The following is a 144,179-nucleotide window of genomic DNA, read 5'->3' as shown; positions in this document are numbered from 1 at the left end:
GGAATATGAAGGAAATAACAGCAAGGGGTAGAGGATAGGTAAAGGTAAAGGTTTCCCCTGACATGTCTAGTCATATCCAACTCTGGGGGTTGGTGCTCATCTCCATTTCTAAGTCAAAGAGCCGGCGTTGTTCGTAGACTCCTCCAAGGTCATGTGGACGGCATGACTGCATGGAGCGCCACTAGCAGTACCTATTGATCGAATCACATTTGCATGTTTTCAAACTACTAGATTGGCAGAAGCTGGGGCTAACAGCGGGAGCTCACCCCACTCCCCAGATTTGAACAGCAAGTTCAGCAGCTCAGCGGTTTAACCCACTGTGCCACCAGGGGCTCCTAGGGGTAGGGGATAATTCTCATTAAAAATAATGACATTCTGAAACACCAAGCATGGTAACTGGAAGCAAAGAAGAAACAAGACCCAGACTTTTAAGATCAACAAATAAGAACAAGAAGGCAAATTTCTTCAGCACTACTTCTACATTAAATCTTTCACCTCAAAAAGTCCCATTCAGTACAAACAACTGAACCAGTAAAGGAGACTCCAATCCTTCTCTTTGCATCTGGCTATGCTGGAGAGGTACACCACACATTCATTTGACTGGTTTGCATAGTCAGCCATTTGTGTGCCCGGACACAACAATCCATGGCTTGAGAAAAATAAATATGACAAAATCAAGATTTTCTTTTTGGGATTACAGTAGAGTCTCACTTATCCAACGTTCTGGATTATCCAATGCATTTTTGTAGTCAATGTTTTCAATACTTCGTGATATTTTGGTGCTAAATTCATAAATACAGTAATTACTATGTAGCATTACTGCATATTGAACTACTTTTTCTGTCAAATTTGTTGTATAACATGATATTTTGGTGCTTAATTTGTAAAATCATAACCTAATTTGATGTTTAACAGGCTTCTACATAATCTCTCCTTATTATCCAATATATTCGCTTATCCAATGTTCTGCTGGCCCGTTTATGTTGGATAAGTGAGACTCTACTGTATATATAAATAATCCCAAAAAGAAAATCTTGATTCTTTCATTTTATATAAAGGGCACCATTTTACTATATTGCTGTATTATGGAACTGGATCACCCATGGGTTTTGGAATCCATGGCACGGAGATGGGGCATCAGCCCCAGAAGCAGACCTCAGCAGATATTATGTATCTATAATTAGCAATAGCTGAATGACAATTACTACCTCTTTCTCATGCCCATTCTGTTTAGCCTGCCTCACCCTGCTGCCTGATAGATATTTTAAGACGACAAAACCAATAATTTCAAATAGTACTAGGAAAATTATATGCACTCCTATGCCCCCAGCAAATAGGAGGAGGGAGGAGAGAGAAGGAGAAGAAATACTGAAGCCCCTTCCACACAGCTCTATAAAATCAACATTGAACTGGATTATATGGTAGGGTGGACTCAGATAATCTAGTTCAAAGCAGATATTGTGGATTATCTGCCTTGATATTCTGTGTTATATGGTGGTGTGAAAAGTCCCTAAGACTCCAGGAGCTTCAAAGCTACTATTTTTTTTCCTCTTGGCATAAATGCACAGTACACCTTGTAAAAAAAAAGGTAAAGGTTTTCCCCTGACGTTAAGTCCAGTCATGTCTGACTCTGGGGGTTGGTGCTCATCTCCATTTCTAAGCCGAAGAGCCGGCGTTGTCCATAGACATCTCCAGGTCATGTGGCCAGCATGACTGCATGGATCGCCGTTACCTTCCTGCCGGAGCGGTACCTATTGATCTACTCACATTTGCATGTTTTCGAACTGCTAGGTTGGCAGGAGCTGGGGCTAACAGTGGGCGCTCATTCCGCTCCCGGGATTTGAACCCGGCACCTTTCAGTCCGCAAGTTCAGCAGCTCAGTGCTTTAACACACTTTGCCACCGGGGCTCCACACCTTGTATTATATATTTATTTATTGCATTTATATACCACTTTTCTCACCCCTGGGGGGGGGGGAGACTCAAAGCGGTTTCCCACATAATAATGGCAAAATTCAATGCCAAACATACATGTGCAGATGAAAGGAAATCCCATATAGAGCATGTTGCACTAGTCTATTTGAGATGTAACAAGAGTGTGGACCACCGTGGCCAAGTCTGGCTTCTCAAGGTATGGGCACAACTGGGACACAAGTTTTAATAGTGCAAAAGCTCCCCTGGCCACCATCAAAACGTGGGGTCCCAGGCTCAGCAATGAGTCCAGGAGAACTCCCAAGCAGTGAACCTGTGTCTTCAGGGGGAGTATTACCCCATCCAGCGCAGTCTGTAACCCTATACCCAGTTCCGCCTTTTAACTGATTATGAGGACCTCTGTCTTGTCTGGATTCAATTTCAATTTTAGAAGGTGTGGCTCAATCTACCTAAACTCACTCTTTGGATCATTCACATATGTGTCAACAGCACCCTCTAGGCCTAAGAATGGGAAATCCCTGCTTTCAACCTGAGAACAATGCAGAGCTTGTCCTGGTGAAGAACTGCTTCCTGAAATGAAAGATTGCAAAGAGGTGTTGGAGGGGGGGGGGGGGGGGCAGCAAAGAGGAATGAAGAGACCAAGGAATTAATGAGTAAGCTTTGAATCACTTCTGTGTAGATGGAGGGACGAGGCTCAAGAGCTTGTGAAAGAAAGACACAAAAAGGAGAACGTAAAGCTGCATTTCAACAAATTAATACAATTGGTCTTTCAAAGTCTCTGGAGCTAAGAAGGAAAAGTTTTTTAAAAGCAAAAAAAAAAATCACCACATTTTCAATATGAGAGAACACCTTTCTAGAAATCTGTAAGTCTTCCAGCATGACCCTATGGTCAACTTCCAACAGAATTTCCATTGGGAAACAAATTGTTTTCAAGGAAGAATTTGTAGCAAGATATGTGCTGAATCAAGAAATGAGCCTCCAAATCAGGGGTCCTCAAACTTTTTAAGCAGAGGGCTGGACCACAATCCTTCACACTGTTGAGGGGCCACATGATCATTAAAAAAATACGAGCAAATTCCTATTCACACTACATATGTCTTGTTGGTAGTGCAAAAAAAAAAAACAACCAACAACAATGAAAGAATAATACAATATTTAAAAATAAAAACAATTTTAACCAACATAAATCTATCGGGATTTCAATGGGAAGTGAGGGCCTGCTTCTGGCCAATGAGATAGTCAAGTTAATTAGGATTGTTGCTGTGTGCCTTCAAGTCATTTCAGACTTTGGGTGATTCTAAGTCTAAAACTGAGGACGGGGGCCAGGTAAATGACCTTGGAGGGCTGCATTCGGCACACAGGCCTTAATTTGGGGACCCCTGCTCCAAATGTTTAACTGAAACTGCCATCAGCCCCAGGGCTCATTCACACTATAGAATTACAGAATAATTCCACTTTAACCTGCCATAGCTTCATGCTGTGGACTCCCAGGAAGTTTAGGAGGGACCTTCAGCATCTGTAGCAATTTTGACCAAACTACAAAGCCCAGGATTCCATAGAATGCCTCCATATCAGTGAATATGAAAACACTGTGAAGTGTGAATAGACCTGTCATTAGCTCTGGCAATGGTGAGGGAACATAGCAATTGAAGTCCAGCAATATTTGAAGTGTACCTAGTTGCCTGTACGTAGCTACACCATTCCTCACCCAGCTGAAGCATTTCCAAACTACCTTTCTTCTTAGTGTGTTGTTGTTTTCCTGGATTATATTCCACTTCTAAAAGCAGAAATAAACCCAGCTGGGGGAAACAACTCCTCTTTTTGCTCATGGACTTCTCTGTATACATGACCCTCTTCACATTTTCCCATTATCATAAAAACAAGGGGAACTGGTCAGATCATATCGAACCACACGTTCATCTTGCCTGAAGTTATGTCCCCTGAGTGGCAGGGGCACTACAAGCAAAGGTATTTCTTACCACCTATGTGAGATCCTTTTCATAGGGGAGAACATGGACCGAAGCTGGAACTTCTAGTGTACAAAGTATGTGCTTTATTGGTCACCTGAGACATGTTTTGGAACAAGTGAGAGCAAGCTGTGCTTGAAGTATCCACTCCTCTACAAGAAAGGAGGGCGGAGAGGAAAGATATGAATTCCCATTTTTGAGAATAACACTCTGGGTGCAGTACTATAGACAGCTGAGTCAAATTATCTCCATTCCAGCCATGTTTTTGGAAAGGACATATCCACTTCATTGTCTGTGCCTGAATTCCCTTGGCCCAGGCAAAATGTGTGTCCCATCTCTGCCGCATTTTTAAAAGTTGCCTTCTGTATTTTTGGTGCCATCTAGAGGCAGACAAGTTTGACACATAAACACTTAATACCTGTACAGGGGATACACTAGTCTCCAGGTTTCGTTTCACATGTATCTATCATCTGAAAAATGCAAACAGTCGGGCAGAAATATGCCCCATGGCTAGCCAGATTTTTCTAGCATAAGATAAGAGGAGAGAGTGCTCCTCCTGGAATGGTATTAACATTTAGCACCATGGGCTGCTGCCAGGGCACCACAGATGCCTGCCTGCCTCCTTCCTTCTTTGCCCAAACCCACACATCTGGATCAAACTCCTATTCTTATTTTTCACAATTCCCCATTCATAGCAACCTCTGTCACATGGTACCATCCACAGATTTTGCTGGAACCAAACCCCAGGAGATTCTGAGGGTCCACTACAAACACTTTGCATGGAAAAACGGAACCTATGCCGCCCATGTTTCCTATCCTTGCTTCCTTGCTCTAATTTATGAAAGGACTCACTCATAAATGAAATCCAGAAGCACAAGAGCCACATCACATGGGTTACACGAAAAAAGGTGGTGGAATGTTACAATGTCCCGCCTCAGATACCAGGTGTGTGATTAAAATGGTATTTTGTTGATAAATAGCCTGCCAGGGAGACAAGTTCTAACCTAATTGCCTTCCTTTCCTGCTAATGTTCCAAATGAAAGAAAAAAAGTGTGAGTGTGTGTGTGTATGTTGGGAAGAGTATTCAAATACACACATATATGCACCTGAAGCTGGAAAGGATGGTACATTCCATGGCAAGCTTTGTTGCCAAGTGAATAAACTGGCTCACAGTGAGCAGGGGAGTTTTGTGGTTAGCATTTGATCGGGTTGCACTGGCAACATGAATGAGTCAATTAATGAGCTTTTCCTCTCCTTTGGCTTTGGCAAAGGCCTCGGTGAGTGATCTAAACATGTTTGATGAGAGTTGGGTAGTTTTGCAGGAATCCAGTCCAGCCACACCTGTGGAACAAAGGCTGGGAGAGGTCGGTGGCTGAACAATAGATTGCTGGAGAAATCTTTTTAAATGGGAGCTACCTATTCGGAGGGTTGCTCGTTCCTTATCTCATAACACTTTCCCATCGATGAAGGGGGTAGCTGTATGCTTTAATAGTAAGATGGGTGATTCGTGTATTGGGAAAGCAATGGTTTCAAACTTCAGACCATAAATTGCTTAGGATAACCTTTTCAGGATTCAGGTTCTCATATGAAAACATGGGAAGAAAAGCACAGACCAACCTCATGTGGTTGATGGATAGATGAGAAAGAGAACAGCCTGAATCCGATGGATTATCCAGATCTGTTGGATCAGGTGTTGAATGGTAAGCCAAGCCCTAGATAACTCTCACTGAATCAATTTGTATGCTCTGGTTGGGATGACCAAAAGGATTTGTAGCGCCTATACACTCTTTCACGCACATGCACACACATTACTAATTGCTATTCAGCATCAAGTATCCCTCAGTGTGTGGGGGGGGGGGGGGGAGGAGCAATCCTTTTCCAATAGGTCAAAAATAGTTTGACAATATCTGTCTGGTTTGCGAACAAAGATAATTCAGTTGACAACTATCAATTGTGTTCCGGTGGTGGGAAAGCTCATACAGGCCTTTCTTGTAACAAATCCTAAACTTTGCTAACTAAAGTCTTGTATGAATTCAGGCCTGTACATGTGTCTTTTCTGCTCCCCTTCAAACAGACCTAGGACATCTGTTCTGTTAGGCATTTGCATGCATATTGCTTCTACACTCCAGATGCTTGCTGGGGTGTGTTAGTCCTACATAAAGAGAGAGAGAGAGAGAGAGACCTGGATTGTTGTTAAGCTGACCTGAATGACATTTGTTCTCGAGCCGTGGAAATGCTATCAAACTGTTTCCGACTTTAGCAGGTCTTTGAAATTATCACCACCCCACCCCAGAAATGCATTCAGTCCTGGGAGTGTGGAAGAGTGATCCTTTGGAGACAGACTATTTTTAACATTTCTTAGGCAAGTGCAGCATTGGCTACTTTCATACTGCTACCAACAGGAAAGAAAGAAAGACTGCTTCTTTCAAAAGTAGTGGAGAGACCAGCTCCACCCAACTAGGGAAACAATTAACATCTTGCCTGACAAGTCCAGTCCCTGACTGAGGTGTGGCAGGTAAGGCAAGCATTCTTCTTAGCCTTATAAGGCCATCTTTTGCTCCTCTGGCTGAGCGGCTGGCCAATCGGGGAAGGCAGGCATACATTCCAACCTTCACTGCAGCTTACAACATCTGCCAAGTCTTTTTGCTCAGGTGTTTTTACCTCTCCAGGTGCACTGGCAGCAGTCTGCAGGCTCAGCCCCGGTGTGCATTAGTCAAAGCCACTCCTGTTTGCTCAGTTGCCGTCTTCCGAGCAAGGCACATATCTCCATGAGGCCCACTCTCCATTCCAATCCCTGAAGGGTAGGTAGGCTTTCCAGGAATTTGGGATCTTTCTTAACAGTGTAGGGCCTAGAGGACATCTTTCTCTGGTTCCTCTCATAAATATTTTCTTGAATGTGCTGATGCCCAGATTACAGCTACACCTTCAATTCATGCTACATGCAACAGCTAGCTCCCAGAATCCTAAAACCAACATGGCCCAAACTATTTCAGTTTGCAAAATCTAAAAGGTTATGTTTTAAAGAGGTTGCTTTTCCAAACTGTAGTCATGACACAAGATATATTTATGGTCAACCTTTCAGTACCACACAGTGCAGGCCATTTTAACCAATCCTGCTCCAATCTTTGGCTCTGCATGGTGGTGTGGAAGAGCCAGCATGTTTTAGTGGTTTGAATGTTGGGCTACGACACTGTAAACAAGTTTGAATCCGTGCTTGGCCATGAAAATCTATTGGGTGACCTTGGACAAGTCCCACTTTCTCAACCTCCAAGGAAGGCAAAGATAAACCATCTCTGAACAAATTTGCCAAGAAAATCCCTGTGATAGATTTGCCTTAGGGTTGCAATAAGTCAGAAATGAGTTGAATGCACACAGTAGTAACAATGGTGGGCTGAAAATGGGGGAAAAGTCACTTCTTGGTTTTATGTGCTGGGGAAAATAGGGAGCCCATTCCACAAGGATGTGATAAGCCATTGCTGCTTACTGCTTTGCCATACCTGTCCTGGTTTTCATCTGGGAAATATTGGGGGGTATGGAGTCAATGGCTGAAATGGCATTGCAAAATCCAAGCGTGAGACTCTATCCACACTGGCCACCATGGAGTCTTGCTTCTGGGCTGGACTGCGCTGTGTGTGCTTTCATCTTCCAGTTTTGAAGCTGACATAGGCATATATATACAATTGAAAGATGGATGCCAAGGAATCAACTTGTCTGTACATGTCATGGTCCTGAAGAAATATCTCCAAGAATTTCAGAGGAGGCAGCAACACTTTCTGTTATGCTCTCAGGAGTCAACATTTCGTCTTGGAAGAAAACCATGGATTTTCTTGGTACTCATTCCCCCCCCCCCCCCTCTCTCTTTCATCTCAGGAAGGAAGGAAGAAAGGAAGGAAGGAAGGAAGGAAGGAAGGAAGGAAGGAAGGAAGGAAGGAAGGAAGATTGTTATTTTTAAAAGTGCTTGCTTTTAGATTATGCCTCCGTTGGCAGAAGCTTGTTTTATGTCTAGCACAGCTTTCCCAACTTAATGTCCTTTTGGTGTGTTGGACTGCCACTCTTATCACCCCAACAGGTTGTTTGCACAAAGAATGATGGGGTTATAGTCAAACACACCTAAGGACTCACTTATTTGGGGAAGGCTAGTCAAGTGCATATCAGATCATTCATATTGCATCCCACTCTCCTTCCCCTCTCAGATAATACTCTCTTATCCATAATGGTGTCTCAAAAACACACAAGGAATTGCCATTAGACTCCAAATAACTTTGGCCTAAAACAGGGTTGTGGAAAAATGTGCTCCCTGCAGATGTTTTGAACTTCAGCTCCCATGTGCTTTATCCCAGTGTAGCCAGAAGCAAGACAATCTGAGAGTTGAAAACCAACACTATCTAGAGAGCCAAAACTTTCCCATCCATGGCCTAAACACTGTTCTGAGTGCTAGATTGATGCCGCTATAAGTCTTACTGATTCAATGATTCCACTCTAGTTGGGAGGAGCAATGGGAGTTGGACCTCTGCACCAAAATAAGATGATAGTAGCAGTCCCATTGAGCCCTCTGACCTGTATGGTGGAGGCATGGTGGACCCTTATTGACTGATTGATTGATCAATTGGATTATTGTATAGAGGAAGGAATTTAAACAAATACAACTTGCCTCACTGAGGCTTTACAAAATGTAACAGCTGCTCTACCTGACTGTTCAAAGTACATGAGCCCTGTGCCGCTTCTTTGCATTGGGTCACCCTAGACAATGATAATCGTTTACCATGGATCAGGGTTGTCCATGAAGGTGTTGTGTAGGTGGATAAAGTTTAGTTTATGGCAGTGTAGCAGCAAAGCGGATCAGACAGCCTGTTTTCCCAGGGGTGGAGTGTTTTAATTGCATAGTTTTGGTGCTCCTGCCAACTCACATAGGGTGAACTGGGGCAACAGTGCCATCAAGTGGTCGTTTCAAGTTTTCAAGCAGGAATGGAAGACTGAACCAAGCTGCTATGGTCTAGGACAGTGTTTCTCAAACTTGGGGCTTAGCAAATGATTAGGGATTCTGGGAGCAGGTGTTTTTGACTTTTGGGATCTCTGAAGTGCACTTTGCCTCCTATAGCTTCACTATGCTTTTAAGAAAAATTCTCAGATTGCCCAAATGAAAAATCAAAAGCCTAGGCCAGGATACAGTGTTGGGTTAGGGAATGATTGGGCAGAATTTAAATTGCAATGGTGTTTGAATTCCAGCATGTGTGTGCAGAATTAGCACAGCATTTTTCTGATTTGCATATGTGTGTATTTCAGGGCTCAAATCCATGGATTTCATGTGCCACACACTTTGAATTTGCAAGAAGAAAATACGCTGTTGTGCAGGTAGAAACTGCAACATGAGAGCCTTTCAACAAAGAAGAGGTCATATACATGTTCCCCACAGATAATTTTGGAACCTTTAAAATCACATATCTGTTACGGCATCAATGTTCATAGATAAAACGTCCTTCAGCATGAAATCTCCTCAACAGGCAGAGGATATATCATTCTATTGGCTCCCCATCTCCATCCTTCATGCCTTGAATGTCTTCTTTGTAGAACCTGCTCTTCTTGTTTAGTCTCACTGGATTAAGTAGAACCCTATGTAATAGTTCATGTTTTCCAAGCATTGCTAGGTTTCTTCTGCAGATATTCACTTGCAAAAAATGGGAAGGGAGCAGGACTAGGTAGCCCATAATTTCTTTCCACCATATAATCATAGAGTTGGAAGAGACCTCGTGGACCATCCAGTCCAACTCCCTGCCAAGAAGCAGGAAAATTGCATTCAAAGTATCCTCGACAGATGGCCATCCAGCCTCTGCTAAAAAGCCTCCAAAGAAGGAGCCTCCACCACACTCCGGGGCAGAGAGTTCCACTACCGAACAGCCCTCACAGTGAGGAAGTTCTTCCTGATGTTCAGGTGGAATTTCCTTTCCTGTAGTTTGAAGACGTTGTTCCGCATCCTAGTCTCTAGAATAGTAAAAAACAAGCTTGCTCCCTCCTCCCTATAACTTCCCCTCACATATTTATACATGGCTTTCATCATGTCTCCCCTCAGCCTTTTCTTCTGCAGACTAAACATGCCCAGCTCTTTAAGCCGCTCCTCATAGGGCCTGTTCTCCAGACTCTATCATTTTAGTCGCCCTTCTCTGGACACATTCCAGCTTGTCAACATCTCCCTTTAACTGCGGTGCCCAGAATTGGACACAGTATTTCAGGTGTGGTCTGACCGAGGCAGAATAGAGGGGTAGCATGATTTCCCTGAATCTAGATACTAGACTCCTACCCATGGATAATCCTAATTGAATGAGGACAACAGAATGCCCAAATAGAACTACTGTTGCCAATCTCGGGTTTCTGTAATAATCACATGAGCAAAATGCTTTGTCCTACAATGCTGCTGAGATGCAGCCAGGACAAGGGCCGCCAGAGCCTATCACATGATGCAGGGCTACTTCCAGAGAAGCTGTGTCCTGGCTCTGTGCAAGCTGCATCTCAGCACCATGCTAAGAGGCATTCCTGAGAATATTGGTGACTACTTCTTATCGCGCTTTACTCCCATGTTTACAACTGAAAAACAGATGGGATGGGAACCATCAAAGTTTTCCATCCTGTTTCATTGCCAAACCATCAGCAGTCTCTTGTATCATAAGGGGTTTGGTGCAGAACAGTATGATCCAATTGAAAGAAATGGTTTTAACCTGGATCGCTGTCCCTTGTGTCATATGGGGTTTGGGGCAGAACAATTTTATCCCATGAAAAGAAGTGGTTTTAAACTGGTGCCAGTCTCCTTTAATGTGAGGGGTTTGGGGAAGGGCAAGGGATCTCTTGCATTTTGGATATTGTTGTTTCTCCTGATTAAAAAAAAGTAATACTGCCCATGTGATGAATGTAAGATGAATGTATTGCCAGCTCTTAAGTTTCCACGTGTGAGTGTGATGGGGAGACAGAAATTGAAACTGGTCTGCTAGGGATATAAGAGAGGTGATCCTCTATTCTAAAAAGACGGTCACCCATGCTTTTCCCTCTCAATGTGATGAGGTTTTAAGTGCCTATTTTTCCCCTCCTCAGTCCTATTTGCAGTTTATCGCAGGAATGTCCATGGACAGGGGCATTTCATGTGTCAGATTGAAGGAGTGCATTGAGGCCTAAAGATCAGTTCAAACAAATGAGTCTCTATGCTTGGGGGGTGGGGGCAGACAGCGAACCGTTTCTTTTTCTTCCCCCTTCATCCCTCCTTTTCTCTGCTAGCAATGGGAATATTACCCTCCTCTAAGAGGGGTTTGAGAGGAAGAACTCTATCAATCAAAATGGGTGGAACAAAGACTCTCCCTACTTGGCTACTTTATCTGGCAAGGACATTCATGGCAAGGAGCCAAACATGGCAAAGCTTGCACAGCAGAGCGGCACTGGAAACTTTGCTCCCGTCTTCCTGCTGGGGCCTGTATTCATTTGGGAGTTTGGCAGGCACACCCTCTGATTCAGGGCTTTCAGGTGTGTATATACCTGTGGTGAGTGTGTGTTTAAGGAACAACCTCAGAGCTAAAAAATCTCAGAGAAGGGGAGGGAGATGCCAGCTGCAAGGACTGCCAGAGAAAAGAACCTGGAGAAGGGGAGCTTAGCCAGATTAAGTGCAACTATTTTATTTGATCTTATTCTCCATTATACTTTCAGTAAAGTAAATTAAAGCAAAAAGTTAGGAGTCTACACAAATTCTTTTTAGTTTACGTTTTGACCTTCTTTTGCTCCTCTCCTCCAAGCTTACTGAGCATAAAACAAGGTTGCACTCCATTTGCAGCAATGGAAGTAAGATGAAAATGAAGGGGGAAAGTGGGAGACACAGTGAGAAACTGGGACAATTCAAACGCTGCTGGAGAAGTGGGATGGCAGAGGATTGATAGGGACTGCCCCTGCCAAATTAGGATGCTTGGAGGATATTATATCGGCAACTACTAAGTGCACTGTAGTGGTCAGTGTACTAGATTGTGATTAGGGTCAGTTTATTTATTTATTTCATTTATATCCTGCCCTTCTCAACACCGAAGGGGACTCAGAGCTGCCTTACAAATTAGGCAGCAATTCGATGCCAAGAATAAACATACAATAAATAAACAGTTACATTAAAAACCAAAACATTAAAACAATACCATTTAAAATCAATTATTAAAATCAATTATTGTAATCTCCTTGGAACCATAAAACTCATAAGTGGGTGATTCTCTCCACATAATTATATGAAAGGTGTATAATAGTCCCCTTTCCTTCAATATTGCTACAGACAAAAAGGGTGGAAATTTTCAATAGGTCATTTGCACAGAGGCATGTGTTGGTGATGATGGGAGGCTGGCCAAACTAGTAGCTGGATACATGAGTTGAGCAGCTATAGGAGGCTTTGGTAGAGGATAACTTTGGGGTTCTTTAAAGCGAAGAGCAAAAGACTTACTAGTTTTAGAAGAGCATCAATATGTGTAGCAGGAGAGTAGAAGGAGCAATAGGCAGCTAAATAGCCAAATAGACTGGGTTGTTGTGAGTTTTCCGGGCTGTATGACCATGTCCCAGAAGCTTTCTCTCCTGATGTTTTGCCCACATCTATGGCAGGCATCCTCAGAGGTTGTGAGGTCAGTTGGAAACTAGGCAAATGGGGTTTATATATCTCTTCCTTCCTCCTCTCCACTGCCATCGAGCCAAGTAGACTCTTTGTTATGTAGGCTACCAAATATATTACTCAGCAAAGAAGTTAGTGCACTTTATTCTCCATTTGTTAAAAAAGGCCTGTAGCCACAGATGAGTCTTGTCCCCAAGATGGCTACTAGCAGACATCCCTGCTCAGGAGCCAGCATTAGGAGCTTTTGTAAATATGTCTAGGTTTTCTTGTTTTCTCCTGTATCATCACAAAATAGATTTCCTGGCAGGGAAACCTAACATTTTCCCCCCTGTATATCTTGCTCTGAAAAAGTAAAGTAGATCCCACACTGTTATGGCCATTAACCTGTACTGACTGCCAGCACAAATATCAAATATATCTACAGCTTACGTACAGCTCAGTGCAATATCCATAGGGCCTGTATCTGCAGTTAAATTTATCCATACCGTATCTAATGAAAAATATCCTCTCTAGCCGTTTTCTTGGTCCTTCAGCCTGACTGTGATATTCTTGGGCCAAAGGTCCTTCGTTTAAATAGTTTTCACCATTATCTGCAGTTTTATGTATCCACAGATATTGTCCCTTCCTAAGCACTCTTAGTTTCACAGCAATGTCACAAACTCTGTCTATAATCCAAGGACTTTGAGATGAAGAATATTGTGATAATTTTAAACCAAGGAAGGAAAATATGGGGAGTGCTTAAAAGAATGTAAAAGTGAAACAAGACATATGGCTCAAGCTGCTCAAATATGTTTTTTTATTACAAAAAATAGATGCTTATTTATAGCAACAGGGGCCTATTCAGGATTATAAAAAAGCAATGTTGACTGTCAACAAGGCTCAAGCACTTTATTATTGGTTTTCCAACTTTACTGGGCATCCAAAAGAGAGGATTTCTTTCTTCAATGGAGAAGGATGTAACTGAAAAGTTCTGCCCCTGCATATTTCTAGTACATGCCTCACACTCTGTAATAGCATCAAACAATTTAGAAGCATGTCTGAACCTGGTGAGAGAATCCAGTGATTTTTTTCCAGAGGTGCCAATCATCTGCATTGAGCAGCACACTGGGTTTACACAACATTGCTTGCTAAGCAGGACACTTCAACATGCTGTTTGCTTCCAGGGAGTGCCTACCAACAGACAGTACTTAAGACTACAACATGGAAAAACTTGAAATTTATGAAAAAAATGTCTCACTGGGAAGATTGGAAAACTAGTTTTTTGTTACACAAAGTCTTACAAACATAGACTGTCATTCTGTTGGATAATCTGAACCCGTTCCATGAATTGTTGAGTTCTGAGTCAACCGCTCATTTAACTCACTTAATTCATTTAAATCACTTTACCCAGAACTAATAATAGGATGATTCAGTCAGCTATAGTATAAATTTCTCAAAATTATATACATTGCCTGCTCCATTATCCTGACAAAATGGAAGTGATAAGAAAAGATAAAGACTATGGATGTGAAAGCAGGATTTTGGGAGGTAAATGTCAATGCTTGGTAGCAGACTGCCCATAGGAATGCCCCTTACTTAACATCACTGAAGTGATACAACTCGGTCAAATTTGACAGCTCCTATCCCATGTGACTTCAGGTGTTTTCCCCAGTAATATCTAAGTATTTCCCCAGTAATTCCTAAGTCCATCTCTGACCATCTTCTCCCCCCTCGCTTTTTTTTTTTTTGGACTGCTTTGGACAAAGTATGATGGAGATGACAGGAAGTTCCCCTGCATTGTGGGAAGGAGAAACAGTGTGGGGGTGGGAGATAAAGTCCTCATTGAACATATAAGAATATTAACAAGACCAGTGCAGGGTCTCACTCTTTCCTATGGAGTTCCTATTTGCAGCTGAATTTTGGGAGAATAGTGGATCATTGGGAAATGACTAAATTTAGATATTTTGCAATAAAAGTGGCACAAACTATTCCCATTCCAGTAATCATCAATTACTCATATTAGTATAGTTTTATATATGCTACTTCCTTCTTGGGCAAGTGTATATAGAACAGTATCCTAAAACAGTATTCCTACAGAATTTCTAAAAATCAGTACAGCCGGACTGCAGTGAACCTGAGCTCCATGTCCTCCTAGCATTTCCATGGCATAGTGATGAAGGCAGTGACTTGTATTATAGAAGATACTTATGACCATCCCTTACTCAATTACTTTGGCTTTCATGAAAGCATGATCTGAAGTATAATCACTATGCTATCTCCTTGACCTGACTCTTGTATAACAAGAGCCTAAATCCAGCAGACACACACTTGGAATCCTACCTCCATAAAGTGAAACATAAGTCCTTACAGGACAAACACCAAGACATTGGGATGGGAAACATGGCCTCCTAGAGATAGTTGGACTTCCAATTCCCAAAAGCCCTAACTAGCACCAACCAATGCTTGTGGTAGTGTCTGTTTGACTGTTCTTTTTTGAAGGTTATTATTTCCTGGAGAAACTACTTTCTTCATGTGCAAACATATCTATATGACACAGGATTTGCAAGCTTTTCTATGGCTCATTCCAATACATGCATAGAATCCATAATTCTGATCAAATATTTCAGGGATGCAAGGAATGGGGTGCGGAAAGCTATGATAGAACAGGACCAGCATTGCAAAGATCTCTTTAATGCACTTCCAAGTACTTTTGCTTCTTGATCATATCAAGAAAGGTGTGATTCCAACAGCACCAATAACATTGATTAAAGTATGACTAGTGCTTAAGAAATACCTCCTTACACATGTGGAAAGAGGGGAGAGTGAAGAAAAATAGGAAGATGCCTGGTACTGCAAGGGTTCAGTCTCCTTGGTGTGATCAGGAAGGATTGCCTTCCTCTTTTTCATAAATAGGGTAGGTGCAGCTAGAAAGGACATTGGGGCGGGGGGGATGTTGAGCTTTGCTTTATGTTTCTAGAAACAACATTTCTGATGCCTTTGTAAACACTCTATATCTGGAAAATGGATGGTATCACAAATCTTTCTTGCTTTAATAATTTCAAGTGTTATTTGCAGCAAAACCTTGTACAAGAAGTGCCCTTGTACAATCAGAGCTGGAGGTAAGGGCAGTATCTACACTGTTCAGAGGTTTTGAATCTGTTTTCCAAAGAAGCAGCTTTTTCCACTCCACATATTTTGCAAATTAGAGAGCTGACTCTGGATCAAAGTTGGTTTGATGAAAGCTTTGCTGGGCAAAGGTTTTCTTGGACTGCAGCTTCCATCAGCCCTGACCAGTATAGTCAATGGTGAAGAATATTAGGAGCTGACAACCAATAACATCTGAAGATCAACACAATTATCACTCCTTATCTCAAGTGCAGTAGATGAACACAGAGATGTGGTGATGATCTTGCTGGATTGGGGCCTTGGGAATTTCATGTTCTAGTACTCATGCAGCCATGAAGTTCATTGGGTGGCTTTAGCCTGACCTATCTCACAGGGCTGCTATGAGAGCAAAGTAAGGAGGAATAGAGGCTTATAGCCTGTTTTCAACTTGACAAAGGAAAGACATGGAATACATGTTGTAATTATTATATATGTAAGTAGATGAATGTCATTTTATCAAGCCAAAGAGTAGCATGTAGTTCACAAACATGGTACATAAACCTTTGCCCTTGGGAATAGGATGGCAACAGTACTGGAACTGGGTATTTTGATATAACCTATTAAAATATCTAATTCCAGAAATGTTTTTTGTCATTACAAAAGCATTAAATACAACACAGCATTGTGTGCATACAAGCATATTATTACCTACAAACATCACATGGTAACCCTAAAATGGGCCTATGGCTGGATATTCTTGACAAAATTTGTTTAAAGGGGTTGCAGTTGAATTCCTCTGAGGCTGAGAGAATGTCACATGCCCAAGTTAATCAATCATAGTTCTTATCACTTGATGTCTCCCCATCGCTGTGTAATAAATGAGATGTCTGTTGGCCTTGAACTAGTTATCTAAGGAAGGGCAAGCATTTAAATGTTCTATTCCTTCTACTCTTCTTTTCTAGGGCAGAGTGGTCAGCGTTCCAAGTTGCACAAAGTTGTGATGGCTGTAAGATACTGTAACTGCTGAAACATTTTGCTGGGAAACCAGCACTTGCTGAAAACTCACCAAGCCCTGGCAGGCTCACCTTGCCTGAGGGAACAAGCTGTGGGTGACACATCAAAAGGCAAAGGCAGAGCTTGACATTCATCTTAGGGATGAAAAGAAAGAAGGGTGTTTCTTATTTTGGCTTTTTGGTGGAGACATTACCCACCTTTTATTCTCTCTCACTTATTTTCTCTTTGGTGGAAGAGTTACAGCCAGGCTCAATTACAGCATGTATACTCCAAGAACCATTATTCCATTACATGATTTGCCTTGAATTGCTTCTTGAATTATGATGAGACCCAAAAATGTCCTAAATCCAATTTGTAACCAGAGAAGACCAACTGTATCAAGGAGAATTACATAACTGTTGACTTACTATTCAGTAATTGGTACAATTGGCTACAATAATTGGGAGTAGGAATTAGATTGAGGGCTTGTTTAAGAGATGAGCCAAAACTAACAAAATGAAATTCAATAGGGACAAATGCAGATACTCCATTTAGGCAGAAAAAATGAAATGCAAAGATACAGAATAGAGGACGCCTGGCTCGACAGCAGTACATCTGAAAAAGATCTTGGAGTCCTTGTGGACAATTAACTAACAAAGCGATGTGGCAGCTAAAAAAGCTAATGGGATTTTGGCCTGCATCAATAGGAATCTAGTGTCTAGATCCAGGGAAGTCATGCCACCCCTCTATTCTGCCTTGGTCAGACCACACCTGGAATACTGTGTCCAAGTCTGGGCACCGCAGTTGAAGGAAGATGTTGACAAGCTGGAATGTGTCCAGAGGAGGACGGCTAAAATGATCAAGGGTCTGGAAAACAAGCCCTATGATGAGCAGCTTAAAGAGCTGGGCATGTTTAGCCTGCAGGAGAGAAGGCTGAGAGGAGACATGATGAGGGTCATGTATAAATATGTAAGGGAAAATCATAGGGGGGAGGGAGCAAGCTTGTTTTCTGCTGCCCTGGAGACTAGGACGTGGAACAACTGCTTCAAACTATAGGAAAGGAGATTCCACCTGAACATTAGGAAGAACTTCCTCACTGTGAGATCTGTTCAGCAGTGGAACTCTCTGCCCCAGAGTGTGGTGGAGGCTCCTTTTTTGGAGGCTTTTAAACAGAGGCTGGATGGCTTTGAATGTGATTTTCTTCCTTCTTGGCAGGGGGTTTGACTGGATGGCCTACGAGGTCTTTTCCAACTCTATGATTCTATAACTCTATGAAGCCTGCCACCTCTAACTTGATACCTTCTCCATAAATTTTTCCTCATTTTTATTGAGCTAGCACAAACCTCTTGGTGCTGCTCATATATTAAAATGTTAGTTAGATCACACATTAATCCCCTCACCAATTAATTAAGGCCAAATCTTTTTATGTCATCGAGTAAGAGCCCTATTTGTCTTTCCACAATATTATTATTATTATTATTATTATTATTATTATTATTATTATTATTATTATTATTATTATTATTATTACTATCCTAAATAATGTAGCACCTTCAACAAACTCAGCCACCTCACTATTCACCTCTGACTTCAAATCATTTATGAAAGAGCATTGGTCTCAATATAGAGGAATAATGCTGCTTACCTCCACCCAGAGCAAAAACTGCCTCTATTACCTATTCTGTAACAGTTTATTTTTAATTCATAAAGATATTTCTCCTCTTCTCCCATGATGAGTTAGGTTTGTTCAGGAATCCCTGCTGGGGGACTTTATTACACAAAGGATTTTAATGGCTTCATCTTTGGAAGTGTATGTAAACAGTATCAATTGGATCACTCCTATCCACAGACAATCTCAAAGAGTTGCAAAAGTTTAGTGAGATAAGACTTTCCTTTTCAAAAGCCAAGTAGTGATTTTTGTTTCTGTTACCATTATTATTATTACGGCCAATGCTTGCCTTTTAAGATGCTTGGCAGTTTTATTCTTAATAACACATTCCACCGATTTGCCTATGAAAGTTACTTTAAGGAATCCTTCGCTATTCTGTTTACTGTTTCTAGAATTTACTGTTTCTAGAATTGTTTACAAATAATTGTGTATGTGCAGTTTGCAATACCTTTTCTTCATTTATCTTTCTCCCCCAATTCAGCCTCTGGCATTACAAAAGTATTCCTGGATATTGGATATTGGATCCAACATTTGGATATTGGATTCAACACATATGAAAACTAAAACACATGTGGCCAACAACATCAGTGTATGATCAAGTGGCAAAAATTAGGAACACAGAAGCTAGAATGTGCTGAAGAAGTTTGTTTGTGCCTGAATCTACTGTAAAGGGCAAACCTTCACTTAGGGTGCCTCTAAACTGCGGAATTAATGCAGTTTGACCACAGTTTAACATCCATGGCTCAATGCTATGGAATCATGTAGTTTTATAAGGTCTCTAGTCTTTTCTCTCACAGAGTGCTGGTGACTTACTAAATGACAGATCCCAGGATCCCATAGCATTGAGCCATGGCAGTTCAAGTGGTGCTCAAATGCATTTATTCTACAATAGAAATGCACCCTCAGTTTGCAGCCACTGAAGTAAGCCTAGCATAGAGGGTGGGGGTGGAAAGAGATGAGAAAATGGGACATTTTGAAAGCTAATATGGTTTGACCCTGTGGCTTGCCACCTCTCTGAAAGAGCTGGTTTCCCTCTAGGGGTTGTGAGTAACTCAGAGACTATTGGGGGCTTTGTCTTGAGGTTAAGGCTCACTGCTCCTCCCTGTTCTCTCTTGTATGGAATTTTTGCACTGTGTTGTCACTGGGAAAGGTTTTTCATTGCATGCCAGGACTCCACACCCTAGATGGTAGCTGCTGCTGCTGCTGTGTATGTATGCACACACAAACAGGTTTTCATCCTCCAAGAGGCAGAAACTTGCTTTGACTGGTTTGTAGGAAGTGCTGACTTCAGCTGCAATTGGGATATGGGTGTGGAAAGGCACTTGGAAATACTTTTAAAGAATAAATGGGCAAATGTTATTAAATCAAACATTTGCTAAGTATTTCTTTTCACTTTTCTTGCTTATTAAAAATAAAATAAAGTCCTAAAGGGCAGAGAACACAGAAAGGAGTTGCTGTTAATTATGAGATATTCAGAAATCCTTTTGTTCCATCAAAGGTCTTCAAAGAGATAGGCCATGTGATTTAAAAGAAAAGGAAAATCAGTAAGGAGATGAAATGTATTAATACTTTCAAGACAAATTTATTTCAGCATGAGCTGTCATGTATTTCAATCTTCTTCTTCAGATGCAGTAAAAAGAAAAGTAACTAAAGTGTACAAAAAATCCATAAAGCTCCACGCTGAAATAAACCGTTCCTTCCAGCTGTCCCAATTTGGTCGGGATCATCCTTCTTTTTCAGCTGTTTCTAAAATGTCCCAATTTCACTCTTCTCTTCCAACTTTCCTCCTTTGAAGTTGGAAGAGAACAATGAGGTAAAATCTTTCTTTTTCCATTATGCTAAGGTAAAAACAAACTTCTGCAGCTTCTTCTAGCTCAGTGGTTCTCAACCTGGGATCCCCAAATGTTTTGGCCTTCAACTCCCAAAAATCCTAACAGCTGGTAAACTGGCCAGGGTTTCTGGGAGTTGTAGGCCAAAAACATCTGGGGACCGCAGGTTGAGAACCACTGTTCTAGCTTGTATGTTTTTCTTTACTTGCCCACTTAACCACACTCTGATTTTCCTTAGCCACATATCATGGAATCATAAAATCATCGAATCCTAGAGTTGGAAGAGACCTCATAAGCCATCCAGTTCAACCCCCTGCCAAGAAGCAGGAAATCACATTCAAAGCACCCCGACAGATGGCCATCCAGCCTCTGCTTAAAAGCCTCCAAAGAAGGAGCCTCCACCACAGTCTGGGGAAGAGAGTTCTACCGCTGAACAGCCCTCACAGTTAGGATGTTCTTCAGGTGGAATTTCCTTTCCTGTAGTTTGAAGCCATTGTTCTGCGTCCTAGTCTCCAGAGCAGCAGAAAACAAGCTTGCTCCCTCCTCCCTATGACTTCCCCTCACATATTTATACATGGCTATTATTTCTCCTCTCAGCTTTCTCTTTTGCAGGTTAAACATGCCCAGCTCCTTAAGCCGCTCCTCATAGGGCCCTTAATCATTTTAGTCGCCCTCCTCTGCACACTTTCCAGCTTGTCAACATATCTCTTCCATTGCGATGCCCAGAATTGGACACAGTATTCCAGGTGTGGTCTGACCACGGCAGCATAGAGGGGTAGCATAACTTCCCTGGGTCTAGACGCTATACTCCTATTGATGCAGGCCAAAATCCCATTGGCTTTTTTTGCCGTTGCATCACATTGTAGGCTCATGTTTAACTTGTTGTCCACGAGAACTCCAAGGTCTTTTTCACACGTACTGCTGTTGAGCCAGGCAGTCCCCCATTCTGTATCTTTGCATTTCATTTTTTATTCCTAAGTGGAGTATCTTGCATTTGTCCCTGTTGAACTTCATTTTTTTTTTAGTTTCGGCCCATCTCTCTAATCTCTTAAGATTGTTTTGAATTCTCCTCCTGTCTTCTGGAGTATTGGCTATCCCTCCCATTTTGGTGTCGTCTGCAAACTTGATGATCATGCCTTCTAACCCTTCATCTAAGTCATTAATAAAGATGTTGAACAGAACCGGGCCCAGGGCAGAACCCTGCAGCACTCCACTCGTGACTTCTTTCCAGGATGAAGAAGACATCCCCATTTTCATCTGCAAAATTGGAAGGTATTAAATGCCTCTTGAAAGACCGAAATCAGGACATAATAACATGCTGATATTTCCTAGTAACTGATAGAGTCAAGTCCTACCACCTCTTCACATGGGCCTTTCGGGCTGTGCTGTTGCACTGGCAAAAACCTATGAAAGGGAAGATACGCAAGGCAGCTTGTGGTGCCCCGTGTATCCCTTCCTCCTCTCCTATTACATGGAGTGGACGGGAGAGGGTTCTTTGGCACCCTTTTCATCCCCTCATCAGATGGCAGAAAGGGTGGCCCTGCTGCCCTTTGTACCATCACACGACAAAAACAGGAGGAAAGTGCGGGTAACTCCTGTAGTGGAGGACAAAGTGCCTTTTGGTGCTTCTCCTCCACTTTGGGAGGAAAGTGGGCGAGGCCTGTCGTGTGATGGTGTATTGCAGGCCCCATCCTTGTCATGATTAAAAGCTGTAAAACGGGGGGGGGGGGGGGAATCCCTGTGTGAAAATGTCCTTATAGGCAGAACCTCCAAAAAAAAAAATAGGTTGACTTGTCAATGGGTCAATGTGAATACCATATTTTAACACTTATCAAAAAAGGAATCATCCCTTCTCTGGGTAGAATGGCAAAAAGCAAGAGCTTAATATGTCATAGGAAAACCAAAAGATGCACAGATCTACTGTACTTCCTGAGGCACGTCTTGTAGCCTTTTTGTATGCCAGGGTAGGGAAATGGTGGTGGGGACTAGAATACCTGCCCCGCACCCCAAGGCAGCATTGGTGCTTTACTTTCTCTGTGAATGGAACCACAACTTATCCATGGGTCTTATCAAAAATCCCCAATCTGTCAAAGTTGGCTTAGTCATTTTCAGAGACCTTGTGAATTGTCAAATCACAGTGGTCATCTGAAGTGAGAAAGAAGCAAGTCTCTGTACATTCATTTCCTCCAACAAAAAATAACTGGGTAGAGTGGAAGAAACTCAGTGCTGTGCAATTGAAGTAAAGAAGGCTTTTGCCTGACAGGAGGAATGGAGAGAATAAATAGATGGTCTGCTTTGCTGCCAGCCTCCAATTCTGCTTCAGGGCCTGAAAGAGCTTTGCCTCTATGCAAAAGTTAGGTGACAGACTGAGTGAAGAAACAGGCTGGCAGCATCATCTCTGCCACCCACCACTCCACATTTTGATCATTCCTCTTCCTGAGGTGCTCTGTGGATGCTAGAACAACAAAGGGACAGTACCAGGCAGGATTTTTTTTTGTCTAGAAACAATGATGAAATCCCAAAAAGGCTTCAGGACAAAGTAGATACTTCTCAGCCTCAACCATGTGCAAATTGTCTCTTTCACTAAAGTGAGAAAAAAACAAACCAAAGACCTGACTTTTATTACAGGTTTTGCACCGGAGATATTAATTGCTTTTTGCCCCAGGTTTTCAAGGACTTTGTAACTTTGCTAGCTTTCAATCCTTCATAGATTATATCGGAGAATTTATTTTCCTCATCAATTTAGGAGTTCAATATAGGCAGTTGCAGATCAAATGGAAATGGCAAGGATGGTGATACATCAAGTTTGCCATTTGGCATATGTCCATACCAAACAACATGGCCTTAGAAAGAAGCATATAATTCATTCATGACAATATTTTGCAGCATGTAAGGGAGCCAGCATGGCAAATCCTCCCTGTTTCCATTGTGTCCGCTTGGAAAACTGCTGATCATTTGATGCATTACCCTGAAGTTGCTGCCAGGTCTAGCATTAAACAAGGTGTGGCAAAGTTCAAGTCAGTGGTTCTCAACCTGTGGGTCCCCAGGTTCAACCTGTTTAGGCCTACAACTCCCAGAAATCCCAGCCAGTTTACCAGCTGTTAGGATTTATAGGAGTTGAAGGCCAAAACATTTGATGACCCATAGGTTGAGAACCACTGATTTAGTTGATATTAATGCTATGGTTGAGATGGGATAGTTTGCCCCATGGAGAAGTAACTGCTCTGTTGTTATCTAAGTTGATGGTTCTGGCATTACGTTATCATCCCAAGCTGAAATCTACCGCACACGCTGGAATTTATGGAACTCCAAAAGGTACATTCCTTCAACATGGAAATCAAGGAATGTCCATGTGCATGGCAGTTGCCTGCAATTTGTGGTCTATGTAGAATCTGCCCTTATAGATAACCATTATCAGCTGTCAACAGACCTGTAGGACTGCTATGCAACTAGTAGCTACCTTCTACATGCTACCATCCTAGCCTTGGCTTTTTGGCTATCTTGCCAGTGCTAATTTTGGAGAATTAAACCACTACAACTTTATCCTTCCTGTTCTGAAGTCTCCTGTGCCTTTTGCTTGACTTCCTTGGAAACATGTGGCTCCATGTTTTGGCAGGAAGTATAAATCATTCTTCTCCAGCAGGTTTTGTGATGGACCTCAGGTGGGATGTTTATGGGTAAGGAAGGACTCCAAGGCAGAACTGGCCCTTGGGACTAGTAAGAGGAAATCCTGAAGGCTTCAAGGGTGATTGGTTGCCTCACCCTTTGCATTGGTTGTTGCGTCTCTTCTACAAAGAAAAAATCAGGGATAATTAGTTACCGCATCGTGGGTGGTGCAAAACATTTAATTATCTTAAATGCAAGGTAGGTGCACATAGTGTTTAACCTCAGAGACCACAAGTACTGATTGCTTAGCAGTTAATTAAACTTTCCTTAGGGTCCATCCGTTTAACTGCAGGCAGCTTTGTGGGATGCAAGGGCTGAGTTTCACAGCTCTGTCATTACGCATGGCAAAGTGGCACCCAGAAGGGTTGCTTGTGTCCCAGCTTGCCACTTTTGCACAATGGCATACTTGAGACAGACTACACCTACTTGCTAGGGAGGGTCCCCTCTGTCACAATGCCACAGAACAACTGGAAGGGTGACAAAGTATGGATCTTTTTCATGACGTAGATCCCAGAGAAACAAAGGCATGAGAAAAAATCAGCATTGAATGGAGTGCCCTAATGAGGAGACACCATAAAGCTAGGGTGGGTGATAATCCTGTAGCTGACCTGATATTGTTGGACAGCAATTCCCAGAAGCCCTATCTAGCAGTAAATGGAGAGGTATAGTGGGAAATGCAGTCCACAGCAGCTGGAAAGATGTCTAGACTCAAGGCAAGCTAGGGAACTTGTGGCTCTCCAGATGTTGGCCTAAATCTAGTTGCTACTGCTAAGGAGAATAAACCCACTGTATCATTTGCTGAATGGTAAGTCAGAATTGATGTAAATCTCGTTGGTTCAGTGGATCTACTCCAACTGGGGCTAGCTATTAGATGGAGATGAGGGTATTCCAGATGCTGTTGGAATACAGTTCCCATTACCCATGGCATTATAGTCAGTTGTGAGGAATGTTGAGAGTTGCCATTCAATCGCATCTGGGAGGCCACACAGTTCCAACCGCTGATTTAGACCATTATTTGACCCTCCTACTCCCATCAGGCTCAGCTCATATGACATGATAAGGGATGGTGGGAGCTCAGCAATATATGGAGTAGCAAAAGTAGTTGGTTTGTGACTGCAAATCTTACTGCTTCTGCTAATAATTTGAGAGTTTACCACCATGCTATGTCTTGCCAAAATGTTTGCATGTGAACTAGAGGACTGTCTGCAAAAGCCAAAAATGCTCGCCATGAATGGAAGGCTGTATGTCTTCATGATGGATAGCTATTTCTGGTGAGTATCCAGATGTTTTTAAGCTTTAGACCAGCTTTGCTCCAGGATATTCCAGAGTATTCTGGGGCTTTGGGGCAGCCTGGACAGTTGGGTTAGGGTTTATTTGGCCTGATCCAGGTGGGACACTGGTGCCATCACCCTGCTCCCAGCTAGAGCTCATGACCATTGTGGGCTCCTCTAATGACATCAGAAAGGGCTCCCGCAGAATAAGTAAGAAGGTGATCCCCAACTCCTTTTCCCTTCTTGTGGGCCAGGCTCTCTGCCTCACCTTCTTTCATCAGATTGTCACTGTGAAGATACTGTGGGGAGAATAGCACCAGATATTCAACCCATTCAAATCAGTTCTGAGTTACGGCAATCCTAAAATAAGCCCATCATGGGTTTTTCTTAGCAAGATTTGTTCAGAGTGAGATCATCATTGGCCTTCTTTAAGACTGAAAGAGTGTGACTTGCTCAGAGTACTCAGTGTTTTCCAAGGTCAAACCCTGGTCTCCGGAGTTATCGTCTAACAAACTGCAGGCAGTCCCCAAGTTATGAACAAAATAGGTTCTGTTGGTTTGTTCTTAAGCTGAATTTGTACGTAAGTCAGAACAGGTACTTTTTAAAAAGTAACTCCAGCTAACGCTATATATTTTTTAGCTTTGAATAGTATAGGGAAGCGTTAACACCTCTGTGTTTATTGTTTGCTACCTGTACCCCTGTTCAGAAGATTTCACCTCAGTTTCTGTCCTTGTGATAACTGGATTTTGAAAAATGTGGCTTGTTGTGGAAACAAGGATTGGTGAGTAAGCTTCAGTGGAGACACCTTTATCCCGTCATAACTCTTTCAGGAGTGAATTTCCATTTCTTGGGCTAGATTTCTCTCATTCTGTGTTGTCTTACCCCCAGTTTTAACTATGAGTCATTTGTAAGTTGGATGTTTGTAATACAGGGATTGCCTATACTTCATTTGCTCTTAATTCAGCATGTATAAAGGATTTTTTCCCAGGTTTTTGTCTTGATTCGTATGTCTAGTTGGGGAAGATGCAGTGATATATCCACAACTGTCACTTCCATCACGAGTAAGTATATGCCACTTTGTCTTCCTTTCCTCTCCTCTCTTGTGCAGCTTGGATCAGTCACAGAAAGCAGTTTCCTTCCATTTGTATTAATCTGTCAAGGGCTATTTGAAGAAGTCATCTCTATAGTTCAGCGGCTGGACCAGATAAACCACTTCCTCCTTTCTTCTGCGCTTTGAGCAAGGAGCTCATCCCTTCCCTAGCATTTTGTACTAAATTCTCATGCAACACCCAAGAAAATTGGGGAGAGGAGGAGGCAGCATGAAAGTACATTTGGTAACCACACTCAACTCTTCCCAAATACAAAAAGGTCTGACTGAGTAGGAGTGCATATCCTCTATTATTTTGTCCTTGTATGATGAGGTGAATAATTCGTATTGTTTTTTCATCCTATTGTCAAAGGAAATTAATGTGTCTCCAAAATATTCTCCCCACAACCACATGTCCAAAAGGATTGCAGAGGAATTATTCTGTGGTGAAATACATATGGATTTTTGTGTGTCAGGTGCACAAACCACATTTTTTCTATGTTGGAAATGTGCTTCTTAGAAAATGGTGTTTACTGCACAGAATATCTGGATTTGTGGATTTTTTTTACACATGAACTACAAATATTTCTCAAATAATAATTCCTTCTATACACTTTGAGATGTTTGAATACAGGCTAAACTATCACAAGTTTTGATGTTGTATTGTTCTTCCTGACATGATTCAAGACATAATCTCAAGAAACTGAGGATTTTTGGCATTGAAACAAACAAACAAAAAAATCAGTCCCTAAGTGAAAGTGTCTTGTCCATTGGACAAAATTTGAAAAAGAAAATACTTTTAGGACTAGAAATCCTAGAATCCTGCCAAGTGGCAGGCGATTCCGGAAAATATTTTTTGAAAATAACTTAAGAGTCTGGCCCCCAGTTTCTCAACCCTGTTGCTAGCACTAATGATGGTATGTTGTTGTTGTTGTTGTTGTTGTTGTTGTTGTTGTTGTTGTTGTTGTTGTGTGCCTTCAAGCTATTTCTGACTTATGACTCTCTATCAGGGGCTTTTCTTGGCAAGATTTGTTCAGAAAGGATTTGCTATTGTCTTCCTCTAAGGCTGAGAGTAACTTCCCCAAGGTCAGCCAGGAGTTTCCATGGCAGAGCAGGAATTTGAACCCTAGTCTCCCAGTTTCTTAGCACTCAAATCACTGTACTACACTAGCTCTTCATTCTCAGTGCCATGCTGAAAAATACAACTTTTGGCCGTGTTCAGTATCCAGACATGGCAAATAGCTAAAGCAATTCACCATCTGACTGTGGAACTCACTTAGAAATTCTCCAGAAGTGAAGTACAAAAAAGTGAAATGGCTTTTCTCCTATTCTTTGATATGAAGGCCAAAGCTTAGTCCCAGATGAAACATGTAGGAATAGGTAGGCAGGCAGCAACCTGTTTTGCAAGACAAGAAATAATAAAAGGGAGAACGCTCTGAACAGAATTTGTTCTGTAATACTCTACTGCCACCAACTGGGTCTTTTAAAGTAAAGGTAAAAGTTTTCCCTTGACATTAAGTCTAGTCGTGTCTGACTCTGAGGGTTGGTGCTCATCTCCATTTCTAAGCTAAGAGCCAGTGTTGACTATAGACACCTCCAAGGTCATGTGGCCGGCATGATTGCATGGTGCGACGTTACCTTCCTGCTGGAGTGGTACCTATTGATCTACTCACATTTGCATGTTTCGAACTGCTAGGTTGGCAGAAGCTGGGGCTAACAGTGGGAGCTCACCCCGCTTCCTGGATTTAACCTGCTGCAGGAGGAAAGCAGAGTAAAAAAGACAAGCACATAGATTCTATGCTGAGTTTTATCCAATACCAGTACTTTGTCAGATGTAGAGTAATATCATTGGTGCCATCTAAGCCCAAGACTGTTGACTTTGACAGCCAGCAGATCTTCAGGATTTTACAAGTGGGATTTTCCTAAGCCCTCCATGGAGTTGTATAGTATTACCTGGGTCTCATTCATATTACATACTTGTATTAATTCGACATTAACGGCAGTAGTTACCTCCAATGAAATCCTGGAGCAAGGTTGTAGTTTAATGAGATTTACAAAAGGAGTTCCTTAGCTAAGGATTTCAAAAGCCCCTCCTTCAAATGCCAATATGCTTTCAGCCCCTATTTTTATCCCTTAGAATTAAGAAATTCTTCACTTTCTGTGGGAACCACTTGTGCTCATCCTCCTCTCTTAAATTAAGGATTAGAGGATTAACCTTTGCCATTTCCTGATATGACAGGCGTGCTTTGACAATTGTTCTTTATGCAATTTTCCATAACTAACACTTAAATAAAATCTTGGTGCTGTTAATACAGGGAACCTGACATTTATTGACTAGATTCTGCATCTGAAAACAGGACAAGGAAGTGGGATTCCTTGATCCAGGTTTTCATTCAACTAGCTGGAAATTTAGAAAGTAGGGAGTGATCTCATTCATTTCTCGTAAACATTTATAAGCATTTACTTCTATCTAAATAAGTACAGGTTCTGGCTTAAGGACTACAATTCTCCCACCTTCTATTGTTGGACACATGGTTCTAAACTGTGTTCAAAAGTAGGGGGCGCTGACACTTCGTTTCTAAAGTTCTTTCCAAATTTTGGGGGGTAAAAGTTTCAGAACTCTAATGAAACTTACAAATGTTCATAAGTACTTTGTTAATTGCGGTAGTGATTGTGCAATAGGGAAAACATCAACTGGCAGTGTGGATACTTCAGGGGCTTCCCTCTCCCTCAATTTTTGAGCTACCCTGATGAAACTTGCTACCATGGTAGAATACATTTACCACTGTCAGCTCATCAAATTTCAGAACGTTTGACTTATCCATGGAGTTTTGGCGAATTTTCAAAGTTTTTATATACAAAAATTAATAATAAGGAAAATCTGTTCCTGGTTTGAAAGTGTTATTTCCTGTTTTATTGTGTGGTTTTTACTTTGAAAGTAGTTGTTCTACTCCAGAAACTTTGTTTTTGTGGCAGAAATTGTGTTAAATTGGTGGAGACTCAACAAAGCAAAATGTGCTCTAGGGTGATGTCATTTGCGCAAAGACAGTTTTTGCTGTGTAATAAATGTTTGCCATGTTTTTATGACAGAACCAATTAGGAAATGGCATTTATAACCCAGGAACAGAAATCACAGTACAGACATCTAGACTGACCTCCTTCTTCCGGGCAGAAGGGCACCATCCAAACTCTCCTGACATCCATTTGCTTCCTCTATTGAGTTGGAGGGGACCCTCAAAACACACCCATAGGGGTCATTACTTTTTTTTATAGCCTGGCACAGAGATTGGCTTAGAGCAAATCAATCATCCCCCCAAAAGTGACAACAGCAATCCCCTTGAATGTCTGTCTATATGACTCACAAGTAACCACAGAACTTGAACTTAGCACAGATTTATACTTTTATACTTTCATTTTATTTTATCATTACTGATTCTAAATGGCTGGCTGGCTGCCTCCCCCACAATGCCTTCCTCATGGCAATCGGGCCAAAGTAAAAGTATTGGTTTTTTTAAAGCAGTTTATGTTCTCTTGGCTTTGCAAAAGTTGCTTAATGCTTGCTTACTTTAGACTTCTTTGCAGATTCAATCAGTTTATTTATTTTATTTAATCTAACTATAAACTGTGACTGCTACAGCCAGATATTTGGGTCTTTCAGCCATCATTTGGCTACTGAATAGCTTTGCATTCTGGGAAATGTAGTTTATGGTAGGGCCTTCTGCAATCTCTACCATTGGGGGCCTGGCCTTCCCAAACTACAGTTAAGATGGCTGTGATTAGCCACGGCCACAATGCCTCCCTTATGGTGGCGCCGGCGAAGATGGGGCTAAAGGAATGAGATTTTAAAAGCAGCTTTACCAAAGTTGCTTAATGGTTATAGTAAAAATTAAACTGACACATCCAAATGTTACAGAACATTTGCGGGAAAAAAATTGGTGATTCAAATTCTAAATTCCCACCTTTTCTGCATGCCTTGGAAATCACTTTGTATGTTCAAATTTAACGAATTAGACACAAGTTCCGATTTTAATCCGAAATTATGCACCAGCCTACTGGACATTGCTCAGTTATGGGTGCCTTCAGAATGTTGTTAGTAATTTCGTTCCACACTTTGATTTTTTGGGGAAAAATCACTCCAAATAATAAAAATGGTTCACTATATTTACAGCCTCAGAAAAAAGGTGATGTATGGATGGGCGTAGGTTCCATCTAGGGGTGCAATTCTAGGGATCCATATGGGAGTTATTGTTGGAATCCCATCAGCTGTAGCAGAATGGCCAGTGATGTGAATTACAGTCCACCTAGAACCAGAGGACAATTTCATCCACTTTAGGGAAAAATGTGATGCTACAGAATGCATGCAGGCCATGGGTGATAGTGACATTATTAGGAAATATCTTTCAACATGTCATAGCAGCAGTATGTGTGGCTGGCAGGGAGTGATCAATAGGGATCTACTCTGCACAGGCAGGAAAGGGAAGATAAGGATTTACTCTTCTTTCAGGCTCTCTATTTTGGCTGCTTGCTCAAACAGCAATATTTTCTATGTGTATACAGTGATTATGGGACCCAGCCATCTAGGCCTGGCCTACACAACCTGTGACCCTCCAGGTGTTTGAGACTCCAATTCCCAGAAGCCCGAACTAGCTTGTCCAGTGGCCAGGAATTCTGGGAACTGAAGTCCAAAACACCTGAAGGGTGACAGGATGTGCAGGCCTGTCTAAGTTAATGCCACTGTTTCTCTTCTAAATGTGGGCCAAAAAGGGTTATCGGCAAGTTCAGTGATTCCTTGGTAGGCATGTCCACGTGGAAAAAGTTCCACAAAGGTAGAAATACAGTCTGACTCTCATATCCATAGTGGATATGTTCCTGGACTATTATTTTATATGGGACAAATAACAGGTAATGAGAAGAAGATGTAGTCTGTACAGGAGGCATTAAGTTGATAAGTGAAACTATGTATTTTGGCTCAACATACACCTAAAAGTAATTCAAGAGGGCCACCTAGTGAAGAACTGGATTGCTGCACCTTCCTTTATAGGATTTCTGACACAGATCACAGCTAGCTGAATCAAACTAGTCTCCTGTTTTAATATTGTATGTTTTATGTCGATTTTATCGATTGTTTTACTGATAATTGATGTTTTATTGGTCTAATTGTTTTATTGTTGTATCATTGATATTTGATTGTTTTATCGAGCTAGGCCCCATGTAAGCCGCCCCGAGTCCCTTCGGGGAGATGGGGCGGGGTATAAAAATAAAGTTGTTATTATTATTATTATTATTATTATTATTATTATTATTATTATTATAAAGGTAAGTAAGTAATGCGTTGTCTTCATCTTGGAAAGAAGTCACGAGTGGAGTGCCGCAGGATTCCGTCCTGGGCCCGGTTCTGTTTAACATCTTTATTAATGACTTAGACGAAGGGCTAGAAGGCACGATCATCAAGTTTGCAGATGACACCAAACTGGGAGAGATAGCCAATACTCCAGAAGACAGGAGCAGAATTCAAAACGATCTTGACAGACTAGAGAGATGGGCCGAAACTAACAAAATGAAGTTCAACAGGGATAAATGCAAGATGCTTCATTTTGGCAGAAAAAAATGGAATGCAAAGATACAGAATGGGGGATGCCTGGCTAGACAGCAGTACATGTGAAAAAGATCTTGGAGTCTTTGTGGACAAGTTAAACATGAGCCAGCAATGTGATGCGGCTGCTAAGAAAGCCAACGGGATTTTGGCCTGCATCAATAGGGGTATAGTGTCTAGATCCAGGGAAGTCCTGCTCCCCCTCTATTCTGCCTTGGTCAGACCACACCTGGAATACTGTGTCCAATTCTGGGCACTGCAGTTGAAGGGAGATGTTGACAAGCTGGAATGTGTCCAGAGGAGGGCGACTAAATGATGAAGGGTCTGGAGAACAAGCCCTATGAGGAGAGGCTTAAAGAACTGGGCATGTTTAGCCTGCAGAAGAGAAGGCTGAGAGGAGACATGATAGCCATGTAGAAATACGTGAAGGGAAGTCATAGGGAGGAGGGAGCAAGCTTGTTTTCTGCTGCCCTGCAGACTAGGACACGGAACAATGGCTTCAAACTACAGGAAAGGAGATTCCACCTGAACCTCAAGAAGAACTTCCTCACTGTGAGGGCTGTTCGGCAGTGGAACTCTCTCCCCCGGGCTGTGGTGGAGGCTCCTTCTTTGGAGGCTTTTAAGCAGAGGCTGAATGGCCATCTGTCGGGGGTGCTTTGAATGCGATTTCCTGCTTCTTGGCGGGGGGTTGGACTGGATGGCCCATGAGGTCTCTTCCAAGTCTATTATTCTGATTCTAAGAATCAAAGGTAGGAGAAATTGCCAAGGGCAGTCCAGTCCAACTCCATTCTGTCATGCGGGAATACACAACGAAAGTACTCCTGACAGATGACCATCTAGCCTGTTTAAAAAACCCCAGAGAAGGAGACTCCATCACCCTCCGAGGCAGCCTATTCCACAATACTGTAGTTATTTACCAAGGATGTATTAAAATAAAGATGTATTGCTGTGTCCTCCCCCCCCCCCCCCCGGGTCAGTTTGTGGCCAGCTCAGGGCTGGGGAACTTGTTGCTCTGCCAATGTATGTAAACCTGATATGAGGAGAGCCACAAGTAGCCCATGCTTGACTGAGCTGGATGAAGTTGGAATGTGCATCAGGATGGATGGAAGTGCCATAAAGAAATGTTGCTCTTCACAACAGTCAGGAAAACAGGTGCTGGGCAATGTGCCTATGCATATACATAACCTGGTATTCAACACTTGGAAAGCTTTGGGTGCAGGATAATTAATGCACATTTTTACCATACAGACGTAAAACTAAACATTTTAGAGCAAAGTGATATAGAGGAATGGGATGAATCAATGTAGGCACTTTTGATTGTTGGCATCGGTGTGGGTTTTGAATAAATCTTTCACAACTGTAATCTTTTCCCTCTTACTGCCTTGCCAACACTTGTGAGGCCAAGTGCAATGCGCAGAGGTCTCTAGGCAAGTTACTAAGCAACTAGACATAGCTCAGATGGTACTTTTGTCCCCGTACCTTGTACTTCCCCAGTAACAAGACAAGAAGTTGCATTTTTCTCTCTTCTGCAAAAAGATCCTCAAATATTAAGGGCTGGTCCAGCCACTTTCTTCAATGTAATTTAAAACCCTGCTACAATTTAGGGCAGAAGGAGGGCACAGATTGTGATCTATATCCCCCTCCCATATCCATTCCATAGCTGTTTGGAAGTATCCCTCCTCTATCACCAAAAACACTACAGTGATGGCAAAAGTTGAATTCTCAACTTTATTTTGTTGTGTGACACAGGTGGCTGTGAAAGTATGACAACTATGCAACCTGAAAGCTCCCGTTGATGGAGTTTGGGAGGACACTCTGTCCAGCCCTCCCTTGAATGTTCTTGTAGGCAGCAGGACATGGGTCCAGCCACCACATGGACTTATATATACCAGACTATATGAAGAACTTAATGTAGGAGGAAGGAAAATGATAAAAGAATAAAGAATGATGTTTTTATTTAATAAACACATGTAAATCACCATTCTGCAGCAAGTCAAGAAAAGCTGAATTAGGGAATCTCTGTTCTGCAAGGTGAGACAATCTGCCACACGTTTTATTTTCTTTCTTCTTATCATAAGGAGGGTGAAAATGCTGTCTGAACCCAAAAACCTTCCTCCCAACAAGCTGGAACTCTCTGTTCAGCACTCTTCAAAGCCATCTTCAATCCCAATCTTTGAGAAAAGGTGGAACATAAATAAAAATCACCATCAAACCCATATTCCAGGTTCCATGTGTATTCAGGACCTGTTTTGGCATCCTTATTTTTTATTTTAAAAAATAAATAGTAAAAAATTCATCATTTTAAGGCTGCTCAATGCTTTGCTCCCTTCTGTTTTTTTCTGCATTCTTGCAGTGCAATTATACCACCATAAAGAGCAGGCAACTCTGCCAATCACTACCATTTTTTCTCCCTGAACGGCAAAGTCCTTGATCACAGCAGAGATCTGATCTCTTTTGATTTAAATAGCAGGAGGCTCCTGTCCCAACTGGTGCTTCCGAAGCAACACACCAGTTCCATGGCGCAGCCCTTGGTCAAGATTTGCGTGATTTCCTCTGCCATGTTCCCACTGATGGTGAGCGATCGGAAATGGTCGAAATCATTCCTGCCCAGTTTCCGCAGGCGTCGAGCAGCTGCCCGGTAACACTTCCATGGCTGAGGCTCAATGAGCAAATATGTACATTGTGAGGCAAGGCAGGACAGGAACTTCACCAAGCCACTGTCCCCATGGTTCAGGTGGATCCACATAGTCACAGACATACAGAAGCAAATATCAAAGGCAACGCGGCCAAACCTGCTTAGATAGGAACTCAGGAGCACCTCCCTCGCACCAGCATCCATGATATCAAGGGTGGCATAGGAGATGGCACCTGGGAAGGGGCTGGATTTCTTGGCTCTTTCAATCAGCCCAGGGTCAATGTCACAGCAGAGGAGGTACAGATCCTTTTCAGGCACTGAGCACATATGGCTAGCATCACTCTTTCCAAACCCAAGAAGGTGCCTGTAGAGGGCAGTGCTGAGCTCCTGAGGAGATAAGGAAAGAAGAAGCCTTTCAGCATGGATGTTCTGCTCCCAAAGACCTACTTTGATAAGCCAAGATAGCCCTCCAGCCCCAGGGCAAACTTTGTCTGGCTCTTGGTAGTCCTCACAAAATCAAAATATAATCAAGATATCAACAGACCTCCTAAATGAAACAGTATTGCTTTTCACATTGACAGTGAAAGTTTAATCTGCAGCATTTATTTTTAACACACTAAGACGCCATGAATCAGGGAACCTGTATCAAGTTTCATTTTCCTGTCCTTGGAGGTGAGGCATGAGCTCTCTAGGAATCTGCTGTGTCCTCCAGACAATACTATAATATACTTCCTCCAGAGATTACCATAAAGTTGCATTGGAGGTCCTAGCAAATTCCTAGCAAGGAGCCTCTGGGTGGGCCAAGAGAACTCTAGGGTATGCCGGGACAAGAAGTCATGTTATTTAATCGCATTCCATCATATCTGCAGTTTCAAGAAATCAGTCCAAATTTTTAACCCAACTTCATGATATGGTTGTTTTGGAAGGTTATTCTACCAGCCATCTTGTATGATGCAGACAGACAAGTTCAGAAATCATTTTATAAAATAAACAAATAAAAATAATGTAATTAATTTCCCCCTCCCTTTCTGTAAGGAAAGAAAACCCTCTTAAATCAGTCTAGCCTTCTCCACATTGCTGCCATCCAGATGTTTACAGGTCCCATAATGCCTGACCATTGCCCATGCTGTGCAGAGCTTATAGGAGTCATTGCCCCAGACATCTGGAGAGCTCTAAGTTGGGGAAGACTAGATCAGAATTAGGCCCAGCAGCCCATTTTTAACTGGGACCTTTGGATGTTGATGAGCAATAAACAACTATTGATGGTCTTCTCTTTTCCATTGCCCCTTTGAATTTACAAGGCCCAGTAACACAGAGATTCCACTTAACTCTTATGACTGATGACAGTTGGACCAATTAATAAATATAATATCTGCATGATACCAATATGCCATGCCACAGCAGGAATGTGCCACCATGGGCTATCAAGATATTGCTAGACAACACTCCCATTTCTTAGACTTACACATGAATATATGGGGCAAAAGTTCTAAAACAATCACCAGCCAGAAACAATTCTGACACAGCAGGTAAGGCAGCGAGTGAGCCTGTTGGCTTTGCAGAATGCACACACAATGCAATATGAAGCTGGAGGTTTAAATGTATAACAATGGGCAAACCCAAAAGACATAATAATAATAATAATAATAATAATAATAATAATAATAATAATTTATTACCCATCTCTCCTGATGGCTTGAGGCGGAGTACAAGAGTAAAAAACATATCAACATAAATATATACAATAAATTACATAGATACAAACACAAAAATATAAACACTTGCACCAAACAGAGATACAGAATTGACATCAAGTAGAAATGGAATGTAAATCAAAACTCATGATTATACATGTGATAAAATGTCAGAACATTTAGTGACAAAACCCGGCCCTGGAAAATGCCTTTAAGCATCTCTGAGAAAGCCCTACTGGGTCAGACCAAGAACAGCTTTAATCTAGTATCCGGCATCAAATGGTGGGCAGTTCGACTTCAAGTACCTTCTCAGGAAAGGCATGGAGGCAGCAACCCTATTGTGAGCAACAAATATTCTGGCTTCTGAGGCCCAAAATACCCTAACGGGACCTGTCTGATCTTGGAAAATTGGCAGGGCCAGGCCTGATCAGTCCGATGGGACAACGCCAATGAATGCCAGAGCTGTAGGCTGTATTTTGGAAGCAGGGAATGGAGAAACCATCTCTGCCTAAGAAAACACCATGATACTTAGGCCCCCTCCAGACGGATGAATAACATCCCGCATTATGTGCTTTGAACTGGAATATATAGCAGAGTGGACTCAGATAACCCAGTTCAAAGCAAATATTGTGGGATTTTCTGTCTTGATATTTTGGGTTATATGGCTATGTTGAAGGGCCCTTACAGGGTCACTGACTGTGGCAACTTCAAATAGTTGTCCACCATTCCTATCTGGCATTATCATTTAATTTTATTTCTCTTTTGCAACCATCCCAGGGCCCTTCCACACAGCCCTAAAACCCAGAATATCAAGGCAGAAAATCCCACAATATCTGTTTTGAACTGGGTTATCTGAGTCCACACTGCCATATATTCCAGTTCAAAGCAGATAATTGTAGGATTTTATTCGGCTGTGTGGAAGGGGCCTCAGGGCCCTTCTACACTGCCCTATATCCCCGGATCTCATCCCAATTTATTTTATCGTGTCAGAAGCGACTTGAGAACATACTGCAAGTTGCTTCTGGTGTAAGAGAATTGGCCATCCATAGAGACATTGTTCAGGGGACGCCCAGATGTGTTACTATCCTGCTGGGAGACTTCTCTCATGTCCCTGCAAGCTAGAGTTGACAAACAGGAGCGTACCCCATCTCATTTATTCGAACCGACAGCCTTCAGGTGAGCAACCCAACCTTCAGGTCAGCAGTTCAGCTGGCACAAAGGTTTAACCCATTGGCCATAGCGGCTCCCAGATTATCGGTTATGACCTGGATTATATGAGTCTACACTGCCAGATAATCTGGGATAAAGATAATCAAGGATCAGATCCTGGGCTATAGGGCAGTGTAGAAGCGGCCTAAACTTACAAATTTAGTGGCAAACTACAAGTTAAAAGTGTGCATGCATTTCATTTATTCCTTTACTTTTATTTTTATCCAGGCCCAAAGTGACTGGCATGTAATTTTATATATGTGTGTGTGTGTGTGTAATTAATTGTAAAGATTTAAACACACAACCATATATATGCTTAAGAAACCATTTCCTCTTTTTTTCAGTCCCTATTGGACAAAACCAGCTACTAATGCTTGTCTATGAAGCACTGATGCTGGAAGGGGGGAAAGCCTTTTAGCCTCTGGCTGCAGGCCCCGCTCCCTTTCGACGTGAAGGGCCTCTCTCTTACCCCGGAATTGCACCCCACGTCCAGCCCCAAAAGCGGCCCGGCCCGCGGGCTCGGGAACAGCTGGCTCAGGAGCGCGGCGGGCAGGAGTTGGAGCCGCCCTTCCGGCGGGTGGAAGCGGGAGTAGTCCGGGAAGTTGCCGTACGGAGCCGCGCCGCCCGGGAGAAAGGAGCACGCCTCGCCCCGCAGCCCCTTCCCATCCTCGCTCACGGGCGCCGCCATCTTGGGAGAGCAACGCAGTGCCCGCCCGGCCGGGAAACAAATCTTGGCGCGACGAAGGTTCCGGGTGGAAAGATTTCGGAAGGGGGCAGAAAAAACAATTTTAACGGGTTATAATTCTAGGGTTTTTTTTCTTTGCAATTTTAGCCCCAAAAATGTGTAGACCCTTAACAGTTTATAACTCCAGATCCCAGAATATCCTGCTGCCTTCGACCTTTCCAAACATTATTGTCTTCTCCTGGGAGTCATGTCCTATTGCAATATGACCACAGTATGGTAGACTCCATTTGATCATCTTGGCTTCTAAGGAAAGATAACACTATGCAAGGCGACTTTTGTTCCTGGGTGGTAATTGTCATTTCCTAATTGGTTATACTATAAAAACATGGAACAAATTTATTGTACAGTAACTGCAAAAACTTTGTTTTTCCGGGACATCCTGCAGCATATTTTGCTGTAGTTTTTCAATGAAGAGATAGGTGCTCTTACTGCTTATTACAGGGAAAACCAGCTGATTCCTAATCCATCTAAAACATAGACATGTGCATTTCATCTTAAGAACAGACAAGCATCTCGAGTTCTGGGGATTACCTGGGAAGGAATCCCACTGGAGCATTGCAGCACACCAAAATACCTGGGAGTTACTCTGGACCGTGCTCTGACTTACAAGAAGCACTGCTTTACTATCAAGCAAAAAGTGGGCGCTAGAAATAATATCGTACAAAAGCTGACTGGCACAACCTGGGGATCACAACCCGACACAGTGAAGACATCTGCCCTTGTGCTTTGCTGCTCTTCTGTTGAATACGCATGCCCAGTGTGGAACACATCCCACCACGTTAAAACAGTGGGTGTGACTTTTAATGAGACATGCTGCACTATCACACCATTGGAGAAATCATACTGTTTAGCTGGTATTGCACCACCTGACATCCACCAGGAAGTAGCAGCCAGTAATGATAGGACCAAGGCATTGACATCTCCGGCCCATCCCCTGTTCGGATATCAGCCAGCATGCCAACGTCTTAAATCAAGAAATAGCTTCTTAGGATCTTCAGAGACACTCGCAGGAACACCTCAGCAAGCAAGAGTCCAAAAATGGCAGGCTAAGACCTGAAACCTCCACTAGTGGCTGACGACGGATGAGAAACTCCCTCCTGGTCACAAAGAAGACTGGGCGACTTGGAAGGCACTGAACAGACTGCACTCTGGCGCCACGAGATGCAGAGCCAACCTTAAGAAATGGAGCTACAAAGTGGAGTCCATGACATGCGAATGTGGAGAAAAGCAAACCACTGACCCCCTACTACAATGCAATCTGAGCCCTGCCACATGCACAATGGAGGATCTTTTTATAGCGACACCAGAGGCACTCCATGTGGCCAGCTTCTGGTCAAAGGAAAGTTAGTATGAAGTGTTGTTTTTTTGTTTTGTTTTTAAAAACAAAACAAAACTCTGGTTTTAACTATATTTGTGGTTTTTAAACTTTGTGATTTTTATACATTATCTATATCCTCAATTCGCTTCTGACACAATAAATAAAAATCAAATGAAGATCTCATCAAGTGTCAACTAATTCAACATAGTTTGTGGCAGCCACAGACACAAGGTTTTTGGAGTATAGCAACTACTTTCAAAGTAAATACAGTAGAGTCTCACTTATCCAAAACTCGCTTATCCAAAATTCTGGATTATCCAATGCATTTTTTTAGTCAATGTTTTCAATACATCGTGATATTTTGGTGCTAAATTTGTAAATACGGTAATTAATGCATAGCATTACTGCATATTGAACTACTTTTTCTGTCAAATATGTTATATAACATGATGTTTTGGTGCTAAATTTGTAAAATCATAACCTAATTTGATGTTTAATAGGCTTTTCCTTAATCCCTCCTTATTATCCAACATATTTGCTTATCCAACGTTCTGCCAGCCCATTTATGTTGGATAAGTGAGACTCTACTGTACCACAAAATTAAACAGGAAACAACACTTTCAAACCAGAAACAGACCCCCCCCCCCCCAATTTTGTTACATAGTGTCATTCAGGCTTGATTTGCTCTTGGACTAATTTCTTTGTCATTTTTGCATTCCACTGTCTCTGTAAAACTCTGAGCGTAAAGCTGAAGAAGAGCACTAAAACATTATGCCAAAAATGCAGTTTAAAGAGCATCTCTATGAAATTTAAATACAATGGGAAAAATAGGTTTATACCATTAAACCTAATTGACTGGGACATTGTCAGGGGGGAATGCAGAAAGGCCCTACTTCACTAAAATTGTAAAATATTCAACATTATCCTCATCACCATTCAAACCACTATTAATCCTCATGTTAACACATACTTGGGGCCAAATCCCTGGTTAAGCACATTTAGAGCAGAGTTTCTGAAATGAACAGAATATACATAAATCCTGACTAAAGTATCATGTTGATTTCTGTAATTAGGGTTCATTTACACTGCCATATAATGCAGTTTGAAATTGCATTATATAATCAGTTTAGACTCCTATAATGCATTGAACTGCTCACTCATGGCCGAGCATAATTATCTTCCAAGTGTTGTGTCTTGGCTGTAGAGACCTATTCTTGATCTGCAAGTTCTTCCGCAGTGAGGACATCGATTTCCAGGTGGAAGGCGGTCCCAGTCAGGGTTGGTTTGACGCGCCTTCCTCTTGACATATTTCTTCCTTTTGCCCTCCATTCGTGCCTCTTCGAATTCCACAGCACTGCTGGTCACAGCTGACCTCCAGTTACAGGGCTCGAGGGCCAGGGCTTTCCAATTCTGTGTCTACGCCACAGTTTTTAAGGTTGGCTTTAATCCCATCTTTAAATCTCTTTTTCTGTCTTGAGTCGAGAGCAGAGTAACTGCTTTGGGAGACGGTGATCTGGCATTCGGGCAACGTGGCCAGTCCAGCGGAGTTGGTCCATGTAATGCAGTTTTGAAATGTATTATATGACAGTGTAGTTGGGGCACTTGTTATGGGTTCACCTTGAAGTCACCATAATCCTGAAAGGATCTCAAGGCTCGTAGCACCTATGGCTTTGACTCATTGAATACATATGTACCCAGTTACAGTATTAATTACCTTGTGGCTTATTGATGTCAGTCATTTAAGGGTTTGTGACATCAGACCGTAAGCAATCGAGTATCAATTTATTTACAAACAGGAAGCAGTGGTTCAATTTCACTGCTGTGCGCAGTACATGATAGTATGTTGACATGATAATTGCATTTGCTTTGAGTATTAGTCACACTCAAAATGAAAGATGTGGTTTACCGGCTGCTAGACAAGACGTAGACATATTTTGTTTCCGTTATTGTGGGATTTCTTGTATTAGTCATGAATGCAAAATATAAAGTGGAAGCCAAGAAAAGTGTGAATGAAATATTTGTATCATTTTCTAAGGAGCAACTCTCACTAAACTAGCATCATTCCTTAATTTGTTCAAAAACAGATATTGGTCCACTCTAACAGGGATTTATGCTATGCCTTTTCATTGTAGGTATTAAAGTTGCCCAAAAAGGATTATAATTAACCATTCAAATTAATCAGTTATCCTGACTGTTATTATTAGAAGCCTAAAGTTGTCATTTAATGAATTGCACCTGAAAATCCAAGTGGAAGTAATGGTTAAGACCATTTTAGCAGTCCACCAGAACACAAGAAGCTGTAGATGAGTCTAGATTCTGAGTGTCACAATGAGAACAATCTATTGACCCCATTCTGGTATTTCTGTGATTGGAAAGCTCAAAATGTGGTTTTAGCGTTTAGGTCAGTTTGTATGGGAGAAGGCACAACAACCAAAGTACATAAACACCTTAAAGATCACTTGAGGGGGAATGCTTATACACACAAATGATACTTCCCTGGTATCTGCCCAGCAATGGATGATCACCCTCCTGTGGCTCTCATGAAAGCTCAAAGATACAAGAGGAAACTATAATAGCATCCCACATGTTTTTATTTCTTTCTGGCAATTACCTGATCCTTTATAGAAGTCTGTTACGACTGTTGTGTAAAAGAAGAATCCATTCTTGATTTCCAGCAGGTGGTGCCATCCTTTTAAGAAATAATGGCTTTAAAGTCTGTTTTCTAAGACACAGCTTCTTGAGCTTTGCTCTTGGGACCTGTTTTAACATAGGTTTTCTTTTTTCATATGACCCAGGATATATAAGTGTATAAATATGAAACTTTAACTGATTTGCAAGGATTGCTAAACATGCTGATTTTCCTTTTTATGAAGTCTTTGTAGACAACAAGTTGAACATGAACCATTAGTGTGGTGCAGCAGCTAAAAAAGCCAATGAGATTTTGGGCAGCATCAAAAGGAGTATAGTGTCTTGATCAAGGGAAGTTGTGGTGCCTCTCTGTTCTACTTTGCTCAGACCTCACCTGGAATACAGTGTCCAATTCTGGGCACCACTGTTTAAAAGAGATATTGACAAGCTGGAAGGTGTCCAGAGGAGAGAAACTAAAATGATCAATGGTCTGGAGACCATGCAATATGAGGAGCATCTTAAATAGCTGGGTATGTTTAGTCTGCAGAAGAGAAGGTTGAGAGGAGACATGATAGCCATGTATAAATATGTGAAAGGATGTCATAAGGAGGAGGGAGCCAGCTTGTTTTCTGTTACTCTGGAGACTAGGACTCGGAGCAATGGGTTCAAACTACAGGAAAGGAGATTCCACCTGAACATTAGGAAGAACTTCCTGACTATAAGCTTTTCAGCAGTGGAACTCTCTGCCTCGGAGTTTGGTGGAAGCTCCTTCCTTGAAGGCTTTTAAACACAGGCTGGATGGCCATCTGTCAGGGGTACTTTGTGTTGTATCCCAGCCTGCACCTGATCTGTCAGGTGAGCCTGAGGTTGGGCCTGCTCAGCCTGTGATTATACCTGCACCTGACCTATCAGATGAATCTGGGTTGGGGCCTAGGATTTAGCCAGAGTTGGATGAAGCTGCTGTTCCTGGCCAGCCAGAGTTTGCCCCTGAGGATTCTGAGAGTAAGCATACAATGGTTTCAAGCAGGCAGCTTGAACTGCATTCCTTGGGAGAGTCAAGGTCGAACTATCCCTTGGCAGATGGGCATTTCAGTTGTGATAAGACCAACAAGGTTGACAGAAAGAAAGCTATATGTCAACAGAGACAAGAAAGCAAGGTTTTGAGACGAAGTTAGACGATTACCAATGAGAAAAAGTTTTGAGCAAACTTCCCATGGAAAGAGGCCTTGATTTCGGTTTTAAGAGGAACTGCTTCTGAGAGAGATTTTCAGAGGTGTTAACTTTGCTCATTGAGCATGGTTCCTGTTCATGGACTCATGTTTCATGTTTTATAGAATCCTGTTTCATGTTCCTGATTTTCATGCCAAGTTTGTGTAACCTTGTATCTTGAGTTTTGTTCCAGTCCTTGTTCTTGCTCTTGGGGAATTTTGGATTATCCAGTCATTGTTCCTGAAAGTTTTGCAGTTTGGATTCCTTGTTCCAGACAAAGATCCTGTTATTTGTTCCAGTTTTTTTTCCCTGTTCCTTGGACTAATTTCGATACCTTGTGGAAGTTTATTTTTGTGTTTGATTTTCATGGACCCTTGCTTCAAGACTCTCAAGTATCTTGTATCTAGTGGACCAAAACCATGTTTCATTGCCTTTGAACATTGATTTGCTGTTGCTTACATATATTCTTCAATAAACAACTTGCTTTGTTTATAGTCTGGGGCTCCAGTGTGGTTTTGAGGTGTCTCTGTAGTCTAGGGGTGCAACACTTTGGTTGTGCTTTTCCTGCATAGCAGGTGGTTGGGCTGGATGACCCATGTGGCCTCTTCCAACTCTATGATTCTAAGTACAGCTGAAGCATCTTCTGCAGAGTCCACTGTAAGCACTGCACAACAGATTCACGTAAGTGGCTGAAATAGCCACCAGGTGAGGTTCAGAAAAAAAATTGAGCTAAGGGGACCCAATTTGGGGTCGAGACCCACAGTTCAAAAAGCAGTGTTCTAAGAGAATTATCACATCATGCCGTTTTTTACCAATAGCAGAATTATTAGATAACATTATGACTCTCCTGGCATTGTTGCATTGCAGAGTTGTTGAAAATACTACACCCCCCCTCCCAGAAATGATCTGTTAACAAACTGTCTATCCCATGGTAATTCTGTAAGCAGTTCAAGTACAGATAGTGCAATCTTTCATTCTAAATGTTCCCAAGAAAATATGGGGCTGAAAAGTTTCAGACTACTTCCAGTGCTCTGATGTGGAAAATGACTGTGGAATAAGCCCCTATAAACCATCTCTTAAATTTTCCTAGTTTCTTTCTTTGTTTGCTGTTATAGCACCATAGCATGTCCTACTATAATATCATTGTGCCATTGTAGCACTAGTGCAGGCACAATGTTTGTAAAGCAAAGTACAGAATTTGGTAATGACACCATTAATGCAGACAAAAAAGCCCCCTGATTCAGAAGATGCTTTTATACTGTATGTAGAACTTGTTTCCAAAAGGTACCAAACCCTCCTGATCAAATTTTACAAGACTTGGGGGATGGGGGAAGGGGCTGCTGAAGAAGTGCATTTGATACATTTCACCAAAGCAATTTGATATATTTTGATAGTTTTGATCTGTGCATAATGTTCCTCTCCTAGCCAACAATGTGCTACCATTTATAAAAGAATGATACAATAAGTCCCTAATTATCTAGATATTCGTTGACACTGCAGTGAAATGCTGCAAGTCAAAAGTAATAAGCTAATACTTTGGGACATTCTCTCAAGAGGCGAATTCAGTGACTATTTCCATGCCTGTCATATTCTTATTATCACTTAATTTGGTCTTTCTCTGGTACAGGTTAAGCATATCTTATGCAAAACTCTTGGGACCAGAAGTGTTTGGATTGTCCTTATTCATTTATTTATTTCGGATTCTATTTGGGACATGAGATTCATTTACATTTCACATATATCTTATATACATAGGCAAAAGGTAATTTTATACAATGTTTTAAATATTTTTGTGTGTGAAACAAAGTTTGTGTACACTGAGCCATCAGGAAAGAGAAGTGTCACAATCTCTCACATGGAAAATTTCCAATTTTGGAGTATTTCAGATTTGTGCAGAAGGGAATTGTGCATAAGGGACACTCATCCCATAACATGAACAGACCAGTTCACAGTCAGTGGCAGAAGGAGGAGAGGCCATTTTACTAATTGTGTGGATTAATTTCGATAACTAATTTTAAGGAACATTTAAATTTTCCATACTGATGCTTTTATCTTCCTATCTTTTCTGTTAGAATGGCAGAGTGCCTCATGAGGGCTATCATGCCCTGAAATTATTTTGAAATCTTTTGAGGAATAATACATTAAATCACAAGAAATCAATTCATGTGTTTGTACAGAATGTCTCCAAGACTGAGGGCAACGGGTGCAGAGTCCTCCCTTCGATGAACTGTCTTTGTTTTTCCTTTATTCATGCCATCATCTATTTTCTGTTTCTCTTGCTTTTGAAACTGAGGGAAAGTAAGTAATTTTCCAAGAAATCCTTTCAAGGCAGGAAGAATGTATATAGGTTGCATACCATACCTCTGTTTTTGCCCTGGGGAAAGACTAGTACTGACAGCTGAAATGCCTGGGTGAGGAGATTTTACAACCTCCTGTGTAATTTTATTTTTATGACCAATTCAAACAGATTTCATGAATCTTCCTTTGCAGTTTAACCCATATCCCCCCTCCTTTTTATTTCTTGTCTTCCCCATTTAGTGTCAGACTGAGGAAGGGACTTCATTCCACCTGGAAAGGGGGAGCAGGTGGAATCCTCTACTTTGTGTGGTGTTTCGTCTTTAAATAAAATGTAGAACTTATTCTCCTCCATCACACAGAATCATCTCTTCCACTTTCTAGCTCAACCATTGCAAAGATACCAATACCCTTTTCAAAACAGGCATCCTTTTTGAGACACCACTTTTCATGGGATCGTTCCCCTTAAAGCCCTACACTAAAGGAGACAGGCACCCCTCTTTTTTAATTAATTTTTATTGCAAGCATTTATAATAATGTGGTTTACAATGACAAGACAGAGATTCAACAAAAGAAATCAAAACAAAACAAAGGTGAGTCCATTTCCCAAAAAAACCAAACTGGCCAATCTCACAAGAAAGGTAGAAGAGAAAAAAAAATCCACAGAACAAAAAATAGACTAATAACTTACATAACCAAAACACACATCTATTAAAATCGACTTCCATCTATTGTATGGTGTTCCCTATATTGATTCCTTGGTAATACCAATACCATTCTATCTCCTATCATGTCTCTGCGTCTTTTCTTCATCCTTTATTCTGAGACAGTATTGTTGCCCCTTTTTGAAACACTTATTTCAATGGGACCCACACCATCTTTAAACCACCAATGGAAACAGAAAGTGCATTAGCAGTCCACCAAACATTGAAATGTCATGAAGTAATCAGACTATTCCACCACTTCCCATCACAAGAGAAAAAAAAGTTTTTAAGAATTTCAGTGTGTAGAGAAATAAGTGGAGTTGAATTCTGCCTGTCTTTGAAATTCTTTCTATTCTACAAACTGCAGGGATGGATTGTTTGATGGGCTCTGTGGGAGTCGATCTTTGATGTGCGTAAAAATGGAGGAAAGCTTCCATATGATGAGGTCTTTAGAGGACGCTTGGACCAGTAATTTCACAGCCAGGGCCATAGCCAAAAAAAAAAGGGAGGGGGGAGGTTGAAACTTTTTTTTAGCGAATCATGAAGAGTAGCTCCATAACACAAAATAATTTAGAAACCAGGCTCCATCAATAAACCAGTAGACACTCAAGACAGATAAACTTCAGTGGACACTCATGGGGATTAGGTTAACCTGTTAAAATTCATGAGTAAATCATGAATTTGGGGGGGGGGGGTTGAACCCCTAACCCCTACCCCCCCTTGGCTACAACCCTGTTCACAGCCTTCAACTCTTTCACTTTTGCAGGAATAGTCCTAATTAGTAATTCCATTTTTTCAGCTACTTTTAAAATATCCCAATTTCTCTCTCTACTCCCTACCTTCCCCCTTTGACCTAAGTTTCCTTTGCTGCAAACCCTTTCCAAGTGTAAAAGTAGTTTTCACTCAGTTAATTCACTGAGGGTTTTAGTTCTACAAAGGCTGATGGCATTTTAAAAGTGATTTTATATTTTTAACTCAGCAGGAGAAAATGATCTTTCCCGTTCCAGTAGCCTCAGGGAAGAGCATCCTCTCCTAACCTTTTCTTCCTCATTAATAACTTGTGCCATCTTGACCACATTGTGACGCTGCTTGACCACACATATCGAGGTTTCATCTGTGAAATATTGAAGACTGTGTGACTCACAAATGGATACATCCACACTGTGGAGGAAGTATGATTTCCAAGAGGTTCATATACAGCCATCTTCCTAAGCAATCCTGCTCTACAGGCAGTGTCCAAGTTACAAACAAGTAGGTTGTAGCTTTGGATCAGACAGGGGTGTTTTGGTGTATATTTTGCTGTCAGTGTCTCTGTTCAGAAAATTTCACCTCACTTTCTGTCCCTGTGATAATTGGATTTTGAAAAATTTGGCTTGTTGTGGAAACAAAGATTGGTGATAAGGTTTGAGTGGAGACACATTTTCCCCATGATAACTCTTTCAGGAGTGGATTTCTCTCACTTCTTGTTGTCTCACCCCTGTTCTTAACTAGGAGGTGTTTATAAACTTGTTACTCAGGGACTACCTGTACCTTCAAGCATCATGTGGAAGGGCCGGTGAGTTCTGTGAAGTATTATTTTATCACAACAAACCTGGGGTGATTCAAGAGAATGAGTGTTGCAATCCATCTGAATCACCTGGATTAATGTTGTTGATATTGCTGGCAATGAAAACTGGATTAAGCCAGACCGAACTGCTATATAAATGCTAGTATAACCCATTTAATACACTAACAATGAGGGCTTGTGCTTTTTCGAGGAATTCTCTTGTGTTTCAAGTTAAAAATAATAACAACATGTTCATCTATATAGTATTTTTCTGTGGGTCACTGCAGTTAATAGGCGTGATCTGACATGCTTAAGAACATTCTGCTACTCAAGCCTGGATGAAATGTATGTTTTAAATGGTTTTAATTTTACAGACAGTTTAGAAAATAACATGAGTATGTATGTATGTATGCATGTATGCATGTATTAATTGACAGATCTATTACCCAAATATTTTGGGGGGTTTTGCAGTTCACTTTGTCTTCTCAGTTACTTTGAGGAAAGGATGTTGTATAAATAGAGTAATACAGTACAATACAATGCACTACAAAGCCCTATTAAAACAAAAGCAAGGTATTGTACATGCCAAGGAAATTGTAATAATAATAATATTTTAACATGTTTCTTTTCTCTAAAAGGTTCAAAAACAGATTCAGTGGTGCCTTAGGCTCTGTGAAATGTGGTTTATAAAAACAGCAACAAATTCCCCCTACTAAATGCAGCTTATGAAACTTTTGAAGCTTGGAAATAGTGATAGATTTCTATATCAAAGTGGTCTGATATTGAAGTCAGTACTTCCCATTTTTCTGAGCCAGTGTTTTGCAAATGACTCCAGGGGGCAAATGCTGAGTTTTGAGGGAAAACCGTATTCCTTGGAAGATGAGTTAGGAGGAACTTAAAGTAATACCCCTTAAAAACACAAGGGAGCAGCAAACCATTGTACGTGCTTTATATGTGTTGCTTTCTTTATTAATTCTTTACACACACAAACACACTTTCATGTAGCTAACCTTCTTGTCCAGTCAAAAGCAATCTAGGACTAAGAATAATTGGTTGTGGTCAAAGTGGTAATAACATCAAGGGATAATGGTGATCCCTTGAACTCTGGATCTTTTTGATATGTTCATTGTTCCTTACCAAAACAGAATAGTGTCAGCATCACTGCACACTCCATCTGGTTCAGATTCCCACTAAAACTGTGCAAGGCACTGGAAAGAGCACACACTTGCCCAGGATATTGGCATATACATTGATATGCCAGGACAAGCCTGAGTTAAGAGCCAGTTTGGCCTGAAACACTTTCTTACTTGGGGAAAGAACTTGTCCCATTCCTTGCACCTACAGAAACTGAACTGACTGGCAGTTAAATCTTTAATCCAGGCTGGTGATGTCACAACATTCTCCACTATGGAGGAGGGCATCAGTCATACTACAGCAGTGGTTCTTAACCTGTGGGTCCCCAGATGTTGTGGCCTTCAACTCCCAGATATCCTAACAGCTGGTAAACTGGCTGGGATTTCTGGGAGTTGTAGGCCAAAACACCTGGGGACCCACAGGTTGAGAACCACTGCACTACAGGATGCAGGGACAGCCATGTAACACAGTTTATTCCTCCAGCACTTTGCTTGTGTCTTTTGTATGTCCCCGAGGCAACTGCCTCATGTTGCTTAGCAGTAGAACTGGCCCTGATTTCAGAGACAGCAGAGATATCACATTCATGAGTATATTGTGATAAGGCAGCACAATCACACTGATCCATTTTCAAATGGACTTTACTTTTGTCTTGAATAGTTGTCTCTAGGGTTCCTTAAGACCTGGGAAAAGGAGGAGGTTGGAGTGGGCATGGGGCTTTAGGAGTAAGAACTAAGACCAATCATAGCCTTTCTATCTCCCAGCAAATCTACCACTCCCATTAGCTCCACACTCTTTGTTTTATGCTCCCTCCAATGGTTTCCCAAGGATCAGGAGAGAGAATCAGACAGAGATTACACAAAATCCAGGCTCTATTTCTTTCCAAATGTATCTGACTGCAATGTGTACTTGTGGGGGTTATAGTCTAAAGATCGATACAGGAAAGATATCCAGGATAAAAGTTTACATGCGATATGAGAGCTTTACCTGGGTTTGGATTTGCCCCATCTCACTCATCTTCCCTGGGGCTGGAATGAAATAGTCTTGGCTAGATGAATAATTCCTCCTGCCAGTTACCATTCAGACTTTATTGCTAATGACACTGTGGGACAGAGCTGACTGAAGATATTTTGCAGGCAGACTCAGCCAAGTCAAGAAACATAGTTCCCTGAGCCAGTTAGTAATACATGATGTAGAATCTCCTTTTCTCTGGCAATAAAAAGAGTAGTAGCAAAGTAAAGATTGATCTTTTGCCACCATTTTATGAAATTACAAATTTGCTAGTTGAAGCAGCTGCCTCACCTTTCCTAATGGTAGAGCTAAAGAGTCGGGAAAGTACACAGGGGGAATGTAGCCCTGCTGGTTCTGATGGACCCCACAGTAGCTTTCAGTGCCATCAACCATGGCATCTTTCATAGAATCATAGAGTTTGAAGAGATCTCGTCAGCCAACCAATATTCCAAGAAGCAGGAAAATCACATTCAGGACTGGAAGTACTTGCTGGGATGGGTCTTGGAGGCCCTGTTTTATAGGGGCCGTGTGACTTCTTGGAGAGGTGAACCCAGAAAGTGGTGCCAGGTGATTCCTATTTCACTCCTTAACCATTAGTCTGAGGAGTTCCTCAGGACTCAATCCTGTTTCCCATATTGTTCAATGTCTACATGAAAGCACTAGGAAAAGTCAAGCAAAGTTTGGAGTTTCATCCCACCAGTATGATGATAATGCCCAGTTCTATTTCCACTTGTCACCTAATGCTAAACCAGTGCCTGCCACCACCAAGGGACTGGATGAGGACAAGCAAATTGAAACTTATCCATAAAAGACAGAAAAGATAATAAGGATTTAAGCTTGTGTTAGATGGCATTACACTCCTTTGAAGTCTCAGGTTTGCAGTTTGCTCCTGCTTTCTGCAGTGGCCAGGAAGGGCTTTGCACACTTCAAGCTTGTGAGCTTTTTCCTGAATTTGGCCAGTGTCAGATCCAGGCTGCATATTGTTTAGATCACTCTAATGTACTGTACCTGCAGCTGCCTTTGAAGGGTGTTATTTAGCTGGGGCAAGGGCATTGCAAAAGTAGTTACCAGCTATCCCTTTATAGAATGTTTCTCCAAAGTACTTACACTGTTGTAATTGTGGATGGGCTAGAATAAATAGCTAAGGGAGTACTGTTTAAAGATACCCTACATATCTGTCTGTTGATTCCCAGTAACTTGGAGAAGAGAACTCAAAATCTGACTGGAAAGCATGCGAAAAAGTATGCACAAAAAGCCCCCACTTCTACCCCGTGGCTCCACGTGGCTATGCTCCAATTCACTAGGGAACATCAGATGGGAAACCCGACATGCATATGATTGTGCAAAGTACCAAGAGAGGAGGACAGTCACAGCAACTGGCCAGCATACTCCCATCTCCTCTTCTCTTTACTGGCGAGAATTGCCACAGGCAATGGAGTGACGCAGGCGCCTCATGATTCCCAGGGAGATTTCAGATAATCTGTTCCTATCAGGTAGAAGAATCACATTTTAGAAAACCATTAGAGGCTGCTTAGAGCCATCTCAGCCTGCACCTTGCCCTTAGAAAATATGGTTGGGTTCCAGGGGCAGGATATTACTACCACAAGGAGATGGAAAGATACTCAGGTGCACTCTGTTGAGTTCATTCAGGACATTGCCTGGAGATCACAAAAGGAAGGAGGGAGTATGTAAAGGAGGCAGCTTGTCTAGTCAGCAAAGAAAAACTTTCTATAACACCCTGGTTTTAAGATTCAGCTGTATGCTGTTTCTCTTCCAGTAAGACTAATAAACTGCATCTTGACAATAGCTGACGTCTTCCCATGACCTGTATTTTTTGCTCAGCTCTGTCATTTATGCTATACTAGAAATGTTGCAAATGCAATATTGTGTGAGCAGGGCCATCAATCAGACATCATGGTTACGTATACTGCTAGGCTCCAAGAACATCCTTGTAAACAACAAACATTCTTGGACTACATTGTGTAATGATCACATAGACCTTATATAAGGATTGCCATGTATTTATTAGATATTGGCTCCTGCACACTTTGTCCTTCTCTGCATAACTTTGAAGTACTATAAAATACTGATGCCTGGAATGAATTTTATCTATCATGTCCAGTGTTATAAGCAGGTTGGATTGAAATCAGTGCTGGAGTTTATGAGATCCTTTGTCCAAAGTTGTCTGCTTTCTTGCTCAGTTTCACGGCTCATTGCAGCTCTGTTCCCAAGCTCTGATATAGAAGAGCTGATATTTCAATTCTACCCAAATTTTCAACTAGACTTTTTCCAAAGGGTCACTTTGAGAAGAAGGCAATGGTAGCTAAAGACTTAAATCCTATCTTCCAACCCCCCACCATTGTTTAAATGTTTGCTGTCGATATTATTATTATTTTCAGTGCTGATTGATTAATGTGACAGTCAGTCTCATGGGCAACTTAAGGAGGAGAGAAAATGATAATGTTGGGTTCCTTAGTCAGAATTCAAAACCTTTCCCCAAAATGTCTAAAATGAGCTCCAAGGATCTAGGTGGGATAAAGCTGCTTTGTGTGACTGCAAGTGTATAACTCAGATGCAGTAAAGATCCAGTAAAGTGTATAACTCAGATGCAATGGGTGCCCCCCCCCCCCACCAACACCACCTTGAATGAAACACTTGTCAGAATGTACATGTTTAATGACTGAATCACCTGAGAACAGAATATGCTATTAACACTGTTAAAGCTAAGCAGGTCCCAGCCTGGTCAGCTCCTCGATGGGAGACTGCCTGGTGCTTTGAGATTCTAGGAAGTAAAGCAAGAAACTGGCACCACAATCCAATAAAATAATTACACAAAACATCATATGATATTGTCATCTCTATCTACAGATATAGTCTTATGTTAGACATGGGTCATGAAGATCTTGGTAAAGACCAGGATTCAGATCCTTTCTTAGCTGTGCTACTCCCGGGGTTGCCTTGTTATCTCAGTCTAACCTACTGCCCTTGGAGGTCTCAGACTACATCTCCAGTTATTTGCAGCCAACATGGTCATTACTTGGCAGCTGTAGTCCAACAGATCTTGAAGGGGGTTAAAAAAGATTCATTTAACATCCTCCACAGGGAAGACAGCCCTATAAGCAGATCAGGCTAGACCCTTGAGTTCAGCAGAGGATAAATGTGATACCAGAAATACATAAATAATCCAGAGGCTCATTATTGTATATAGTGGAACACAGTGCAAATACCAATGCTGTGGCTGCCTAAGTTGTTGCGTATTTTGGGTATGGCATGCTGCAGATTGTGCAGGATGTTTACACATGGACCTTGTTTGCACTGGAATAGATAACAATCTAATTACTTTTTTAAAATAAAAAGTCCTCATCAGTTTGAACATATTTAGCTTCCTTGCACATCACTTTTGTTCAGTGCTGCTCAAGCGTTTTCACTCTGGATATCCCCATCCTTAGCAGTCTCCCTATAACCCATCCACTTCTAGCAGTAGGAAAAATGACAGAATGAGCTTAGATTGCCACCAACATTTTAGGCAAGCATTCTGGGACTGACTGGCAGGCAAAAATGCTAGATAGTGGTGTTAAAAGTGGCTAGAGGATTACTGCAGAAGGTTGGTTGCAAGTCCATTGAGGAAAAGCTCTACTGACCAGTATTATAAAGGTTATTTATAGGATTCACTTACAGGTGAAATTTACGGAAAATTTCCATTTCTACAGCCAACATTTCTGAATATGTTTGTGGAAAAGTCTTCTAAATATTAATGAATGTGATAAAATCAGATTTTGATTTTGAAAATGGCTGCCTGTAAATGGGTTATAAATCAGGGGTCCTAAAGGGAGAGGAGGCAGGAGGGGGACCTCTGGCCCACCAGTGTAATCTGGCCTGGAAATGTTTTTTATTTGGCCTGTCCTGGGTCTACAGATGGCTACTTTATAATCTCTTTATAAAGACAGAGAAAAGTCCTTTCAAGAAAATATAGTGCCTTTGAAAAGTTTCTGTCACTCTCTTCAACTCAGAAGAGACTCAGTGCCAGCCTTATTTAGCTGGGATGGCAGGAGGAGAGGAAAACATAACTTCTGCTGGCCTTGCTTTCTTCCGAGCCATGATTAGCTCCCTAAGCGAAACATCCCCTTGAATATCATCAATAGTCCAGGAAAAGGAACAACAGAACAGGCAAAAGAGTTGATGCAGGTGCAGTCATGTGAAAGTGATAGCAAAAGGGATATCCATGATTCAAGAAATTGGCAAAGTGATGGGCAAGCAATTGTTTGTTCTGTATTAACACTATGATTCTTGCGTAAGAGTAACCAGAGTGTCAATTTCTTGAGGAATCTCACTTTCACCTTCTGTTCCTGCCCTGGTGAATCAGAACTGTGTACAAATACTGAAATTAACATTGGACCCCAACATAAAAGTGATGCATGAAAGCGCAAAGCCATGCAAAACAATTTTGTGTTGTATACTCCAAGTGCCCAGAAAGTATGAGGACACATGACTATCACTGAAATTAAGGGTGGTGGGCCAAAGCCCCTTAGATGAGGATTGCTGTGGATCCCCTGACCTCTTTGGAATTAAAACAATTGTTGAGTTGGAGCTTGGATGTTAAAAGTTTACAATAAGAACACATCGAAACCCAAAATGAAACACCTGTTGCTCATGATTCATTCTGTAGATAGCCACAAATTGCTCCACTTTCCGCTAACCTGAATGAAACCAATTTTGAATTCTGACTCATTTTTATTCTGACACAATTGTTTCATCTCCAGTTTGAAGCCAACATTGGGGTCTTCAAAATGTATTTACTTCTCTCCCAATGCTATTTCTAGAACTGCTACTCTAAGTCTAATTTATAGCTTGTAGACAGTTGTAAAAGCAATGGAAGGCCTAGCAGTTACAGCCCTGTTTGCGTCTCTTTTTTTAGTCACAAAACGTTTCACAGTATAGATATGTATGTACAGATTGCATGAGGATCCCAAGAAGGCCAGCAGGTGATGGGCTGGTGGATGGCTGGATGGGTAATCGACCGTATGATGGAATGGTGCTTACTAAAGGGCCAGAGAGGTCAATTAATTTTCCTCTCTCCTTATTGTTATTGTTTTATTATCTCACATATATATCTATAAATCTATATATGTATATATGCTCTGCTTTATCAGACAAAAGACCACTTAGTAGCTGTGCCTAGCTCAATCTCGGCCGGACCCAAATATCTGCAAGAAAAAGGAGAATATGTAAACGATGTCCAGGTAAATGTTGAGGGCGCCAAAGACATATTCTTCTGGGCTCAAAGCATAGCTGCGGCTCCCCATCAGGAGTTGTGTGTCAAAGGCCAGGAACTGAAGAGAAAAAACAAAGATAGAGGAAGGTTTGGAAGGGAGTTCTGTACAAGCTAACACAGAAATCCCAGTCAAATAAGAAATGCATTCAGAGATCTAGCTAAGGGAGTGGGTGAGAACAAAGATATTGTCTCCAAATAAGAATCCCATCCCCCAAATGGCTAGGACTATAATAACTTTAAATTTTAGTAATACAGTTTAGACATCCAAAGAAAAGAGGCAGGTACAGTTACCAAAGGAGCTTTAGCTGGGATGATTTTTCAATGTCTTAGACATTTGTAGAGAGAAGGGAAATATTAGGAGGGGGGAGGATTTTTATTTTGGATGGCAATAGTTACTCCTGAGTGGACTGCAACCTCTATTTATTTATTTGTTTGCTTATTTATTTTATTGTTTTACCCCACTCCCACTCTCTGCCCTTTCCCCTTGGACATACTCTTTGTATAATAAACTACAGAAATTACATTTGAAATATCATCCTTAACCTCAATTTTTCCACTCCACATCTTAATACATTCTCTAAGTAATTCCTAACTGGATCCCACATGCTCTTAATTATTATAACATTTTCTATTTTATCTATATTGTCCAATTTACAATGGGTTATTTCCACATTTAACATATTAATTATATAATTATACCAATTTGTCAGAGTCCATTTTGTTTTATCTTTCCAACCCCTCACTAAAACAATTTGACCACCGGTTATTAATTTGTCAACCATCCTTTCCTTTTGCACATTATAAACTCCTGATATCCTTGCATGTAATACATTTTATTGGCTATTATTATTTGAAGATTTTTTTTAATCTTTTATTTATAATTATAGTGATACAATAAAAAGAAGAGAGCCGCATGTGAATACACACACTCACACACTCAAAAACAAGCAAAAGAAAACAAAAACAAACAAACAAACAAACAAAATGCCAAAAACCTAAAATAAACAACCTCAACAACAGTTACCACTACCCCGCGACCCTCCCTCCCCTGCATGTGGTCTTCCAGTTCCCCTGCTCTGCGGTTACTTCTTACTTTTCCCCTTTCTTTCCCGAACGATAATCTTCGAACCCAAGAGTAACTGCTCTTACACAATATTTTCCTCTATATTTCCAAGTCTCTTTTTTCCTTGAAATATCTGTTTACTTTATCCCAGTCTGTTTTTGCATCCATTCTTTTTGAGATTATCTGCGTTAATGTGTCCATATTTCGTATATCCATTAATTTCAGCAACCATTGTTCTAGCAAGGGTACCTCCATTGTTTTCCAGAATTTTGCAATTATGATTCTGGCGGCGCTTATCATGAATATAAACAGTTTTTCATTATTTGCGTCCATGAAAAAGTCTGTTAACCCTAGTAGAAAATATTCCGGTTTTAGTGCAAGTTTTGTTTGTAATATAATCTCCATTTCTTTCTGTATTGTTCTCCAGAACCTTTTTATCTTCTTGCACCCCCACCACATATGGAATAAATCTCCCTTCTCTTTCTTACATTTCCAACACTCTTCCCCACTCTTGCCCTTGTTAATTTTTGTCAGTTTTACCGGTGTAATGTACCACCTAAAGTAAATTTTATACCAGCTTTCCTTTAACGATATTGAATATGTGTATTTTAGTCTCTTTTGCCAGCATCTTTCCCATTCCTCAAACCTTATAGTATGTCCGAACTCTTTTGCCCATGTAATCATGTTTTCTTTTACATGAACCTCTTCTGTTTCCCATATCAGCAACTGTTGATATAGAATTTTAATTACTTTCTTTTCAAGATTTAAAATCTTGTCCCATACTGTTTCGTTCCTTTCAAATCCTATTTGACTATCTATTTTAAAACCTTCCCTGATCTGCCAAAAGTTTAGCCAGGTTATAGATGGTTCTATTTGTTTGATCTCCTCGTATGATTTTAACACTGATCCCTGATTGTCTATTTTCACCATTTGTTTGTAGGTTAGCCATCTTTCCCTAGGGATCTCTCTCATATGTTCTGACTCTAAGGGAGAGAGCCATAATGGTGTTTTCCTATAAAATCTGTGTTTATATTTCTCCCATGTTGCTAATAATGCTTTCCTCAGATAATGGTTGTTAAAATTTCTCTCTTTGTGGCCTTTTCTTTTCCATAAGTATGCATGCCATCCTTTGTTTAAGTCCTGACCTTCTAGTGCCAATATCCTAGCCTTCCGTAAGTTAGCCCACTCTTTTACCCATTCCAATGCAGCAGCGTCGTAATACAGCTGAATGTCGGGAACGCCCAACCCTCCTCTCCGGATGTCATCTCTCATATATTGAAACTTTATCCTCGCTCGCTTTCTTCCCCAGATGAATTTATTAATCTCTCTCTGCCATTCCTTCAAAAAAAGTTTGTTATTTAGAATGGGTAGGTTCCTAAATAGGAATAGCATTTCTGCTAGAATCTTCATTTTTATAACAGCTATTTTTCCTAATAGAGAAAGATGTAGAGCATCCCATCTTGCCATTTTCTTTTTCAGTTCCTTCCATTTTTTGCTATAATTATTTTTTTGTAATTGAACATTACTTGCTGTTAGTTCAATCCCTAAATATTTGACTTTTTTTACTATCTCAATTCCTGTTTTCTGTTGTAGCTCTTCTTTATGTGATTGTGAGATGTTTTTCGTCAGAATTTTGGTTTTACCCCTGTTTATCTTTATACCTGCTATCTCCCCAAACTTCTCAATTACGTCGAGCCACCTTTTAATCTTGTCTGTAGGTTCCTCTATGATGCAGACAATGTCATCCGCGTATGCGCGAGTCTTATAACTATTATTTTTAGTGCTTAGTCCTTTCAACTCTCTGTTTTTCCTTATTGTTTCCATCAGTATATCTAATGTTAATATAAATAATAAAGGTGAGAGGGGACACCCCTGCCTTGTCCCTTTCTTTATTTCTAAAGTGTCCGACAACTGCCCATTTATAATAATTCTTGCCCTTTGTTTGGTGTAGATGTTTCTTATTGCATTTTGAAAGTAGTGTCCTATATCCATTTCGGATAGAATTTCAAACATGCAGAACCAGTTTACACTGTCAAATGCTTTTTCAGCATCTAGGAATAGGAAGGCTATTTCTTTTTGTCTGTTCTTTTCGTAATACTCAATTGCATTCAATAAAATTCTTATGTTTTCTTTTTGTTGTCTTCCAGGTAGGAAGCCACATTGGTCTTCGTTGATTCTCTCAGCCAATACCTTTTTTAACCTTTCTGCTAAGACGCTAGTAAAAATTTTGTAATCTACATTTAACAAAGAGATTGGTCTGTAATTTGAGACTTTAGCATTGTCAGTGTTTTTTTTCGGTATTAGTACTATATTGGCATTCTCCCATGTTTGTGGGACCTTTTCTCCTTCTAAAATTCTGTTCATAACCTTTTGTAAAGGTATGCTTAACATGTCTTGAAAAGTTTTATAATATGCAGTTGTTAGGCCATCCGGGCCTGGTGCTTTATTAGCTTTTAATCTTTTTATTGCCCTCTCTATTTCTTCTATTTCTATTTTTTTGTTTAAGATTTCTCTTTGAGTTTCTGTTAGTTTTTTTTATATCTTGCTCTCCTAAATATTGAACTACCCTCTCCTTTGGGATATTGTCTTCTGAATATAGATTCTTGTAGTAATTCACAAATTGATTTTCTATTCCTTTCCTATCGAAGTATGTGATATCTTCCTCTTGAATTTTATCAATGCATTGTGACTGTTTTCTTTTGTTCACCCTCCACGCTAACCATTTTCCTACCTTGTTTGCGTTCTCAAAGTTTTGTTGTCTTACGTATGTCAATTTCTTTCCCATTTCTTCCAAGTTTTGTTCGTCTACACATCTTTTTAGAGCATCCAATTTAAAAATAACCTCTTTATCTTTTGAGTTTATCTTTAATTTTTCTTCTAAGCTTGCTACCATATCGGTTAGTTTCTTCTGTTTTACTCTTTTGTCTTTGTTTTTTCTTATACTGTGTTGAATAAAATGTCCTCTTATATACGCTTTACTCGCCTCCCATATGGAGGCTATGTCCGTATCTTCTTCTCTATTTAGTTGGAAATATTCCCTCAGTATTCCCCTGTATCTCTCTTGTTCTGAAGGATCTTTTATCAACAAATCATTAAGCCTCCATCTGTATTCTCTGCTTGTGTTCTTTTCATTCTCTATTAAAATTTCCATAGGTGCGTGATCGGAATACAGCCTAGGTAAGATCTTAATGACAGTTGCTTGTGATGTTATCAATTTTGTCCCCCAGATCATATCGATCCGCGACCAGGTCGAGTGTCTATGTGAGAGGAACGTATAATCCCTTTCCCTACCGTATCTGTGCCTCCAGATGTCTAATAATCCTAAATCCTCCTTCAACCGTATGAAACTTGTCGGTAATTTTCCGTGTCCCATCTTTCCACCTGTCCCCTTCTGATTTGATTTGTCTATGTCAACATCCAAGACCCCGTTGAAATCTCCCAACAATATTAGGTCTTCATACTCTTGCTCTAGAATCTTTTGATGTAAATTGTTAACGAATTCTGTTTTGCAACCGTTCGGCGCGTATATGTTACATACTAGTATTCGTCTATTCCCTATTTTGATCATTGTACCTAAAATTCTCCCTTCCTGATCTTTGAACACCATATTCGATGAGAACTTATCGCTTATATATGTTACAACCCCCCTTTTTTTTCCGGGCCTGAGGCAAAATATGTTTTGCCTAAGCTATTTTGCGTTAAATGTGCCACGTGCCTTTGTGTAATATGAGTTTCTTGTAAACAAATAATGTTATAATTATTCTTTTTTATGTGATGCCAGATTTTCTTTCTTTTATTCGGTGAATTAAAACCGTTCACATTGTTAGAATATATTTTAAGCTTTTGTACCATCATCATCTTGATTAGTTTCTACTCCTCCCTCCTTTGCGTCCTTGTATGAAGCTAACAAATTTATGATATCCTCCGGTGATTTTTCTCTGAATCTTTTTTTAATTCTCCCCAATTCGTCCTTATCACTCCGGGGCTGCTCATTCCTTTCTTCATCCTCACTCTTTCCTTGCCCTTGGCTTTCTTCTTTCCTCTCTTCCTTCCTATTCTCCTTGTTGTCTTTTTTCAGATATTTCTCAAAAAAGATTTTTGCACTTTGCTCATTTGTAATCCATTTCCTGTTTCCTTCACATGTTAGCATTAGCCCCTCTAATCTTTCCCATCTGAATCTGATATTCCTTTTTCTCAGTTCATCGGTTAAAAAATAATATTTCCGCCTCCTGTCCAAAACTGACATTGGGAATTCTTTCAGAATTGCTATTTTTCCCCCTTTGTATACGGTTGGTATTCTAGAGTTATAAGTTAAAATTTCGTCCCTTGTCCTCTTCTTACTGAAAAAAACCACAATGTCTCTTGGTGTGCTATATTTTTTTGAATGTTTAGAATATGCTCTCTCTATTTCATTTTCTGTCTCATCCTTTGTCTTTTTAATTATTTCAGCTATTATTTCAACACATATTTCTCTGGTATTTTCATTTTCTATTTCCTGGACATTGCGCAGTCTTAACTGTGACTCTTTTTCTTTTATTTCTGTGATTTCCTGTTGAGTTTTAATTGCTTTTATCTCCTTATCAATTTTTCCCAATTCTTTCTTCATTTCTTTTTGATTTTTATAGAGCTCCTTATTTTCTTCTGCTCTCACCAATCCCTCAATATTATTTGAAGATTTAACATTCTATTAATTTCTCCTTCAATCATTCTCAAGTATACCTTTACTCTCTCATATTCCCATATCACGTGATTAAACACACCTCTTTGAAATGCCAAGAAGGGAGAAAGCTAGTCCTGTTCTCATGGAAAGCAATGAAACTGAACAGAAGAACTTTCCTATACAATCCTCCCCCCCCCCCCCCGCCCTCAAAGTCAGAGTCCCAAATGACATGAAGCATGTTCAAATTGCAGGACAGTGATGGATCTAGAAACTGAAACTGGTGTGATATATTTTTCTACTCCCATGTGGACTCAACATGCTCAATAACAAATGAAATAGGGTTATTGCTGTGACCAGCTCTACACTAAAACTAGGTCATTGAATTATCTGTCACTATAAAGGCATAAATTTAGTTTTATGGCTCTTTGGGAGGCTGACAACTTCACGTTCATGAATTTAGAGATGAGTAGAGCAAAGAACTTGAATTTTTCCATGCAACATAGCCAATGGAAAATTTGCAGCCTCAGCCTCTATTTGCCCTTTGTCTTCAGATTTAACACTGAGACTGGGCTGGGTGATAAATAAACAAACATACGAGTAAATAATCAAATTAAAATGGGTAGATGAGAGTTATGAACACCACAACCTCTTTTTAGGAAAACACTGATTATTTCAGATGGATGTCAGTAATGTACATTTCTAAAATGCTCTTTGAGGCATGGTAAATCACTGTGCCCTGTAGTGGTTTCTTTTTGGTTGGAAGTAATGATTTGTAGTGATCTAGTTTTAATTTTAAGAAAATACTTTTACACATGCACATGATCCTTAAATTATATTCTAATATGGGGATTAAAAAATGAACAACATATGTGTTGTCGAAGGCTTTCATGGCCAGAATCACAGGATTGTTGTGTGTTTTCTGGGCTGTATGGTCATGTTCCAGAAGTATTCTCTCCTGACGTTTCACCCACATCTATGGCAGGCACCTCACAACCTCTGAAGATGTCTGCCATAGATGTGGGCAAAACGTCAGGAGAGAATACTTCTGGAACATGGCCATACAGCCCGGAAAACACACAACAACCACAATGAACAACATAGTTTTTGGAGTCCATTATAGCAGCAAAGTAATTATTTCAAGGTTAGGAATGAAAAAAAAACTAGCATTTGTCTCAGTGACATCCAAAGATGTCACTGGGCAAGCAAAATTAACGAAGGAATGCAAATGCCAAACTTTGATTTTATAATTTCATATCATTACATATTACTACATCATTACTATATATATAATAGAACTTAAGTATCCATGGATTTTTAACTCCACTGGGGTTCTGGAACCAAACCCTGTTGGATAACAAGGGTGTGCTGTACAACAAATATACATGTTCTAAGTATAAAGGATTTTCAACCATCTTATCCTCCAAAATACTAGAAATTTGGCAACAAATTTAAAAAATCATATTTGAGTGTGCAGAATTATCATTTGGGGACCATGCCATCATTTTGATTTCTCACTTTCTCTACCTCACAACTACACTCTTGGTTTAGGGGAAGGAAGGAAGGAAGGAAGGAAGGAAGGAAGGAAGGACGGAAGGAAGGAAGATTAGTTCAATCTTCCATATTCAGTATTGACACCCTGGTTATTCCAACTTTGGAGAGAGAATAATGTGATTTGCCCAGTCTGCTGGGAACTGCAGAGTTTGCCATTGTTACTTAGAATGAATCTAAACATGAAGATCAAATGGAAACACAAATCTTTCACGCTGGACTGCACAACTACCAATCCATGAAATACAAAAAGTCTTGCAACTCAGGGGCCAGCTTGCCATTTGGCTGAAGGAGGGAGTCATTTTAAGTAGCAGATTGCAGGAAGTAGCAGCAAGGTATTAAAGATGGGCATTCCCTTCACCCCAAGGTAGCCTCCTGCCTTTAGATGCCATCAATGAAGTAAGATACAACTGCCACTGTTGTTCTGCTTTTGTAGATGGAATGGGAAGAGGACATTTTTGTCTCAAACAGCAAAAATAATGGATCAGGTCCACTGCTAGTGCCAACTGCGGAGTCTACAGTGGAGATGCTAATATTTTATGAATTCTTCCTGTTCATCAGGATAAGCTGTAAATGTGAGTTTAAGTATACTTACCATAGTGAATACAATAGCTCCCAGCACAGCATAAACAGCATGGAGCCATGGCACCTATATGGGAAGACATATGATAGGATCCTCAATAAAACAGAAGGACAGAATTACTGAATTCCACAAAGAACAACAAATGTTCACCTGTTTGGAAAAAAAGGAATATATATCTGCTGAACCCAAAATCAATATTGCCTAAACTACAAAAAAAATTCAATGCACTAAAAGAATGAAATAGGCAATGAAGGGACTTTTCGTGTTACATAGTTATGGTACTATGATTTCACTTTGAATTGCCACGGCAGCATCCTATGGAATCCCGAGATTTGCCATTTAGGGAGAACCCTTCAGAAACCTCAACCAAAGCACTTCTCTGACACCTATCCTCTCCCTCCCTTCCCCCCCCCCCCCCCAGCCACCCAGGACACACATAGTAACAGAGCAACATATTGACAGAGACCTGAGAACCAGAGTGGTGCAGTGGTTGAGTATCTGACTTTGGCTGGAACTACATTGCCATATAATCCAGTTTCAGAATGCAGATTGACTGTATTGAACTGGATTATATGAGTCCACACTGCCATATAATCCAGTTTAATGTGGTTAATCTGCATTCTGAAATTGGATTATATGGAAGTGTAAATCAATTTTATGACTCTGGAAACTAGGGTTCAAATCCCTATTTGACCATGGAAACTCACTGGGTGACCTTGGGCAAGCCACATCTTCTTAGCCTTGGAGAAAAACAATGACAACCCAAAAGACCAAACAAATTGTGGTGGAAAAAACCTATGGTAGTTTGCCATAAATCAGAAATAACTTGAAGGCACACAACCAAAACAGCAACAATAACAATAAGGAAGACAAGCCAATTCCTCTCAGGCAAGGCTACTTCAGAAATTGAGGCATAACTACTCTTCCCCCTCCCTTCTTGTCTCTGTTAATATTTAAGATAAAGGTATGAACAGAGTTTGTTATACATTTCATACATAACTTGATAACATCTTGTTTGTGCATTATTGGGCCGGGCATAGGGGAATGGGAGCACATATTCACCTGGGTCAGATGTTGAATAACTATCTAGTTTGATTGTTACTACACTCTTAAGGGGAAAACAATTGCAAGGGCAATATGTGACTTATGTTTGGTGTTTATTATCGGGGTATTTTGGGGTCAGAGGGCCAACATAATTCAAGTAGCAAAACTCGTTCTTGCTTATTTCACTCATAAAAAGTGGATTACATGACTAAGGTTGCAAAATCATCCTGGAAATGTAAGAAACTGGCCATTGAGGAGAAGGATTGCCTTCTCAATGACATATTTGGATTCCTGTACATGTGTTTCCCCATCATCCTAATTTGGAAGGTGCTCAGATGTATGATCCATCTGAACCACTCCCTACATTGGTTGTGTCTGCTGACTAGGCCTGAGTATGGTACTGATAACTGAAAAAAGGAAGAAGAAACAGCTGTTATAAATGTAGGGCAGTCTCTCTCTCCAAATGAGTTTTGGCTGCAACTCCCATTCTTCCATAGTTATCCTATCTAGGAATATAGCGCCTCTTAATCTAATATATTTGAAGGGCACCAAGTTGGGGAAAAGCTTCCATCACGCTCAATTATTCTCTCTATGTTCTTTTCTAACTATGCTCACCTTATAGCTTTTTAATCCTTCTCTTAATGTCTTTTGCTTCTGTTTCCACATGTTAGGGTACATCTACACTGTAGAAATAATACATATTGACACCACTTTAACTGCCAGAGCTCAATACTATGGAATTCTGGGAGCTGCAGTTTGGTAACAGTAGTCTTTGCCAGAGGAAAGCACAGCTCCCATGATTCCATAGCATTGAGCCATGGCAGTTAAAGTGGTGTCAAAGAGTATTAATTCTACAGTGTAGACACACCTTTCTTCTCTCTTCTTTACCTGGAGAGGTTGGCACTGGCTTCTGTGTATTGATCCATTGAATCATTAATCTCCTGATTAGAGAGATCAAAAAACTGGAAAGAGAGGAAAGATGTTGGGAATCTCTCAGTCTTCCTTCTGCGCTAGAGAGTTTGCATTCTGAAGTCTATCAGTCAAACCACTAGATACTGGAGGACAGAACAGGGAACATTTAGTTTGACTTGTTTGTCATCCTGCCCTAACTCTTCATAAACACATGGATTTGGGTTGTTTCCTTGGCATTCACATTTGGTTGGGAAGCTTAGTTCTGCTATTGACTAAAATCTTTTCCTTGCCTAAGAAGAACATTTTGGTCTTTGGTTCAATCCTTTCTTTGAGTTTAAAATAATAATTGGGACAACTTTTTTATCGTGTCAGAACTGAATTAAGAATTACTGCAAGTCACTTCTGGTGTGAGAGAATAGGGCATCTACACAGACATTGCCTGGATGTGTTACCATCCTCCTGGGAGGCTTCTCTCATGTCCCCACATGGGAAACTAGGGCTGACAGATGGGAGCTCACCCCATCTCGTGGATTCGAACCGCCAACTTTCAGGTCAGCAGTTCAGCTGGCACAAGGGTTTAACCCATTTCACCACCGCGGCTCCCATGGCACAAATAAGAGATGTTGAAATGATCTGCTTGAGTGTCTGGAGGACTGGAGAAACAGATTTTGTCATACATGTGTCCTTTTCAGAAAAGCTGAACTAGCATAAACACTGGTCTAAGCAAGATGAGTTCTGCTCAGAGTACTAGTCTATGGCCTGGTATCACACGTTATCAGCTGCTGATCTCTGGAGAGTTTCTTGGGAACTAAAGAATAGTTATAGCCAACAGGCATGAGTATCACGTTATTCCCAGGCCACATTCCCACAACATTGGGGAAAATACCAGCCCCCTACATCAAGAAGTAGGAATCACTGATTATGGCAGAAGCAACTAAATCTAACAGAAGTTGGATCCTGGCTTACATCTTTCATCAAGGTAAAATTGGCCAGTAACCAGGGACGAGGAAATCTTCTCTGGTGTTGTAGAGGTGCCTTTGCTCTCCAAACAACTTTCCATAGTTAACCTAGTTATGTTTTGAGGGCTAGGTTGTGAGGGCTAAACCATGACTGAGGGACTGCAGGAGAGCAGAAGATAGAAAGATGTGCTCTTTGGGGCCAGGGTTCATAAGTCTAGTGGATTGCGGCCAAAGTGGTACACATCATCCCCTCCCCGCCATATCGCTGATGTACAAGTGATGGTTCTATTGGCAGAAATAAAATAAGGTTCTTACATATTTGAATGGAAGCATAACAGCCAGGATAATCCCACTAAAGAATAGTACCATCGCCATCACAAAGAGGACCCCCTGGCAAGTGGTGAAGTCATACTGTGGAGGGGAAAAACAGATCATAATTATGTCAATGTATACCAGGGAGATAAATCTTCAACACATCATATAGGATGTACAAAGTGTTTACACAGTACATAAATATGACTTTTGTTAGAAATGTGTTATTTAATTTGCTATACATTTGTGAACCCATTCTTCCATTGTACCCTACTTCATGATTTCCTTGAATGCATACCTTTTCAGGCACACACTGCCACATTCAGCTTTAACTTTCGATTGGGGGACACGGAAAGAGCCTCCCCGAAGATTGAGTAAATTCAGTCGGGCGTCCCCTGGGCAACGTTTCTTGTAAGCGGCCGATCTTTCCAAACCCAAAAGCATTGGATGAAATGTATTTGTCGTGAAATGCTTTTGACACGAAATAAATAAATAACTTTCGATTAGGAGTAACAATTCAAGGTCCTCCGGCTATTTTGCCTAAAATACCTGTCAGCTATGACAACAGCAACAATACTGTAAACCTCATTATGCACTTCAACACTAGTGCTCGCATTGATTCAAACTGTGAATTTATGCTCAGAACTTTCCAAAATGGGACCTGGCTCACAGCAACACTTGCATCAAACATCTCTGTATAGAAAACTTTGTTGGGAAATGAGATGCATATAGGAAGGCAAAGCATATATCGAGTTACCAAGAAATTTCATTTTAACAATGTTATGTCAATTGTGGCCCTGCGGGAAACCTGGCTCCTTGCTTCAGACCAACCAATCCAAATTCCTGGTTTTGTAGGATGGAGAAACCCTGCATTTAAAATCACTAAATATGGTAGACCAAGTGGAGGCCTAGCACTTTTGGTGAAGGGCGAACTAGGCTGGGCAGGAGAATAAATTATTTTTAAAGATCTCCTGGAGCAGACAAATATTCTTGCAGTAAAATTTTCAACCATGAGCCCATTACAAAAGAGTAAAACCATCCCCCCTATCGTGGTCATCATAAACGTATATATGCCTCCTACGTCATCCACATTTGCTCAATACTCTACATGGACATCTCTTGAGAGAGTGCTAGAAAAAGTTATTATTGAACATCCAACAGCATTAATAATTTTACTTGGAAACAATGTTATGTCACAATTTCACATTTTTCTCATGTTTCTAGGAATTTCATGTTAATTCAAATGGGTTCCGGACCCCCTGTGGATACTACAATCTGAATGCTCAGTTCTCATTATATACAATGGTGTAATAAAATGTCATCCCTTATATAAAATAGCAAAATCAAGGTTTGCTTCTTGGATTGTGGAATCTGTGAATCGCAAGAAGCAAGGTTTCTTAAGCCCTTTCTTTAAATCCTGGTCTATTCTACAGACCAAACGGAAAGGATCTCAGGAAGCAAGGTTTCTTAAGCCCTTTCTTTAAACCCCAGTCTACTGTACAGACTGAAGGGAAAGGATCCCATGAATTGATGTTTCTTAGGCCCTTTCTTTAAACCAGGTGTCCTCTACAGACAGAAGGGAAAGAATCACAGAAAGGGTGGTATCTTAACTCTGATGCTTTTAATCCAGTTCTTAATGAAGGATATAAGGACAAATGATGCCTAAAATGACGGGAATGGGAGCCTGGAAAGCCCCCCCCCCCCCCATTGTCACTAATGGGCTGGATAGAAAACAAATCTTTCGGCTTCCTGGAATGAAAATGGATTTATGTTATCTGAATTCAGGAGGCTCTCGAAAAACAGATCAGGACCCCCACCGAAATCCAGGAAATCAAAACGGATTGTGGTTTACTAGGATTGTGCAAGGCTAATATACACTCACCTTGGTCTGGAAGCTGAATATGGTGACAGAGATGCACACCAATGCTGTGATCATCAGGCAGAGGAGGATGGACTTGGTGTCATAGTAGCTGCATGAGATAAAATGAAATGAAATCGATTTATTTCTATCACAGTGCCAAGTACAAAGAGAGAATTCAGGAATGTCTGCTCAAGAGGACATTAATGTCCAAATGATATGTTTTAGACAACCAAAGATGTGTAATTGCGAGGTTAAATATCTAATGGCTGCTCCTATGCACAGCATGTAAGAGAATGGCAGCACCATCTCTCCCTGCCTATTTTCTAACCAGCCTCCATAGAGAGCTGAACACTTTCCACCCTTCCTTAAGACCTGCTGAAGACATTTTGCTATTTGAGACAAAAGACAAGATGGTGCCCCTCCATTTCATGTGCAGAAGCTGACTGGAGTGGCAGTTGACTGGATCAAAGCTTCTGCCTTGCTGTATTCTGTCTCTCACATTCCTCATCACATACACATTGTAAGGGAAATAAATCTTAAAATACAGTATAGGGCATGAACATCACCAAGCTGCCTGAAAAGAACTAGGTATGCTAGGTATAGACAGTTTGGAACATAATTTGGGTGGGAGTCTAAATGAAATGGAATGAAATTCTGAAAGTAGCACTCCCACACTGTATTCTATTGCATAGTTGTGTTCTCTGCAAATACATGCCTTTCCTTAAAATCCCACAATAAGCATGCGGCAAAAAGTACTGGCTGAGATCCAACCAAATGGTTAATAAAATGCAAAGCATTTCCTTCTTAATAATAGTTGTGAGTCTGAAAGCACAGTCAGTTCTACCTTTTGGACATCCAATGAGTACAAATGAATACATACCATGTAATCAATGAACCAATAACACAAATTCAAATCAGAAGCTATTGACATATGGGTTAGAGAAATGTATATAAATGCATTTGCAACTCTTTAAAAAACATTTTTGACACTCTAAATTTCGGGATTTGTATGAATGGAGAAAGTTCAATTGTGAATAGGGAATGGGAATTTTTAAAATGCCTTATGATGCTTGCATCATACTCTGTCATTATTGCTGCTACTGCTGCCTTCCAATTATTTCCAATTTATGGTGATTCTAAATTGCAAAGTTTTCTTGTCAATATATATTCAAAGCAGGTTTCCCATTTTGTTTCTCTTTTGCCAAGAGAATGTCCCACAATTACACAATGAATTTCTATGGCCAAGGAGAGATCTTTACTCTGGTTTCCCTGGAGATCTAGTCCAGCACTCAAAGCACGATACCATGGTGGATTTCTAGGACATGCTCAGATATCGTGATCCTAAATATGTTTGTGTAGAAACAAATCTGCATAATTTTATAATTCCAAATAAATGAATTGCAGCCCATATATGCATTTCCTTTGTGTTCTTTCTTTTGCAACAACAGCAAAAGCTTGTTGCTGCCAGGTCATTCATATTAACTGTTCTCTGTTCAGTTTCAGTGAATGAGCAATGTCTTTTGTTTGCTTCTCTGCCTGCTACACTTGTTTATTTTTGTCCTACCACCACCACCATCACCACTGGCGAGCCATCTGATACACATGGAACAATGAAAAGCCAGGATGCTTTCATACATGAGATTATAAATAGCATCAACAGAGGCAGAGTTGTATAAAACCTGGATCGCAGGGAGAATTCAAAAGAAGCAGAGCTTGGAAACACTGCTTTTAAAAAAAACTCTTTTGGAGGGTATAAATATTTACTACTTTTATTATCTTCTAGGATAATAGTTTCAACTGTTTCTCTATTGAGCAAAACTACATGAAATTCACTCCCCCTCCCTCCCCGCCCAATTATCTGGATTATATGGCAGTTTAGAAGGGTCCTTAGAATCAAAGAAATTCAGAATAATAAAGTATAGCCTACTGTAATATTCTGAATTCATCTGAAATTGGATTAATCTTAACTCTTTTGACATTTATGGTATGATAACAGCCATTATTGTGGATTACGAATGGGAGTTTAATATGCAGATAACACTGGGGTCATTCTCGAGTCTTATCTTTTCAGAGAGCTAGCAACAGGAAATTGGTTTTCTGGGCTTCACTAAAGAATAGGGTGCCCTGTGGGTACATGATAACAGACCCTAAGCAATAATGTCAGTTGATTTCAACACTAATCTATCCTTGTATTATCCTTTACATGGGATAGAACAGGATTGGTCTGAAAAAGAGGATTTTTTAAAATAAAAAGTATCACTCCTTTTATTTGATAGTAATATGTTTACTGATGCCACAAGGATTCCTTTTTGGAGGAAACAGCTTTGTAGGTGTCTTTGGATAGGTTAAAGGCAAACAAAATGAGGGAATAAGGAAACATAAGTTTCAGTGAGCCTATACATTAAGGATGTGCCTAATTATAGCACTATGGCAGTATTTTAACTGAAATGTTTCCGTCCTACGTGATCCTGGAATATGTAATTTATAGGTGTAGATGGGGTATCTAGAATTCTTTAGTTCTGTGGCTCATGGGAATTCTATGGGTCTTAATGATGGATCTTGTTCTGTGGGACAAGGAAATAATTATACATCTCACCAAACTACAAATCTCAAGATTTAATAGGATGGAGCCAAGGCAATCAAACTGATATCAAACTTCCACAACTGCACATGCATTTTGACAGATCTCTTTTCTCTTCTCTAAAGAAAGACAGAAAAGAGGAACAAGTTCTAACATTAAGAGAAATGATCAGTGAAGACCTACCAAAGATAAATACTGAAGAATTATCCCCCCCTTTCTGACACACATAGACAGAGTGGCAATCATTCAAGCTTCTCCTGTCAGTAACCTACCTGGCAAGCATCCCAGTCATATAGCCCATGGAGAGCGTCTATGGAGATATTAAAAAAAATTACTTTAAGTGCTGGATCCAGTTGCTAAGACACGAAACACACTGAGGAACATTTGCTAGGTCTGGTCCAAGTGAATTTCCTAGTCCCTTCCTCTGGGCCCATCCAGACAAGCCCATATCCCTTGGTCTACTAGGGTTTCAACCAGGGCATCCAAATGACGCCCCCAGTAAAAACGAATAAATTCGGAATAACCTTGGTTATTTAGAATTAATTAAATACCCTATTAGATCCTGGTCTTCTTGAAAGGCCCAGGTCTAATCAGGTATTAGGTCTGTGGCGACTCACCTCTGGGTAGTTCGAGGATCAACCAGATCTACCCGGAGTGAGTCTCTATTTGCCATGTCAAACCTTTTGGGCTCCTGAAACCCAAAGGTCCAGGATGGCATCCAACCTCTCCCCCCGGGTCCCCAAAACAACCCTTAAAACTTAAAAAAATGTACCAGGCTGCCATTAAGATTGTCCTTGCATCCTCCTGGCACACAGAAATGACATGCCGGGAGGTGGAGGACGAGGAGTGATTTTTCCTCCTTGCCCCTTCGGTCTCCTGGCAAATCATTTCTATGTGTCAGGAGGATGCAAGGACCACCTTAATGGTTGCCTGGTAAATTGTTTTAACTTTTAACGGTTATTCTGGAGGAGGGGGTTCTGAGTGGCTTAATAGCTTCTGAGTGGCTGGCATGGATTTTGGTACTGTATGGAAGCGCCCAGTGATGCAGTGGACACTTTCAAGATGTGTCTCAGATAAGATGGAAAAGTTAACCCTCTGCACCTCATATGCAACCCACACTCTCATGCATTGCCCTTAAGCCTAGAATAAAATGGAATCTCCTCACCACAGCTCAGTTTCAGAGATGCAACTTGGTCGTCACATTGAAAGGCTAAGGGATTTCTAAAAGAATACATCTCTAGGACACTCTAGGTCTTTTACTGTGTCTCAAGCAGAAGTTGACCATAGAGTTGTGCTGGAAGCCCTAGAAATTTATAGAGAGGTGTTCTCTCAGGACAAAAAATGAAATTTTATTTGTTGTGATTTTTCACTTTTATGCGAGTCTTGCACCCCAGGAAATGTGGAGGGCTGACTATAATTATGTCTGAATCTTCCATGGTCAGGTTATGATGCCAAGTTAACAGACAACCTGTTTTCACATTTACCCGAGGTTGTAAAAACAAGGGTAAAGGTAAAAACAAGGGTAAAGGAGTTCCTCAGGCATGCTATCATCATAAAAGACTGGTATTCTATATTGAGACTTACAGCTCCTGTATTGTGCAGATGTGCCCTTATCCAATATACAGAAGCTAGTCATATGAAGGTATATTGCCTTTAACAGTAAATTTCCACATACTTTATGTGAAATTATACAATTGCACTTCCTCTTCAAGTTCTTCCTTTTGAGAAACAGGCATGTGGTATGAAAGAAACAGAGTGTCATAAAACGGCACTATGCCCAATATAGTAAAGAATGAAAACCAAACAGAAAAGCCTGTATGAAAAGTAAGTACTCTCCATCCTGCAGGTATTCACATTTTTTGTGTGCATCTCAGATAAAATAGGAGATCTCTTCTGTGGCCTTTTTGCTATGCATTCTGAGAACACTGGCATCTAATATAAGCTAAATATACTGAAATAAAGTGTAACTTGCTTATTTTCCTATATAATAAGTTTAAAAATAGTTTCTCTGCTGGGTCATATTATAAGGATTGGGGTACATTTTTAATGTGTGATTGTGTGTTTCAGAGCTATTTGAGAAATGGTCAGTTTGCATTAAAATACTTAGCACATTTTTTCCTTGCACAAAAAATTATTATATTTTGTGTAGTCACCTTGTGCAGAATCACTGTACTTTTCTATACCATGCAAAGATTTTTCCATAAACAAATTTTTCACCAAGAAAAATTCTTGAAAAATATCCAAAACCCTGTAGTGTGTTAGGATGCAATTTCTCACCAATAAAGACAACATTTGCAAACACTGTTCACTCCATTAGTTGGACAGCACTGGTTCGGTTATTGAAGAGTAAAGCCAAGTTCACTTTGATTAAATCTGTGGTAACATGTAGTGATGTTCCTCCATGGCCTGTCTGACCAAAGAAGTCTGATTGGTGGAAACATTCAGGCACTGAACTGATATGAGCAAGCCTTCCAGAGGAAAATCTTTGTTGTTTCAAGCTGGCCTCCAACTTGGTTTCAAAGGCCTCATGAATAAGACCAACAAATCAAATGCACACCTCAGTTTTGGTAATGTAATTTACTCTTAAAGGTATGCAATAGACTCGAGTAAATACTGTATATACGTCTTTTGTGAATTCCATAAATGTTCCTTTAGGGCAAGTCTATCGGGTTTACCTACGTGAACATAAACACCCTCACTGAAACGGGCAAAATTGACAAGAAGACATACATGGTCAAGAAAAACTGAATTCTTTACGTCCATATTAGGCAGAGAAATTGAGAAGGAGAACATATTTTTAAATGTTTTTAAATGGTCAAAAAACATGTTTTCAGAGTGTTGAGAAATCCTAATGGAAAAACTCCTGGGCTAATGAGAATCATTTTTGTACAGGACATATTTGACACAAAATTCACATGTGGTTGTTTTGCACAGAAAACAGCACTTTGTGCGCAGGAAACAGCATTTTCTCTCTGGAAAGACTATTTTGTTGCAGAAATTTTAATTCATGTTCAGAAAATGATGTTTTCTACACAGAAAATGCTGTTATAGGGGATTCATTCCACATGAAATACACACTCAGTTTATTTTCGGAATATGAATTAATATCTCTGCATTACAATATTCTTTTCCACTCAGAAAATGCTGTATCCTGCACAAAATAACTATATGAAAACTTTTTCAGAAATTAATTGTGAATAGCCTTTGAAAACTGCTTTGTTTGGGAGGACTTTCTTGCAAGTTTGAATTGGTTCTATTTCTTTGTAAGCCACACATGCCAGAAAGGTGAGAGATAAACAAATAAATGTGTGGCTCTTGTCCCAGCTGCACCGCCATCCTATCACTCCCATCCAGTCCCCATTGACTAGCCGTGGGTTTCTATGCCAGGTGTGCCACTTACAAAGATGGTCAGGAGGATCAGGTTCCATGGGAAGTACCTCCTGTGAATTAAGCGAAACGGAGCCAAGTCAGTTTTGTTATCCAAAGAGCATAATCACTAAAAGGAAAATTACATAATGTCATATTGCGTAATAAGGTAATTAGAGAACAGCACAGCCATTAGAGCAGTGGGGCAAACAGCATGTAATAATTTTGCAAGGTAACTGTAGTTTACAACGTGCTCCAACATCAGAATATCAGTGCTTCTCTTCCTGAGCCAGTGTGAATTAGGATTAAGACACCTTTTAGACTGGCTTTTTGACAGTGTCTCAATGCAAACTGGATTCAGCAAGTAAACATTATCACCTTTTAAAAGCTGTGGCTGGAGCTGCCACCACAGCCATTGCCAGATAGCAGTTGGAAAGCTTTCCAATGTGATTAAAAGATTGCCTAGAGATACAGAAAAACTGAAATGCTCCATCATATCTACACAGAAGATCATGTTCAGGTGAAAAAAAGTTCTCCCTCTCCTTTCTAAGCTAACATGTACCAATAACATATTCCTAACTATGCCATGATGCCATAAATGAGGCTGAGGGCCCACAATGCAAACTGTTTGGGCCATCGACTGAGGTTGTCTCTTTCTCTCTCTTTCCTGAATTGTCTGTTAGTATCCTGAGAGAGGGATCAGGAGACATTATTTCAATTTACAATTTGGCAGCTGGTGTGCAAGAGAACAGGTGATGACTTTTATATAACTGGTGGCAGCACCCATGCTAGGCTATTTTCATGCTTGGCAAAGCTAACATTGTGCGTGCATGCGCTCAAATTGTTAGCTTCAGTTTCAAAAACAGATGTCTTGTTGTCTTATAGAGAAACAAATGAAAAGCAGAAAATTCAATTCTGCTCAATTTAAATTGCAATATGTAATACAAGCACCTTTGATTGCCATTCCCAATACAAAATAAAATGTTTAAGCACACAAATAATTTTAACAATCTTGTGAACTGTGATATTGAAATGGAAGTATCTCAAAAGTTTCAGTTTCAGGCATGTTAAAATCTCACTTTGTGAGGTTATTCCAATAAGAAATAGAGACAAATAAATACAGGGAATGATAGCAGATGGAAAGGATGTGCTGATATGAAAATATCACCTTCCATAACAACAACAACAACAACAACAACAACAACAACTACTACTACTACTACTACTTTATTTATACCCCACCACCATCTCCCATAGGGACTCGGAGCGGCTTACAAAATAGCACATACATAAAATATATAATACATAAAATAAAATACATCAACATCAAACAATAATAACATTATATAAACAAGGTATATAAACTGGATAAAACAACCTTTATTAAAATAGAATCAGTTAAAAGATCCATGTAATCCATATAATCAATATAACAGCCCAGCTGAATGTGCAGAATGTAGATATGAAATACTAAGTGATTGGAAATCAGTTCTGGTTACTGTCTAAATGTTATCAAATGCCTGCTGGAAAAACCAAGTTTTTAACTCCTTCCTAAAGTGTTGTAGTGTAGAGGCTGTGGGGAGAACACAGATCTTTTATATAATGAACTTAGTAAACGTCTATAGTGAACCTACCTGGGTCCAGAGCAGCAGGCCAAAATCAAGTAGGTTACAAAGAAAACAGCACTGTGGGAGGAAAACAGAGAGCAAACATGAACTCAGAAAATAATCATAGTAACAACTACTACTACTACTACTACTACTACTTTATTCTTATATCCCACCCCATCTCCCTGCCTGGACTCGGGGCGGCTTACATGAGGACCAAGCCCAATAGTACAACAATAAAACATCAACATAAAATACATTCCAATTACAATGAATTAATACATAAAACATATAAAATATCATAAAACATAAGCTGAACAACAACCAATAACCAATTGTCAGACACAGTGGGTGTGTTCAGAATTGGGGCAGCGCAATAATGATACATGTGAAATATATTGCAAGACCACTGGTAAGATGGTCAGTAATAAATTGGGTACAGGATGGAGGTAGAAGGACTCAGTCAAGCTGTAACCAAATTAGTCAAAGGCACATTGAAATAACCAAGTTTTCAGGTCTTTCTGGAAGATGACCAAGGTGGGGCTAATTTAATTTCTCTCGAGAGGGAGTTCCAGAGCTGGGGGGCCACAACCAAGAAGGCTCTCTCTCTTGTCCCCACCAACCATGCTTGAGACAGCAGCGGGAGCGGGAGACGGGCCTCCCCAGTAGATCTTAAGTTTCATAGTATAAAATACGATGCATATATTGAACACAGTTTCTGAATGATCTCCTGTGTACCTTTTCACCTTTTACAGTATATCAGGGCTTGCATGACCACAAGAAATAGGGAAATGACTATTTCAGATGGCAAAAATGTTACTGTCAGGGTTAGGAAGAGGTTTTCAGTTGTCCAAATATCCTGTGAGTTGTCCAAATAACAATGATTTTGTGGACTACTTTCCAGCATCTTTGACTAATCACCATGTTAAGTGAGGCTGACGGAAGTTATTCTCCAACTCACCGTCAGGGCACTGATTGGAGAATTATTGACTAGCGTTCTGTTCTTTAGTCTCAACTAAAGTATAATATTCAATCCACTCTTGAATGATAGGTAAAATCTCATTGATTCAGCGGGTTTACTTCAGTTAGGATTAACAACAGGACCTAGACCAATATTGTTTTTGTTTGTCTCTTTATATCCCACATTTAAAAAGATAAAAAGCAACGGAACTATTATAAATACAGCATGAAAAAAAGTTGAACAGATTATACAAGGCCTATTTCCCCTTAGAAATGAGATGTTTGACACTGAATGCCTTTGGCTAACATATGGCACAGCATAACCCAAACATATAGCTTCTTCCTTCTTTCACTTCTATACCAAAGTAGCAGCAGATATGTCTACATAAAAGCTTGCTAGGTGGCAGCCTTCTTGAATTTAAATAAATTTAAGAACCCCAATTTCATAAAAGCAAGACACAATTCAAATGGAAGAAGAAAGGATCTTTTGGGTACTTAGCTGTCTCTATATGGATTACTTAATAGAGCATATAACTATAATTCTAAGCTTGGAAGTGCTACTTTTAAAAATTGCAACCATTTGGGATTCTGGGAGTTATATACCAAAAGATAGAAACTTTTGCACATGTTGAATCCTGGACCCATCTTTTGGATCTGTGAGGCACAGTAGAAAGGGCAAACATTTCTCACATAATGGAGTTCTCTAAGCAGATACAACAAAATGAAGGGAAGTGGAGAAAGACAATAAACTCTGCCAAGCAGTAGAAGCCAGTGGAGAATTCTGAGCAACTTCAAATTCAACATGGAATGGCAGAGGCTCTTTAGAAATCTGCAAGTACTTTTCCACAATGTAAGTAGTTGTCAAGTATGCCCCTGAGCTGCTTGCTGTACCTGTCAATTTTTGCCTTGTGGGGAAACAAACTGATAAATGAGAAGACAAGGTTCCAATTACATTTGCAACCGAGAGACTGTGGTATGTAGACAGTCTAGGGAGGCAAACCAGCTATTTTGGAAAACCTATCTAGCATTAGACTAATTAAATAGAAAAAAAGGAGGGTAAGGCATCTGTACATTTTTAAAAGGTGGCTTCATCAAGGGGAATTCCTCAGGTGCAGTTTGCATCACGAGCTAAACACATGGACATCCCCTATCTTTCTGTGACTTATCACACGTCGTTAACCCTGGTTTTTTACAGCAATGTTTGAAGTGTTCAACTTCTTTTGCAAGCTGTAAAACTCCCTGAAAAATATTAAAGGGTCTCAAGAATCAGACTACAGCTGTGTTAAACATTCTGCCCAGCCAAATATTTTGGGAGGTTGGTGGTGGTGGAAAAGAAAAATGATCCACAAAGCCTGGGAGGGGAGGTCAACATTTGGAGATTAAAAAGTTCCATATAGGTTGTGTTTAGGGTTGATTTGCGAGTGTTATTTTTTTCTTTCATTTTTCACATTTTTCCTCTGGCAGTGTGTCTTATGACAGTTCAACCTCACTTCAGGCACAGAGTCCTGCTGGAAGTACATCTATGTCATGTGATGGGATCTGGAGGGTTCCTTGTCTGAAGTGAGGTTGAACTTTCATGGCAAATTTACCCGTGTGATGAGGTAGTAATTGGGTTCCATTATTTTACTATTTTCTAGTTAGTCATAAGAAAGGAGAAAGGAAGTATTCAGCCAGTAGTTTGGCTTCAGAGATTTTAGCAAAACCAGTCTATTCTTGGAGTCCAGAATCTTTTCTTAGAACACAATAATGACCAGGAGCTAAGATATATGGAATTAAAAAGTATTCTTTCAAAAGCCATCCCTCTAATCATAGTGGTTTTATCTCAACCCAGTATGCAAATTATTAAGGGGGGGGGAGGGAGTTACATTCACTAGCCAACCCCTAACTTCTCCCAGTTTTAGCCAAATCTTGTCCTTCCCATAGCCATGTTAAGAACAGAAATAGGCAAGGTATCACAACAATTAATCACACATGCTTCATCTCTATTCCCTATAATTCAAGTACCCACAGTCTGAGTAAATGAAGTTAGGTTCCACTTAGAGACCAGACTTTCTTGTTCACAAAGGAAGGGCCAGATAAGACATGCTGGGGCCCTAAACTAGGTCCTGGTTGGCATTAACCCCCACGCCCTCCCACACATTATTCTAACCATTTTGTAAAACATCAACACTCATTCAACTCATGGATTTAGAATCCCTTCATGATCTGAGAGGCTCAACTGTAATCTATTTAGCTTATGCTTCCACTTCATATCACAAGGAGGGAAAGAAAGTGCTAGGAAAGAAAGAGAAACTTTGAAGACAGACTAAGACTGGAACGGTAGGTTGAATTGCCACTGTGAGTAGCAATCTGGGAGGAACTTGGCATATAAATGTAACAAAAAAATTAGAAAATTAGAATTGCAACCAAGGAACTCTTTGAGAGAGAGAGAGAAGTGTAACTCCTAATCTGGAGAGATGCCTGGTTCTTGTCTACTGAAGGCTTCCTGGTCCCACCTGATTGCTTTGGCAGGCCTACACACAAACCCTGGCATTTCCTCACCTCTTCCTTTGCATCTTGCAAAATATCTAGGTGCTACTTCCTAAGAAAATACCTTCTAATGCTATGAGTCACAGAACTATACCTCCCAATAGAACCTGCCTCTTCACTCATCCTTCTTAATGGTTTCCTGGAAGAGGCGATTCAGCTACCATCATGCTACTCAGCTCAATGTATTAGGAGTCTAGAGCTCTGGTTTGCTTGCTACATCGGTATGCAGTTGAAACCAGTGTAGGTGAGCCCCAAGGACCCACGTATTTTCTGTCATGCATGTCAGAGTTCTGGGCATAAAATTTCATCTTCCTAAGATTCTTAGGAAACTGAATTTTGCTTTCCATTGACCTTCCCATTAATTTTGGCATATACACCTCCTTGCCAATGTCTATCCCTAGCCTGTCTAGCAGGGTCACGTCCAGGCTATTTGGCTGACCACATACCCTTGTACAACACTGCCTGAGCCCTGAGATTTTCAGGAGAGGGCCTTCTCTTGGTCCCACCTCCATCTCAAGCATGATTGGCGGGGAGAGAGCGGGCCTTCCTTCTTGGTGGCTGCCCCTCGACCCTGGAACTCCCTTCCTCCCAGGAAAGCCAGAATGGCCCCCTCCCTGCTGTCCTTCCGGCAGGTTAAACCTTTTTATTCAGACAGGCTTTTAAAGATGAAGGTTTTTAAGATCAAGTCAAAGGGTACTGTGGTTTTTAACTTTGAATATGGTTAAAATGTGAATTTCTTAATATTGTTTATATTTAATTCTATTTTAATGCTTGCATATTTGTATATTTTAAATTGTTTGCTAATGCTCTTATGTTAAGTTGAGTCTCCTTTGGGAAAGATAAAGCAGGGTATAAATAAATATAATAGTCATCATCATCATCATCATCATTATCATCATCATATCCCTATGCACTTTTGCATAAATGCATACACCCATACAATTTTTCTTTTAATTGTTCCTTCAGCAGGAAACATTGTTTAAAGTGTTTCTCTATATAGAGTAAGAACACCTCTGATCCAAAAAGGATTCCTCTCTCCCTTTCACAGTTGGCTTGCGACTATCACATTACCAAATTTGATCCGCTACCATTATATTTACCATGAGACTGGGTTTACTCATGGAAAAAATACTAGAAAACAGACCATAAAATTCTAATATTACCTTGTTTAATATTTCCTTTCAACTATTTTGAATGCCATAACTTCGGTCCCAATACAAATGATAACTGGCATAAAGATGACTAGTGATATAAGGCCAACACTTACTAGGAAGCCCAATACCAGGCAGGATTTGCCTGTACATATCCTTTAACTGGTTCACTGAAGTAAAGAAAGAGAAAAGAAATATAAACACATGAAAACAATTCAAAATAGTTTAAATACAGAAAGAAAAAGAGTTGATCCAGCACATTAGTTGTGCAGCTTATTCATAGATCATGATGCCAATGTGGGGAGGGACACATCATTGCACTTAAAAGAGCAAACACCAATAATCCCTTTTTGAAGTTGGCCCTAAACCCCTCTACAGCTCAGGGCAGAGAGGCAAAGCTACTTAGTTTTCACATGGCTGTAAACATTAATGAAGTGTGCATCACAATAATCCAGCTAATGCCATTGATTTCTTCACTTTATCCTACACCAGGGAAATCATTATGGAGAGAGCTGATTAAATGGCCTGAAAGGTCTCAAGTGGTGCCAATTTATTATTGATGCTACATGCAAGTTGACACTGGTAACCCTTTGCTTCCATCACTGTTGTTATCCGAGCTTCAGGCAAGCCTGGATGGGACAGGAAGATGAATGCCAGTCTCTTGATGAATCCTAATGGCTTGTTCAAGAAAATTGCATTTGAACTGCATAGTATAGATGTGGACAAAGTGTGGCCCATGAGCTACACACATATTTTTTTTTTACTTCCAGTCGCTTCCTGATTTTTTAAAGGCATCTTCTGACCTTAAATTGGCCTCAGGAGGCCTGAAAAGACATTTAGTGAAAAGGAATTTAGTTTTCGGTGGATGGGTGTATTGGTGGATGTAGATCTCCTGGGGAGGTGAGATAATGTGTCCCCCAGCCCCTCAAAATCTCCTACAACTGACATAGAAGAATTAAATAATCTAGAACTGACCTTACATGTCCTTCCAATGGCAAACTATGTAACTAGCTTTTCCAGTGCTTCCACTATATTTCACCCAAAGTAACATTCACAGCAAACATGGATTAAAATCATTGGTTTAAAATGTCCTACAGAGGTTGGAGGAAGTTATAATGACTCTCTGGAATTTCAAGCTTTCCGGTTTTGACTATATATTCAAAAAACGCAATAAATGACCAGTCAAATTGGTGAGCTTGAACACATAGTTAAGAATTATGTGTAAGTGAGGAATTCACTGGAATCACTAGTTTAATTCAGCTTTCCTAATTTGCTAACCTTGGACCAAATTGTGACCCAAGCACAATCTACAGTTGGAAATCATAAGAGTACAATGCCATTTGTGCAACAAAAAGCTATTTTAAAATGAGTTATAAAATACATATTTTCTTTGATAATTAAAATAAAATGTTCACAGCCATGCTTTGAAAAATGTGAGGAAAATGTGTATATATTAAAAATGTAACAGTTTCCATGTTTGATTTTGGAAGAGGGAACCCTTTGTTATTGATATTGGCCTAGATTGGAATAAACTTTGATGTAGAAATTGAATAACCTCAATAGGTCTGGGTATGCAAAGGGATCTTATAGCATTTTAGAGACTACACTGAGGGAACAAAGTCATAAATATACTTATTCAGACCTCTTCCACACTGCCCTTATATCCCAGGATTGAATCCCAGCTTATCTGTTTACCCCAGATTATCTGGCAGTAGGAGACTCATTTTAAAACAGATAATCTGGAATCAGATCCTGGGATATGTGTCAGTATAGAAGTGGCCTCAGATGCATAAAGTGAAGTGCTTGAGAACATACCTATATATACAGGCTTTGTGTACAAATACCCAAAGTAAAACAAAATCTGCAGGGATGGTCATGATGCGACAAGTTAAGTTTTAATGATGGGCTCATCTTTTTGAGCCCAAAACCACAAAGTGGTTGAGAAGTCACTTCTAGATGTCTACATCCAGGGACATCAGGGTTTTTTTTTGGGGGGGGGGGGGAGGGGGGACGGGTTTAGCCTCATGTCGAGGAAAGTCTGAACTAAACTGCACAGCAGCCCTGAACTTTGGGAATGGTATGGACAGCACAGCCACCTGTGATTAAGACTGGCCACTGTCCACATGGGCCTCTGCCATCCCCTTTCCCCTGCTCTCATCAGCACAAGGCAAATGGAATGGATCAGTTCCTGTTGCCACTTCCAGATGTCCACGGAGCTCCTGGAAAGCTCCTGCTAGACATTGACATTAGAGCAACTCGGAGAAGGAAAAGAAAGACCTCCTAAGGAAAAGACTTCTTAATAGGTCCAAGACTTACCAGAAGGTGAAGAGAGCGACAATGGCAACTGTAACAAACAGTTGAAGTGAAATGATGCTGTAAACCTAAGATCAAGAAAACAGGATCAATATCAGCATAATTGAGGCTCAAATCCCAAATCCAGCAAATGCATTCCTTGTATCACCTGAGCCACTAAAATTCAAGCCAGAAGTTGGTCTCATAGTTTCACCAACTCCTGAGGGGCATAGAGGATCACAGCCATTGCACCTCACCACACAAATATATTTGCTAGCTGCGTCCTTTGTTTACTCTGCATTCAGCTACTTTGAACAAAGCCTATATTTTTATATAAAGTATGACTCACCCTTATCCATGGATTCAATATCCATTATTTCATTTACATATGCTATAAAAAATCTGAAATCTTTGTGATCCTATCATATACATCCAGTCCAAGGATAGTCAAAATATATGGTTGACTATTATCTGTGGTTTCGGGCAGGGTGGGGTGTCTTGGAAGATATCCCCCATAGATACAGGGGTCATAAAGTACAAAAGTGTGCCTGAAAAACCAGTATTGGGTAGTCTATTGCCTTGAGGGCAAAGGACGTGGTGGTGTGGATGTCAATGTGCAGGGTGTGTGGCTGATGGACAAATCTACACCCTGCCTCTTCCTTTGTTTGTTCATACACAAGAGGATGAAGTGGTTGGGCAAACAAGGGATCAGACCTCCAGATTCATTGAGCCCAACACGTTTTGAAATAATTCCTTCCTCAATAAACTCTTGAATGTTAATTCTCAGTCTGGTTTGTCAACTAGTGTTACTGCTTGTGAATCTTTTCTCTGGATATACTGAGTGTGATAGATCATTAGGAAAATTGTGAACTGGCTTAGAGAGATGGGCAGATTTTTATTTTAAAAAATTCAGTAAATCATTATCCTTATCTATTATGAAAATGCACACTGCAGCATAAGAACAATTCAGGAGACTTATTCCTGTACATCAAGAGAGGTCGGAGTAGTGTAGATCTACTTGGCCAATGTGAGTATTGGCTCGCTGTTCCATTATTAATTCAGTGATCTTACTCTAGCATGGTCTAACCCATATGTGTCAAACTCATGGCCCACAGGCCAGATTCAGCCTGCCATGTCATTTTATGTGGCCCTCCAGATCCTGGACTACAGCTCCTATATTCTTCAGTAGACATCATGACCAGAGTTGATGGGAGTTATGATACAGTAACATCTAGAAAGATGCAGTTGTTCTGTTTGGTCATGAGAATGTGGTTTTAATTTAGACCAAGGCTATGATTCCTGACTTTAAAATATCCTTTAACCATTCCCCAACCTCTGAACCACAAGTGCTGTTGGGTTGCAATTCCCAGTCCACTTGGTGGATAAGCAAAAGTAATGTAACTTGCCATTCAATAATATTTGGGGACCCAAACTAGACAAAAACTAAAGAGCACTGACCACTTTGTAAAAAGTATAGTTGGCCCTCTATATCCACGGACTCTCCCTCTCTCCATGGATTCAATGTCTCTTTCAATTTAACCATAAGGCTGATGTGGTTCTCCATGAAAATGAGTTTGATACTGCTGGTCTAATCAATAAGAAGTTTTTCTGTGTGTGCAGTTTCAGATGGGGTGGGGTTTAAGACCAAAATGTCCAAAGTGTGTATGGGCTTATGTTAAGAAGAGTGATTGTAATAATGTACCTGTAGTGATTACAATAATTGTAATAATATATTATCCACAGTAAGAGTATCAATCTGGTGGATTGCAATGGGCAGTACACCCAAGCCCCATGTACATAATTTTCAACTGAGATATTCATTACTTTGGCATGGTTAACTTTCTCTTCACCTTCAGCCTGTTTTCAGACATTACCTTCCTGATGAACACTCTGCGCACATTTTGGTCATCCCAGCTCAATGCTGTGAGAGTTTCAGTATCAGGGGAGTATCCACTGCCATAGTGAGGGCTGGTACCTGAAAAAGAAGAGGAAATCAAGGCACACCTGAATTGCGGCATTTCCAGGAACAGCTAATGTCAATCTCTAAGAAAATAGGATAGAGGGAGGAATTATGGAGGACTCTAAGAGAAATGAGATTTCACTGGTGTATAGTTTCTATGCTGTATTTGAACTGTGTTGATTTGGCCTGTCCCCATATGAGCCACCCCGAGTCCGTTTGGGGAGATGAAGGCGGGATACAAAAATAAAGTTGTTGTTGTTGTTGTTGTTGTTGTTGTTGTTGTTGTTGCCTGTACTGTGAACAAGATGTCATAATCAGAACAGCACAGCATATAGAGAAACAGAATGGCTTCTAACTGTCCTAGAGGTCAGACACGGATGCATTTTATTACTTTATCAACTTAACTTGTACACAAAACATATCAAATGGAAAGTGAATCAAAGAAGAAACATTGCAAGCTCAAAATATACAGGTGACACCATATTATTAATACAAATTGCAATAACTGCTGATGAAAGATAAGTATAAAAGTACAAAAAAGTGTTATAGATGAATATTAAGAAACAAAAGTAATGACAAAAAAAGAAAGGTGTGGAAGTGGATTCCATAGATATAATGGACTGCTAAGAAAAACAAGCAATGTTTCCAAGAGCAAATCAAGTCTAAGTTTTCATTAGGAACCAAAATGCCTATATCAAGGCTATCGTGCTGTGGACATGTTATGAAACAATATGACTCACTAGAAAATAAAACAGTGCTCAATAAAGTGGGAAGCTGTAGGAAAAAGGAAGATCATACTGTGTGCAGATTGAAAATCAAAGAAGCCAACCGCTCTGAATGTTCAAGGTCAGAATAGGCCTGTTAATGATGAGGCCTCTTGAAGGTCTCTCACTGAATAGCTATTAAATTCAAGTGACCTGTTGCCACATAGTAACATTTTTTTAAAAAGAAAATACTTGTACACTTCTTTCAGAGGATAGTGTGAATAAAGATTCACTGAAATACAATATCTGACTGTGAGTGGACATGTTCATGTAAAAAGCAAGTAAACAATGATTAGCAAACAGAAGATTTTAAAAAAGCACTTGGACTATAAATGTGCTAAACATTACATCAAGAATGTCTTTGTAAATGAAGACTGCTTTTTTTAAAAAAAATGAAAATTTGTGATTCCTACTGAAATGAAAGACTTCAGATCCAATAACACCATAGAACTATTCTGGAGAGGACATATTCCATCAGATGTGAATAAATGAATTTTTTTATTTCATGTCAAAAGCATTGCACAACAAACAAAGTCCAAAAGTGATAAAATAAAGGAATCACAAACAGCTAAATAGTTTTAGACCAAAAGCCGGCAACAGCAACCGCATTGTCCATAGCTTTAAACAACTCCTCCTCCGTGCATGAGGCAGGACACTGTGGGCAAGCATACATATGCAGAGTTGTTTGTTCAGCTCCACAGTCACACAAGGTGGAGGATTCCTCCAGGTAGTGCCATCTTGCCAGGTTGTCTTTTGATCTGCCCACTCCACTTCTGAGTCTGTTCAGGGACTTCTAAGTTGCCCATCCTTGGTTTGCCCCTGGAGGAAGACCCTCATGGGGGGCCATCCACTTGGAATTGCTAGCGATTATGTCTATTAATATAGAAGGTTTGTCACTTGCTAAGGAAGAGCTATGAGCCAAAATGTCTGAGGACATCTCATGTGACATTTTATGTATACAGGAAACACACAGAGACATCACAATGAGAAGACCAAAAATTCTCATAATGCAACTGGCAGTAGAACGACCTCACAGACAATATGGTAGTGCCATTTTTGTACGATCTGGTATAGCAATATCTTCAGTCTCTCTCGCAGAAGTAAACAACATTGAAATCCTATCTGTGGAATTGAATAGTTGCAGTATATCTTCACTCTACAAACCACCTGGGGCTGATTTCTATTTTACGCCCCCAACCAATTGTCACAATCATGAAGCCCATTGTTATGGTTGAGCCTTATGGCTCCGATACTGGGAGACGAGGTCGTAAGACTCCTCGAGAGTCAGACTCTCTTGAGGAGCGCGAAAGGAAACGGCTCCGGGACTTATTTGCAGAACCAACAGACGAAGACTCCTTTGAGGGTTTTACCGAGGGAATGGAGGAAGAGATGGTTAGCTCAGAGGAGGATGACATGGAATGTACTCGTGTGAGGGAGGATTTGGGTGTCACCGGCAATGATAGCATGGGAGGCGACTGGCGGGTTGCAGGATCGGACCCGTGGATGGGCTGGAGGGATGGAACGGGATCCACAGCTGGGGATGCTGTGGGGCGTAGTCAAAGGTGTTTTAGCTCTGATGAGGATGATGATGATGAGGCACCTGGAATTAGGATAGCAGCTGATAGCGATGAGGAGTTATGAACTGGCATAAAATGGGGTCTAGAATCAATGGCTAATTGCGTTGGGCAAGGTAATCTGGACGAACGCTTGAACTCTTGTTGGGGAACTTCCTGAAGACTGGTGTGATTCGTTTGCTGAATACGTAAGTTACCAAGGACACTGGGCATAGACGGCGGGAGGAACTGTGTGGGCTTTTTCTGTGCAAACAGTGGCGGGCAAACAGTGTATTCTCTTAGGACCATAAGAGTGTCCCATGACAAAACAAGCTTATGATGTCTCAGTTCTGAATTTAAAATGAGATTTCAAGAAAAATAATCAGGTACATTGCCAGAAATTTTGAGTTGAGGGAGTCACCTGCATAGGATAGTTATATTAGAAGAGGGTACCGTGTCTGATATTTGTAAACATATTATTAAACCAGCTTCAGAATCCTCCAACAGGAAATAAATGTGCACAAGGAATTGGTGGTTGGTGGCTATATATAACTGCAGTAAATGGATTTCAGGTTTTAGATCAGGATTGTCCAAACATTTTATGTTGGTGACACATTTTTAGACGCAAATCATTTTACGATATAGTAATTCAGTTTTACTAAGAAACCAGGGGTTAAATCAACCCCTTAGAAGAGATATGGACACATAAATAAATTATAATAACTAAATAAATGAGGACACAACATATCTCATGAAACTAGGTTGCAGTGTGTTTTCCAGGCTGTATGACCATGTTCCAGACCCCACTTGTCTAGACCTCACAATGTCTGAGGATGCCTGACACAGATGTGGGTAAAGCGGCAGGAGATAATGTTTTGGGAACATGGCTATACAGCCCAGAAAACTCACAGCAACCCAGTGATTCCAGCCATGAAAGCCTTTGACAATACATTATCTCATGAAAACCTTTCATTTATATTATTTTAAAAATAAATGATTTATTACTTATTTCACATAAACTGAGGGGTTTTTCATTACTTTTGTGTGACACACCTACACACTACAGCCAATGACACACAGTTTGAAAATCTTTGTTTCAGATTAAACTTGAAGATTGTCCTAAATGCTGAAACTAGTTTTGAGGTCAGAACCTTGGATAGCTCATTTACAAGGATTCTGTAATGGCTAAACATGGCAGAGTGGGGAATCGAACCCTGGTTTCCAGACTCATAGTCAATGCTTAAAACATTAGACCATGCTGGCTGTCTCAAAGAAAGAGCAGGAAGGCAAAGTTGTTTCTTGGTGGTTTTGTGGGCAGAAGGAAGGGGACAATTAGGAGAAGAGCCAGCTAGTGCTGTCAATACTCTTATTAAGAAAGGGTATTGCTCAGTTTTGGTCATCTAAAGGAAGAATAACCAGGGCAAGACCACAAGGACTTTGTGCACTTTATACCCTATTTTAATAATACAACTGATGACATTTTATTTGTTTTACTTTCCAATATATTGTTCACTGAAAGAGGTTTCATGGGAGGGGGAAGGCAGGAGATCACCAATTTGTACCTATGCATAGAACCCCCACAGTGCATAATGACAGGTATTTTCCTAGTAATGAGGCTGCCTGGAATGTTCTTCCTGGTATCGGGCTCATCATGTCATGAACTATTTAAAGAATGCTATTGAGGGTACAGTCTGTACTTTTCTCTTCTAGTCCCGGGCCTTTTACTGAACACTGATTCTTCTTGTGAGCACATGGGAAGCATCTGTCAGGGGATATTAGACCTAGGGCAGAAGCATTCCTGCAGACTTGCTTAATTGCCATAAATTAATATAGCTTAACACCATATATTATGATTAGACTTTCCCCATCCCACTATTACCCCAGAGACCAATGTATCCCTGATACATCAACTGGCTTTTAAAAAAAAGTTGCTGCCTTGTTCAGAGTACCAATTGACAAATCAGACATAAAGCCTGAGCCTAAGGAATACTCTTTTTCCTTTTTATTCTTTTGAACACTTGTGTGGCCTTGATCCAGATCAGCATTCACGTGTGAGGCTGAAGAAAAATTAAACATTTACCAATCTGATTTTTATCTAAAAAATGACCTCCCTCTCTGCACAGGAATTTAAAAAATGGAAGTATGTGACCCGTCCAAAGTAATTTTGTGGATTTCTATAGGGAATTGAACCTTGGTCTCTAGATTTAGAGTCCAGTGCTAAAACCATTACAACCATAGGGGTGGAGAGAGAATGTTCTTTAGCTGCATCCTAAATGTGTGATATGCATTGTCTGAATTTTAGTAATAAAAACACTGAATCTATTCTTTTGCACCATCTAACACTCTGTATTCTGGATTCAAAATTAGTGGGGGATACTCTTGTGTCACCAAAAATAGATGAAACACAGTAGCCAAAATGGAGAACAGGGGACAATGTGCATAAAACTAGCACAGAGTCATAACTGAGTATACACATACTCTATAAAAGTTTAGAAACCATTCTTGTCAGTCAAACAGAAATAAAGCACGATACAGAAGGGAAGACTGGACTGGTGACCAAGATAATAACAGCAGGGGTGCTGATGTATTTTTTTGTGGATCTTTATCTCTAAAACAGACTTGGAGTGGACAAAACTTCCAACAGAAGACACTTTCAAAAAGAACACTTTCCTCTGTCAGTCTACAAAAGAGACTGTTCTTAGTCTAGACAGCTAGACAAAAGGCCATCCTGTTCAAATGGGTGCAAATTATTTATTTGTTCAAGACTCATCTGTCTTCTGTTGTTATGTTCTGCAGATGTTCTGGCCTGATATTTAATATATTTTCCATACCAAGAATTCATTTCATTACTAATCTAAGGCAATCCACCCAACATAAAACATAAGAAAGAAAATTATTTTCAACATTACAAATAAAAGAGCTATTCCATAAAATTCAATACAGATCAGAAGCAGTAGAAGCAAATCCAAACAAGACTACATAATAAGACTAAAAAGTAATAATCATTGCTGTCTAAAAACACATAGGGCAGTCGATACTTTGGAACACCGAATTCCATACACTGGGTACTACAACTGAGAAGGCTCTGCTCCACGCATATCCAGTGATGGAAAACAATAAAGGACCAATTTGGATAACCATGCAAAAAATGTGGGTTCATATGAGAAGGAATAGTCCTTAAGATACCATGGATGATTCCACACGGTTTAATAATGCAGTTTGATAGCACTTTAACTATCATGGCTCAATGCTATGGAATTATGAGAGTTGTAGTTTGATGAGACACCAGTATTCTTTGACAGAGAAGGTTCAAGACTTATAAGACAACAACACTATGATTCCACAGCATTGAGCCATTGCAGTTGAAGTGGTGTCAAACTGCATTAATTCTACAGTGTATATGCACCCAGGCTTTTAAAGTTGTTAGGGAGCTAGTCACAGGACTTGCATTAAGACTAAAAATGGTCCAGCAAGAAATGAAAATGATGTAAATTCAATATAAGATCCCAGTCAGTATACATAATACACTGTAAGACACCAGATGACATTTTAGAACATTATTCAGAGGCAGCCTCCCACATAACACACTGAATTAAAGCAGTCTGGATGTAACCATGGCAATGGTAACAGGACCCAAATATATCTTTTCTAAGAAGGGGAACAGCAGGTATGTCAGCTGCAGTTAGCTACCACTGCCACCCGAGCTTTCAAGATCAAACCTGGACCAGAAAACATAGCTAAACTCAGAACCCAATTCTTAAACTGGTGCAGAAATTTTACCCAAAGCTGACTCTACTGATTTAGGACAGAGGAACTGATTTATATATATTTGTTGTTTATTTACTGATTTTTATCCTGCCTTTCTCCCAATATAGGAATTCACCCAAAGGGCAAAATTATCCCCTAGGACTAGATGAGTGGAATAGAGAATACCTTTATTATATATAATTATTATTATATATAATACATAACAATTTAATACCCTATTTTACAGATATAATCTACCTTATAATTTAATGATCTTAATTGGAAGAGTGTGGGCTATCTAGATCAGTGTAGAAAGCATTAGAAGGGAACTAAGGGAGAGGAGATTGTACAATCTACAGTGAGCACCTGAGCCACAGATGGGGGAAATGTCCACACACATCTCTTCCGTTAATATCTGACTGCAGGGTAGCCATAGAGGAAACTGACCAAAACCACCAGGGGGCTGCAGCAAAAACCCCATCCTTTTGACAAAGTTGTAACCTGCTAAAAGTACAAATATTGTCCAGTGACCTAGAAAATTGGTGATACATGAAAATAACAGCTACTTTCTAGTCACAATGCCAGTCACTGCCACCTTTCCAACCATAATGCCATTTGTTAGTGAGATTCCACCACCATGTGACAAAGTTTCTGTATAGTATGCTATGAATATATCATTTATTTCAATCAGATGACACATGCAACAACATGAGATAGTCAAGTGCCTGTACTTGTCACAACATTTTATTATATTCTTATTTCAATTCTGGTTTTGCTTTGATGGATTGCTTCTATTTGTACTAGTGTTTTGGGGGCATTTTGCCCCATATGTAAGCTACCCCGAGTCCCTTCGGGGAGATGGTGGCGGGGTACAAGAATAAAGATTATTATTATTATTATTATTATTATTATTATTATTATTATTATTATTATTATTATTACAACATTCACAAATACCTCCAGCTTGCTTTTTAGCCTTTGTCATTTGACTTTATCTTAAACACTCATTCCAAATGCCATTTTCTGCACTAAAATCTATGATAAACATTAATTTGTTGATAAATTGCCTTTAGTGTTTTTCGACAGGGACTCAAACTTCGCATTGCCTTTACGCAGATAAAACTTCTTCATTGCCTTATGATGGCTCAGGCAGCTTGAAGAAACTGAGACAAGCAATGAGAGAGAACACCTTCTGAAAGGCATGTGGCCACGTCATTGTGATGGCACCAGACTGGAACGTTCAGGTAAATTCCACCCACCTTGGGCCTTGGCTTCATCACTGTCTTGCTGCTTGATCTTGCAGATGCCTCATCAGGGATGGGATAGCAGGGTGGTCCCACAACTTGTATACCCCCCCTTTGCCCTCCTTCCCCAAGTTATCACTTGTGAGTATTAGCCTTCCTGCACTTTTTAGGAGTTAATTGTGGCAGCATGTTATCTTTTTTCATGTCAGGAGCAATTTGAGAAACTGCAAGTCGCTTCTGGTGTGAGAAAATTGGCCGTCTGCAAGGACATTGCCTGGGTGACACCCAGATGTTTTGTTGTTTTACCATCCAATAGGAGGCTTCTCTCATGTCCCCACAAGGGAAGCTTCTGCTGATAGACGGAAGCTCACCTCGCTCCCTGGATTCAAACTGCCGACCTTTCGGTCAGCAGTTCTGCTGGCACAAGGGTTTAACCGATTGCGCAACTGGAGGCTCTAGTAAGTAAGTAAAACTTTATTTATCTACTGCCCTCTCTCCCTGAAGGGACTCAGGGCAGTTTACAAGCATAAAAACAGCAACATACATTACATAAGTAGCACAATACACACATTATTAAAACAAAATTAAAAACCTATACAACTAGTAAAACAGTGAAAACCATAAGAAACAATCACAACAACCAGGAGGAACAAGAATATATAATCAGATGGGTTATTGAGCCTTCATATTAACACTTGCTATTGTTCATATTAATATTAGTGCAGATGTAATGCTGTACTATGATAGCCTCCTCACCATCAAAAAAGAGGAGCAGGGGAGAGAGAGAGGAAAGGATTCTGAATCAAGGAAAAGAAAGAAATGGGAAGAATCCCACAGGATGTTTCCACTTCCCTAACCAAGGTGAGAAGACTGGAAATGTTACATTTAAATACTATGCAGCAATAACATATCTACATTTTTGCCTAGCTTTTTGGATGGATTAATTGAACCTTTGTTGGAGGTTAGAAGATGTCAACCTTTGAAAAATGCTGTACGCAGCAAGTGTGCAAATGTCACAGGTATTCTTATTAAAACAACATTAATGACAAATGGGATTAAAGGCTCACAATGATTCATTGAATAGTATGGTAATGATAAAACTTCTTGGACTAACATTTTCTGTTCCTTAGTGTACCTAGAGAAGGGAAAATATTTAAACACCAGGCATTTCTCTTGATGCCTGGACCAAGACAACTAGCCTGTTCTCATCAACAGTTTCAAAGAGCATTACTAGTTGAAAGTTGGTGGAGGTATAGCCTTAAATCAGTGGTTCTCAACCTGTGGGCCTTCAACCAGAAATCCTAAGAGCTGGTAAATTGGCTGGGATTTCTGGGAGTTGTAGGCCAAAATACCTTGGGGAACCACAGGTTGAGAACCACTGCCTTAAATGAAAAAGAATCTGCATGTCCTGCTAGTCACATGACAAAGTCCTTTAAAACTGATTCTGAATTTCAATTCTATCTTAACCCCAACCACGTTGACTCATGTCCGGATAGTATCATTTCAATGTGGAATTCTTAAAAAACAAACAAACAAACAAACAAACAGACAAACTCACTGGAATCCACATAGGCCCATGTGGGATGGAGAGGGACATTCAAGGGGGGAGGGAAGGCCCCTGCCTTCACCCCTTCTGCTGAGGTGGCCTCTTCATAGGTCGGAGGCGCTGATGGGACTGTGGAGCTGTCCTTTTTTTCGGCATTCCCCTGCTGCCCTTCAGAGTTGGCAGGCTTGTTATTGACAGAAAGCTGTAAAGCAAAATAAAAAGAAAAGCGTAAGGAAAAAAAAGATGAGCAACTGCCCATTCCTAATGCAATAATAATAATAATAATAATAATAATAATAATAATAATAACCTGCAAAGGTAATGGAAAATGAACACGCAAAGATACTGTGGGACTTCTGAATCCAGACTGACAAAGTTCTGGAACACAACACACCAGACCTCACAGTTGTGGAAAAGAAAAAGGTTTGGATCATTGATGTCGCCATACCAGGTGACAGTCACATTGACGAAAAACAACTCAGCTGCTATCAGGACCTCAAGATTGAACTTCAAAGACTCTGGCAGAAACCAGTACATTGGGTGCCGTGCCAAAAGATCTCAGCCGGCATTTGGAAACAATAAGCATTGACAAAATTACGATCTACCGACTGCAAAAGGCCACCCTACTGGGATCTGTGCGCATCATCCGAAAATACATCACACAGTCATAAACACTTGGGAAGTGTTCGACTTGTGATTCTGTGATACAAAATCCAGCATATCTCTCTTGTTTGCTGTGTCATACAATGTCGTTGTGTCAATAACAATAATAATAATAATAATATATTTGTATTCCACCCTATCTCCCCGGGGGGACTCAGGGAGGATTCCAACATACAACTGCAAACATTCAATGCCTTCGTAAAACAACCAAAAACTGACATAAAATCCCAGAGAAATCCTGCATACAAAAATAACATTAAAACCTAACATCAAATTAAAGCCCAACATCAGAAAATTAAACCCAACATCAATAAATTAAACTACATTAAACAAAACTAAACAAAACTATATAATAACATAAAATCTAAGCAAATATCCACATTAATTTACAACAGCCAGCTAGAGTTCACAAAACAGTGTGGGTTGATTGTGTAGTCAAACAATGGTCATTGGGCTGGCGTGGACTAGGAGAGTCCAAATACGAAATAGTTCTCAACCAGGGGCCTGGTAGTGAACTCTCATTATCAAATCCTCCTCTTCTCCATATGCTAGTGAGCATAAGTAGGTCTTCAGTTGCTTTTTGAAGGGTAGCTGCAGGTGTGTGTGGTGGGGTGGGGGGTATAGCTGTGAGAGAATAAATTCATGTGTAAGGTAGTGCTGGAGAAGAGTTCTACAGATACCATGAATTGCTTAGAAAGCAAATGAATGGGATCTAAAACAAATTAGGACAAAACAATCTCTAGAAGCCTAAATACTACATTGAGGGTGTACTTTGACCATATCATGAGAAGAAGTGCTCACTACAACAGACAATAATGCTTGGTAAGGTGGAAAGCAGTAGGAAGAGGAAAACATCAGCACAGGTGGGAAGATTCAATCAAGAAACCCATGACCTGACCTAGCAGGACTTTAACAAGGCTTTGACAGGGAGACTTGGAAGTCCCTCAACCATAGGGCTATCATAAGTTGGAGTCAATTTGATGGCAATGAATGACAATCACAAGAATTTGGGCATGGGATCTTGAGCAGGCTTCCTGGGCTGGACAAGGTGAGGACAAACCATGAATTCACTGGCTCTCTGACTATTTCAGAAGCACTGTTTGTTCTAGGAGACCACAGCTATTCTTATTCTGAAAAAAGGTATCGAATACTCATGGAGAAATGCTGAAGGAGTGACTGGTGCATAACTCACTGTTCATGTGAAGGCTGATAACAGGGCTTGTGTTTCAAAAGGCTATCTCTGCCATTTTTAAATTAAAAACAATAATAATTCTGATTTGTGGAAAATCAGTCTAAGCAAGCAGGGCATTGCTGCACATGCAAGGTCGATACTTGTTTCAATATGGCTGCATCTCAAAGAGATGTCCCACACAGCCATTTGCAGGCCCTAATTGGATTGGGTTTTACAAATTTATTTCAGGTAAGAAAGGTTATTTTTCATGTTGCTAACTGCATTCATCCCTAAGAAAAAGCACCAAATGTACATATTTTGGCATACATATATGATGTTTATATATTTATTTTCAATATTAGGGGAATGGGCTTTTGTATAACATCACATTCTCCGTCATTGGGAGAGTCTGCACTTTATAACAGACTTTGAAAGAGGGAATCTAAACCGAGAAATGTACAGTCATTGAGATTTTTTTTCGTCCTCAAGGAAGGGAAGGTCTGATATGTTGTGAGCAGATGCCCTGATCCCCACTCCCTCAACCACTATTTTTAAGGCTGTTCTTCTGTCAACCTTTCCCAATCCATTGTTCCTCTCAGATATGTTGGATTAAGTGACGTATAGAACTCTGTTGTAGAAAGGTTGGGACATGTCATTTGGTTAGTTAGCCACAATTCTGAGAGATGGTAGAAGGAAGGTTACAAATAAATTGAATTAAATTACGCACATTCAAATTTAAATTGCACACGTCTTAGACAGATCTCTAGTGCTATATGATCTTCTATAGTGTTATACGAAGATAAAAGACCAAAATGTTCACTGTCTAGATCAGAAGTGTCAAACTTGTGGCCCTCCAGATGTTTCAGACACCAACTCCCAGAAGCCCTGACCAGCTTCTCCAATGGCCAGTAATTCTTCAAACTGAAGTTGAAAACACCTGGAAGGCCACAAGTTTGACATCACTGGTCTAGCCCACAGGCAACGTCCAATATGGAAACTTCGGATTTTTTGTCTTTCCTGCTAACTTAGAAAAAATAGCAGATGCCAATGTATTCCGTACTTGTATTTAGCCAAGAGTATTTTAGGTAGGAGGGAGGCCAAAATACTTTGAAGACTCCAGATCCTGGCAGAGATAGTCATGTTGGCCATAAGAAAAGTCCCAAAAGTTCATATCAATGTGATTTTTTTTAATCGTGTCAGAAGTGACTTGAGAACATACTGCAAGTTGCTTCTGGTGTGAGAGAATTGGCCATCCACAGAGACATTACCCAGGGGGTACCCAGATGTGTTACTATCCTGCTGGGAGGCTTCTCTCATGTTAGAGCTGACAGACAGGAGCTCACCCTGTCTCATGGATTCGAATATGCAACTTTCAGGTCAGCAACCCAACCTTCAGGTCAGCAATCAAGCCGGCACAAGGGTTTAGCTCATTACACCACTGCGGCTCTTTATGGTGTCTTTATTAGATAAAGGTCACAATATTGGAAAGCTTTTGAAATCTCCAGTTCTCCTCTTCATCAGGTAAGAAGTTATAAAGGACAAGTGGGGATGGCATGGAATAGGGTTGGGAAGAAAAACAGTTAATGTTGAAATCATGAAGTCAGAATGGTCCAGGTCTCGCACTGAAACAAGAGAAGAGATTTCTTCAGCCTCCTCCTCTCCCATTCTTCTCAAAACGTAACCACACACACTCATGGCTTCAGGATTATCAGTCTTTCCCTTTCAAGCATAATTCTCATCCCTTACTAAGCACCCTGCAAATATACTTGCAACATCTTTACTTAGTGAGTGATCTGATGATCTTTCCATGTTTTGGTAATAAATATTTGGTTTAATCAAGGCATTATATTAATATGGATGCCATGACCATCCAACATGGATCAGCTTTATCAGGAAGGGAAATCTAAAGATGAAGTTGGGTGCCAATTTCCCTGCCCTGGAACTTTCTAGGGCAGTGGTTCTCAATCTCTGGGTCCCCAGGTATTATGGCCTAAACTCCCAGAAATCCCAGCCAGTTTACCAGCTGTTAGGATTTCTGGGAGTTGAAGGCCAAAACATCTGGGGATCCACAGGTTGAAAACCACTGCTCTAAGGCAAAAAGCAAAAAGACAACAACATCAAGGACGACTGGAATCTCACCTCTAGATTTGGTGGAAAAAACCCTGTTTTGTCTGATACCAAACCCTGCAGAATGGAGGCACGATATGTTTGAAAGTGGTGTTGCCTCTCTTTTTGACGTCCACATACAACCACCTTTTTAAAAAAATCCAAGGTTGCAGCACTCTGTTATACAAACCTACTTCAAGATCATGCATGTCAAAGGCCATTCAGCTATTCTGAACCAGCAAAAGCCTCTCTACCACCCCTTGAAGCAGCCACACAACCAATGAAGCCTGAATGATCACAACTCAATACATGGCAGCAAAATAACCACGGACACCACCAGTGAAAAAGGCAAGGAGTTAATCCTGGCATTGCATCCTTCTAGTGCCATCTGGATTTGGCAATGACCTAATTCAAAAGAAGGAAGCACTGAGAAAAACGATGGTAGAGGGGGCGGGTAGGAGGGAAGGGATTTCGTTCTTTGAAAATAAAACAAAAATGATTGTTCTTTTTCTGTCTAAAGAATTTACTAAGAGAATAGCCTAGCTGTTTTGCAGGAGGGATTTTTAGCATTCCCTACCTGTCCCATGCATAGTATGGTAGGACAGCAGAGGCATGCAACTGTGCCCATAACATCAATGATAACAATAACAATAATAATAATGACAACAACAATAATAATACACACACTATACTCTGTTCAACAAGCAAGATTTAGGAGAAATCCCTTCCGAGATTGCATAACTCATGATAACACACAAATAAGGGACAAACCCCACCAGCTGCAGGACATCTCCTATAGCAGTGGTTCTCAACCTGGGGTCCCCAGATGTTTTTGGCCTACAATTCCCAGAAATCCAAACCAGTTTACCAGCTGTTAGTATCTCTGGGAGTTGAAGGCCAAAAACATCTGGGGACCCCAGGTTGAGAACCACTGTCCTATAGATTCCAAGGTTTCCAGACTGAAAAAATGGATCCAAAACTGGATCCACTCAGCCCCTGGAGATATTGGGCTGATACTGTGGCTATGAGTCTCTTGGCAACAGATCTCCTGGGAGAGGGCCAAAAGGGTGGGATGGGCCTGCCTCTCTCTCATATAGCCATCCCTTGCCCTGGGGAGAGAAGATGGTGGTGTCCCAAAGGCTCAATGTCCCTTTTAAAGAGCCGGTGAGAGCAAGGAAGGATAAGGAGCTATGGTAACTTCATGGACAGCCATGCCATCATTACATTAGCCAGCATATACAGGGAGAAGGAGAGGAAGAGGAAGGAGGAGGAGGAGAGGGGAAAGAAAAGAGGGAGAGCATAGAATCACAGAATCATAAAGTTGGAAGAGACCTCATGGGCCATCCAGTCCAACCCCCTGCCAAGAAGCGGGAAAATCACATTCAAAGCACTCCTGACAGATGGCCATCCAGCCACTGCTTAAAAGCCTCCAAAGAAGGAACCTCCACCACTGTCTGGGACAGAGAGTTCCACTGCCGAACAGCTCTCACAGTGAGGAAGTTCTTCCTGATGTTCAAGTGGAATCTCCTTTCCTGTAGTTTGAAGCCATTGTTCAGCATCCTAGTCTCCAGGGTAGCAGAAAACAACCCTGCCCCCTCCTCCCTATGACTTCCCCTCACATATTTATACATGGCTATCATGTCTCCTCTCAGCCTTCTCTTCTGCAGGCTAAACATGCCCAGCTCTTTCAGCCGCTCCTCACAGGGCTTGTTCTCCAGACCCTTGATCATTTTAGTTGCCCTCCTCTGGACACCTTCCAGCTTGTCAACATCTCCTTTCAATTGCGGTGCCCAGGACTTGAGGAGGAGACGAAAGAGAGGAAGGGAGAGAAGAAGAAGCCCCTTCTCTCATCTCTGATGGGCTCAGGCAGAGCTGCTTCCTCCAGCGCCACACTGAGATGCCTCCCCACGAGCAGGACTTCCTCCTGGGCCACTGTGTTCCCGACCTACCTTTCCCTGCGTCATCTTTTTCTCAGAGGTGATGCTCTCTTCTCAGAGCGACGGGGGCGAGAGAGGAGAACGCTATTGGCGACCCTTTAAACACACACACACACAGAGGGAGAGACCCGGGGGCTGCTTGTCACCAGGCGGGCGGCTGGCCCTGGCTGCCCTCGGTCCTCCCCCGGTCCCTTGGCGCCTTCCTCCGCTGCAGCCTCTGGCGATGCCCCTCGCTTTCCAGCAGCATCTAGCTCGCCTGGCCGGGCGGATGGGGGGACCGTACCATTCCCAAGCCTTGAAGAGGGGAGAGGATGCTTCTGGGGAAAGCGGAGGCGAGGAAGGCGAGGGGAGGGGGGCCGCAGTGCGAGGCTGTGACGCGGGATGCTGCAGCCAGCCAAAGTCACAAGGCGAGAGAAAAACCCAGCAAACGCCAGGCTGCAGCGGAAGGCCCTCGACCCCAAGTGGGGAGAGAAAACACAGCCAGGGAAAGGGAGGGAGAGAGCGAGGGAGAGGCGATGCAGATGGGAGAGATGCTCTGCTGAGATGCGCCACTTTGCTGCGGCAGGAACAGCAGCACAGCCCAGGGATCTGTTGGATTCCTGTAGCACTCCAGCACTATCTCAAGGAGAGGAGATCCCAGCATCCCATTTGGACTAGACTCTGCAGGAGCCAAGATCTCTTCTTCCTCCATTCCATCCCAGTCATTTTAAAAGTTGCCGCTTAATGGTGGTCCATGCCTTGGTTACATCCCATTTAGACTACTGTAACAGGCTCTACGTGGGGCTGCCCTTGAAGAATGTCCAGACATTTCCATTAGAGTCTCGCTTATTCAACAGGGCCCCCGGTCGCACAGCGTGTTAAAGCACTGAGCTGCTGAACTTGCGGACCAAAAGGCCACAGGTTCAAATCCAGGAGAGGAGTGAGCACCCATTGTTAGCCCCAGCTTCTGCCAACCTAGCAGTTTGAAAACATGCAAATATGAGTAGATCAATAGGTACCGCTCCGGCAGGAAGGTAACGGTGCTCCATGCAGTCATGCCAGCCACATGACCTTGGAAGTGTCTATGGACAACGCTGGCTCTTTGGCTTAGAAATGCAGATGAGCACCAACTCCCAGAGTCGGGCATGACTGGACTTAATGTCAGGGGAAAACCTTTATTTATTTATTTATCTATTTATTACAATATTTATATCCTGCCCTTCTCACCCAATAGGGGACTCAGGGCGACTTACAATAAAACACATATATAAATTGTACAATACATTGTAAATCAATTAAAAAGTTATTAAATTACATCAGACATTCATAAAAACACTTATAAAATACAAATGGGCATGTTTGAGTCTAAAAGACCGAGTCTGTCAATTGAGTTCCAGTGTACATAATAGTAATTAATGCTGCTAATTGTTATTCGAAAGCCTGGCCCCACAACCAAGTTTTGACTTTTCTACTGAAAGATAGGAGGGAGGGAGCCTGCCTGACTTCACTTTACCTTTACCTTTACCTTTCCTTGCTTATCCAACATTAAAAGGCCAGCAGAACGTTGGTTGGATAAGAACGTTGGTTGGGCCTGGTCCCGATGTGAGCTGCTCCGAGTCCCTGTTGGGGAAGATGGAGGCGGCATACAAAAATAAAGTTATTATTATTATTATTATAAGCGAAAATGTGGGATAATAAGGAGAGATTAAGGAAAAGCCTGTTAAGCGTCAAATTATGTTATGATTTTACAAATTAAGCACCAAAACATCATGTTTTACAAGGAATCGACAGAAAAAGCAGTTCAATATACAGTAGTGCTATGTAGCAATTACTGTATTTACGAATTTAGCACCAAAATATTGCAAAGTATTGAAAATATTGACTACAAAAACATTTGACTACTAAAAATGACTACAAATAAAGATAGAATTGCATGAAATAAACTTACAGTAACAACATTGTCAGAAGTTAAATCTGTAAAAAGTTCAATCTTGCAAAGATTTTTAAAAATCTGTGACCCTTGCCTAGCTAGAGAAACAGCTGTGGATCAGGACAAGAGGCAGACTGTGTTGGCTAATACAGAATGTTGGATGAGGGAAGATTGGATAAGCGAGACTCTACTGTATCTCAGAGGTCTGCAGCCAGTTTATTAACTGGCTGCCAATTCCTTTCCGGGCTTGATTCAAGGTGCTGGTTTTGACCTTTAAAGCCCTAAACCAGTGGTTCTCAACCTGTGGGTCCCCAGATGTTTTGGCCTTCAACTCCCAGAAATCCTAACAGCTGGTAAACTGGCCGGGATTTCTGGGAGTTGTAGGCCAAAACACCTGGGGACCCACAGGTTTGAATGAGCTTTTCCTGCTTCTTGCAGGGGGTTGGACTGGATGGCCCGTGAGGTCTCTTCCAACTCTATGATTCTGTGATTCTATGAACCACTCCCCTAAACAGTTCAGGTTCTACTTATCTGTCAGACCGCATCTTCTTGTACCAATCTGCCTGAACGTTATAATCTTCTAGTGAGGCCCTCCTCTTGTTGCCACCACCATTGCAAATGCGGTTGGCGGAGATGAGAGAGAGGGCCTTCTCGGTGGTCGCTCCAACTTTTTGGAACTCCCTCCCCAAGGAGGTTAAAACAGCCCCTTCCCTAACATTTTTTAAGAAGCAACTAAAGACAAATGGCAAATGTTTTAAAAATGTTTATTTATTTCCTATTGTAAATTTGTTTTATAGGTTATTGTTTTACTTATGTACATTGTTCTATATTGTCTTATTTGATGTTGTAAGCCGCTTTGGGTCCTGTTTAGGGAGAAAAGCAGAATACAAATAAAGATTTATAATTATTATGCCCTCCCCATGCTTTATGACAACAAGCCTTTTTTAAAAAAACTTTTTTAAATCCACAAGGTTTCACCCTATGATAAACTTTCCTGAATTACTTTTGCATGTTGCTTTGCCACACCTTGGACTCCAGGAAATGATGCCCCCAAATTACCATAATCTTTTTACAATAATCTGGAAGTCTTGGGAGGAACACACTGTGGGTTTGCACTAGACCTCCTGAGTCCTTTTTCTGTTTCACCTGATACAATCTGGGCTATATGTTGGAATGGTTTCTCTCCCACGTCCTCAGCCAGACTCACACTTGTGACACCCGTTGTGATGATCATCTCCCTAAAACAGCCATAGTTTATCTTGGACTGACCCTATTGGTGCCAGGACATTAAACTCATTATTGATTGCAAAACTGCATTCCTTTCCTATTGTACCTCTCTCGGAAGTGGATTGATAAATGCATTGACACTTCAAAATAAACCAATGACAGTTTATTAAAGTTTGCTGCCAAAGAAAGAACCAATCAGTGATGGCGTCTGAAGTAATCCCAGATTAATAACGGAGTGGATCCTAACCAGACACCTTCTGAACCAATTAGATGATAGTGCAGGATTCAGAATAACTATTAAAATGTAATAAATATTCTCTGTGTTCACAATTGCAGTATGTCAGTTTTTTGGAGTGCTTTCTCTGCTGACATCCTCTGTCCATTGTGAATTAAGCTCTGATTTTGTCTTCAACCTATCTGTCTCATTCCGTCTTCTGGAGTGCAGTTTTGCCGGGGCCCTGTACCCACAGTTCCTGCAGATACTGAAATCACATAACATGATGACCTTGCATCACCAGTTCCCTTGCAGCCGTACCAGTTTCAAAATTCATAGAGGAACAAACCAGTGTTTTTCTAACTAAGTGGTGTTATGGGTTTAGCATTTCCTTCCACAGTATTCCATGACCCATATCTGTGCGGTATTATTGTTGTAGTCCCATTTTCTATGTGCATGCAAGTCACTTGTGACCTATAGCAAAGCTATCATGGAGTTTCTTGGCAAGATTTGTGCAGAAGAGGCCTGCTTCTGCCTTTTTCTGAGGATGAGAGCGTATGGATCCATCTAACTGTGTGGCTCAATGCTATGGAATCCTGGGATTTGGGGAGGTCCCAGCATGCTATGGCAAACTATGCTAGAGTCCATGATTCCATAGCATCAAGCCATGGCAGTTAAAGTGGTATCAAACTGCATTAATTCTAGTTTCCTAGCTAAGAAGGGATTCAAAGTCTCACATCCAGAATCACAATCCAATACTGAAACAAGTACACCATACTGGCTCCTTAGTTTTCTAGAAAGTCACTGTTCACCAGTAATCATCACACATGGACCAGTGCTGGTCCATGGACCATTACTTTGAGTAACTCCAGCATATGCACCAAGCAACAAATTCTTGGAGCAGAAATGTATTCCTCTTAATCACTGACCCCTTGAGAAAACATTGCTTTCTTAACTGCATTTTCTTTTTTCATGTGCCACTTCTAGCAAGAACGTTGCAAAAGAATAGATCAGCCTTGGCCCTAGGGATCAAGAATCTGGTTTTTGGGTTGGGGAATCCACTTTAGTTTCCTTGGGAATCATTCACCTATGTTTTCACAAGAACAATTCCGTGGTTTAGCGGTAGTAGTTTCTTTCCGGTTTCTTGTCAGTGTCAAGCGTGACAAGTTTCATCAAGAAAGTTCTCCATAAGGAGATACTTCTAGATGGAGACACTGATAAACAACCACAAGCCACAGTAATCCAAGGCCAGACTGCAAAGTGCAGTGTAAAAAGGAGAAAGCCAGCAACCAATTAACCACAGAACCCAACAAACTTCATTTACAAGGCACCACCTATAACCACTTCCAGTCTTCAGCAAGTAAACAGGCACCAATGATTTAATCTCACAACCCACAAGGTAAATTAGTATTGTTTTGTGTTCATAAATAAACACTATATTTCATGCCTGCCACATGCAAGTAGGTCTTGTATTTGTTTATAACCAGCATTGTTGATCAAATTACAAGTGTCTGCAATGAAGAAAAGCATGACTGATGTTCTGTAAGCATGGAGTTGAAAGGGAAACTTGTAGGGTAGTGTGTGTGTGTGCGCGCACACACACACACATTCAAAATAGTCCAGGTCTAGCCTGGGGCGGTATGTATGTGTACATGGCAGTGATGTGGATAATTAATTACAACCAGAAGATCTAGGAGAGATACTGTAAGCCTATGCTGCTAAACCATTACCATGGGGGGAAATGCTAGGATGCATTATAAGTCATCCTTGATGGTTATTGCTACATAGATAACATTTGAGGTCTTCTCATGCCAATCCAAAGATTTGTAAGAATAGAAAGAAAATCAAGTACCATTTTTCTAACAGAGCAAAATATGGGAGGACAGAAGCTCTAGAACAGGGTAGATGGGCCTGCTGGCCTCCAGATGTTCAGACCCAGTTCCCATCAGTAAAGCTACCATGGAAGAAGTAGTTGCCATCATTTATTTCCTAATTTGATATGATTTGTATTTTGACCTTCTGCCCAAGCTAGTTAAGAATTATGTCTACTAGGGAAAAATTAAATATTAATTGCAAGAAAAAAAGACACATGGTGTAAAGGCTAACACCCCATCAATGCACATTGTGGTGCTTCATGCCCTTAAGGTACTTTTTTTTTCTGTGTCAGGAGCAACTTGAGTCGCTTCTGGAGTGAGAGAATTGGCCGTCTGCACGGATGTTGCCTAGGGGATGCCCGGATGTTTTGATGTTTTTACCATCCTTGTGGGAGGCTTCTCTCATGTCCCTGCATGGATCTGGAGCTGATAGAGGGAGCTTATCCGTGCTCTCTCTGGTTGGGATTTGAACCTGGCAGCTTTCAGGTCAGCAACCCAACCTTCAAGTCATGAGGCTTTAGTCCACTACGCCACCGGAGGTACTAAGGCATTTGGTATAGCAATGTAGCTCTTTTGATGCAAATGTTTAATCAATTAAATCTGAATGTGGTTTCATGTTCTAGACCAGTGGTTCTCAAACTGCGGGTCCCCAAGTGCTTTGGCCCACAACTCCCAGAAATCCTAGCCAGTTTACTAGCTGTTAGGATTTCTGGGAATTGAAGGCCAAAACATCTGGGGACCCACAGGTTGAGAACCACTGCTCTAGACCATATCTACTGATGATCCTAGTAGGAGTGGTGAGGATGTTAATAGTGGTTGTGGTGGCGGCGATGATAGATACATAAGACAACATAGCAATCCTATCTGTGTGTGTCCATTTAGAAGCAAAACTTACTGAGTTTAATAGGGCTTATACTTTTAAAATACCGAAAATCTAAGATACAAGTTATGCTTTCAAGGTTATATTGAGAAGAGGAAATGAGAAAGCTGGAAAGAGGGAGAAGCGGGGAGAAGAGGAGGAAGGCAGTTACCAAAAAAAGGAGAACATAAAAAGGAGAAATGAGAAGAAAATGGGAAAAGAAGGGGACAGGAAAAAAGAGAAAACAAATGCAATAAAGTGGGGAGAAACAAAAAGGGAGAGAGGAAGGAGACAAACAAAAACAGAAGAATAGACAGAAGAAGGTTAAAAAAGAGGAATCAAGGGAGGCAGACAAGGAAATGGAAGATGAACATGTCTAGGAGAGACAGGGAGGGGAGAGAATGTGTAAGAGAGAGGAGGAGGAGGATTGTGGTCAAGGGATTGCTGAAAAAGACAAATAAAGACAAAAGGGAAGGAAATTGGAAAAAAGAAGACTGCAGAGTGAGAGAGGCAGTGAAAGAGGGGAAGGAGAAGGAAAAAGAGAAAGAACAAAAAAGTGAAATCAAGAAAGGAAAGCTTAAGGAATTAAGTTACTTTGCAGAGCTAAGTAAGAAAGACATTCATATAATGCTTTTTGCAAGACAAAAGTGCACACGTATGACTCTGACCAAGAAGAGAAATATACTACAGCTTCAGCCACTTATGGTGGTGTAAAGAAGATGAAGCAGAGCCCATACTAGATCTCTTAATTGTTTTAGAAGAAAGGCTATGACTGTCTAATCCAGATTTAGAAGATCCAGTATTAGACAGTGTTGAGCATTCATGTTTGCTTTTAAAATATAGGTGGCTTAATTATGACGTTGCTCTTTCAACAGTGGATGAGCTTTGTGTAGACAGCTCTCTGTGTAATTGCTGTTGTTCTAATTTAACAATAAAGTAATTCTATTCTGTATGAAATTTGGAACTACAATTGTTGCCCTGAGTCCCTTTGGGTGAGAAGGGCAGGATAGAAATATTGGAAATAAATAAAAATAAATAATAAATACTACTGCTAGTAGCAGGAAAAACTTCCCTGCCCTCCCATTAAACATACTCTTTGTAAAACAACATCCTATGATAATTATACAAGAAAATGATTTACTCTTCAAATAAAGATAACTGACAGTTTTTTAAAATTACAGGTGGGAGTGCCTTCTCTTCCTGGATCTTTCTAAGTCGCTTAACGCTTTCTGGGTTTTTTAAAACCACCTTAACTGAAAACAGAAATAACCTCTGAAATAAAATGTAGCTTTGTAACTCTAACATGATCCCTTTTCTTCTTTTATATGATTTTTAGCATTTTTGTTTGATGAAGAAAGCAATTAAGTTTTGAAAACTTGCACAATGCATTTTGGTGTTGCTACTAATGTCCTTTCTCCTTGAAGGCCATCTCACATTCTGTCAGCTAAAAATTTACTCTGGATTTCTAGATTTGTTCTGGGTTAGATCTCATTAGCCTGGTGCCTCATTTGGAAACCACTTTCTCCAATATCAGTATGAAAACCAAACTATATTAAATGGTCTATGTAGATGGGTCCAGGATATTTTTACAGTGTTGATTCTTTTTACTTCAAACAGGCACCAAGATACCAGAAAGAGCTATCTTGCCTTGTGTGTGTGCCTTCAAGTGGCCTGTAAACATATGGCAGCTCCATTAATTTTGTAGCATTTTCTTAGGCAAAGAATGCCCCAAAATGTTTTTGCTGGTTCCCGCCTTTGAAATACAGCATGTGGTATTTCTTGATTTCTCCCATTTAAGTACTAAGTAGGGAATACCCTGCATGGCTTCCTGGGTTTGGTGCTTTTATGATATGTATTTAGACCATATCTTACTTAGTGTTTAGTGCTAAAGTTATAGTTCCAATGCAGCTGGGCATTCTGCATGAAACGTGAAGATAATATTGTGAGGTACATGGAAAAGGGTTTGTTGAAATAAATACCAGCCACGAGTAAACATGATGTTTTACTGACATTGACTTTTTTTAAAAAAATGAAGTCTCTTTGTCTTTTCAATAGCCAGGTAGAAAACCATCTAATGAATCTTGTCGCTATATTTTCAGTCTGAAAAAATGTTGCCTTGGGTGTTCATGTTTCTCAGAATATTTTTAAATAGAAGTAGTCTCCTAGTTACAAACAAGATAGGATCTGTAGGTCTGTTATTAGATTTCATCTGAATTTCTATCCCTGTGATAAATTGAGTTTGAAAAAATTGGCTTGTTATGGAAACAAGGCTTTGTGAGAAACAATAGCTGAGACACCTTTTGCCCTTGATAACTCTTTCAGGAGTGAATTTCCCTTCCGAGGGGTAGATTTCCTCTTGTCTCACCCCTGTGCTTAACTATGAGTTGTTTGTAAATCAGATGTTTGTAACTTGGGGACTGCCTGTATAGTGAATGATGATGGGACAAGTGGGAAGCAACAAGAACACTTACATTTCAAGATGTTTTAGGGCTTGCTATCCTTCATTTGAGGATCTTTGAGTGGAGGGATGTTGCTTCAAGTCTTCAAATAAAATTTGCTTTAGTTAAAATTCAGCTAGTTCCAGGCCTTATCAGTGTTGCTTATCAATGCATAGATACTACTTTATTTTCCTCCAAGGTTGGAACTCACAAAAGAGCATCTCATGCTGCTGGCGAGAGGCATATGTTTCACATACCACAGCAGCCCCAGACAGAGAAGTTACTGGACTTGTTTATTCTTACTTTCCATCCAGATATCTCCCATTCAATGCTTTTTCTACCTTTTATGGATATAATTTGTTGTTGGGTCTCCTCTGGCATTTTAAACCTGCATGTATCATCAGTTTCCACTCAATAGTCCCTGCAGAAATGAAGGTAAACCCGAAGCTATGCTTAATTCCAATAGATTTAACCAAAACAAAACTTTGGGGTGTGTCAATGAGTTTCCTAGGGTGTCACTTGTTTTAAAAGTGAGGCACTCCCTGGGATTAAATTTTTCTGCCATTTAACAGGATGGTTGGGTCATCACCCCTTGGAAAACATGTTCCTGCGAGGCCACAATAGCATGAAATGAGAGGCAATTAACCAAGGGCTGATACACAGCTATGCAAAACTGCCCCACCGAAACTGGATGGATGAGTTGGTTCAAAAGCTCAACAGATTCAAGGTGCATTCCAAGAGAAAGAGAAATGCCCACGTTATTAGGCATAGTCCCTCTTATATAAAAAGATATGAGCAGGTGATCTTTCTGCTTGCCAATGAAACCAACAGCTGACCTGAAGCTTTAAAGAAACAGAGACTAAAAAGTGGTGATGAGAATTATTGCTCTTCACAGCAATAATACTTAAACCAGGGATGGGCAGAGGTGGTGAGGATTATTTCCCTGTGACCTTCTACTTTAGGCATGTCTGCCCCCAACATAGCCAGAACTAACATGCTTCAATTCTGGTACTGAAAATCCACCTACCCACCCCCACAACCTCCATAGTTGGATGGGTTGGGACGTAATGGAGTCTAAGTGATGTCAAACTGCCATTTTAGTCAGTTTTGAGCCATTTTTTCAGCCCTCCCCCATATAGAGACCAAGAAGTTCTGAAATTCTTCAGTAGGTTTGGAGGGCTGTAAAATTGCTGTAAAATCCCCCAAGTACCACAAAAATAGGGGGGGGGGATACTTTCCATCAAACCGACAGTTGCCCCAGCTCTTGGTTGTGGCCTCTATAAGCCCCAGGGATCCTGATCTCCGTTTCCCTTCTCAGTGACCCCTAGCCCAGGGGCCCCTCTCAGGTGCCACCCCAGCATTGATTTTTGCTTAATGAATAGTCAATAAGTTACCAGCAGGAACTGGGAGGCATTGGGAATTTAGAATTCCATAGCTGACAGAGCTACACTGGTAGAGGTTTGTTTCCAAGTTTAGTTCATGATTTGAGTGTTTACTGCCAATGTTGGGCATCGTTTTAGACTTCATACTTGAAGGAACATTTTGTTTCTTTATCACATTTGCCTGTATGTTGAAATCTTCATGATATTCTCTTGCAGCTATAACTGACATTAAAATCTCAACAAATGGGGACAGGGTTTTCTTGGCAGTGTCTGTAGAATGTTTACAATAGAGAGGGCTGCCTGGAGCCCATTTTGGTATCCAGTTTAGGCAACAGATAAAGCTTTTTATATTTTCCGCTTCAGGCTTCTAAATTTCTTGGGAATTGGTGCAGCTGAAAATGTTTGACGTAGACCTGAATCCACAGGGATAAGCAGTTCATGATCAAAGTATCACATACAACCTCATCATACTTACCAAATTTAGCATCCTAGGATGCTTCCAGCCTTCTTCAAGGATGGTACACCTCACTGGTCAACACACAAGCTCGTGTGACCTCTGGCAGAGCCCCTGTCCCCAACCGGGGTGGAAGTATTCTTGGACGCTTTTCTCCAACACAGGAGCCTTGTTCCAATGAACCCAGGACGCTTTTGTCCTGTTTGGGCGATGCTTCCCTTGTGTGATAGGGGAAGTGTCATTACATTGGAGTGGCACACAGGGTGGCAGAGTTGTCCTTCATGCCTGCCGTTTTGCCACACCTGCTAGCAAAACAGCAAAATACAAGACCTCTCTTGTGTGATAAGGTGGTGTGGCTCTATCTACATTGGCTTCAAACTGCTGTGGCTGCCCAACAAGCTCCCACAAATCACAAATCTGCATACGTGATCTGTGGTTTGTGTAATCACCATCTGAGCCTCAAACTGGTTCCAGTATTTCCGAAACTATTTTCTTCAATACCGGTTTGAAACTGCATTAAATGGTTAGTGTAGATGGGACCAAAGTGTCTTCACTTTGTTAGATTTACTATCCAGCTTATCATATGTCTTTCACTATTATCTCACTCCTAGTCCTTTGTAGTGATGTCTCAACATGTGTGGTCGAGCACGTGGAATACAACACAAAACTGGTAGCACTGGATCAATGATGGCTGACTTAAAGCAAGAAAACTAAATTGGACAGGACAGGAACCCTGGCACACCTTGGCTTAAACATGCACTTCTATCATCCAGTTACCCATCCCTTAGTGATTCATAGCTCCGGTGTATGAATAGAGTCTATGAAACAATATTGTGTGGGAGGTAATATAATAAAAAGGCCCCATAATAACAACAACATATATTTTCTTGCCCATCTCTCCCTATGGACAGAGGTGGGGAACAGCAACATATAAAATACAATGTATACAATCAGTTTAAACACTTAACCCAGTTAAAACATCTGTTTAAATGAAAATATATAAGTGAAAATTAAATCACCCCATACAACTTTTAAAATTTAAAAATCTATAATTTAAAAATAATCTGGATAGGTCTGCTAGAGGAGACAAGTCTATATGCTGTTTTATATTCAGTCAGCGCATTCAGCTGTCAAATCTTTTCTGACAGGTCTAGGTCTGATTAATTCCTCTGGGTGACCATCATAGAACTAGATATCTTATTTCCTATTTTGTGAGATTTTTTAAAAACCATAAACATAAAAAGATGCTAAAAAATTTGACTAGCACATTGTGGAAGCAAAATGTCTTGGTAAATTGCTTTTAACCCTACTTGGGCTGCTGACCATGCAGTGCAGCTGTGGTTTAGGTTGCTAAATTAAAGCATGGTCCTGGAGTGGATGGGCTGCTGGGGCATTTCCTAAGATGGGAAGGTGGTGATATCACAGGGGTGAATTGCCAGGAGTAGGGTGGTGGGACAAAATGGTTTCTGAGTCAACTGACTGTGGGAACAGGCAGCAGGGACACCCAGAGCCAAGAATCCTGCCATCCTCCAAAAAGGCATGTTTCCATAGCTTGGCATGGGGCAAAATACTCACATTGCAACATATACTGCAGTTGCTGCCACTGCTGCTAGGGCTTACATGTGATCTATCATACACATTACAAACCTCCCACAATTTTTGTCACTTTGATTTGATTTGGTTTGGGGAAATGGTCTACATGCAAAGGAAACTTTTCCTCACATTTTGACCACATCCTTGGCTTTTGAAGAAGTAAATAGATTGTGTCCTGGTTAGAAAAAAATGTCTACTGGGCGTAAAATATGGTGTTTTGCACAAACTTGAACTTACTGAACAGCCCCTGAGTCCTCCCTTACTCTCATACTTCAGGCAGGATCATAGAAGCATCTGGTTATTGTGATGTCTCATGGGCCTTGTAGTCCCGTTCCTAGTGCTATTGAGGCAGACGAGGAGGAAAACATGGGATTTCCACCGGTTCAGTTTGAAACGGAGCCTCTCCACCTGGAGGATGTTTGTCCTCAGGAAGTTACCCAAACAAGCTTTGGGCAGAATTCTCCCCCGTTTTCCCGAAAGGACAATTATAATAGAGATAGAGGAGTCAGGGAGGCTAATCGCCGGAGTCTCAGAATCGCTGCCAAACAACTAGCTGATTAAGTCTGCTTCCCTTGGGAAATTCTAAGAAGTCATGCATCTGGACAGAGTTGGGTTTCACTTCTTGTTCTCCAGGGAAAGTGTTCTGTTGGCGGGAAAACAAGATCCTATATAGGGGTTTTGCCGCAAGGGGAACCTTGCGGAGTCAATTGATCAGCTTGAGAGAGAGATCGTGTGTGGACTTCGTACTCCTTGTTCCCTGCTTCCCGGATCTAGTTTCAAGTCTTGCCTTGTCTCACGTTTTGCCACGGACCTTGTTTCATGCTTCAAGTTGCCACGTTTCAAGTCTTTGATCCAGCCAAGAATCAAGCTCATGATCCAGCCTTGTTGTCAAGCTTCAATGGACTATAAGACCTTGTCATCTCCCCACACTATTGCTTGGCAAAGTGTGTGTTTCGGTTAATGGATTATAACTTTGAACTCTAATATCTTATATTGGACAATATTTTCCTGGACTATATTTGGCCTTTCCTGAAAGGTCTGCTTCTGAACTATATTCTTCACTTGTTTTTATTGACTTTATATAATTCTTTAATAAAGATATTAGATAGAATCTGGTCTCTGCACATGGTTATTGGTGCTCTGCAGCCTGGGTTGTGACAGTTATGTTCATGTAGCCATACATGAAATGATGTTGTCACCACTAAAGTCCTCTGAAGATCATAAGTAAAGGTAAAGGTTTTCCCCTGAGGTTAAGTCCAGTCATGACCGACTCTGGGGGTTGGTGCTCATCACCATTTCTAAGCCAAAGAGCTGGCGTTGTCCGTAGACACCTCCAAGGTCATGTGGCTGGCATGACTGCATCGAGCGCCATTACCTTCCTGCTGGAGCGGTACCTATTGATCTACTCACATTTGCATGTTTTCGAACTGCTAGGTTGCCAGGAGCTAGGGTTAACAGCGGGCGCTCATTCCGCTCCTGGGATTTGAACCTGGGACCTTTTGGTCTGCAAGTTCAGCAGCTCAGTGCTTTAGCACACTGTGCCACTCTGAAGATCACAGTGTAGCTATAATTTGCATTGAGCTATGGGGACATAGGAAGCCAACAAGTTATAGTAGTTTGAATGTCGGACTTGGAATCTGGAGACTTGACTTTGAATCCCTACTCAGCTATGGAAACCTACTAGATGACATTGGACAAGTGTATTCTTTCAGTTTCAAAGGAAGACAATGGTAATCCTCTAAGCAATCCTTGAAAGAAAGAAAAACTGTAATAAGATTGCCTTAGTGTCACCATAATTCAGTAACAACTTGAAGGCACACAACAATATTGAAACATAGCTAGATGCTTCTGTGATCTTGTCTGCTCCCCATAAGGCATGGCATGAGGGAGACTTCAAGTGCTGTTCAATAATAATATGTGTGACATAACTCAGCCTAGCCTAAGTCCACATGTGGACCTTCTATGGTGTGCTGGGGCATACAGAAATGTGGCTTGTGCTTATGAGAGCACCTGCACTACACAATTGTGAATGTCCAGAGTAATTTGACATTAAGTGCCATGGCTCTATCTGAAAGTATCCTGTGTTTTGTAATTTGGTGAGTTACTTAGAATGCTCCATTACTACACTTTCCCTAAATTACTGCTACTAACACACTCTCACAGAAAATTCTAAATAGCAGAGGAGGGATCTTAACATCATTTTTTTTATATGGCTTTCCTCCTTACATCTGGATGGGCATTGTCTGAAGATTTCTGCTGAACTATAGGCCCAGTTCAAAGCCCTAGGTCTCAGAATAATAAACCATCTTACCTTTTCTCTAAAGCAATATTCAACAGTCCCTGATTTACAGCATAATACTGTGATTGGTTGTATGATAATATCAACTGAAGTTATCACATTCTCCCCTACATCAAGTAGCACATTTCCCTTGGCCAAGCACACAATGCAATTTTAATAGGAGAGAAGTTCTTCTCCTACGTGCCTATGTGCTCAAATCTTTTTTAAAGTTAATTTAAAGCTGGTATACTTATCAACATTCCCTCCGGCCAACATGAGATTGTTGATGTGGGCTAGATAATTCCTAGTTTAGGATAATGGTGAAGCCCAATTACTTGCTTAATGGAAAGTTCTTACTCATATAATCCTTGTCAGGTGACCACTGACAGGGAGACATAGTGATGGTGAAAATAATTGGGAGTTGTCATTATGGTGTTAGTGGGTTGTATTTAAGTTCTTGAACTTTTGCCTATGGAGACCTCAGTCACTACCTAATTTACTTGACAAAAGCGAGAGCTGTCATTTCTTGTTTCACCTTCTGCTACATATCAATTTTTCCTATACAAAGTGGTTACAAGCCCTTTAAGCAGCTTTACACTTACGCAGATTGAAAAGACAGTCTTTTCAATTAACAAAATGAATTTACTTTTGTGTGTTTTATCCTGGAAAGAAGAAAGAAAGACTCAAGAAAGGAAACTGAAAATGAAACTACTAACTGGGATTGGACTCAGCTGTATCAAATGAACCCCATGTCAGAAACTATTAGAGAAAACCACTAGTCAGGATGGATACGTTAGAACTGAAGAACACAAAACAGACCAGAAGATACGCCAGAATTAAAGGACAAAACAAGAAACAGAGTCAAGGAGCATCCAGCATTGTGATCTAGGATCCATGACTGACTATGAATAAAACTGAATTGATGTATGTTCTGTGGCTTTCACTCATCTATCCTGTCTCTAAGCCCAGCTCACCAGAAGAATGTCTTCAGTATTCTTACAAAGGACAACTTTAATTCTGATTAGAGATGATAGTGATTTAAAAGCATTTAAAGTTTCAGTACCCTGTCAAGTGCTGGTCATAAAGTTAATGCCCTTAATGCAGGATCCTGCTGGATGGCATCAGGGATGGAGTTACATCATTCAACATTGAATCTTTCTATCCTGCCTGCTGTTGGTCCTCCATTTTATTCTGCAAGGGATTTAGATGGTGGGACAACTTCTGCACTGAGCAAAACCAAGCCCCTTAGAGGAGTGCTTTCCATGTTTGTAAAAGGCAAAGGAGAAGAGAACAGCACATTGGGCAGCAGGTACGTTGCTTTCCTACCCACAGTCCTTCTGAGGAGGTGGCCAATTTGGCTTAAAGAAGGGGAGGCTCTAATGGGTTGGAAGTGTTCCTCTTCCCTACCTAAAGGATGTAGGACCAGGCTATGTGAAAGACACTCTCTATGCAAACCTAAGCTCCTCTGATGTACGGTGGATAGATGGCAAAAGAGAGAGGGTGCTTTTGATGTAGGCATCCAAACTATGCAACATAATCTTCAGATATTACAAGTTAGACTTAAGATCTTTTGACCATTTCATAGTCACATTTAGGACCTCATCACATTAGGGCAGCATGTGCCGGTTCACCTTTCCTTTTACGATGGAGCCCGCCTGCTCCCATCTCACAATACACTGCAACTTCCGCTGGGGTTCCATCATAAAAGGGAAGGTGAAGCAGTGCATGCTGCTGAATTCTCCCTAATGTAATGAGGTCCTAAATGTGACCATGAAATAGTTACAAGATCTTAAGTCTAACTTGTAATATCTGAAGATTATGTTGCATAGTTTGGAGGCTTCCTGTGTTGCCTTGGATCAATGAGGGGAAGCCAGGCAGCAGACGCTTCCCCCTATGGGATGGGGACTCTGGTAAGTCTGGTGATGTAGGATGTGAGATGAGCACTGTCAGAATTACCATGATGCATGTCTCAGCATTATTTTTTACTCCTGCTGTTTGAATACTGGATATTTTTAGTTGTATTGTGAATTTATTTCAGTGCTCTCTTTTGCTCCTATTTCCACTCTCTCCCCCTCCATTCTCTGACTACTGGATATCGTGACTCTCCGACTGTTTATATTTTTTCATCCTGTATTTGAAAACTCATCCTGAAAAGTATGATATTGGACAAGCTTAAACAAATAAATAAGTTAATAAAAGTAAACAATTATCCTGCATTCTGTTTTAACTTTAAAAATTTAGGAAATTAATTCTGGAAATAGGTTATGCATTTGATACAGTTTAGTTTAGGGATTCCTTAATTGGGACAACTTTCACACTTTGGATAGTTAAAAGTCAGTGTACCTCTTTTGTCAGTAATGCTACATTAAAAAAAAACATGAGATATATGAATCAGTAGTAGCTGGTCACCAATAAAAATACTTTCAAATTGAGATCAGATAACAGCAAGAATATCCTGTTTGTGGACTTCCCAGAGACATCCGTTTGGCCATTGTGGTAGGAAAGACTACAGGCCTAGATATCCTGTATGATCTCCTTTCCTACGACTTATTTTAAGTTCTTGTCTTCCATAATTTCCCATTAACTTAAAGCTAAACTGGAAAATATGTTCCCCTTCCAGACATGCTGACTACAGTGTGCTCTGAAGCCAGGCTACTCTTGAAGGTGATTTAAAATCTTCAAATGGTTGTAAATTGCTGTTGCACATCTACTAATACACCCCATAAGGAAGCATGCTGGGATCCCGAGGCTTAGACTGAGAAAAGGTAGGATGCAAGTGGGAACATAATAGGTAAATTTCAATACCAGAAGCCCATAATAACTGGTTATGATTGGTTGGGTACTTGAGGAAGTGGGTGAAGAGCGGCCTGGAATTAAAACTTCTACAAGGACAGAAATGACTTGATCTAGCATTGCTTTGCATGCCTGCATTTTAAAAAGCTTACGTTGACCTGAGTGTAAAAGTCACTCTTCCTATATACAATTCAATTTAAACTACTCCCTTTTCCAGCATTGGCCCAAGGGGCATGTACCTTACAGTCATAGTGAGCTTAACTTTACAAGGTTAAAAGAGGTACATGAATACTATTGAAAACATCAGGCTAGGTTCCTTTGGTACGTCTGGGAGGAAATTCCCCATTTATCCTGCCTGCAAGAGTATTTTGATGGTCTTGCTGTTGCAGCTCTGTGTGCTATATATAAACTATGACATAGTTCCCCACATTCCTTCTTTTTTTAAAAAAAATAGTTTTTATTGAATTTAAAAATGTTCATACAATAATTACTTTCATCACATAGCAGATATATAATGTATCATATAATACTTGCATCATTCTTTTATATCTACTGTTGATTTATATCTACTACAATGTTAACATTTGTCCATCTATATTTCTTCACCACTGTGTATCCCCCCCCCCCCCCCCAGCCACTTCTTATGTATTGGCTAACCAAAATCTCATTTCTTCCTGAGGCGGTAGCCCTCCATTCCTTTTTTGGAGTCCTTTCTCAATAAATTTCCCCCATACATCCTCAAAATCATTTTTTTCCATATCCCTCTTTTAACTTTTAATTTGCATGTTACCTTATCATTTATTGCCAATTTCCATACTTCCTTATACCATTCTTCAATCTGAACATTTATTACATTTCTCCAGTTCCTTGCTATAAGCAATCTTGCTATTGTCAATAAATTTGTTATTGCTTCTTTTTCTTTTTTTTATCCATTATTGTTAATATATATTGATAATAATGCAATACCAGGGCTTCTTTCCAATTTGATGTTCATTATATCCTCTATCTCTTTAAATATTTTATACCAAAATGTCCTTACATATTTACAATGCCACCCCCACACTCCTTCTGATGAAGGTTCTGAAATGGGCATTGGCATGTCAGTTCCAGACACCCAGTAAAAGAATTACAACAAGCACATTTTGGGTAATCTAGTTATTCAAGGGAGAAGAATCTTGTGTCTAGGTTATTTCTGGCTATCGGGCTGAATGCTTTCTGCTTCCTCTGATTCAATATCAGGAAATAAAGCAGAATTTCTGCTCCTGAAAATGGATCTCTTGATTCAATTGAGAGAATATGGTGTCCATTAGAAACTTCACCAGTCAACCTGAATCACCTCATCAAAGATGCCCAGTCATCTTCTTCACGTTGCCTTTTTATGCAGACAAACACTTTATCTTGGAGATAATCATGTGCATTTGTGAGCCTTCCCAAGTCCTTGTGGAGAGGGGGAGGATATAAATAAAGTTTATCATCATCATTACCATCATCATCATTTTCTAGGAAAGCAGGTTTATACCTTTTGTTAGATTATCACAGGGCTCTCTGATCCCTTCCCCCAATGTCTGAAACTATTGTTTTAACCCAGTTCCTGTTAAAGGGTTCCCTTTAACCCAATTTTACAATTTCTTTGATAAATGAGCCACGTGATCCCTTTGGTCCTTTCCTCCTTCTGCACAGATCTGAGAGATCAATCAGGTCCCACATTGCCCTTCACATTCAGAAAGCCCTTGAGAATTACAAGTGGTCACATAGAAGGAGTCATATGAGGAAGATGGATGAGCTTGACCTATTGCACTTCTGTCTTAGCAGCTGTGACTATACCTGCTGTGCTCCACGTGGTGAACTGGTAACACAACCTAGTGAATAAGCAGCAAGTTAGTGTCTGGAATAAGCACCACACAAAGGCAAAGGAATCTGACCCTTGAGATAATGCTTGATCACACCTTCCACTGGGCAATAAGTTAATGGGTGAGAGTAATGCTTATGTTCTTTGTGAAACTTGCAAAGTTCCTTATACTCAAGCCTTTCAGTAGCCTGCTCCTCCATTCCCACTGCTTTACCCCCGGTAACATTCAACCCCTAGAATAGACGTGTCCAAACCCTCTTAGATTGTTGTTGAATTACATCCCAACATACTGTACCTTGCCAATGTTTATAAAATCATAGAATAATAGAGTTGGAAGAGACCACATGGGCTATCTAGTCCAACCCCTTGCCACGCAGGAAAAACACAATCAAAGTACCCCTGACAGATGGTCCCTTTCCCCCCACAAAACCATTCCACAATGCCTGTTGCATAGTTTCCCTGCTAATACAAGCTGAGTATCCCATCACTGAACTACTTGGAATGAGAAGAGTTCACACTTTGGATTTTTTCAGATTTTGAAATATCTGTGTTTGCATATGTGCACAACTATCATGGAAGCAAATAACTTGGTGGCCTCAGGAGCCACAATGTCTGGCATTAGCTTAGCTTGTTCCTCCTTAAGACTTTGGGCTTGCCTACATGGACCACATACCCCAAAGTGGCTGAGATGTTGCTCTTTGACATTCACATATTCACAGGGCCTTCTGATTTCCAACACGAGATAAAACCGATTAACATGGTTTCACCCCCATCAGGTAAAGTCAAGGAATGCTCCAGAGCTCCTTAAAAGCTCTGGAGTAGTTCTGCATTTCAGGGCATGCATAGATGGGCCAGTTGTGATTCAGAACTACCTCGTTGTTCATATATGCAGGTGCTGCCATCCCGCCTTCCACTCACTCCGCAGTGTAGTGAAAATGGGATGCCCTTGCCTTCATCACTTTTCATTGATGCAGCAATGTCTATGGAGTTTCAAGGACCTCCTCACTATCACTACATGCCTTTACTGTTGCTAGCAAAGGTTGCTGCATGACTACAATCAGGAGATCTCTCAAATTCTGTGGCTGTTCCTCTGGTGCCAAAAAATGATGACGGCAAGGGTGAGTGTTTAGCAGGGCTAAATGGGTTCAATCTGATTGGACTGTCAGGACTTTGCTCCTGCCAGTGATGTCATTTGGGAGCAGTTCTGTATAAACATCATGGCACAATCCAGAGCTCCTTCAAAGCAGTAATGCTTCAGACCAGCCTTAGATAAAGTGTCCACTGCAGATGGGTACTTCTTCTAACTATTCGTTTTTGAGGAGTTAAGCATAAAATATTCTCATGTTTGCCATCTAAGCTCAGTGAAGCTGAGACAGTTGCCTGAAGCAACACTGCCTGACTTGGTAATAGCAAGGGCTGACTAGTCAGTCATACTTCCAAAAATAGCAAGAGCTGACTAGTCAGTTATATTTCCAAAAAGAACAAAAAGGAGTTTATTTTGCCTTTGCAGGCGCCAGAGTTGTGCACTTCTTCCCATTCATAGAAAGAGACTGAACAGAACGGTGCCCCCTATTAATCATCCCTGGGCACAGTCTCAATCATTGTAATGACAGATAGACACTGCATCTGAACACCTCTGCCTTGCCAACAAAATGTTCCTTAACTTGATATTCATAGAGACATAACAATCCTGATGTTTTAATTCCGGGCAGTGTTTTATTGTCATGTGCAATGTTGTTTGATTTGACAGTAATTCTTGAGATAATGTCCTTTTTCATAGAGTTTGGACAAGTTCCCTATATTTGGCCAGCAGCTTCTAGAACCAACCATCATTACACTATGTAACAAAATTTTGAAAAAAATATGTTCCTGATTTGAAAGTGTTATTTCCTGTTTAATTGTATGGTACTTACTTTGAATGTAGTTGTTATACTCCAGAAACTTTGTTTTTGTGGCTGCTACAAACTATTTTGAATTGATTGAGACTCAATTAGATATTCATTAAAAAAAACTACAGCAAAATGTGCTGCAGGATGTTCCATAAAAACAAAGTTTTTGCATTTTAGGAAACTATTCCTATGTTTTCCTGATAGAACCAATTAGGTACTGGCATTTATAACCCAGGAACAAACATCATGTTACATAGCGTTATGGACAATTCTGGAAGTTGTTCAAAAAGAAACTTGCCTAAATTTCCCCCCACCCCTCCCTAAAGCTTAGATAGTCCTATTTATTTCACAGGAGGAGCATTCTTTATCCAAAACTCCAAAATCTGAAAAACTCCAAAATTCCAAAACTAGCTGAGATAGCGACATCGTTGCTTTCTGATGTACACATACTTTGTTCCATGCAAACAACAATTACAATTACTGTATAAAATTATCTTCCAGTTATTTATGTATCCCCAGAGGGAGATGAGTGCATTTGTCTGCAACAGATGCCAGAGAACTCCACAGCTTTTTTTAAACATGGGTTTATATATCAGGAGGATACATATGTGTGCATTTTCCGAACCAGAATTTTTCAGACTACAGATTACATAATTCCCCAGACAGCATGACCTCTAATCAAGCTCTTAGAATGCTCTTTGTTGGCTCCAGCCATGCTGTAAATATGTTTAAAATATATGTTTTTCAATTGTATAAGTCCAGAGAGTGTTTCAGTATATGCCTAGCATATGCTCTAAATAAAAACCGTAATAGGTGGCCAAGTAACACTGGATGGGGTTAAAATGGGAAATCTTCTTAATGAGGAAGACACACAGATTAGGAGAAGCTGCAGCAGTTTGCTTTTGCCTGTGTCTACAGGGAATGGCAAGATTCTCTCTCCTAAGTTAATTGAGTACAAATTACTTTTTGTATGGGGGCAATTTAAAAAAAGCTGAAAGTCTAGGAGCCAGAGGATTAATCAAAATTATTCCTACCACATTGGGACAGTTAGAGGTTATAGTCTAGAAGACAGGGAGAGATTGATCTAATCAAATTGTATCAGAATATGCTTGATTATGTTCCTAGAAGAAAAGGATGAAGAGTCAAATTCTTATAAACAACACATTGTTCATTTTTGAACAAGTCACCTACTCAAAGTTCTTCTGAATAAAGTCAGTTGCAAAGCAAAAAGAAATATATAATACATTGTAAAATAATGCAAAATATTATTAACAACACCACCTTCACATATACAGTTACTCACAAAAAATTTTGGCATGTTTTTTTACAAAAAGGATTGGCATGCTGTGGTGGGAACTGAGAATTAGTAACCTGGCTGCACTTTATGTGTTTGGCTCCACTATGCCAGCTTCTCAAAAAATGACTGTCCTGCTACCTGCCAAGGAGGAAATGCAGACAATACCATTACCTGTTGGATTTGCGACAATCAATTATAAATATGTCTTTTGCTTTATGTAATGACGACAATAGTGTCGCCAGGAACGTTATGAAATATCTGGGCAGGCCAAATTTCCTTTCCAAGTATTGTAGCTTTCTCAGAAAGTGCTTCTGGCTCCCAAAGGTGGAAAGGCAAGAAGAAACTGCAATCTAAAAAGGCAGATGTGCACACTGGCCCGAATGCTTTTATTTAGTCCAAGCTAGCATAACCCATTGGATTAATTGTTAACCCATGGATGAAAAACAGATGAATCTCACAGATGCAAAGGAATTATTGAAGTTCAAACTAACCCAAGTATTCAGACCAGTGTATGAAGTGATCCTCATTGACCACATGAACAGGGACATTCTGGATGCCCCACATGAGCAGTAAAGAAGTCAAGTTACTGATGCCATGGTTGTTTGCGTAGGTAGCATGTGACTCATCAGGATCCTACCCTGTGAACATTGGAGCTTTGGTGACTAGAGATCAAGGCAGTTCCCATCCAACAAATCATGAGGATACTAGGCTGAGAAAAGCTATAGAGGAGAAAACAAGTGTGTGCCATTTTCACTCCTCCCAGTAACATTCCTCTTGCAAAAAAAAAAGGGCCTCATGTGAAATGCAGTTAGCAGCAGCAGATGTTTATATTTTCTTCAGATACAGTGAGGCGAGGATATCACCATAATCTATGCCACAGCAAGTCTTGAGAAACAGCTATCAAAAGCACATTAGTGGACAATTTCCTTTATTTCTTGAAGGTAGAGGAAGCACCAAACCAGTTATGTGTCCTCTCAAACAGTAGAGAACAGAAGCTTTTCAAACAACCATTATTTTTATTGCTTTTGGGTGCCCCGCTGTCGTCATGCTCCAGAAACTCATAGATAGAGTAGTCCGCTTTCAAAAGCCTGGGCAAAATTCCTCATGTGGCTGAGCTGAAGATATTGCTTCCTAAATGGCCAAATAAAATATTTGATATGAATTTTGTAACTATGATATTTAATTCATGAGGAAGACAATGGAATCTACACTACAATATAAAATCCAGATTAACTGCTTTGAACTAGATTATATGGCAGTATAGACTCATGTAATCAATTTCAAAGCAGATAATGAGGATTATTTCCTTTGCTGATCTAGATTATATGGCAGTGTAAAAGGGACCTTACCTGTTTCTTTGAGAAGAAATGTGATTTATAAGCTTCCACCACTCAGATTAATGAAGTTACGTAATACTTATCAAAGACCACAGTCAATATATTATTCTCACTTTTCTGCAAAACAAAATATTTAAAGACACCAATACCTTTTTCTCTAATCAAAGTTGTTAATTTGTCCATTTCAGATCCCTATAGCTACCATATTTGAAACTTTTGAAAATTGAAACTATAGCTATTTGGAAATATTTTATGCCCTCCTTTACATCCTGCCACTTTTTGTTAGAAAAAAATAGAAAGAGCTGGAAACATTCAATGGATCTGATGTAAAAGAGGGCTGTGAAATATTCTGTTTTTCAGCCCAATTAAAAGATATGTTGTCTGTCTTCTCTGGCTCCTCAGAAACAGAACAATATGCCAGTGTGGCACACATTCTGCTAAATGAATGCTACATTCCAAAAGGAAAGAATCAAAGGGAATTGATTAAGGCCCCTTCGACACTGCCACATAATCCAGTTCAAACCAGATAATCTGGATTTTATGGCAGTGTAGAAAGGGCCATAGACTGATGACCAATCTCAAGGTGTGGCTATCTATGTGTGCTCATTGTGAATGCTTATTGTAGTATAATAATTGCTGTTTATATAACTGTTACCCACATTGCTAATTGTACATTCATTGTTGTCATAATTGTTCCTTATTAGTAGGGAAAAAAAACCAAAACAAAATGTGATGTAATTGCTTACCTGAAACCTGTCCTTTTATGAGCCATGCAGCTTTTTTCTCATGCATGAAAGAGGAAAACTGAGAAGGTGTTGGATAAAGGTTTCCTGGAGAAGAAATCAAACAAGAGGGTTAAACAACCAAATAAATAAGAAACTTGGATCTAGAGTAGACATGAGTTGTTGTAATTGCAAATGTTAAAACTATAACCAAGTATCCATGTGCAAAGTGTAGCTAAGCTGGACTCGCACATCCTAATAATGCCACAATGCCTCCTTGTTACATCCTAATACTTCCTGTAGCAGATTCGAATAATGTCAGCAATTACATAATTTTAAAAAAATATCTTTCTCTTGGGAAAGTAGAGAAAAATGAAATAAGCATTCATGAGGAAAGGGCAAAGCCACCACACCTCTAGGAAATGTGAGGTGGCTCTAGTTATGCTACTGGCCTATTTGGACCAGAAAACAAAATTTGCAGCCATGGCAGCAATCAAAATGTTTTCCTCCTGAGTTGACACCTCTTTGAGTGCTATACTAGCAGTAGAATTGTGGTGTCTACAAAGTCATGCTTATGGTGTAGAGGTGGACCATAGGTTGTCCACATCAATCGAAAGTAAGCTCTTTCTACTAGGCTTATAAGGATTTGAAGAAGACCTCAACTGCAGACTGCATGTGTGTCATATGAGCTTAGCTAACTACAAAGATGTGTTATAGTTAAATGAGGAATTAGATACAACTATGAATATCCTCATGATGCAAAATAGTTTTGATCTGCAACTGTATGGGAACTGTCTGCACCAATGAAATCACAGATCTCCAGGTATCTCTGTGAAGGGTTTCCAAGTAGATGATCACCAAGTGAGCTTCATGTATTTTGGCAATATATGTTTTCCCTTCATTTTAGAATTAGGAGCCTCTGGTGGCCTAGGGGATAAAAGCCTTGTGACTTGAAGGTTGGGTTACTGACCTGAAGGCTGCCAGGTTCGAATCCCACCTGGGGAGAGCACAGATGAGCTCCCTCTATCAGCTCCAGCTCCATGCAGGGACATGAGAGAAGCCTCCCACAAGGATGGTAAAACATCAAAACATCCGGGCGTCCCCTGGGCAACATCCTTGCAGACGGTCAATTCTCTCACTCCAGAAGGAACTCCGGTTGTTCCTGACACGAAAAAAAAATCTTAGAATTATTCTATTTTGTTATCAAAAATACTGAAACAGAAAAGAAGTCCCTGGGCTGTGAGAACTTCCTGGTCGTATCCCCTGCTTATCAGGATTCTGGATTTGATGGAGGGGCAAAGCAAGGGATAGGTGTTGACTAACAGAAGCAGAGATGAGTTGAGAGGGCAAATTCCAAGGCAAAATTCACGTTCTGAAAGAAGAATGTGGCACAGTTTAAAGCCAACCATAAGTTGTCATTTACAACAACTGAAAATCACAATGGCTAGAACCAAGGAAGAAGCTGATGGGGCAATGGCAGAATCCTGAAATTAAGTTTTGAGTAACAGAGCCTAAGCTTAACCTGGACAGGATTCATTTTCCAATGTAGTCAAAGCACTCAGACTAAAGAACAAATTCTGAGGCAGGGTAGTGGAAGAGGCAGATTGACCTCAGAGTCAATAGACTCTGAAAATTCAGGTATCAATTCATGGTTTTATTGTAGCCTAGGTGACACCTTCAAGAAACCTAGACCAGCCTATCTCATTGCCTGGCAGAAAAATTAAATGGGCAGTAAGATAAGGAAGCTTCACCACTCATACTGAAGACTATGACTTCATCTTGCTCCAGTTTCCTAACATCCTATGTATAACCTCAGTTGTCTCCACTAAACGTCTGCCCATCACCTGTTATTGATAGGATGTCTAATAATACTGGCCTGCCTTCCAAACACATCAAAAAGATTGCTCAGATATGGTATCTAGAACCAGCTCAGAATTAAGTTATTGTGTAAATTATTGATTTATTAAATGAAAAATAGTTTAAAAATGAGATTTGAAAACATTTCTCTACTCAAGAACTAATTCCCTTGATTTTTTTTCTGAATAACAAATAGAAATTCAATTGAGAAATCATATATGTATGACTAATTATTAATTTCACTATCAGATTATTGTAATAAAGACAAATGGCTGGAGGAATCCTAGTTTATTTTAATTCATGATTGGAATATGACAGCTGAGTTAAATCCAAGGTTGAAAGATTGACAACTAACATAGCAAAGGCAACTTGGACATCAGTTTGACATTCCTTGAAGGCGGATGGTTTTCTGTATTCTCGAGGCTCCTGATTTGTCTCTGAAAACTGAATTTTGAAGCCCTTAGTCCTGGTATGTTGGCTGAGTCCCACATGATAATCTGTAAAATATATTAAGTGTTTAAGATTTTTCTGATGCACCCTAGCCAATCTAGCAGCCACTAATGCCATGGGACACCCCATTGTAGGAAAGCTAAAATGACAGCTTGCAAGTGTTGAAAGCAATGAAACACTGTGGTCCCATCAGAAACAGATTGATGGAAGGAGATCAGTAAGTCAGCAAGAGCCCAATTGGTGGTGTAATACCAAATAGGGCATGCCCATAAACCTGCTCTAGGACTCAAGGCTCAAAACTAAGCATAAAACAAGTAAATGAAAACACTAGTTAAATGCACAAACATAAAATAGACATGGACAAGGATGAAGAAAATTGCTAAGTGCACCAGATCACAATAGCGTAATGTGTTGATGGTTTGCATCTTAGTATATGGTCTGGTGTTTGACTCACTTAGGACTACTATGCACACAGTAGTTCAGTATTGGAAAGGCAAATGTTAATTTCTCAGGTTATCAGAGAAGAAGGCAGGGTCTGAAAATTCTTCAGCTGGAACAGGAAAGAAAAGGCATTAGGTGTCCAAACCCCACCTCCACTTGGAGATCTCTAGCTTTTCTACATGCATATATATTATATATAAGCATATGTACATACAGGGAAAGAGAGAAAGACTCCAGCATCCTTCCAGGATCTACTATTATTTATTGCCACAGAGATTGGGCTGAGAAATCAGCTTCCACTCTCCTGCACAGCCCTCACCCATGATGTGGGAACTTCGCTCCGTGGCTTTCACCCGTGCTGTTTTTGCAGAATTCATAGCCACACTTATCTTTATCTTTTTTGGCCTGGGCTCGGCTTTGAATTGGCCTTCGTCCCCACCAAATGTCCTCCAGATCTCACTGGCCTTTGGCTTGGCTATTGCAACCTTGGTCCAGACCCTGGGCCACATCAGTGGAGCCCATATTAACCCTGCTGTGACTGTGGCATGTCTGGTGGGCTCTCAGGTCTCCTTCTTGAGAGCGGTCTTCTATGTGGTGGCACAGATTTTGGGAGCAGTGACGGGAGCTGCCCTCTTGCATCAACTCACACCGCCCCATATCCGAGGGAGCTTGGCCATCAACAGGGTAAGGAAACTTTCCACAGAAGTGGGAGGGATGAAGGATTATGGTGGTGGGATGTTCAAAATACCCTCTAGCAAATTAAAGAAGATTCTTAACACAGCTTAATTTTAAAAGAAGGCAGGGATCCTAATTTTTCCCTTTGTTTCCATGGAAGTTTAATCGTGATAGTCATAAAAATGATGGAGAGGAGAAATGAACCTCTAAAGTTTCCCCTAAGGGGATCCCCGATTTAAGCACCATGGGCAAGTCTCACTCTCTCAGACTCAAAGGATTGGGAAAAAACGGCTATTGGGATCAAACTTGCCACACTTGTAGGATACATTTACGGCTGTAAGCCTGCCAAGTTTTAGGATGTTTTGCTCATCCACTGATTTTTTGGGAAATTTTTAAAGTTTTACAAATAATATTTTTTTGAAAAAATTAAAACCAAACAGGTATTTTAGAAAATTACCCACAGTGACAGAACATGAGTAGAGTATCATTCCTGCAAAGTTTGAGAAAGATCTGGTCATCCACAGTTTTTAAGAATTTTAAAATGTTTTGGCTCTCTCCGGCTGAGGGAAGGCGGCAGCTTGGAAGACAAAAAACAGGGAATTCTGGGACTTGAAATCCAGCACAATGGAGAGGAAAATAAGCCTGTGATTAGCTTAGGCAGACCATGTGATGCAGCAAATATGGTGGTGTTCAGCCCTCATTGCCCCAATGGAGAGAGAATGCTGCTTCAGCTATGGGGAAAAAAAGCCTAAAAATCAGTGGATGACCAGATCTTTCTGAAACTTTGCTGAAATGATATCCTTCTCATGTTTGGGCACTGTGAATACATTTTAAAAAGTCTTCCTTTATTTTATTAAATGTTATTTGTAAAAATGTTTTAAAAATTCAAAAAATCACTAAATGAGTGAAACGTTATGAAACTTGGCAGGCTTACAGCTGTAAATGTGCCCTACAAATGTGCCACATTACATTCTGATATCCATAAAAATGATGGAGAAACGAGCCTCTAAAATTTCCCCATTGCTGCCAATTAGGCTTGTACGCAGATCCGTTTTACCATTTTCCTTTAGCCAATCCAGCTTCTTCGGCTTAGCCCGGTGGCCATAATGGCATGGGCCCAGCCATCACAGATGCTCATACGTAACGGGACAATGTGGGAGCCAATCACAGCTTCTCCTCTGCTTTTCGGGAGCACGTGACAGGCAAAGGCTTAATGGTTTGCCTTCGCTTGGCCTCTCTTGAATTTTTTTGTTTTATTTTCCTTTATTTTCTAGATTCTTTTTATTAGAGGGATTGATTGGGAGTTGGGAACGTGTGGATGTGGGTAGTATGTGTGTGCGTTTGGGGGCTTGGAGAGTCCCAATTTTAGCTTCTTTTTCTCTTTCCCTTCTCTCCTTCAGACAATAATAATAATAACAATAGTAATCCCAGCAAACAAAAAGAAAAGCCTAATTCTCAGAAAACTACTATCTAGTTACCTCTCCTCTAGAGCAGAAAGTAGAAACAGCTTTATTTATTTTGTGTCAAAAGTATTGCATAATAAATAAGTTTTAAAAGTGATAAATAGGAAGCATTAGGAATAGGAAGATGTATCAGTATCAGTTCTAGTGGCAGTTGATGATTTCCATGTCAGTACTATGGGTCCGAACTGTCTTAGGTGCTGAACCATATGCTGCAAACAGGTTCATCATTTCGGATCATTCCTTTAAGACAGTGGTTCTCAACCTGTGGGTCCCCAGATGTTTTGGCCTTCAACTCCCAGAAATCATAACAGCTGGTAAATTGACTGGGATTTTTGGGAGTTGTTGGCCAAAACACCTGGGGACCCACAGATTGAGAACCAATGCTTTAAGGTTTAAACCAAAATCTGAGGCTGCTTCATCACTCCACTAATGTGGAAACTACCAGCAACCAATGAGTAAATGCATTTATGTAATTTCCACTTCACAAATGGCATCTTTAACAAAAGAGGAGCAGGCAGAGAGCCCTTTCACACCACATAGTTATATATTTTTCCTATGAAATTGCCATGGCTGCTTCCTATAGAATTTTGGGACTTGTGGGGCTCCCTGGCTGAGGAGTCTCAACTGTAAATCATAGGACACTGGATGGAGCTTTGTCATTTGAGATGGAATCCTAATAGTATAATTTTGTAGTGCGGAAGGGCCCACAGATATGCTACAAGTGCCATTTTCTCCATTCTTTTATATCTGTATTGGGGATATTTTAATAACTGCATACTTCTTGATTGCTTTGAATGTGTGGAAGACATTAAAGTCAAAACATTAAAATAAAGGTGGAGGGAGCTCTTACAATAGATAACTCAGTCTCTTGAAATTGTCTTGAACTTTGTGGGTTTCTCCCCCACAATTTTGGCAGCAACCTCTTTTTGAATAATTGGAACATGGTTGGTTTAGGATTAGAAATAAACCTGTTTTCCATGCCATTATATCAACTTGTTCGCTAAATCCAGGCTGCTAGGCATCTGTGCTGGCAGGAAATATCATTTTTATACAATTGCTGCCTTTTCAGTCCTAGAATACTCTTTGGGCCCTTCCAAAGAGGCACTATATCCCAGAATCTGATCCCAGATTTTCTGCTTTAAACTGGATTATATGAATCCACACTGCCAGATAATCTGGAATAAACAGAAAACCTGGGATCAGATCCTGGAATATAGGGCATGTCTGGAAGGTCCCTTTGAAAGGTGCTTCTTATAATGATCCTTTTCTGAGTGTCATGAATGCTCATTTACCAGTTTCACCAGATCTGAAAACCTAACATCAGGTAGTAACTGGTAAGGCAGCACAAATGCCTTGGTGACCATGGTTGGAATCTTATTGGTCATCTACAGTGGCAGAACTATGGTGGTACAGGTAGTGGCAGCAGATGGGAGAAAGACCACAGTTGCAATAGCTGTGAAGGAAGCCAGTCATGGGAGAAATAAAATGCCAGAAAACTATGTATGTGCATCCAATCATATGTCTTGATTGGTGTTCCAAAGGCTGGATGGAGGTCACTCACAATTTTGCAACTGATTTAAAACTTCTAATTGCATTTTGATTTCCTTTAATGTTGTATAGGATGTCACTATAAGCCATTGGGTAACAGCACCATTTGTGATATCACTAGCCTTGTAGCAATAACAAAGATTTTTATCTCTTGACGCACTTGCTCAGCTGGACAAAATAAAACATACTTAAATACAGAACAAATGGTCAGATTATTGATATAGTCATGCTTGGCTTGTAAGAAGACATGGCTCCATGACTCAGGACTACATAACAAGCAACCCACCAAGCTGAACACAATTCAGCAGCAAAGTATCATAGCCTATCAAGTGCTAGTGAACACCTCTGTTTTTGTGTCACCCCAAGCAACCAGCAAAAAATATTATCCAGAGCTCTTGATGGGCCACCATTCACACATGGTTGAATGAATGTACCTTATGGGTGAGGAAATCACTTGAAAAGTATTTTATAATTTATTAGCTTGTGTTGGGAATATATAAATCATAAGATAGCACTTAAATATTGTGGCTATTTGTTGGAGAAGCTACTTGTTGAATTTGTTGCTTTGTGTCTTTAAAGCATTTCTGACTTACGGTAATCCTAAAGTGAATCTGTCATGGGGATTTTTTTGGTAACATTTGTTCAGAAGAATATTGCATTTGCCTTATTCTGAGGTTTAGAGAATGTGACTTGCCCAAGAACACTCAAGCTCTGTGAGGAGAAGCTAAGAGAGCTAGGTATGTTTCACCTGGAAAATAGAAGGCTAAAAAATGACTTGATATTCAACCCATTTTGAAACACAAATACAGTCAGTCATAGATGGCAGCCTGAAAATGAGCAGTAAACCTCTTTTCCCCCCTGAATGCTTGGCAAAGCATAAAAACAGGTTCTCCAGCAGTTGATTGTTCAGGGTACCTAGCTGGTGAGTTGTGTTCAGCTTGGCAGATCCCAAATTATGCAGATACCATTTACAGCCATATCTGCTTGCAAGCCAGGCATGGCTATATCAAAAAATCTGATCATTCAAATATTCTACAGTTCAGTATTCAAGCATATTTTATTGCATCCAGTAGTACAAATGCGTCAGAGGTTTAAACTCTCATGATCACTTCATTGCCACTGGTGGTATGTGGTGTAAAATATTTACCCACTGGGCACCCAGCCTTCTAAAGTGAATCAGATTGCAGCTGAAGTTGCAAAAGAGGTAAATAATTGAGATGTTATCTCTGTGCCCATTCAGCAATCCTTCTCGCTTTATCAAGTATATAGCTATAGAATTACAGTACCAAAGAGGAGGTTAAAGGTTCACCCAAATACAGGATAACAATTTTTTACCTTGCTATATTGCCTTTTTAAAACTTAATAGGATTGCTGAACCAAAACTAAGCACAATATTTTACAGGTGTTTTAAGTAACACTGAAAATCTCACCCTTTTGTATATCCTTTGCAAAAATGTTTATATATTTGCTCACACTTAACAATTGCATCCCTACACAGTCAAATATAATGGCTATAGAATGGTGTGCCATATTTCCTTTTACTGTCTGAACATCTTTATTGGCAAAAAAAGATGAACTATAAATAAATCACCCATGTGAGTAGTCCAGGAATGAGAAGCAGCAAGGTACAGTAGACAAGGAGAGCCCCAAAAGTAGCAAGCAAGAAGAAGTATGGTACAAAACATGATTGTTAAAGAAAATGTATACTATGCAAGCTAAGCTTTATTTCTTAGGGGGTGGTTTCTTTAGCATCCAATTAACTTTTCCCAAAATATGAATCTGGATAATATGAAACACAATTCAGGTTTAAATCCCATTTGGCACTGAAGTGTCAGACTGAGAAAAGCATTTCTTATATGCCATTCAGCATTGCAATCATCCTAGAGGTGTACTCATTTTATATTCTTTTATATCCTGAAAGAGTGAGTCAATACTGCACATTACATTGCTTTATTTTTTGTTTTATTTTCTTTATGCACTTTTCTTCTCCATTTTGCACATTTGTAGTATGCATTATATAAACAGAAGTACAGACATTAAGGCTGTCCCAATTAGCCTCATGCAATAGTAAGCATTCTCGTTGTAGATGAATCAGCAAGGTTTAATCCTTTAATGCGTTTTTTTCAAATCCTTGAGATAGTTTAACATCTAACATTTCAAATGGTTCATTTTTCAAAATGTCAAATTTTAGAAATTTTGCAAAATTTCTAGTAAAAGCAACTTCTGGCAATTATCAATATAAAAGTTATCATGTTTCTTTTTGCTATTTTTATGTTGAACAAGTACTTCTACATTTTTGTTTTGTTTTTTGCTTAAAGTTGGAACCATTTTGAGCAAGCTACTGGATAGTAAATTTACAAAAATGGATGACTATTGTTTCTTTCTCCTACTGACTGCGTGGGGTCTATATTTTCTTTGGTCAGGGATGGGCAAAATTTGGGGACCAATCTCCCACTTTTATGGGCCACAATCACCTACCCATATAGCAGGTCTAAATATCTCGTTTTCTGCAGTCTCTCTCAAAATGGAAACAGGAAGTGATGTTGTATCAGTTCTGGTAGCCATTTTGAGATAGACTGCAGAGAGAAATGCAGACATATGCGGTTCTGGATCATTTGTGAGGGTGAGCTGCGAATATTTTGCATGTTTTGCAAGATACTTCAGAATTTATTTAAAAAAAGGTCCAGTGGGTTGAAATCAATTCAGGGAGGAAAAGCATGACAAACTTGCCCTCATATTCCTTATAGAATATAAGGAATATTTCCAGGTAATAGTAGGGGTGTTGGAGGATCATGGTTGTGCTAAGGAGGCCTTGGTTGCTTTTGGGTCCAAGCCTGTCCATCCTTGATGTACCCAAAATCCCTTGGCTTAAATATCAGTTACTTCTTTACTTCCACAACCCAGGATGCATTGCTTTACCATCTGGAGGATTCTTTAAGATCTAGAAGATTGTCTTGTTAAATCCATTACACTGATATAGCAATTTCACCACCACTACTAAAGTTTAGAGTCTTTGATAAAAGATGAATTCCTTTTCATTTTATTTCAGGTGCACAATAACACAACTTCAGGGCAGGCAGTCACTATGGAGCTCTTCCTCACTTTCCAATTGGTCCTGTGCATTTTTGCCTCCACCGATGACCGTAGGAATGATAACGTGGGGTCACCAGCTCTGTCCATTGGTTTCTCTGTTGCCTTGGGCCACCTCCTTGGGGTAAGTCTAGATATAAGCAGTTTTTCTTGAGACAGGCCAGATGTGCATGGGACACAATTGCTGACATCTTGGATCAGGAGACCAATTGCACAAATATAGCTATGATATGTTTTCTATTTTCAGATTAGGCCATGATAGTAAAAACCCTCTATTGTAGGGATCATAAAAAACTATAGAGTATATTGAAAGAAATTGGTGAAATACACTTGAGTGTCCTGGTGCATAAACCATATTCAGAAGAAGAGGTTACTGTTAGGACAGAACATAGAGAAATGTAACAGTTTCCAGTTGACAAGATGGTCATACATTTTATCACCTATCATTGAATACTAAAGATAGGATGGTCCATGCTATCATATTTCTATTTTTCTATGACTGGTTGTGAAAGTGGGATGGGAAGAAATGAAATGTGGTCTGGAGAAGAGTTCTGTGGATACCGTGGACTGCTATAAAGACGAATAAATAGGTCTTTGAGCAAACCAAGACTGGACGTACCCAAGAATCAAAATGACAGAACTGATGCTATCATATTTCGGCCATATCATAAGACTATCTAAAAGACAATAATGCCTGGTAAGATAGAAGGCAGTAGGAAAATATGGAGACAGCATTTCAGATGGGTAGACCCAATTAAGGAAGCCACAATCTGCAGCAAGGTTGTTGCTGACAAACTGACATGGAAGTCTGTCATTCATAGGGCAGCCATATGTCAAAATCAAGTTAACAACAGCCAGCCTTGCCCAAGTCCTTTTTTAAAATCTGCGGCAGCCTCTTACCTCTCACACACATGCATTGCTGTTTCTAAGGAAGTAGAGGCCAGGGGGAGTAGCAGATAAAAGTCCAGCTTTTTCCCAGTCACATTGACAGCTATTGTTCAGAATTTCTCAGCAGCCTTTGGAAATCTCAAATGATTACATTGGTGCTGAACATCCAGCTATAGGAAAAGAACTAGGCATTTTCCTGCCACTTTCCCCATTTTCCATTAGCCAAGGGATGGTTGTTTTGTGTAATGGGCAGATGCTGCAGCAGAGAAGAGGTGGGTTCAGTGTTGTGTTGCTGACCTACACAACAACCAAAAAAGCAAGTAGTTATAGCATATGTTGGACTTATGTCATTATTAGTCATTAATATAATGCCAACCCTCTGTCACTGACAGTTCACTCCTATGAATGTTTACATTGTGTTGGATTACCATGGCATTTATTTCCTAGTAAGCATTCTACAGTTACTCTGAAAACTCTGATCACGGTGTTTGACCCATTAGCATTTAGCTCATTAGCAGGATTCTCTTACAATGATGATTAATTCTATTTGCATGCTTTCAGCTCTTGAGCCAAACTGTTCGGTTTTCAGGAAAATAAAAAATATTCAAAGGTCTGGTTAAATATTTATTTATTCAAGAATCATGGTGCAGTATATATGGACATGCACCCATTTTTATCTTCTCAACAGTCTTGTGGGATGGTGAGGCTGAGAGACAACAATTGGCTTAAGATGACCTGAGGAATTCCGTGGGCAGATGGAAATGTAAATCTGGCTCACTCCAAACCTAGCCAAATCATTGCACTAAAATGTCTTGCAACGTATTTCATTTGGCTTTGAACAGCAGGCTTTTGAAAGTGGGCTTGATTAGCAGTGTGATGTCATTGGTGAAATTCTTTCAGAACACATTTAATGACCTTGAAATGCTACCCACTTAAACAGGTAGGTGTGCTGATTCGGCAAGAAAAGCCTATCGAAGTGCACTTGTTTTGGCGTTTGAAGAAGTAGCAATGGACAAATCTACAGCAAAGCACTTCCCATAATGCTTCTTTGTCCCTAAAAGGGCAGCTGAGTCTAAATTGAGGTGTAGGGCCAGGGACTTTCCTGGTATAACAGAGACAGCACAATCAGTGGAAGGCAGTCACATACCTCTCTGCCTGCTTGCTGTCATCAGAGGTCTGAGGTCTATGGAAGAAAAATAAGGCACTGATGCCAAATCTAGATCACCAGATGTTTCCAAGCAGAATCTTCAGGTAGTTCATGAACGCTGTACTGTAGTGGTGAGCAGAAATGGGAGAAATTCTCAGCAAGTCTTAAAGGCTTCCTCTTAAGAGATTAAATGTGGTTTGGGTAGTAACTACAGCAATATAGTACTTACAGCCCCTAACTTGATATGTCACCTAAAATTACAACTCCCTTTGCTTAAGCCAGTGGTTCCCAACCTTTAGGCCTCCAGGTGTGTTAGACTTCAGCTCCCACAGTTCCTAACAGCTGGTAAGCTGGCTGAGATTTCTGAGAGTTGAAGTCCAAAACACCTGGAGGCCCAAAGGTTGGGAACCACTGCCTTAAGCAAAGGGAATTGTAACTGTAGATGACATATCAAGTACAGAGGCTCATTTCAGAACGTAATCACCGTAGCCTATTTTTCCATGCAGAACCAGTTAGTCAGGTTGAGTTTGTGTGGGTTTCTTAAAAGTTCTTAGTTTTAAGGAAGCAAGCCAAATAATCCCCCCATATGTACCCCAATTTTTCTCTGAAAACCACCTTCATTCTTTCCAACCACAGTGAATTGCATCTGTGAATGAAACTTAAATATCCAGGAAGAACCTTAATTTACTAAACCCATGATACAGTTTGAGGGAGGGAAGAGAGCTAATGTTTAAAACAGCAACTAAATTTGCCAAATTCAAATATGAAAAATGGTTGGAAAGTTGTTGCTTTGGGTTTACAAACTGAGTTGAACATAAAGCTTTTTCAGTGGTTTTGAAGCATGTAACCAGAGAAACTGCAGCAATTTGATTTTGCCTGAGCTTCCTGGAAAAGGCAAGATTCCTGCACCACCACTTTCATAGAATCATAGAATCATAGAATTGTAGAGTTGGAAGAGACCTCATGGGCCATCCAGTCCAACCCCTTGCAAGAAGCAGGAAAATCTCATTCAAAGCACCCCCGACAGATGGCCATCCAGCCTCTGCTTAAAAGCCTCCAAAGAAGGAGCCTCCACCATATCATACTGAATTAATAAGTGCAAACTCCTTTTTTATATTGAACTCATTTTCAGCAGTGGAAGTAATCTCAGGACAAAGTGGGAAAATGGGAAGATGAGAGAAAAATCGGGACATTTTAAATGAAAAAAAAATGAGAGAGTGTTAACTGGGACTATCACTGCCAAATTAGGACAGCTGAAGGGCATTGAGCACCCCTTTCTCTCATGCCCATCTTCTGCTACTAAAAGGCAGAAAGAATGTGTGCAGGCATGCCACAAGATTTTATCTGTGGGCAGGCTGATGGAGTTGCTCATCATAGACATCTTAAATGTTGTTGCATCCTGGGCAATGAGGATTGTGCAGGGAGCAACTTAATACCTCCTCCTGCAATGGCTCAAAAAGTATACACAGTATACTAGTGCTATGCCAGAATGTGTAACAACCAAGAATAAGAGTAAATGTATCTCCTTTTTTCTTTTAGATTTACTATACTGGCTGCTCCATGAACCCTGCTAGATCTTTTGGTCCTGCTGTAGTTGTTGGTGACTTTGACAGCCACTGGGTAAGTGACACTTTAGAGAATTTGCACTTCAAATACAGGAATGAGGTCGTTGTCTCACTCGTTCAGTCGTTTTTGACTCTTTGTGACCTCATGGACCAGTCCACGCCAGAGCTCCCTGTCGGCCGTTGCCGCCCCCAGTTCCTTCAAGGTCAAGCCAGTCACTTCAAGGATACCGTCCATCCATCTCGCCCTTGGTCGGCCTCTCTTCCTTTTTCCTTCCATTTCCCCCATCATCATGACCTTCTCCAAGCTTTCCTGTCTTCTCATGATGTGGCCTTTTATATATGCTGAACTCCACCTCTAATCAATTCCAATGGTCAAATATAATGGGAGCTGTCCTTAAGCAATGTCTGGATTGTATGTTCTCCATCCTTGTGAAATCACTTAGATCAGGGGGTTCCCAAACTAAGGCCCATGGGCCAGATGTGGTCCTCCAAGGTAATTTACCAGTCCCCCACCCTAAACTTTAGACTGAGCATTGCCCCAAGTCTGAAATGACTTAAAGGCACACACAACAACAATCCTAATTAACTTGACTAATCAACCAAAAGCAGGCCCACACTTCCCATTTAAATAGTGGTAGGTTTACATTGGTTAAAAGTGTTCTTTATGGATTATACTATTGAAAAACACTTCTCTAGGTTTCCAGTGAATTTGCTAAGCCCTCAGTTACGATTCTGTGTATTCAAAGCTGTGTTCAGTGATTTCACATAATAAGTGGACCTTACATACTTTGTTGCCCCTTATACTTCTGTATATTGTTGTCATATTTACCTATCAAGCTGTTGTTGTCCTGAACTGGTTTAAAAGCATAATGCAGTCAGTCCCTGGGTTATGAATAAAGTTCTGTAGGTTTTTAAATTTTAAATTTGTATGTAAGTTGGGCTAGGTACATTTTTAAGTGTAACTCCAGCCATTTTTTTAAAAAAGTTTTGAATAGCATATGGAAGGGTTAGCACCCCTGCAATATTAGTTTTGATCTCTGTGTCCCTATTCAGAAAATTTCATCTCAATTTCTGACTCGGGAACTACCTGTACACATATATCTCAATTAACAAAATAAATGTGTTCATGAACATTACTTCTTTAACAGAAAATTTGATACCAAAGGCACAAATAACATGGACAGAAAGGGGATAGGTTCCTGCACCTCCGCACACACACACACACACACACACAAAAGAATAAAGAAAAACAGTTCACTATATTTCAGCTAATTTTTTATTCAGAACTAACAATGAGAAATGAAACAACTGGAATTGGTAAGTCTTACACAAAAAATAAAAACAATTTGAACTTTCTAGATACCACTTGAAGTTTCTTCCAAACATTCATCTAGTGCTTAACTTTTTCTTTCACCAGCCTCCAGTTTTCTTATTATTTATATTTTGGTGGGCAAACATAGATCTATGATTTTTTTAAATGCAGTTGACCCTTGGTAGCCATTAGGCTTTTGTTGCAGGATTGCCTGTGGATACCAAAACCCATGGCTGTTCATCCGATTGTACACAATGGCATAATAAAATGGTGTCCCTTGAAAAATGGCAAAATCAAGGTTTGCCTTTTCAATTTTATAATGTTTACAAACAATGTATTGTTGAATCTGTGGATTGAGAATCCATGGATTTGCGGAGCCAACAGTATGCTGGATGTAATAGGCGAAGCAGACTTATCTGATGTCCCCTTTTTCTCTTTTTTGCTGTCCATGCATGCTCAATAAAGGGTTCTAGGTGTAGCTACTACTTTTGCTTGTCTGTTATAGACATACAAATAGTGCTAGAGTAGCTACAAAAGACATGATAAGGATCAGCAATTATGATCTTATCTGATTGAACAGACGAACATAAATGAACACTTCCAACCATGCAACCTTTTTCACTATGTTCCTCAGATCAGGAGATCTTTCAGTTCGTCATTCTCAGGGATTAAAAGAAAAATCAAAATGTTATTACACAGTGGCATGAGCTGCCAAATGGAAGTGAAGTGTAGCAATTGACAACAATGGGCTGGCTGAACCAGAAGCCATTATTGCCTGCCTGGCTGGGCTGGGTTGCAAGAGGAAGAGTTTACTCTTTGTGATTTGGCATTGGATTAGAAATCTCATTTGGATTTCAGTTAGAGCTCTGTGAACTCTTGGGATTCTGGCTTGAGCCAGTTTCAGGGAAATTTCTACCTAGTTCTCAATATTTCTTTTTTGCTTCTGTTTGGTTTTGTATGTTTGGAGATGGCTTAACAATGGCATTCAAGGTGTGGAGGGAGTAAAATGTCTTTCTCAGATACCCATGAGTTCTTCAGTTTCTTGCACTATGGGTCAACCTCCAGTCATCTGAAGAAATACATTAGTAAGAGTAACACAGCTGTCAGTAACATTGAATTCGGCTACTATACCTTTATATGTAACATTAACTCTTTCTTCCCATTCCCCAAAGTAGCTACATTATATCTCTATTCATCATTAGTGAAAACATATAATACAGTTATGAACTTGAAAATCCACCTGTTATGTTTGTAAAAAAACCCAAAACAAATCACCTACTGTGTCCAGGTGTGAGACATGATCAAAAAAAGTTAGAATATGAAAATAAATATATGAATTGATGTATGAATTTATAAAATCATTACACTTTTTTAAAAGATCAAAATTAATCTACATACAAAGAAGCATATCACTGAACATATAAATCAGATTCTTCAAGACAGTCTAAGGACCTCATCACGTGGTGGTCCTTGATGCAGGGGATCCATAGGGCAGTGGGGAAAATTGTGAGACAGTGGGGTGAATCCGTTGCCCAGCGCACCACATCATCTGCTTGCCCATCACATGCCAAAAAGCATACGTTTCTGGCTTGTCCCTGCGTTGTCCCCAGCATTTTCTCTCTGAACATGAGTGTTCAGAGTTCCTTGTTGTAGAACACTTTGCTGACAACCAGCACAGAGCCCCGTTGGAAGTAGCTGTGCATCTTGTGGTGAGATCTGGCAGATTCAGTGCTGGCTGCATCAGCAAAGTGTTCTACAATAGGGACATTTGCCAATGTGATTAGGTCAAAAGTTGAAGCCAATGGAAGGAGGAAAGAACAAATTGATGATTTCAATTATATTTCGGTTCTTCACCTATGATGAAGTCAGACATGTTTCAAAAGTATGCATCTTCAAGTTATCCAATGTCCTTTAACTTTGAATCTAATTCAAATAAAAAATTACATACCAATTTTGTAAGACTCAGTAAGTTATGGTATGTTTCTCTTTTTTTCTGTTCTTTTATGAAACATCTCAATAATGCCCAGTCTGGTTTGTCATCAACCTGAGCTATCTGGCTCTTGCCTTATGCTTCTTCTTTAACTTCCATGACTGTACACTATGGGATTCCTAGATTTGTAGACAAAGGCAGCTCCCTGGTTGAGGATCCAAAATGTCTCTCCCTAACTGTAAATCCCAGGATTCTACAGGAGGTAGCAATGACCGTTAGAGTCTATAGAAAAGATGCCTAATCTCTCCCATCCTTTCATTTTCTTCCTCAGGTCTTCTGGCTGGGTCCAATGGCAGGAGCAGTGGTGGCTTCCTTGCTCTACAACTATGCCCTCTTCCCCCATTCAAAGACCCTCTCAGAGAGGATGGCTATCTTCAAGGGCTATGAGCCAGAGGAAGACTGGGAGGAGCGTGAAGTTCGTCGGAGACAATCCATGGAGCTGCACTCCCCACAGACCCTGCCGCGGGGGGTAATGGAGAAAGTCTAAGCTGATATCAATGGCTTGCCACCACATGCCATGTTCCACAGCATTTTCTCCTAAGTCAAATATTCATTCATATATGCTGTAAAATCCTAGTACATCTCAAGCTTGGATATATTTTTTTTGTTACAGGCAGACCTGTAGCTCCACTTTTTTGCTCACATTGTGAAAGGTAGGCCTTTGGGCCTGAAATATGCCACCTTTCTCAAGAGCTTAAAATCTCTGTTTATAGATCACGTAACTATAGCTTTTGTATATCCATGAATGAGTCTAGCATTTTTTTTCTTTCTTCAGTCCACTGTCTCATTATTTAAATTTTCCTGAATGTTATAATTCTGTCCCAAGAGCAAATGTCATTGATTATAAAAACAAACTCTATATAAAGTAAATACTACATGCAATTTTTTGAGATTTCCAACATCCAGACTAAAAGAAAATCCAAGAAACACAAATGTTTTGCCCCATATCCTCTAAAGAAATGTCCCACTTCATGCACCCAAAAGTAAATGCCAAGAATTAAACTCCATGGAAGAAAAAGGAGGCTTGAATGAACATATTTGAAACTGCAATGCCAAAATTCGGCAGTGGAGCTCTCGGCCCGAACTGTGGTGGAGGCTCCTTCTTTGGAGGCTTTTAAGCAGAGGCTGGATGCCCATCTGTTGGGGGTGCTTTGAATGCAATTTCCTGCTTCTTGGCAGGGGGTTGGACTGGATGGCCCAAGAGGTCTTGAGTTGGAAAACTATTCCATGATTCTGTGATTCTATGAAATCTCAGACAGTGGATCTGTTTTTGTACTTATTTCAAATGTATGTTTGCAAGTGCACTAAGCTACAGCTACAGCACAAGCACATATACAGCTAAACAATAAAAGGTATAAGCTGATATTTACTAATCAAGCCATGCTTCATGTTTGAAAAAAGTCTCTGTACATAATCCAGTTGTCTCCTTGGCTTTGCAAATCTTCACCTTCACTTCCACGCTCAAATGTGGTGTGGCATCCTTTTTGAAGACAGAAAAGGAACTACTTGCCCTGGCTACATAATGCATTGGCCTCCTTCTTTAGGTGCAGGTTTCTTTTAAACTCCACCTGTAAACAGGCATAATTTGTCACACTTAAATTTTCTAACCTTCTACAAATCAGCTTCAGTAATTTCAGTTGTTTCTACAGCATCCAGTAGATAGTTCTGTTATTTTGGGACATTTTTCAGAATATTGGTGTGTGGGGGGTGCATACTAGTGTGCTTTTGTATGGAATTGTTGTTCGTTTTGTGTAGTTTCATTCGTTTTGTCTCATTTTCATATTTGTTCCCATGAACGAAAATGAGGCGCCTATACGAACAGAATTTTCATCTGGCTTATGGAAAAAACCCAAGTGTTTGGACCATTGACAAAAATGGGAGAGTTTCCGAGGCAACACCCCCCCCCCCAGCTTGGTTTTTGGGCTAGAGGGGTGAAAATTGCCACACATGGAGGGCATTTTGACCCCTTTTAGCTCACCAACTTTTAAAATGTTTGATTCTTCCCCAGAGTACTATTATTATTATTAATATTATTATTATTATTAATACCCATTGGTACACATCAGCTGTAATGGGGAAGCAGCCCTCTGTCAGTACCTGCTTATTGTTACGGGCCAAAATGAAAGGAAAAAGAAAGCAAGCACTATGACTGTGTGGCTTTCATTTTCGTGTTGCCTCTCGTTTCCAAAGAAAATGTCGTAATTCGTTTTGTGTAGACAAACGGTTGAAACGAAACAATAGCATGAAGGAAATGAAGGAAAAATTTTCGCGCACATCTCTAGTGCATATTTTCATGCCTGGGTATGCATGTCTAGGAATGGGTATATATTAACCTTTCAAATGCATTGAGAAATTGACCTTCTTGTATCTTTCAGGTCACTTCTTATAAACAAATGTAATCTTTACTGTGGTTATTTTATGCACTTTAAATATTATTGTCTTACTCCCATCCAATTCCATAAAATATATCTTTTGTTTTGCAAATTGTGGATCACATGCAGCCAGCCCTCCCTGACTACTGATAGTAATGATGCTGCTGCAGTGTCAAATAAAGCTGACATTGTAATACATTGAAACTGAAACAGCTACCTGACAATATTTCCATGTTCTTTGCTGTTGGTATCTTTTCCACACTCATTAACTAGTGAGAATCCAGGCGATGTTCCTTCCAACCTATATTTCTCCCTGTAGTTTCTTGAAAATGTTTCAAGTTAAATGAACTGTAAAAGCTTTCCGTTATAAACCAATGAAGCACTCTTATTTAAACAAAAGTTAAGGTGTGTTTTTGATGAAATTTGTAATGATGCTAAGTCCTCATTTTCTTAATTATTTATTCACTTGTTCCTCCTTCTATCACATTGACTGCTGGCCTTCCTCTTACTCACATTTTGCTCTGGAGCTCCAGGACAATTTAACTTTAACACTGAAGCAGGTTCTCTAGAGTTGCTGAAGATGGATGAGGGAAGCTCTGGATGGATGGGCTTTGGATGGATGGGCTCTGTTGGGACCTTCACTTTTCTTATTGCTGGCCATTCCTTTAGACAGAGTGAGATGAAAGTCTTAGGTAGCAGATGCTGGAGAGATAGTTGTGATAATATGCTCCCAACTATTCCTCTACCATAAAATCAACATATTATTTGGTGTTTAGAGCTAAAGCAAAGAGTATCAACACATGCTGCAAGCCAAATATAAATATAACAACTGCGGAACCTGCACACATGGTTTTATTTACCTTCACGTAGGAGAATTTGCTAAGTTCCCCGGGTAAATCTATGGTATGTTTCTAAGTCCTCCAAAGCAACTCTATGGTATGCTATGACCAGGTGCAAGCTAGGTCAATGCTTTTGGTTGTATCTGCAGATACGAGTAACTGACTTGGGATCTCATCATACAGATGAGCCCCCCACTATTTTGTTCTGTTTCACCGGCAATTGCCGGTGAAACTGCAGGCACACATAGCGCCTCATGGCGCTTCATGTGCCCTCCCTTCTTCTCCCATCACAAAAAGGGAACATTACCATATTGCCCTTTCCCCTATCAAATGGGGAAAAGGGGGAGAAACACTACTTACCTTGTGTCATTGGCGAGAAAGTGTATTGTGATGTTTCTCACCACTTCGGGGATTAATGGGGTGGAACCAAGCTAGTGTCATATGATGGTGCTCAGCAAACCGTGTTCCAAAAGTGTAGCAAGGGGTCAAAAGCCTCAAGTGTGATAAGGTGGTGCCTAAGACTATAGTCCAGCTGGGAATATATTTCTACAGACACAGTGGTCTTACAGTACCTTCTTTGCTTTTGGAAGAATTTTAATCAGGGCAGCAGCATGGAGACAAAAAAGTCAATCTTCCTTCTCTTCCTCTTGGTGTTCCAGTTCAAATTCATCCTGCTCTTCGAGTTCTGCAATAAGAGGGAAAAAATTAGTTTCAGAAGTGCAATGTGACAAAAATAACATGAAAATAGATGCACAATGTAGTCCTTCAGCACATATGTATTATTTTTTAAAATTAAATATGCTATTTCTGTATCTGAAACAATTTAACCAAAAATATAATTCCACAGAATTCTGGTTGCCACTTGTTTGCCACTTTAATTATGGAGGATGATGAAACGTAAACCAAGTCACTATACAGAATTAGATTAGATACATGGATATAGGATTTACATTAAGTGTTTGCTTGATTCAGCAATTCAGTCAGTTGGTCCACCACTGAAAGGAGTTAGGCTTGAAATTCAATGACCTTAGAAGAATAGTAGAATGCCAAAGTACTACACATGAGCCAGTGCCAATCCAGAAGCCCTTGAAAAGCTTTCAAAAAAATACCGTTGAATGGTTGTAGCCTGTTGGCACAAACATGGTAGTGATTCCTGGCATGTTAGACTCCCAACTCAGATAGCATGGGAAACACTGGCTTGATGTAT

At 40.4% G+C, this 144,179-nt stretch overlaps 3 protein-coding genes across 3 annotated transcripts; 1 reads left to right on the top strand and 2 right to left on the bottom strand.

Moving 5' to 3' along the window:
* Positions 1-33,642: 33,642 nt before the first annotated feature.
* On the bottom strand, positions 33,643-37,975 carry bcdin3d (BCDIN3 domain containing RNA methyltransferase). Its single transcript, XM_003217035.4, has 2 exons — positions 37,712-37,975; positions 33,643-34,726 (listed from the first exon to the last, which is right to left on the bottom strand). The coding sequence occupies exons 1-2, from the start codon at positions 37,928-37,930 to the stop codon at positions 34,136-34,138; spliced, it is 810 nt and encodes a 269-aa protein (XP_003217083.2). The 5' UTR covers positions 37,931-37,975; the 3' UTR covers positions 33,643-34,135.
* A 14,509-nt stretch (positions 37,976-52,484) lies between these two features.
* On the bottom strand, positions 52,485-99,491 carry faim2 (Fas apoptotic inhibitory molecule 2). The gene is made up of 12 exons (XM_003216977.4): positions 99,233-99,491; positions 93,356-93,545; positions 84,404-84,504; positions 82,554-82,618; positions 80,354-80,407; positions 75,625-75,675; positions 74,025-74,064; positions 70,897-70,934; positions 68,065-68,152; positions 66,186-66,281; positions 62,968-63,021; positions 52,485-55,159 (listed from the first exon to the last, which is right to left on the bottom strand). Exons 1-12 carry the CDS (start codon positions 99,245-99,247, stop codon positions 55,010-55,012), a joined length of 942 nt encoding a protein of 313 aa, XP_003217025.1. The 5' UTR covers positions 99,248-99,491; the 3' UTR covers positions 52,485-55,009.
* Positions 99,492-126,254: 26,763 nt separating this feature from the next.
* aqp2 (aquaporin 2) lies at positions 126,255-142,532 on the top strand. Its single transcript, XM_003216978.4, has 4 exons — positions 126,255-126,767; positions 132,819-132,983; positions 136,434-136,514; positions 140,033-142,532. The coding sequence occupies exons 1-4, from the start codon at positions 126,405-126,407 to the stop codon at positions 140,246-140,248; spliced, it is 825 nt and encodes a 274-aa protein (XP_003217026.1). The 5' UTR covers positions 126,255-126,404; the 3' UTR covers positions 140,249-142,532.
* The last annotated feature ends 1,647 nt before the right edge of the window (positions 142,533-144,179 follow it).

The sequence above is a fragment of the Anolis carolinensis genome, chromosome 2 (assembly GCF_035594765.1).
Source record: "Anolis carolinensis isolate JA03-04 chromosome 2, rAnoCar3.1.pri, whole genome shotgun sequence".
Classification (NCBI taxonomy): domain Eukaryota; kingdom Metazoa; phylum Chordata; class Lepidosauria; order Squamata; family Dactyloidae; genus Anolis; species Anolis carolinensis.
Note: the sequence above shows the minus strand (reverse complement) of the source record. Positions and strands in the feature narration are given on the sequence as shown.

Bases quoted from the DNA above. Each gene is read 5' to 3' on its own strand.
- faim2 (XM_003216977.4), bottom strand. The intron at 84,505-93,355 runs GTGAGTTTGTCT...CTTCTTTTTCAG, and splicing joins ATGGGCCTATGTGGATTCCA to GTACCAGCCCTCACTATGGC. The intron at 74,065-75,624 runs GTAGGTTCACTA...CTTAATTCACAG, and splicing joins GCCTGCTGCTCTGGACCCAG to GAGGTACTTCCCATGGAACC.
- aqp2 (XM_003216978.4), top strand. From the start codon at position 126,405: ATGATGTGGGAACTTCGCTCCGTGGCTTTCACCCGTGCTGTTTTTGCA. The intron at 126,768-132,818 runs GTAAGGAAACTT...ATTTTATTTCAG, and splicing joins GGAGCTTGGCCATCAACAGG to GTGCACAATAACACAACTTC. The intron at 132,984-136,433 runs GTAAGTCTAGAT...TTTTTCTTTTAG, and splicing joins CCTTGGGCCACCTCCTTGGG to ATTTACTATACTGGCTGCTC.
- bcdin3d (XM_003217035.4), bottom strand. From the start codon at position 37,930: ATGGCGGCGCCCGTGAGCGAGGATGGGAAGGGGCTGCGGGGCGAGGCG. The intron at 34,727-37,711 runs GTAAGAGAGAGG...TTATCTCCTCAG, and splicing joins ACGTGGGGTGCAATTCCGGG to GAGCTCAGCACTGCCCTCTA.